Source organism: Jaculus jaculus, chromosome 3 (genome assembly GCF_020740685.1).
Source record: "Jaculus jaculus isolate mJacJac1 chromosome 3, mJacJac1.mat.Y.cur, whole genome shotgun sequence".
Lineage (NCBI taxonomy): Eukaryota > Metazoa > Chordata > Mammalia > Rodentia > Dipodidae > Jaculus > Jaculus jaculus.
The window spans coordinates 120,578,674-120,722,852 of record NC_059104.1 but is presented as its reverse complement, the minus strand read 5'-3'; the positions used below and the strand labels follow the sequence as shown (position 1 = coordinate 120,722,852).

General features: G+C 38.3%; 3 protein-coding genes across 9 annotated transcripts; 1 reads left to right on the top strand and 2 right to left on the bottom strand.

Annotated features, from left to right (window-relative positions):
- Positions 1-4,381: 4,381 nt before the first annotated feature.
- Fam76b (family with sequence similarity 76 member B) lies at positions 4,382-25,875 on the bottom strand. Of its 2 annotated transcripts, none has more exons than XM_004661922.2 (10): positions 25,577-25,875; positions 24,822-24,886; positions 23,202-23,256; positions 21,881-22,036; positions 19,702-19,901; positions 16,005-16,052; positions 15,752-15,832; positions 14,979-15,114; positions 11,768-11,869; positions 4,382-5,468 (listed from the first exon to the last, which is right to left on the bottom strand). In XM_004661922.2, exons 1-10 carry the CDS (start codon positions 25,661-25,663, stop codon positions 5,379-5,381), a joined length of 1,020 nt encoding a protein of 339 aa, XP_004661979.1. In that variant the 5' UTR covers positions 25,664-25,875; the 3' UTR covers positions 4,382-5,378. The 2 variants fall into 2 exon arrangements, with proteins under 2 accessions (XP_004661979.1, XP_045001427.1); XM_045145492.1 differs by having other exon boundaries at positions 14,979-15,111.
- Positions 25,876-26,619: 744 nt separating this feature from the next.
- Cep57 (centrosomal protein 57) lies at positions 26,620-58,850 on the top strand. Of its 2 annotated transcripts, XM_004661920.2 has the most exons (11): positions 26,624-26,801; positions 28,425-28,581; positions 41,022-41,201; positions 41,628-41,749; positions 45,986-46,102; positions 46,571-46,648; positions 49,477-49,584; positions 50,311-50,388; positions 53,119-53,357; positions 54,407-54,551; positions 57,692-58,850. In XM_004661920.2, the coding sequence occupies exons 1-11, from the start codon at positions 26,760-26,762 to the stop codon at positions 57,917-57,919; spliced, it is 1,494 nt and encodes a 497-aa protein (XP_004661977.1). In that variant the 5' UTR covers positions 26,624-26,759; the 3' UTR covers positions 57,920-58,850. The 2 variants fall into 2 exon arrangements, with proteins under 2 accessions (XP_045001426.1, XP_004661977.1); XM_045145491.1 differs by lacking the exon at positions 50,311-50,388 and having other exon boundaries at positions 26,620-26,801.
- Positions 58,851-60,761: 1,911 nt separating this feature from the next.
- On the bottom strand, positions 60,762-142,810 carry Mtmr2 (myotubularin related protein 2). Of its 5 annotated transcripts, XM_045145428.1 has the most exons (16): positions 142,625-142,757; positions 133,235-133,305; positions 100,097-100,202; positions 91,261-91,336; positions 87,233-87,327; positions 86,918-87,028; positions 85,799-85,900; positions 84,349-84,432; positions 80,686-80,835; positions 78,560-78,748; positions 73,901-74,086; positions 70,068-70,274; positions 66,860-66,952; positions 65,312-65,425; positions 62,543-62,719; positions 60,762-62,022 (listed from the first exon to the last, which is right to left on the bottom strand). In XM_045145428.1, exons 4-16 carry the CDS (start codon positions 91,304-91,306, stop codon positions 61,861-61,863), a joined length of 1,716 nt encoding a protein of 571 aa, XP_045001363.1. In that variant the 5' UTR covers positions 91,307-91,336; positions 100,097-100,202; positions 133,235-133,305; positions 142,625-142,757; the 3' UTR covers positions 60,762-61,860. The 5 variants fall into 5 exon arrangements, with proteins under 5 accessions (XP_045001363.1, XP_004661976.2, XP_045001365.1 ...); XM_004661919.3 differs by lacking the exon at positions 133,235-133,305 and having other exon boundaries at positions 142,625-142,809; XM_045145430.1 differs by lacking the exon at positions 91,261-91,336.
- Between the last annotated feature and the right edge of the window lie 1,369 nt (positions 142,811-144,179).

The following is a 144,179-nucleotide window of genomic DNA, read 5'->3' as shown; positions in this document are numbered from 1 at the left end:
TTATTCCTAGTAGAGTTATACATATCCTCCATTGCCCTAATCATAGGAGGGGCACATTCAATACTTAAATTGTTACTTTGATTGTGTGCACGATTAATAGTAAGCATAGCGTAGAAACTAGTTGTTCTTTGACAAACAACTAGAAGGGAGCAGGAAAGAAACAGAGCGCAGAACACAGCTCATTGGCACCGGCAATTAGGTCGTCGTGACTTCATGGGCAGCAGGAACCTTTACAGTAACCGACTGCCAAGGGGTCACCGGGGGCATCCCTCCGAGGAGTGCTGGCCCTCTGTCCTCAGCTCTCATCCAGTACAGAAGCATCTCTGCTTGCTACACAAGCGAGGTCGCCGTGGACGTACCAGTGCACCACTGTTGCACAACTGTGTGCTTCTTGTCTGTCTGGTGCCTTGCATAGTTTTCAGGGTCTCCTGCTTATTTATGCTATGGGTGACCATTATTACATAGTAGCTCCTATAGCACTTTCCAGTGCCATGAGGGTTTATCTGGAGAAGGCTGGTTTTCCCCTCAGTTCCCACATCTCTCTCGATCAATGCCCTGGGATGGCAGCCTATGATATTTTCAGCAAGAGTCTTACCTTTTAGCCCCATTGGGTAACCAAATGCTTGGTGAAGTTCTCCATTATTTTGGGGACCTCACAGATCTCCCTGGACAACTGCTCACTGTGAGGGGTAGCATAACCCAGTTCTGGCCCTGGGATTCCCAAGCCAGAGCTTCTATTTTCTACTGGGGATACTTGCACAAAATTTGAATAGTATAGTGTAATAAGCCACCATATTCTATACTCAGTACCCACCTCACAGCCAATTCTGCTTCATTTGTAGTCTATTCCATCTCCCTCCCATTAGTTTGAAGTAAACACCAAGCATCATACTACACAGGTGTACATATTTTAGTGGGTATCAAAGACTTTACAAAAGTTGTTACACTACTGTTAACACATTTAAAATGCAATAGTAATTCTTTCATATCATTAGTCACTGTGCAAATTTCCTATTGTCAATGTTGTTTCTTTGAGTCAACATCCAAAGTAAGCCCACCATTGTAACTGGATATTTCCTTAGTATCTCTTATTTTAGTTTTCACTTTCCTTGCTTTCATTCTACCCTCCACCCTCCAAACAACTTATGGAGAAAAACAATTGTGCTAATCTTACCATGTCTTTCAGAATGACCTTAATTCCCATCTCCTGATAATTTGCTAAGTGCTTGGATAGACTGGGTTTGATTGTGGTCAAGCTTCTTTCTATTTGCTATTTATTATTTAGTTATTGTGGTATTTCTCCACCAGAATACAACAGATGTAACAATGTTTCCTATGGAATTTTAGCAGCTGTTGATGTCCAATGCTTATCTCCATTGTAATTAACAAAAAAGAGATAATTTCATTATTTGCTTTTCAGTCATTAGTGAAGTTTCCTGTCATCCAATAATTGCCTACCCAATTTCTACAGAAAAGGCAGTGAATTCTTTTGTGTTTACTTTCTTAAACATGGATAACTTCAAAGTGCCCAGGTCTGTTTAACAAGCTCCTTCTAACATCCAAATAAGATACATTAACTAGTTTGAGAAGCCTTAAGTGACTTAAGTATATCTTTCCTGTTTCTTGGCATGCTCCTGCAAATAGCTACTAGCCATTTATAGCATTGTATTGCTGTATTCACTTTTCTTACACTTTCTAAATGGGTTATAACTTAATCTCAATTTTTTCCTATGAAACAATATAGCACATAATTGTCCTGTTCAATTTATGTGTGGGCACATGCAGTATGAAAGTGAGAGGATGATACATCACTACCCAGTTTAATCACTGAGGAAGGGTCTCAGTTGAATCCAGAGATCACCAATTACACTATTCTAGTTATCCAGCTTGGCCTAGCTAGGATTCCATCTACCAAGCACTTGGATAACAGATAAAACTGCACAGCACTTAAGTGCTGGAGTTCCAACTCAGGTCTTCAAGCATGGTAAACACTTATCCATGAGCCACCTCCCCATCCAACATGTTCCATTAAAGAAAAAAAAATACCTACCTACATACAGCTTTGCTTTGAAAAGTTCAATTATTTTGTTTTAAGCCTGTCCCTTGTCCTAGGAATGAACGTGTGTGTGTGTATGTATGTGTACACACACACACACACACACACACACACACACACACACACACTAAAGGAGACTGAATAGACAGGCTTCTAATGTTTGGTCTGCTATTCCCTCTCTTATCTATTGTTTTAAGCCTTCATGTGGGGAAAAGGGAAAACAGTGATGATTCCTATAGTAGGCTCAAAAGAAATCCTCAGAATCCATAAATATGGAGCCTGACTGGACAATTTACACATATGTCTAAGGATTTGAGTTGGGAGAATATTTTAATAGATATGATGATAGGCCAAGATCATTGTAAGAGGGAAGGGAGGAAGGCAAGAGAGAAGTCATTTAAAGATGTTGCTATACTCTGAGCTTTGAGGGTTACTTAACACAATTGATAGGACTTCAGCTGTCCAAGCTAGAAAACATTCTCCCTGACAAGTCTCCAGGATAGAGGAGTCAACATGTTGATTATGGCCTAGTGAGACCAATTTTGGAGTGGTGTCCTCCAGAAATGTCAGATGATTATTCTGTTTTTTTTTTTAAACATATTTTATTTATTTGAAAGAGAAAGAATGGGCGCGCCAGGGCCTCCAGCCACTGTAAACAAACTCCAGACACGTGCACCCCCTTGTGCATCTGGTTAACATGGGTCCTGGGAAATTGAGCCTTGAACCGGGGTCTTTAGGCTTCACAGGCAAGTGCTTAACCACTAAGCCATCTCTACAGCCCCTATTCTGTGTTGTTTGAAGCCACCAAGTTTGTTATAGAAAAAGAAAATTAAACACAAACTTTTTGGTATATTTTTATTGTGAAATATTGGACTTAGAAAAAAGTACAAAATGTCAACAGTCAGATGTGTACAAGTACAGTATTTTGTTCGTCTATACATGTGAACAGCATAATAGGTTCACTGTAGAATGCATATTTAGACCAATACAATCTAAAAAGGACTGCAATATTCACAGGCTATTAATACATAAATGACTTGAGCCAAGATAACCCTCACTGTAAATGCTAACTGCAGTAACAGGCTAATAGCACAATACAGCACACCATAGTATCTCCTCACAGGTCCACACTTGGGAGCATGAGCTCATTATATCAGTATATTACTGCTCCAGGGCTAGGACCCACTTTACCATTTATACAACTGCGAAAGAAAAATAAAGCTAGAAAATAATGTCATGGACTTAAAGAGAGGGAACTTAATAAGGACAAAATACTGTGAAGCCACAAATGGCTTTTGCTTTGGATCTTACAAAGATAAATTATTTTAAAGTGATTTTCAATTTTAATGTTAGCTAAGGGGGAGGGTCAAATTTCTTTTGTAGCATCGCCCAAGATGTAAGAACTATTATAGTTTATTCTAAAACTATGATAACAATTGTAGGTTGTAAAATGGCTAAGAAACTATAGTATGAGTTATACAAATCTTAAACAAAGGTAATAGCTATTTTATGAACTTAGCAAATGCTACAAACATTAAAACCCATGTCAGGACATTACCTACCATGGCTGACAATAGTAAATTTGAGACTTTTTTGGTGAAGATTTCATGTAGAAATTGGGCTTAATTTTTCCATATCTGAGTAATTTAATCTTACTATTACCTGAAAATTACCTTTGATTACATATGTATTTCCAATTTGCACAAAGAGTTATTATCACTTTCAATAAATGACAATAGGAATAGTCTATTGAAACATGAATAATGATAAAAACTGTTACACTCAAATGTTAAGAAATCTAATTTTTGATATAAAATTCATATAATCTAAAACACAACCTTCAAATATGATCAATTAACAGTTAACTTGACAGAAATTTGTCTATAAATTCCCAAAGCAAAGAACCCACTCCATACAGTGTTTCTAAAAATGCCTGAGGTTTTAAAAGTAAACAGTTTGAACTGATATTAAGTAGGAGATAATTTCTATTATTGGCAAACTGCTAGAGTCCAAATATATGTCATAATGCCATATAATCTATCCCACACCATCTTAACCTTTTATAAACCATTCTATACTTTGAGAAAAATTGCTTATAAATACTGTCTGAATCTTATAGATTCCAATTTATTCAGACATAAGCACAGATTAGATTATAAAGATAATTTTCTAAATTTTCATTACATTTACAAATTAAGTATGGTGTACATAAATATTAACTTAGGCATATGTTATAAAGAAAGAGATACAGGAACCTTTATAGAAACATTATAAATTTTAAGGAAAATTTATATAAAAAATAAAGTAAAACACATAAACCACATATAAAAATGAAGCCATATAACATAAGAAATAAAATTTTTCTATCAGAACAAGTTAAAGTTAAATTTTTTTGGAAAGTATTTCAACATAATTAAGTGAATTCCATGAATGGCATCCCTTATCACAGAGAAAAAAGCCAAAATTCATCTAAAGTCTATATGCATTATCAGTTAATATGCAACTTTAGGCATGTTACTAACAATTTCGAATTCTTTTGAAATAGGCTCCTGTACATACACACTTATATACAAACATTTATTAACATGATTTTAAACAAACTATGTACAAAAAGATCAGCATTCCTATAAATAAAAACATTAGGTGGCAAAAAGGCACTTGTAAGTAAAAATCTACAGTTTTTACAAAACAGAAACACATTTTACCTTGGATACTGTACATTAAACATGAATTCCAATAACAATAATGAAAATGTTAGGTTACTAAACTAATGTTAGTGATGTAACTTTTAAAAGCGTATTTACATATACTCTAAAGTTGTTCTTTTAATAAAAAGCACCATGATTTTCACCTAAATTCGTGTTTATGTGAAGTAAAAATACAACTACCAAAAGCCAGTGTTCACCATTTTCCATGTTTAAAAGTTCAATTTCTAAATTGAAAACTATTTGAAAGTAGCATAGTGTTAAAATAAAACAAAACCCCTGCTGCTCTGAATTCTTTAAACCACACCTACTCCATTATTGCAAGTTGCATTTTATAAGGAGTACTACTCATGCACTCCTTTACAAGTGTTAACTACTATTGCTGGCAAAAACGTTTCTGGATATCAAATAATTAAAAAGTTACTCCAAACCAGTTGAAGTTTTATCTGAATGTTTTACAACTTAAAAAATGTATATCAGTTACAAAAGTGAATAAGAAACACACCAAGTCATGTGGTGTGTAAAAATATTTTTCCACTACACAGAATTTAAGGGTTTCACAGATTATTGTCCCCCAAATTTACACTGTAAGCATGAACACTAAATAAATTACTTTTTCAAGGAGATGTTAGTATGCTTCCACTTTTGTCAAACTTTTTACCCTTTGACAATGCTGCAACCTGTTTGAGTAGTTCTCTGTTTTTGGCCTGTGAGAGACAAAAATTCAAGATTTAAAATGTTTGAAATCAGTTCCAGTCATGCTGAAGACTACTACTTACTTAAGTACTGTTTTTCTAGTCATGTTACAAAAATCTCATTAAACCACTAACAAATAAGAACATACTACTTATATTTAGGTCATTCATAGGTTAGATATGTAAAGAAAAATTCTAGATTGGCCAATTTGGTGCAGTATCAAGGTAAATGTCCAAAGATAATTGTCACAAGAAGTACATCCACAAAGAAGGTTCAAATTTAAAGCAGGAAGAAAGTATTGGCTCTTTAAAAAGAAAGCTATTAAAATTACATTTACTAATTCAGTAAAGAATGAGTCACTGTGTTTATTTGGGAGGAATATTTCCTAGAAAGCAGCATGAAATCTTTCATTTGATGTTTATCATTATGTAGGAAAAGCTAAGAGATTGTTTTGTGCAACATATTATAGCTTTACAAAAGACCCCTTTGTGTGTGCACATCTTCAGTATGTATAGATGCACATGCACTGTGTGTGAAGGAGAGTGGAAAACATTGGGTGTCCTTCTCTACTGCTCTTCCATCTTACTTCCTTGAAAAAGGGTTCCTGTCTGAACCCACAGCTTATGCTGTTTTTGCTTATTTCTGTTGTTGTTTTGGTTTTTTCCAGTTAGACTGGTTGACCAACAAGTCCTGCTCAGTTCTAGGGTTTCAGCCATATTTATGTGAGTGCTGGGAATTGAACTCAGGTCTTCATGCTCATGTAGCAAGTGCTCTTACTTGCTAAGTCATCTCTCTAGCCCCCAACTCCTTTCTTTTTTTTTTTCTTTTTTTTTTTTTTTTTTTTAATTTGAGAGCAACAGACACAGAGAGAAAGAGGGAGAGAGAGAGAATGGGCATGCCAGGGCTTCCAGCCTCTGCAAACAAACTCCAGACGCGTGCGCCCCCTTGTGCATCTGGCTAACGTGGGACCTGGGGAACTGAGCCTCGAACCGGGGTCCTTAGGCTTCACAGGCAAGCACTTAACCGCTAAGCCATCTCTCCAGCCCCCCAACTCCTTTCTTAATATATGTGTGTGTACACATGTGCACACGTGTTCATGTAAGTGCAGGTACACACGTACCACAACACACATATTGAGTTCAGAGAATTTTCAAGTGTTGGTCCTGGCCTTTAACTTTGTTTTAGCCAGGGCCTATCACTATTTGCTACTACATTTGACAGACAAGCTGATTTGCGAGGCTCTGGGGGTGTCTCCTTTCTCCACTTCACTGTAGAATAGACACTTGTGCCATAGTGTTCTGTGTTATGAGGGTTCTAAGGATATGAACTTAGGTATTCACATTTGCATGGCAAGTAATTAATCTACTGAGTTGTCTCCTCGACTGTAATTTTGCCCTTTTAAGTATCCATCAAAACTGCTCCTGAATTTTTTTTTTCTATTTTTATTTATTTGTGAGCGAGAAGAAGGGAAGGAGGGAGCAGGGAATAGAATGGGTGCTCCAGGGCTTCCTGCCACTGTAAATGAACTCCAGACCCATGGAGTCCAGATCTATGCCTTATGCATCTGGTTTACATGGGTCCTGGGAAATTGAACCTAGGTCCTTTGGCTTTGCAGGCATACACCTTAACCGTTAACCCGTTGTGCCAGCCCTGCTACTGATTTTTAATTTGTCACAAGACATTTGGCACTTGCTTTGGCATGATCTAAGTAGTGTCGTGCCATTGTTTCAAGAAAAATACAAATTTTTTCAAAGACTCAAAATTTTATCTTGCCAATAATATGAACTTGCACTTCACTATAAAATGTCCTATCCGGGCTGGAGAGATGGCTTAGCGGTTAAGTGCTTGCCTGTGAAGCCTAAGGACCCCGGTTCGAGGCTCGGTTCCCCAGGTCCCACGTTAGCCAGATGCACAAGGGGGCGCACGCGTCTGGAGTTCGTTTGCAGAGGCTGGAAGCCCTGGTGTGCCCATTCTCTCTCTTCCTCTATCTGTCTTTCTCTCTGTCTGTCACTCTCAAATAAAAAAAAAAAAAAAAATTTAAAATGTCCTATCCATCACTGACAAGGACATTGCCAAGATCAATGATCCAAATGTGTCACTGATGACTGCTACTATTTGTGAAACACTATGTAAATAGGGACCTTTAAGGGAGTATTTTCATAATTTCTATGCCATTGCCACTTTGCAGTCTACCTGTGGACTCTTAAATGTAAATAATAGAAAGTTTAGAACCTGAGCACTACTCTATAAAAATAAAATTTGAAAATAAATCCTCGGCAAACACTGGGAAATTACTTTGCAAAGTTTCAAAATTTTTGATCTAGACTGATTTTTTAAACTTTATTGCTTTATTTTCTACTCAAATTTTAGCTTTGTTGGCTAGAATATACTCTGCATCACACCTTACTTTCATGACATGCTTTTCCAAGTTGTACTATCATCCCTCACCATTTCTCTAGCTTTCCAATTTAACACCCATGACCTCTAAAATGCCACCTTGAATAAGCAATCCAGTCACTTTTAAAATTTATTGTAAAGCAGAGAGAAAACGAATGGACACATCAGTGCCTTTTGCCACTGAAAACGAACTCCAGATGATGTGTCATTTTGTGCGTCTGGCTTTATGTGTATAAAAGGGATTTGAACTCAGGCCATCTGGGTTTGAAAGCAAGCACCTTTTAACTGTTTGGACATCTTTCCAACCATCCAGTCATTTTTGTTTGGCTTCATTACTAGGCTTGTCCTATTCTATAGGTATTATGTTACTAAGGTGGTTAAGGAAGTTCCAGTTTCAAATTCAAAACCAATTTCAAATCTAGAAAACCAACCTAACTTGAATAAAGTTTTATTTTCATTTCAAATAGTTTTAGCAAGGCATGGTGGCATACGTCTGTAATCCTAGCACTTCAGAGGCTGAGGTGGAACAAATATAGGTACTTGGTGATTTATGGACCAGGTATAATATAAAACAAGACCCTGACTCAAGAAGAAACAACAAATAATAATGAAATGCCTAAATAGTCTGAGAAAATAAGAAGACAAGCCAAGTGATAACCCCTGGAACCGGAAATACAATAGTACATTTATAGCCATGCACTTCATTACTCTGCTGACCAATCTGATAAACAACTGTAAATCATGGGTAGCTACGTGCCACTTTATCTTTATGCTTAAGATAGGAAACATCAGAAACAAACTTCAAACTATAAAATTATGAAAAATATTTACAAATTTGCTTCAGAGAATGTCAGTTACATTTATTTATTGACATATCAAATAATTAAAAAGTGGAATCTTCCAATGTTCTCTTCATAATCAAGGAAAACTGAACTTATAATTCCTCATTCTAAATGTGAAATGCAAGAAATTACATCTTAGGTCTTGAAAAAAGTTTTTCTTAATATCTTTACAGTTAACCTTAAACTTTATATAGTTTTCTTTTTACATCACTAAATTTGTTAAACAACTATGTACCAAAAATAACATATGAATTGTTAAATGGGCAAATCTAAATCTTATTCTAGTAGATTAAGTAAGAATTTCACAATGCAGTATTTAAATGAAATTTAATAGCATGAAATTTTTTATTCTAAAAATGTATCATACATCCTACTGAAGTCAGTAAAATTAATTTAACTTTTCAACATGTCAGACATTTAGAAATATTAGCCTAAAGGAATACTGCAAGCAAGAATCACACAGATCCTGCTTTAAATCCTGGTTCTATCACTTACCTCCTGTGTAACCTAGAGTATTATTTTCTAATTTTAACATAACAACCCCACACTCACGTAAGTGACATGAAAAAGCTAATCAAACAGCTACAGTAACTGATTCATAGCAGGCTCTCAAATGTTAGCTTTTAGCCTCATTTCTAACGTAAGAGCATAGTGTGCACTTGGTCTGATTGGTATTCAGAAGACATCTGACACCAGTTTGAGGAAGAAGTTTGGTGTTTACTCCCAAGTTAGCTTAGAATATTTTAACAGCCATTAGAGCAATATAAATTTTGTTTGTGTTCAATTCTTTACCACATACTGTTTTAAGAAAATAGCCAGATGGGGTAGGGTGCATCTCTAAGTCTAGCATTTGGAAGCTGAGAAAGTAAAATTCTGAGTCTAAGGCCATTCTGGGTTTTGTTATGAAACATCACCTCAGAAAAATTATAAATTTACTGTTTACTCAGCTCAGTAAAGAATGCTACAAGTAATTGGTTCCTAAGGGGAATAGGTTAAATTTACTCTTAGCTATAAAAGAACAGCTATATTATTTATTACTTAATATATTACCATTATATTTTATGTTATAAAATATATACATATATTATAAATATTATATTATATAATTATAATTAATATATTATTAATAAATTGTAGTATTTGAGCAATCTCAAAATGTACAGGGAAGTAGTGTGCTCACAGAATTTAATAGAAACTCTTGAGTAACCTGAGGTTGCCTATAAACCAATGCAGAACAGGCAAAACTGAGACAGAAGATTCAAGTTTCTATGGTCTACTTATTAATTATCTGACCAGAGTTTCTAACTTGATTGTTGTAAGGAGAAAATAAAGACAGAAAATAACACTGAAGTTGTCCTATTTCTGCATGAATATTAGCTACAATGTAATTATATGAAACCAGCTAAGAGGGATGTAGGCTTAAGATATCAATCAGGCTAAAGTAAAGAAGGTTCTCTGTTTTTTGTTTTTTCTCTAGGTAGGGTCTCACTCTAGCCCAGGCTGACCTGGAATTCACTCTGTATTCTCAGGGTGGTTTCGAACTCATGATGATTCTTCTACCTCTGCCTTCTGAGTGTTAGGATTAAAGGCATGCGCCACCACACACAGCAGTTCTCTTCTTTTGAGCAGTGGGGCATACCCAGTTAAATCATACCTAAGTACTGCTCATAGTTGTGGTTATTCTGTGATCTCACCATGGATTTAACTTAAGAGCTTTGGTTATATATTGGATTCAAGCGGCTGATTATATTGGGAATCACTCAGCATAACCCAGTAAGAATGTAATAAACATTAACTGTTGGTGATTGCCAACAGTAAATACTGTACAAGACCTTCAGTGTATGATAAGGGCAGATGATGTCAGATGCATTTCCAGAATTACCACTCACCAGCCAAACTATTTGAATAATTTGTTTGTCTTAGATTTTGTGAGAGGTTACTCCTCTTCAAAATTCCTTTTAATAGTAAGACCAGGACATGTGTACTTTGAATTTTAGCAGGTACCTACCATTTTGCTCAGCTTAGGAGGAATAGCAAATATCTTTTGTTGTTATGAGAAAGCATACAAAACTCACAAGGAACAAAAGCATGATGCAATTGTTATTTCTTCCTTTTAAAGCTGTACTCTTCCATCAAATAAAAAAAATCTGTACAATAGCATCATCTGTATGTTTAAAACTTAAAACTTTTTAGTTTTAGGGGCTGATCTCAGTGGTAGAGCACCTGTCTAGCATGTGTAAGGAGCTGGGTTTGTTCCCTAGCACTGCAAAAATGAATGACTGAAATGAAAATTAAACAAACTCAACCTTTATCTCTGTTACTCAAAGACTTCAATTCTCAATGGAAGAATTTATAGAGAAAGTGTCATTTAATTTAATGTAGTTTCACTTCTCAATTTATGAAACCTAAGTAAAAATGAGTTTTAGTGAGAGAATCATCTGCTTCTATCCCAGGTGCTCACTATCCTTGATTGAATACAAATCATCGGGTTCTGCCGTCTTTGCTACCGTTGTGACTCTCCATTTGATCATGCAGTATTTTGTATATTTAAGAGGATTTAATAGACTTTGCAATACTATGAGCCTGAGGTGGATGAACAGCTGTTGCTGGCATAGAGTTTGGCAGCTGTAACCATAAGCTAAGTGCACTGTCTTGACTTACAGCACTTACATATAGCACACATTTCCTTCAGACATGGTCTCTGAGATTTGGGTTTTCTGTATCCACCTCCTTTCCCATTATCTCAAGGGAAACTAGAAGAATAATTACTACTACAACCCTTATTTCCACCCTAGTGTCACAAATTGATACTCTGCTTTTAGTTCAATAATCAAATGAATATATTCCAAATGTTTCCTGGATATCCCAATTCAAGTTTAGGCATACGTTTTTAGGATAAATGCACTGAATCACCTCTCAAGTGATTTCAAGAGTAAGACCTCACAAAGTAAACATTAAAACTGACAATGCATAAAATATGCACAAAATGGAGTTAAAATCAACCCAAGTAAATGAATGCTATTATTCTGGTTTAGCTCTTCATGCCTAACACTAAACTTAACATCATTTACCTGAAGTTGTTCCACAGTTTCTTTGTGAGCTTTTTCCATACTGTTCATCTTTGTTCTCAAATTTGACTCTTGGTACTGAAAGTCTGCCTTTAGTTCAGTTAACTGAGATTAAGAGAAAAACATTATATACACATATCTTTATATATCCCCATACACACTATTTAAATATTCTTCATAGTAGACTCCTATTTACTATAAAGTGGATGACACCACTAGTAGTTTCTTGAGATTTACCTTCTATCTATAATAGCTTTTGCGAAATGGTGATTTGCCATTCTCTGCAACAGTATGATTTTCAAGTTAAGAAAGTATCTATCTAGAGCCGGGCGTGGTGGCGCATGCCTTTAATCCCAGCACTCGGGAGGCAGAGGTAGGAGGATTGCCATGAGTTCAAGGCCACCCTGAGATGACAGAGTTAATTCCAGGTCAGCCTGGACCACAGTGAGACCCTACCTCGAAAAACAAAACAAAACAAAAAAAAAAAAAAAAAAGAAAGTATCTATCTGAACATTTGAGAAGTTGTTTTTTTCAGGAAACATGCTTTATTGATCACATTTTGACACTGGTATGGCAATAAAAAAGCTTAATGGCTATTATCTGGAGTTCATTTGCAACAGCTGGAGGCCCTGGTGTACCCATTCTCTCTTCTCTCTCTATGTCTCAAATAGGTAATAAAATATTTTTTAAAAATGGCCTGGAATGATGGTTCACTCCTTTAATATCTGCACTTGAAGGGCTGAGGCAGAAGAATCCATGAACTAAAGGCCAGCCTGGGCTAGAATGAGACCCTGCTTCAAAAGAAAATAAATAAAAATTAAACAAAAAGTTGTTACAAAAAAAGTAGTAGTTGTTAGATAATTTCATTAACTGAACTATGCAGAAATGATTTCAAGTTATTTTAAATGTCTGGCCTTATGTGAGCTTTATAAATTTGTGTATTTCTTCTTAATTACCCAGTATCTAGTAAAGGAAAAGGCTCAGATCAGCCAAAGGACAGAAGTCACAGTATCTCATACTTATCTTTCCAAATGAAAGGCTCTGCTTTTGTCAAATTCATGTATAAGTTTTCTTATTATTACAGAATTTCTGCTCTGCAAGGCTAGTTCATGGCAGATCAACCAATACTGTAGTCACTGCACTGTGAGTTTCACCCAGACTGTGAACTTCAGGAAGACAAGACTATGTTTGTCTTTGCATCCTTCTGATCTAGTACAGCATGGCTCTAGAAGTCACTCAATAACCATGAAGGGCAGGAAAATAACTTAATTGTATTAATTAGGTTTATAAAACAAAATGTGCATACTCATGTTAGATTCATAATTCCTTCCCAAACAACATGGCTAATTTTAAAGCCCCTCCTTTTAAGGAAACATTAACAAAAGGAGAAAGTTTCAAATGAATAACTATTGTAGAATAGTCATACTGCTATGTAAAGAAATCTGAACAAGTCAGCTTCCTGCAATTTATTAATACCAGGTTTGGAGATTATTGCTACTTTGAAGTAAATGTGGCATTAAACTTTGTTGAGGTTAATATAGATATACTTGGTTTTGGGTAAGAAGTGTACAAAGTTTTATGCACAGAATACATTTCCATAAAAGTCATTAACTAAAACCACTATCAAAAAAGACTATAGAACAAATATCAAATTTTACCTTTAACGTAAATGCTAATTTTCATATACTAATCTTAAAATAAGACACATAGTAAAATAGACAGCATACTAAACAAAGAATGAGAAAACTGTCGTTAATGTAACCAGTTCTAAGTGCCATAAAATAAAAGCCCACTCAGAATTCAGTACCACTATGGCACTGAGAGACATATAATTCATAAACTTATTCATAATCATGTCTGATTCAAAAACTGAAATGCTTTTAATGTTCTTCTGCATGTTTGTCTAAAACAGGTCCAAGTACATTGTCTGAAATTAAACAACATGTACAAATGTAAACTTTGCTGCTCATCTAATTATCACAATCATTTCATAAGATAGTATTGAAGCTTTTTCCATTTTTTAAATTTTTATTTATTATAAGAGGGGCAGACAGAGAAAGAATGGGAGCACCAGGGCCTCTAAGCTTCTGCAGACAAACTCCAGACATATGCACTACCCTGTGCATCTGGCTTATGTGGGTCCTGGGGAATTCAAAGTGGGTTTTTTGGTTTTGCAGGCAAATACCTTAATTACTAAACTATCTCTCCAACCTGTATTTAACCTTAAAAAAAAAAAATTAAGCACATATGTCTGTATGTGTGCATGCATGTGCATGGAGGCCAAAGGTCAACACTGGGGTGTTTTCCTCAGTTGCTCTTCACTTTACTCAGGGAGATTTCACCTTATTTATTGAGTAGGAGCCTCTCACTAAACCCAGAGCTCATTTATTCAGCTGGTCAGCCCTAGTTTCCACCTCTGAGCTAAGGTGTGTGCCACCATGCAAAGCATTTGTGTAGGTTCTGAGGATCTCAACTCAGGCCCTCATGTTTATGCAACAAGCACTTTACCAACTGAGCCACCTCCCCAGTTCTGAAGCTCTTATTTTTAAAATGAGAAAACAGATGCCAATACAATGAAAGTACTCTATTCAAGGCCAAACAGAAAACTATTAAAACCAGAAGTTAAGCCAAAATACTACTAAATGACTGCCAAACTTGTGTCTTGCTCTGTGCCTGGCTATTGTGTTTTTATATAATCATAATCATAAATCTGTCTGTAATTCTGTTAGCATTCTACCACTTGTCGCTAACATGATATTCTTGGACTTAAAAACGAGAAACTAAGCACTATATACCTTCTTAAAATATGACCTTTGACATCTATTACTAATTGTACTGTTACTTTTCATCAGTTATTTGATACAAGTTGATATAAAGACATGATAAATATACATCAAAGACTACATTTAATTGCATTTGAAATCATAAGAATTAATGATATTCCATTTACCTCATTTAAAAATTATTAATATATTGGGCCTATTTTAAATTTTCATGCTTACCAAAAAACTAATTAACTTTCAGTTTATTCTTAGAACTACAAAACTTCAAAAAGACCATTTTTGCTTATCTTCATGAAATGGCTAATATTCTAATTTGGGCTCTGTAGTTGGTCTTATAAGTCATGTATAACATAGTAAAATAAGAAGAATTCACAATTATGAAGCAAATGTCAATACGTAAATTACTGGGTTTCACTGAACCACTTTCTTACCTTTTTATCTTTTTCTAAAATGGTCTGGTCTCTTTGCTGCAAGAGACGCTTAAGTGACATCACTTCTTCTTTCAGTTGACTTATTAGGACAAAATTGTCTGTTCCCCCACTATCTGCTGACTGATTTATAGAGCTACTAAAAAGAAAAAAGTAAAACACAGTTACATAAAGTAGAAGGAAAATTAGCAGATGTTCAAATTGCATAAATTAGACAATTCCACAAACATCCTTAAGGCTAATGCAAAAAAATATGTACCTGACAGAAATGGATGCAACTGGCAAATTACCTTACTAATGGCACACATTACATACACCTGCAGAAATATAATTCAGTATTAGCTTTTAGGGGGTCAATACTTCTAGTGTAAAGCAATAGGCAGCCAATTTGTACAGTAACATCAGCAAACTTTTGGCTAATGAACTAAAACAAAGTCACACTAATAATATTTTTAAACCTACAACATTTTTTAAGCAGGTCAATTTAAAAATATCACAATCAGATTCATGTTCCTCTGAAGAACAATTAAGATAATGTTCTTTACTCAGATGCTTCTTTTCAAAACCCAAATTTATTCCCAATTGTAACAGTATAGTTCAGTGCCACTTTCTTATTGCCAAAATTATTTAATTATGGTTTATGTTCTAGGTGAGTCAAATAAGTCATAGTGTAAAAGACTCATGTTTCTATTCTCATTCTTTCATCTTATAATAATATGCAACTGCAAATGTACAACCAAGTTGAGTTGAATAGCAATAGAGAAATTCTCATTTACCTATCTCCATTAGATGGCTTAGATTCCAATTTGGGTTTTTTCTTTGGAGTTTCATTCTGAATTGCTGCAGAGGATTTATGGCTGAAAACACACATCAGTCAAATTAATTCAAGTAGCAAGGTGCATCACATATTCAGTTATTTTTCTTAGTAAATATTGTATCACTAATTTAAGTCTAAGTAACAAATTTAAGAGATACCACATTTACAAGAGTATATTTCAAATACTTCAGAAAGTACATTAATGTATTTACCTCTGTTTCCACAGTCCTTGCTCTTGTTCTGGACTTAGATTGCTGATTCTGAAAAATATATAAATGATATCTGATAATAGCATTTATTTACATTAATAACATTCTCAATAAAATCAATTTACATAGGTTATAAACAAAATATTTTTGATTCAGAGAAGCATATTTAAGTTCTCAAACTAATATAATATACCAAATAAATCACATTTTAATAAGATTCATTCTAATCAAACGATTACTAGATATCTAACAATCTTTAAAAGAGGAACAGTGTTATATTAGATTGAAAAACTTTTCTAGGATCTCCATAAATTCAATAAAATCATACCAAGGATTATAGAGTATAAGCAAAAACTACAAGAGGAGTATGTCAAACTTAGGATTCATTATGTCAGCTGTCCTTACTATTTCATATAGCAAATTTGAATCTTTAAAGTTAAGACTTTTCTAAATAATCTTAAGTGTAGCTAATAATTCAAGCTGCTTAAAAAAGTGTGTGAAGCCAGTCAAGGAAATATCTTATTTCTTTGTCTTTTCCTCCAAAGCCTTTAGATCTTTATTTAGTCTGTAGAGAACTCATGATAAAAATATTAAGCGGGCTGAAGAGATGGCTTATAAGGAACCTGCCTGCAAAGTCAAAGGACCCAAGGTTCAATTTCCATGACCCATGTAAGCCATATGCACAAGGTGGTGCATGCATCTGGAATTTGGAGTTTGTTTGCAGCATCTAGAGGCCCTGATGCGGCCATTCTTTCCACCTCTCTCTATCTGCCTTTCTCTCTTTCCCTCAAATAAATATTTTTTAAGAATATGGGGAAGTTTAATAACTGATTTTTAAGTTTTTTAAGGTGTTTTTTTCTTTTTTAATTTGAGAGAAGGGGGGGGAGAGAGAGAGAGAATGGGTATGTCAGGGCCTCTAGCCACTACAAACAAACTCAAACTGGGGTCCTTTGGCTTTGCAGGCAAATGCTTTAACCTCTAAACCATCTCTCCCACCCATAACAACTGATTTTTACTTTGACATATATGCCATATTAACAATCACAATTTAATATGAATGCTACATTTTTCTTTTGAGTTTGAACTTTAATCTCTAACTAATCATCAGTGTATTCACAAAACAAGTATAGAATATCTTTTATGAACAAGAAAGCACACATTTATATAATTTAGTAACACGTAGGCTGTACCCTTATGAAAGTTACATAAAACCCCAGTCCTAGCTTTGCTCAGTAAAATTCCTATCCTAGGTACGTAAGAATATTAAATGAATTATGTATATAAAGAATTTAGTATAGTGTGAACATAAGCAACATATTTGTGTGAGAATAAAAACATTAATATATTTATTCACGTAAATGTCTTTTCTTTTTTATTTGTTTGTTTTGTAAGGGAAAAGTTTCACTCTAGACAGGCTGACCTAGAACTCATTCTGCTGCACTGGCTGGTGTTGAAATCAGCCATCCTCCTACCTCAGCCTCCCTGAGTGCTGGGATTATAGGCATGAGCCTCCACGCCTGGCTCCATGTAAGCTTTTTCAAGAAAAGTAAAAAAAACCATATTCTTAAGAATCAACCAGCTGTAAACGAATACCAAAAACTGGGGAAATAATAACTGTAGTTCCACCAACTTGACTTGCTTTTTACTTGGCAATGAATAATCTTATGTATGCTTGGGTGTTTTAAACAAATTCATTAAAGTATAAGCATCAGTAATAATATTATCACATATCAATAGTACTAACCTTATCTTAAGTAATATCACATTAATATTAATTTATCAGAAACACTTAGAATGTCCACCTTACTTTTTTAAGAGTTCTCCATTCCTGGACCCAACTGATCTTACTTAGTGACAGGCCCCCTACCATAGCCATCACACCTTCAACATTAACCACTCTCTGTTATATTATATATGCTCCTTATAGCTATTCTAATCTACTTAAGATAGGACTCTACAAACTGGTTGCTTGGTCATGAACTTGTTTTTAGCTACCAGATACAAAAGAGTATAATCAGCCCTGTGTATCCTCAGGTTCTGCCTTTGAGGACTCAACCAGATGCAGACAGGAAATGTGTGCCAACCTACTATGGCTGTGTCTGCACTCAACAAGTATAGAATGTTTTTCAACTTTAATGCCTAAACAGCCAAGCATGACAACAATTTATAAAACACACTATATTAGATAGCATAAGTAATCTAGAAATGATTAAAAGTGCATGAGAAAATGTGCATAAGACTGCATGGAAGTAGTAGACCATTTCCTATTAGGGACTTGAGTAATAGGAAATTTTGGTACTTGGCTGTCTTGAACCAATTCACCCAGATAAATTCACTTGGTTTCTTAAATATCAATCAATAAATAAAATAAAATAAACTGAAAGCCAGCACTCCTTTCTCTGTATTCAACAACCTGCTACTCTTACAAGAGATTAGGTTTATGCCACATAATCTAACTCCACAAACATACAAATACTCTGATTTGTTCTTGCACATCATGCTAAGAAAAATTTACCCTTAAAGGACACAGAAAAATAGACATTTTTAGCAGTCTTAGGAGTAGGTTTATCATAAGCCATTATGGCATATATTAGCCATATTTTTTCTTCAAGCAAGAAGATAGATTTATGTTTCTTGGGCTACTTACTCTGATATAAAAAATCACACAACTGACTTCTTCACAATTGCCAAGTTAGAAGTTATTGCAATGCAGTCTACCACTGTCAAGCACAGAAAACAACGCAGCATGGTAGATGTAAGTATCAGTGCCTCAGTAAGTCCTTACACTCTATGAGGTATAGGTATTTGTACACAGCTTATAATCAACTCTTAATAAGACAGAACATATGTGTTGGAAAGGCTGCTTCAGCTTTTAGCATATGAAATTACATTTTAAATAACTATCTGAAATTCTAGATTTCACAGTAAAATTTAGGAAAAAAAATCAAGAAATTCTTCTGAAAATGAGTACACATCATGTCTCTATTTGCATATATATACTACATGTTTCAATGTTGACTTTTCCACAAAGCTAACATTTAAGAAAACTCCTTATGTCATGCAGAGTTAAGATATTACTACTACATAACTTCCCCTTACCCAAAAATCATTGTAAGAATTAAGTAGTTGTCTGTATTTGATTAATGTTCTTACTATGTTTAAACAAACCAACCAGCAAAGTACCAGTAGTCAAAAACATTATTTCTTATACTACTTTGAGGCTCTCCGAGATTAACAATATTTCTATGGGGTTGGGACTTTAGCTCAGTAGTAAAAATAACTCAGAGTCCCTAACACATGCAAAAGAAAGAAAAAGAATGCTCTTATCACGATCTAAATGTTCTAATTTGTACTCTAGAAGACTAAATGTAAAAGGGTACTTCTCAGTCACTAATGTAAAAATGATTTTATTGAAATAAACTGCATGTTTTGACTTAATGTAAGACAATTTTATAGATCAATTCTCGAAGTCTCAGACCTTTATTATCTTTATTATTATTATGATAAGCACCTAAACACATTCCATGTAGGTAATTTTTACTCCTGGCATCAAGTTGGGACCCAGCCACAGACACTTAAAGTTATGATGAACAAGGGCAACCATGTTAGCAACTTTGTTAGCAATTGAAGTAAGCATCAATAAAAACATCAAAATCAATGTCAGGAAAGATTGTAGAAACCAAGATTGTAAAGTACTTACTTGTGATGGCTACTGCTGTGACGATGGTGATGATGGTGGTGGTGGTGGTGGTGTTTTGAATGATGCTGGTCTTTCTCAGTAAGAGATGAAGATGAAGAATTTGAATGTGAAGATCCCAAACTCTTCCTTTGTTCTTTTGTCTTCTGTAAAACTCTCTTGTATGATAAAGTACAAAGCCAGCATAACAACTTTCCATCAACCTTTTAAAAAAAATGTATTAAATTAAGTATACTTGTAAACTGGCTGTAAGTGAAACCAAAAGCTCAAATTCCAGTTAACATTCCACACATGTGCAGAATTCTATGAATGCACATTTCCATGGATTTTTGTAAAAGCAGACAATTTTGAAACTTGGGACAAGGCTTATTAGGGGATTATAAAATTGCTGAGGATGATATATAGACTTGCAGTACAGTTAAGGTATTTTTAATTGGGAGAAACACACCTTTTTACTTATTCCTAGAATTTAAGGACAAGTTGTTGAGATACTGCCAAGTAATCTAGCCTGAATGCTAAGTCATGATGTAATTAATAAATTGATACAGTATTTCCCACAACATTTATGTATTGTGAACTTACAGAAAAACAGGAAAGGTTAAATAACATATACAATCAATTCTCATTATTTTCAGATTTGCCTGTTAAAGCTCATCTGTTAACTCCAAAATCTATATGCAGCATATTTAGTCATTTCATGCAAGTACAATTGCAAGTACAGAGCAGTGAAACACTTGCATCACCAGAGAACAGTCCCTAAGAAAGTAGAGTAACATTCTGTCTTGTCTAGTTATTACTATAAACAACTATCCTTTCCAGTCTATTTAGTGCTATGCTTTTCAAGTTTCTGTGTTTTCTGCTAGTGATTTTTATGTTAAAACTTGTCCCAAAGAATAACGCTGAAGTATCATACAGCATTCTTAAGGCATGATGGACTTGTGGAGAAAATGCATGTTCAATGTTTTATTCCGGCTATTGGCCTGGAGGTCAGTTGAATTTATAGTTGATGTGAGGTATCTTAAGCTTAAGACAATTCATATTAGTAATGTTAACTGACCAAAACATGTTATAACTATAGGCAAGAACTTAATCCTTTATTTCTCTTAGAAGTAATGACATTCACTAACTCAATTTTTCTGGCATTTGTTATTATTATTATTTTTGCTATTGTTGTTTTTCGAGATAGGGTTTCACTCTAGTCCAGGTTGACCTGGAATTCACTATGTAGTCTCAGGTTGGCCTCGAACTCAAAATAATCCTCCTACCTCTGCCTCCTGAGTGCTGGGACTAAAGGCGTGTGCCACCACGCCCAGCTTTGTTTTTGACATTTTATAAATGTTTGTAAATAACGAGAATCAATTGTATGTCATAAAGAGTGAGAGAAAGACACTTCTTTCCAAAATTAAGACAAAACCTATATGACCAAGATAAAGATGCTGTTTTCTGTTTGTTCACACAAGAAGTGCTGGAGGGACATGTCTTACAACTAAGGTACATACATTGCTGTGGGGGGACCTGGGGGAGCCCCTCAAAGAGACAGTCATCCTCCAAATCAACTGAAACTGATAGACAACAGGAGGCCTGTGTGAATGCTGATCAGCAGAGGAATGCCACATGCATACACATAATTATTAAGTCACTGTAGGTAGAGAAAAACAAACAACGGTTTCAAATATGAGCCCATATCAAAAGGCAGAAGACTAACTTTGAATTTTATGTGCTAATGTGCCATCAGATATTTTTCACACTAGCAACTTCAGGTAACTACAAAGTCTCCCAAATTGAGGATAAATAAATGGTGCAGAATAGCTATCAGAGCAAAAAAAAAAATTTTTTTTTTTTAGTTCACAGTTATTTGAGACAGTGTAACTATATTGTCCAGGATGGTCTTTAACTCCTGGGCTCAATGATCCTCCTGCTTCAGCCTCCCAAGGAATAGGGACTACAGATATACACTATCACAGCTGACATAAATTTTTAAAATATCGTGATCCTAACTGATCAATATGAATGCATCTATGATTCATACAAGGACAAAATACACTATCCCTACATTTTAACCATTTTCTTTTAGGGTCCCAAAGAACACTGTGTTGATTAAAATAAGTTTATTGATTAATATAGTAAGTTTCCCACTTGTTTGATGTTTTATTCGAAATTTCATAACATAAATAAAGCATACTTTTCTTCTTCCTTCCTCTTTCCGATCAAAAGCACATTGTTGTTTGCACTGTTCACAGGTCTGAGGTGGTCCATACTTTTTTTCTGAATTTGTGCAACGCTGGCACTTGGTACCAATAAATGCTGCAATTATGTTACAGTACTGACAAGGTTTGGGCTGAAAAAGATAAAATTTTTGTTTAACTGAGCTATTTAAAATATTTAAACTGTTTGCATAAAACATTCAGTATTAGACATATTTTAAGGATTAACAAAGGAAATTGCTAAGTTTTCTGTCAAGTACATATTCAAAGATAATCATCATGTTTCTATTCAACTAATACTTCTGTAGTCATAAAGCTCATACTATCAGAATATTTGAAGATGATTATGAGAAACATACTTATGACTTGTACAATGTTACATTAACACAGAAGCTGCTTAAAAATAATGCTATTTACGTATAGAAATATTTCATGAACGTAGAATGAGAAAATGAAAAATGAAGTCTTATTAGTATATTTGCTTAACTGCTATATCATTTATTCAATTAAAAAACATCATTTGTAGGTTCAAATGATTCAGTAAATATACACAGTATGTGAGTTTTAACTTAAAAGTCCTGGCATAGAGACTGGAGAGATGGCTTAGAGGATAAGGCGCTTGACTGTTGATGCCTAAGGACCCTGGTTTGACAACCCAGAACCCATGTAAGCCAGACACACATGGTGGAGCACATGTCTGGAGATCAAGGCCCTGATACACCGATAACCTTTCTCTTACAAAAAAATAACTTTATACACCCACACACACAATACTGGCATAGGCATCATCAATATAAATTATAACAAACATACCATGATTTTCCTAGATATTAAAAAGACATTTTGGGAAATTATAGAGCTTTAAGGTCAGCACTTTGACCAATCATAAATAGTATCAACAATAGCTATAATATAAACACAATCTGTACTAAGATAACTGACATCAGTTTTGAATAAATACTAACCTGTGCAGTTATATAAGTAGTTTTAAAGATGAAGGAAAAGTTTGATTATACTATTATGGATAAGTAGGTTCTCCATATTAAGGAATTTGCTTAATTTATATTTTATATAATAGCTTCATAAATTTCACATTTAAATTCAGTATAGAGCAATTTATTTTTAAATGTTGTCATTTTCCCATGAAGACTATCAACAAAATACATCTACCATGAAATCTTTTAATATGTTAAAATACCTAAGAAAAGAACATCATGATTTTTTTTTAATGGCACATCTTTGTGGAAGTCAATAATTGGTCAGCAGCAATGACATGAAACGAAAACAAGAGATACTTACTGTCCCAAATTGCTTGACATTCTGAGCACACTTCTTACAAATTGTGTTAGTTTTGCTGCAAAGGAAGTAATATATAGATGATTACATACATGCAACCTTGGGATAACTCACAAAATGCTGAATTAAATAAATAAATGAAACTTACTCTAGCTTACAGCAAATGAAAATGCAAATAATTCAATTTCATGTGTGCATATGCATATGTGTGTATAGGCATGGCATGGCCTCTAGTTGCTACAAACGATGCCAGATTCATACACCACTTTTGGGGTTTGGCTTTATGTGGGGTGGCTAGGGTTGAACCCAGGTCAGGAGGCTTTGAAGCACCTTTAACCATTGAGCCATCTCCCCAGTTCGTACAGCAAGTGTCTTTAAAAACACTGATATGAAGCCGGGCATGGTGGCGCACACCTTTAATCGGGAGGCAGGATTGCTGTGAGTTCGAGGCCACCTTGAGACTACATAGTGAATTCCAGGTCAGCCTGAACTACAGTGAATCCCTACCTTGAAAAAAAAGACGAAACAAACAACCACCCCCCCCACAAAAAAAACACTGATATGTATCAGAATGTGTGGTATGTGTGTAGATGTGCTACAGAAGGGTACATACACTACAGTAGCAGTGAAAGATATCAAGGGTCTTCCTCTTTTATTATCCACCTAATTTATTTGATACAGCTCCCTGTTTTTCAGTTAGACTGGCTGACCAAGGAGCCACAGGGATCTTTCCATTTTCCATTCCCATCAACACTGGGGTTATAGGTGTGTGCTGCCATGCCCAACTCTTTATGTGGATACCTGGGATAGTAACTAGATCTTCCTGCTTGTGCAGCATGTGCACTTACCTACTGAGCTGTTTCCTCAGCTTCAAGTATCATTTAAAACTATATTAAGATTTTTTTAACCCCAATCTATAAGAAATGTTTTAAGTATTATCTTATTTTAGAGACAGGGTCTTGAGACATAACATATAACACACTAGTCTCTTAAGTTGCAGTTCTCCTGCCTCCATCTCTGAAGTGCTGGGATGATAGGTATGAACCACCACACCCAGTTTATTGTGCAATTTTTTAATAAAAGAAAAAGAGCCTCATGTCTACCTTCTAGTTCCAAAGTCCTCACTTTCATTAAGTTAACATATTTATTAATGCACAGCATTAGGCATCCTTGCCAACATAACTTTCCATTCTCCACGTGATGCCCCCACTTTATTTTTAATTAAAATACACTGACTCTTCTCTTAGGCTCTCAAAGTAGAATTGCTTTTCAAAAGTCTGTACTAGTCACACTGATAGAAAGCTAGTAGCTTCACCTTTGGAAGTTAGTTTCTAACACTATAGCTCTTTCCTCAAGCCCATTAACATTTTAAGATTAATTGTATTTGCAATGCTGTTAGCAAGGGTATATATTTTCTATTATAATCCATTAATTTATTCCCATTTTCTCATTTAAATTGAAACTTACATGTAAACATTAGGTTTTTCTAGCTAGCATTCTTTGATCTGTAATGTATAACTTTCAAATTAAAATTATAGAGGTTAAATCATTTTTACATAGTAACACAAATGGAGGAATAGCAGTGCCTCCCCCATTCCTTACACACGTGTTTAAGATACAAACCTCTCTTGTTGAAATTCTGATCTGCAGTAAGTACATTTTACAATAGGATGTGCGATCCGACATTCCTGTAATAAGAAAATATAATCAGTCAGTACCTATCCCAGAACCCAACCCTAGCTCTTCTGGGAGAAATTTCCCAAGCTAGTCAGATGTCTAATACCTCAACAAACCTGGCTGGAAGCGTTAACAACTGGGTGATTTAGCACATCAGTGGCCAGTTACATTTACATAAGGAGGGCATAGGTGTCTTTGTCCTTATTAAATGTGCGTAACATAGTACATCAAAATGAAGAAAGCTGTCGGGGCCGATTTCAGTGGTAGGTAAAACGATGAAACTAGATAATTTTGCACCTTTGCTCAGAGACAGCATCCCGGCTTTAACGAGATGGAGAGTTTCCAATCATAGAGCATTCTCTTCCCTTGGCTTCCTGAGCAGACAAGGTGTAAGCCACCAGCTTGGCCAAGGCTTCGGATCCCTTATACTTCAGGGCCAAAGGAGAGAGCAGGCAAGAAACCGAGACGAAAACCTCTCCACTCCACCGTCTATGCAGCGCGGACAGGTGGCTGCCTCACTAGCCCCACCCGAGACCCGCGGGCCTGGCCGAGCCCGCTCCATCTAGGAAGATACGGTGTCCCGCTAGGTCTTTCCCACCTGATGCCAAGACACCGGGGAAATGGGGACCCGGGGTGAAGAACGGGACGCAGCGCACCCTCGAGAGACGGCAGAGGAACCCTCCCTCCCGGTGTCCACGGACCTTGCAGAGCTGCTGGCCCTGGGAGAGCTCCTCGAAGGGGTAGCGCTGGGTACACTTGGTGCAGGCGTACAGGGCCGAAGCCGCCATCCTGCTCCGGTCTTCTCCGCCGCCGCCCCGGGCCGCGGACCCCACCCCGTCCCCGTTAGGCGTTCACCGGAGCCTCTCTGCCTGAGCTCAAGGCCCCGCGGTCGTCTCCCTCCGCCCACTTCCTCCCCGGACCTCCCGGTGACGCTGTGCCAGCCGCTCCCCACTTAGGCCCCGACAGCGGCGGAGGGAGACGAAGCGGGCGCAGGGATGCGCTTTCGCTGCGCGGCCGCGGATCCGCTTCCTTCTCCCCGTCGCTTCGCCCTTGCTGATTGGTCGCGAGGAACGACGCGCGCCTCTGACGCTCCAGCCGGCCCCAGGCCGCGGTGACGCAGGCAGCGTCCACAAAGAGAGGAAGGCGCGGACCAATCGAAGGCCGATGCTCTTAGCGCGCGAAATCGGCTTCAAAGCGGCTCCGCCCACAGGCCCGGAACGAGGAGTAGTGTAAGGTGTAGGTGAGAGGACCCCACGCCCATTGGACAGAGGTTCGCGATTTGCTCCTCCACCTCTTTCTTTTCCCCCTTAACTTCCTTTGGGCCATATCATTAAGGCCTTCTTATTCCTCTTTGTTATCAGCCCAGATGTCGGTACTTCACCTGGAGAGGCGCCCTCGGCTCAGGGGTGATGTTGAGTCCAAAATGACGGATGAAGTGTCTAAACTCCTTACTTGATTCCCGCCGGCCTCACTGTCTGACTCAGTTGCCTCCGGCGATGGCACCTACCTTGGCCCAGGGCTGCAGAAGACCCGCCCCTTTCCCGAAGGCGCTCGGAGTTGTGGCCCAGGCTGGGCGGTGCGCTACCTTGTGACGTCACCAAGCAAGGCGGCCAGTTCTCGTCCACACCGGAAGACGTTCTTAGTTTTGATTGGCTAGTTCAGACGTCCGTTCAGGCGCGTTGCCCTTTCTGCGTGTGCGCGACCCCGTGGGGGTGTGTGTGTGTGGCCGCTGTCTGGAGGCCCGTCACCAGCTCTCCCGCCCCTACTACCATCGAGGGCCGGGCTGCGGGTTCCCGCTGCCCCGCCGCCCTGGAGTCTTGAAGCGCCGCTCGGGAACCCCCAGCGCTGTGGCGTGGAGGAGGCCCGCGCGGCGTGCGCAAGAAGATGGCGGCGTCGGTGTCGGCGGCTTCGGAGTCTCAGTTCACGGTGAGAAGCGCTAGGTATTCGGACGGGTTCTCGGGGGCCGGACCCCCTGTCGCGTTTCCCCTCGTTCCCCGCTGCACCGAGGCTCTGCTGCGCTCGCTCGTGGTGGTGAGCGTGCGAGCTTCCCTCGGCTCCCACGTTCCCGCCTGGGAGGCTGCGCCCTCCGCTTCCCGTTCGGCCGTCCCGCCGGTCCCGGTCGGTCCTTCAGTCACTTATCCGCCGCGCGGAGCAGGCTGTCTTACGTTGCCAGGACTCAGCCATGGACCCTTGACTCATGAAAATAGCTCCTCCGTAGGTCACGTGAGAAAAACGGCCCTTGGAAAGTCGCCAAGCCCAGGTGGACGTGCCAGCCTGTGACCTACAGCCACCGAAGAGTCCCAGTCTCAGGCTTGCGATCCAGTCGGCTCCCGCAGCTCTTTTCAGTAACTTCCTTGCGCGAACCTTGGGCCTGAGTCCTACTTCCCACCGTAGCTCGGAGATACTTCGTTCCAGTGGACAGGGGAAGTTGAGTACATTGCGTTGTCAAAGTGAAATGTGGAACTCAGTATTTTGAAAATAGAAAAGAATTTAATGGGACAAAGGTGACTTTGCACATCCTATTTAAAACTGCTTATTGTCTGGTCCATCCCTTGCATGGAGGAATGGAATGGAGTCTCTTAAAGACCAAACAGACAAGGACTTGTGATAATCGAATTTGTGATGGGGTCAGGAATATCAAAAGATTTCAGGAGAAAATGGATAATAAATATGTCAAGTAATTTAGGGAGATTGAGGAGAAGAAGCAATTGGAGTTCATTGGGCGATTGATCAGTAAAGCATAAAACTAAAAGAACTATCAAAAACAAGTGCAAGAGTCGGGCGTGGTGGCACACATCTTTAATCCCAGCACTCAGGAGGCAGAGGTAGGAGGATCTTGAGTTCGAGGCCACCCTGAGACTACATAGTGAATTTCTAGGTCAGCCTGGGCTAGAACGAGACTCTACCTCAGGAAAAAAAAAAGTGCCAATAGATAGTTGAATTACATAGGAAATATGATTGATACCACTAACCTTTGAGATAAGGGCTTTTTCTTTGCTCTCAAAACTTAGCACTTGGAGATCAAACAAGGGTTATTCAGTTGAACTACACTATATACAAGGCTCCCTAATTCAGTAGCCACCGGGATGTAGTGAACCTTTAGTCCTTATGGAAATCTTAAACTTTTCAGTAAGAAAGTGCATTAAACTTAAGTAGGTTCTAAATATCAAGGTCACACTAAAAATATATGAGAGGCTTAATAAAACTGTTAGGTCTGACAGTTACATGGAGGAATAGAATAAGAACCCTGCTCTGACAGAGAATACATGTAATCAAATAAATAGTACACAGTATGGTTTGATAATAGGGTAGGTTAACTGTATAAACTACTACTCAGAACAAAACGTAATAAATTTAATTGCTTTCTCCAAGCATAAGAAATGGGAATGGACTCTCCTAGTCCCATCAGAAATAAGGCTACCATTTTGGCCCATAATTTAAGACCTGCTTTTTTCCCCCCAATTGATGGTGGAAGAACAGATGAACAATCCATCTCTTAGTACTTGTGGCCTAAATTTTTGAAAGATAATTTTTACTTTTATTTTTCAGAACATCCTACCTGAACCATCAAAGTCTAATGGAAGTGTGGCTCGGCATTCTTCATCTCCATATGTATTATATCCAGCTGATAAGCCTTTCCTTAATAGTGATCTGCGACGGTCCCCCAATAAGCCCACACTTGCCTACCCGGAAAGCAACAGTAGAGGTAATAAACCCTAAGAAAGTGATGATGTGTGTGTTCATTTGTGCTTTAAAACTCTGACTTTTGGCTTTCATTATTTTGAAACTAAAGCAGTATTTCCCTTCCTTGCTCTTTTTGTGTGTTCAGTGTATTCACTGTTGAACATCATCAGCCACCAAATCACTGGGAGCTAAAATACTGGGAGTCAGTCACCTAGGAGTAGTCTAATCCCAAACTTATTAGAAAGCCAACATATTGGTTTTGCTTCTATAGTATATTAAAAATCTATTGATTCTGTCTGTTGCATCTCATTGCTTTTGGTCAGGATATCATCTGTTGTCTGTGTGTTCATATACTTAATTGATCTCCCTGTCCATTGACTTTCTCATCCCCAGTTAACAGGATTCTTGCACTACTTGTAATCCTCTATGTGTCCTACTTCAGACAAACAAAATGTAGGCATTTCTCCATGACACTCATAATAATTAAAAAGTCGATTTTCATAATCCAGACCTTGTTCACTGTAATAATAACCTCAAACCTTGCTTCTAGTCCTATCCTTTGGTGTAGGTATTTGAGATATATTTGCCACTATAATTTCTACCACAGATACATAGTTTCTCTTTTTTTGTACATTTTTATTTATTTATTTGAGAGTGACAGAGAGAGAGAAAGAGGCAGATAAAGAGAGAGAAAATGGGCATGCCAGGGCCTCCAGCCACTGCTGACAAACTCCAGACGCGTGTGCCCCCTTGTGCATCTGGCTAAACGTGACGTGGGTCCTGGGGAATCAAGACTTGAACCAGGGTTCTTAGGCTTCACAGGCAAGCGCTTATCCACTATGCCATCTCTCCAGCCCAGATACATAGTTTCTTAACGGTGCTATAGGTTTAGCAGATGTAAACATGGAAACTTAGTGTGTCACAGTTTTACATAGATTAGAAGTCAGAACTCACTTGGGTTCTTTGCCTACAGGGTCTTACATGATTGCAGTCAAAGTGCTGTATAGGACTGTGATCTTTACTGGAAGCTCCTGGGAACTCTGCATTTCTGTAACTATAGTTGGAAAAGTTTTATTCCGTGTGATTTGATTGGGTCTATGCTCACAATCAGCTATAATATCAGTATCTTCAGGTCTGTTATCTTTTTAAGTGCTTTTGCCACTTAGCTTAATGTATTTATATAAGTTATTCATATAACATATGTGCATAACCAGATAGTCCAGAGGTTAGGGTATGGGATTCTTTGCATTTCATTCCATCTTTAATAATGCCAGTTACTTCAAGATTGTGAGCCTTTCACATGCTAAAGTATTTTACTGACATTTTCTTATAAAATTCTACTTGCTCTTTTTTACCTTTTGGTGTTTTGAGATAGGTCTCACTCTAGCCCAGGCTTACCTGGAACTCTGTGCCACAGTATGGCCTCACAAACAGAGATTCTCTCACATGCTGAGATGAAAGGTGTGTGCCATCATGCCTGGCTTCTGCTTGCTCTTTATCTATGTGCTCCCAAGGGTCCTTTTGTGCGCACATGCGTGCGTGCGTGCATGTGGTTTTTCAGGGTAGGGTCTTGCTCTCGCACAGGCTGACCTGGAATTCACTATGTAGTCTCAGGGTGGCCTCAAACTCATGGGTATCCTCCTACCTCTGCCTCCCCAGTGCTGGGATTAAAGGCATACACCACCACACCCAGCTCCTTTTCTTTTCTTTTTATATTTTTTTTAACTAAATAGAAATTTTGCAAAGATGCATCATGTGTTGGTACCATCATTTTCTTCCCTGCCCCCCAGTCCACTGAAGGCTCTTGGGGTAGTTTAATTAAGGTGTCCTCCATAAACTTAAGGTGTTCTAAATGCTAGGTTCCCAGCTGCTAGAGATTTGGGAATTAATACCTCCTGGATGCAGTGTATTGTTGGGGGTGGGCTAATGGGTATTATCCAGTTTTCCCTTGCCAGTGTTTGGCATACTCTCCTGCTGTTTTTGTCCACCTGATGTCCAGTAGGTGATGTCCACCCTCTGCTCATGCCATCATTTCCCTATCTTCATTGGACCTTCCCCTTGAGTCTGTAAGCTAAAATAAACCTTTTTTTCCCACAAGCTGCTCTTGGTCTGGTGTTTTCTACCAGAAATGCGAACCTGACTACAACAGCCCTCCTTATTAGTGGATTGTTGGATTGTGGGTTATGAGCTGTTTAGAGCAGCAGTCTGTCATTTGGTGGGTAAGAGCAGTGCCTCCCTCCCACCCTGTGGCCCTTATATTCCTCTTGCCCCCGCTTTCACAGTTAGCCCACTTAATCCTGGTAATCTCCTTGACAGTAGGAACTTCAGTAACTTAAAACCTGTCTCTGTGCCTTGAGTTCCTCCACCTTTAAATCTTAAATATTTCTGTTCTGTATCTTCCACCAAGCACACCCCTCCATACTTTCAAATTCAACTATGATCAAACTCTTGGGGCAGGCAGCCTTTGTGCCAGTAACCCAGTTCCACCAAAGTTCTCTGTAGTCTCTGTTTTCCCTTTGAAAGTTCACAAGCCAACACAATTCTCACGGCATTATTTTCAAACGTTCACCAAAGTAGCCCATTAAATTTGTCTTACCAAGTTCTGCCCCATTCCTCCATCACAAAAGTACTAAAAGACCAAAGTAAACATGGTGATTCACCATATAGTCATGCCCCACTCTTCTGGTCCCAAATTTCTGTTGTAATCATTTCCATAGTGGTGAGATGAACATCCAGCCAAACACAGTTTTGTGGGAGGAAGATATTTATTTCAAGCTTACTTATATCAATGGTGCAAGAAACTGCCTCCCATTTATAAACCCAAGCAGAGAGAAAAGTCACTACTGGCCAGCAAACACCACGAAAATGGCAAGCATGCACCTGATAATGCTCAAACCTCTACATACCTTTGGACTGGAATTCAGATCTGCCCCCAGTATATGTCCCCTGTAATAGAAATCTGCCTGCTAGGGGCTAAGCTCAATTTTAATGAAGCACCTGAGTCTATGGGGCCATACATTCAAACTACCACACGCTATCTGCTTCTTTCTTTCTCCCAAATAAAAGAGTAAAATGAAGTTAAATTTACATATCAAGAAACTTCATAGATGATTACTTTTGCACGTGTGTGTGTGTGTGTGTCGTAGGCTTTTGGTGAATAGTTCTGGCTGGCTTGGAACTCATGATTACTCCAACATACCTAGTATCAAAACCATCAGGCTGGAGACATGGCTTAGTCGTTAAGCGCTTGCTGTGAAGCCTAAGGACCCTGGTTCCAGGCTCGATTTCCCAGGACCCACATTAGCCAGATGCACAAGGAGGCGTTTGCATCTGGAGTTCCTTTGCAGGGGCTGGAGACTCAGTCATGCCCATTCTCTCTCTTTCTGTCCTCTCTCTATCTCTGCCTCTCTATCAGATGCTCTGAAATAAATAAAAATAACAACCACAAAAAATAAAAATAAAAATCTTCTCTTCCAAATTTTAGTTGGGCCCTAGAATACTTTTTAAATGGTTTTAGTTTTGTTTTGAATACTATTTATGATACATTTTTATCTTTTTTACACATAGTGAGAACCTTTCTATCACTGACAATTACTCAGCTTTTTAGTGTATTCTCATTGCTTCATGTGATGTTGATTTAGGTATCCCCCATAAACTTAGGTATTCTGACTGCTAGTCTCCCCAGCTGATGGCAAATGGAAATTAAAGCCTCCTGGAAGCAGTGTATTGTTCGGGGTGGGCTTACAGGCTTTATAGCTGGTTTGGCACACTTTCCAGTTGCTGTTGTCCACCTTATGGGTGGACATCACCTTAGGGGGTGATGTCCACCTTCTGGTCATGCCATCCTTTCCCTGCCATTGTAGAGCTTCCTCTGGAGTCTATAAGCCAAAATAAACCATTTTTTCTCACAAGCTGCTCTCGGTTGGAAGATTTCTACCAGCAATGCGAATCTGACTGTAACAGTAAAGTGGTACCAAGAGTGGGGCTGCTGCTAGTCACCTGACTGTTGGCTTTGGAGCTGATTTTCAAGAGGAATGTGGAAGGATTTGAAACCTTAGTCTAAGAGATGCCTTGCAGTGCTGTAAGTACAGCTTGATGGACTATTCTGGCCATAGTTGAATGACCTGAATGTAGTAAGAACTGTGGACTGTGAGGTTTGGCTTAGGAGGGTGCGAAAGAGCTTTGCTTGGGTGGGGCTAGTAGTTTGTGGGAGAAGCTTGCTGTTATGCCCATGTCCTGAGAAGTTATGCAGAGTTGCTTTCCATAGAAATGAACTGGTATGAGCAGAGGGATATGACACAGGAAAAGAAAATCTTTGGGTGAACTGCTGCCCATTCAGCTGCAATTGAGAGATTACAACCTTTGAGATTGGGTCAGCTGACCTGTACTGGGGCAACAGGAAGAATGAAGACTCTTTTGAAGGGGCTTGAGTGTTCAAGGAGTGTCCTGTTTTTCAAAGTCTACTTTATTGACCCCTGTATTAAAAAGCTGGCACCCTACCTGGAATTGTGGAGTATAAGAAATGCAGGAAAGAGGTCATTGAGTTTGCAACACGGTTTTGTATTTTTTTTTTAATTTTTAAATTTTTATTAACATTTTCCATGATTATAAAAAAAAATCCCATGCTAGTTCCCTCCCTCCCCACCTCCACACTTTCTCCTTTGGGTTTTGTATTTTGAAAACGGCCATGGGCAGTGTGAAGCAGGTTTTATGAATGCCTGCATGGAGACCCAATGGAGCCATGGGGATGAACCATGGATTGTAGTGGAGACACACCATGACACTGCAGTCAAGAAGAGCTACTGGCTCCTAATGTTTTCCAGGACTGTGAGTAGCCTAGCTAGAGGGGCAGAATTGGAACTCCAGAGAGACTTGTTTTTGGTTAGAATTATCAAACTTGAAGACTTGTTACTGACTAGAGTTGTTGGATTTGGAATTTTGTTGTTTGCCCTGTTTAAATCTTGTATTGGCTGAATATTTCTTTGCTATGCCCAATGACATCTTTTGTAGTGTTAGTGTTTCTTCTGTGCCATGATGGGTTTTGGGGGGATTTTTTGGCATTATGGCTGCTAAAAGACCTTGGATTATGGGGATAAATGAACATCATTGGAATTGATAAAAACTATGGGGACTTTTAAAGTTGTACTGAATGCATTGCTTTTTACATCATGGGTGGTTATCAGTTTATTGGGGCAGAATGGGGTGGTTTGATTCAGGTGTTCCCCATAAACTTAGGTATTCTGAATGCTAGTCTCCCCAGCTGATGGCACTTGGAAATTAAAGCTTCCTGGGGGCAGTGTATTGTTGGGGGTACACTTATGGGTTTTATAGCTCATTTCTACTTTGTAGTGTTTGGCACACTCTCCTGTTGCTATAGTCCACCTTATGTTGGCCAGGGAGTGATGTTCATTCTCTGCTCATGCCATTGCTTTCCCCTGCTATCATGGGGCTTCCCCTCAAGCCAAAATAAACCTTTTTTTCCCACAAGCTGTTCTTAAAAATTTTTTTTGTTCATTTTTATTTATTTATTTATTTGAGAGTGACACACAGAGAGAAAGAGGCAGAGAGAGAGAGAATGGGTGTGCCAGGGCTTCCAGCCACTGCAAACGAACTCCAGATGTGTGTGTCCCCTTGTGCATCTGGCTAATGTGGGTCCTGGGGAATCGAGCCTTGAACCGGGGTCCTTAGGCTTCACAGACAAGCACTTAAAACTCTCCAGCCCCCACAAGCTGTTCTTGGTTGGGTGATTTCTACCAGCAATACAAACCTCACTGTAACACCCCCTTACTGTTTCACTTGAGCTATGTGATAATCTCCTTTGACTAAGGCCATGAAAAGAAAGTTGTTTCTTATGTTCTCATTCATTTTGAAGTTTAGTTGCAAAAGGTAAGTGCAACCAGTAATGTGAAATTATCACAGCCTTCCAGTTAGATATGAACATTGTGAGCCTTTTAAACAGTGGAAACTAGCATTATTCCTGAGATGCAGCATTGCCTTTTGCTTCTGTGTTCAGTGCATTTCAAATAACAGTAATGTGAAGAATGGCTAGAGCATTTGAAGCAGCTTCATTAGGCATAAAACAGTTAGAATGTTCTGGGCTAGGGCTTTCAAGGTATCTTAGAGCATGTGGAAAATCAAGTTAGTGTAGTATATGGACAGCACCCTCAGTTAATCTGTTGGGATTGGTGCAAAACTAGCCTGGGGCTGTTAGATGGAGATGGATAATGAACCATAAACAAGTGAAAATAAAAGTCTGGCATGTAACAAAAAGACACTACAATAGGGAACTTGACATAGGTGTGGGTGAAACAAACCTTTAAATGTTGGACAAGTTTTCACAGAGAAAAACTAAGTGAAATGAGCTGTGTAAAACACTAAAAGTTAAATAGTAAGCAAAAGAAACAGGCAGAGAAATACCAAGAAGGCAGTATTGGGGATTGGAGCAGACAGCCTCAGGTTGCTGGGATGAACTTCCAAACCAGGCACAGTTATGGAAGACAGGATATTATTTATTGATGTTTTCAGATCCAGGGGAAGTTCTATAATGGCAGAAGAAGCTGGCCTGTTTTCACAGGTCCAAGCAGAAAGAAAAGAGCCACAAGCCAGAAACCACATAGCACAGTTCGGAATTCCAGGCAAAGCTCAAGCACTTTTCATGTCTTTAGCCTGGAATTACAGATCCACCACCACACATTAGGGCTGCACCCTAAGATCCAGTGATACATCCTCCAGCCAGGTGACTACAGAGCTAAATTACAAACGTCACTAAAATCCTGATTATATTGGGGACATCCTTTGAAACTACTGCAGGAACATTAAAAATGAAAACTATACATTTGAAATCTTTCTGATTTCATCTGTAGCAAACTAATACTGATAAATATTATTATTGTTATTATTATTTGGTTATTCAAGCTAAGGTCTCACTCTAGCCCAGGCTGACCTGGAATTCACTATGTAGTCTCAGGGTAACCTCAAATTCACAGTGATTCTCCTACCTTTGCTTCCTAAGTGCTGGGATTAAAGGCACCTGATTAATATTCTTAAATAACAGATAGAAGTAACTTATCCTGGGGTTGCTCTACCCATGTACTAAAGTGTTTTAATGAATGACAGACTGGCTGGAGAAATAAAATCTTCCATTGAAAAATATTTTTAGGTAACTTTCAAATTTTTATTTATTATGAAGTATGTCTTGGGAAGAGTAACTTTTTTTCTTAAGTTCCTTAGTTAAAAATACAGTAAAAGCAGAGAATTACTGACTTTTATCAGTTAAAGGAAGAATTGCTAAACTAAGATATTTTTTTTGGCTAGGTAAAATTTTAAAAAATGTTGCCAGTTACTTTATACTTGATATTTTAATGATCAAGCAGACTTTGCATAGGTTTTTTGTTGTTCTGTTGTTTGCTTGTTTGCTTGTTTTTGAGATTGGCTATCTCTAGGTTGCTCAGGTTGATCTTAATTTTCTGGCTTAAACCATGCTTCTACTCCATCCTCCTTAGTAGATTGGATATGAGTATGTACCACTTCACCTCCTTTCTTAGCATAGCTTATTCAAATACTTCAGTCCCAGTTGTATGCTACATAAAATGCATAGCAGTAGAATTTTTAGTTTAAGATTTATCTTTCTCTCAGGAGCCTTTATTTCAAGGTTGATTAAGTAAAGTTTAAGGAACCCCTTTTAATGTGTACATTTTCTAGAGGTATTTGTATTCTCATGATAACACCAAAGTTTATTGATCTTTGAACATGTATCTTCAGAAATGCCATGGGTAATATGGAAGATAAAGATTTAATTCCCGTGTGTACTATAAAGAGTGTTCATGAAGAGAAAACTAATAGACATGGTATTAGCTTTTACTATGTCATTTCTTTGTTTCTTTGAATTGTGCAACCTGGCCTAGAGTGTATTTCATACAAGTGTTTTTCAAAGTAACATATAAATGGCACAAACGGTTTTATAACCTCATGAAAGCAGCCATGACAAGAAGAAAAAGCAAGAGCTCATTAGCATACCATTCTATTGCAGAATGTAGTATATTCTGTAATAGAATGGTAAAGATCACCCAGTTGTTCATCTAGAATATCTTAATAAAGCAGGACTGTTTTAAAAAAGAATTAGAAGATGAAAGTAAAAAAACTTTACTTTTGTAATAGAAAGGCATGTCAGTGATGTGTGTGCACACAGTTTTATGTGTTTTAAAATATACAGTAGTGGTAGAATAAAATCATTACATCTGATAGCAGAATTTTAGAAAAGCTTTATAGAGGGGTTACTTTAAAAATTTAGTCAGGGGCTAGAGAGATGGCTTAGCAGTTATGTGCTTGCCTATGAAGCCTAAGGACCCTGGTTTGAGGCTCGATTCCCGAGGACCCACGTTAGCCAGATGCACAAGGGGGCGCATGCATCTGGAGTTCGTTTGCAGTGGCTAGAGGCCCTGGCGCGCCCATTCTCTCCCTCCCTCCCCCTCTTCCCCTCCCCCTCGCCTCTTTCTCTACTCTGTCACTTTCAAATAAATAAAAATTAAAAAATTAAAAATTTAGTCAGAAGTGATAGAAATATCCCAAATGATTTAGCTCAAAGAGGAATCATTTTGGTCACAAACATGCAAGGAAAGTCTGACTAACCAGAATGAGGAAGAGCAGTATGCAAGTGTACTTTGAGAACATGAGGATCTGAGATTCAAAAGTAGCATATTCCTCTGTTTTTAATATCTTTATTTATTTGAGGAGAGAGGGCTGGGGGAAGAATGTGTATGTCAGGACCTCTTGCCACTGCATATGAACTCCAAACATGTGCCACTTTTGCATCTGGCTATATGTGCTTACTGGGGAATTGAACCTGAGCTTACAAGCTGTGTAAACAAGCACCTGTAGTGGCTAAGCCATCTCCCCATTCCTGGCTGTATTTTTCTTTGCTTGTTTGCTTGTTTTTTTCTACTTGCTTCATTCTCTCACTACTAACTAACTTCCATGTGGCAGTATACTAGCTAATGGCAGCTTTGGGGTTTTAAAATGAACCAATAGATGAATTTAATTTCTTGTTCAAAAGTTCCCAGAAGACAGCCATTGTCTATGTATTAGTTAGGTGTCCCCTGTGGATCATGTAGTCAGACTTGTAATTGAGGGTAAAAAGGAATGAATGAGTTAAGAGTTGAGCTATGTTAAGGCAATGTGAAGTTCCCCAGACAAGAGGAATATAAATTATACAAGTAGTTCCAAAGGTGTTTGCTATACTTTATTATAATACTATATTATTATAAATAATAAAATATAAAAAAAAATACTCAATGGTGCAAAGAAGGTTTATATCTGGGTTCCTTTACTATCCATTTCATTTGACTATTTAGGTTTCCACATTTGTGTATGTGCATTTCATGTATTCTTTCTTTACAGTTTGGTTTAGTTTCATTGTACACCAGCAAGAATAAACTGACTATAGTATAATATCTGTCAGTATCCTGCTTGCAGCTTATCCTCAGGCACTTTGTACATCTGGCTTTATGTGGGTCCTGGGAAATCAAACTCAGATCATTAGGCTTTGTAGACAAGAGCCTTAACCAGTAAGTCATCATCTTTCCAACCCAGGAATTTTTTTGACATAGTAACTTTTTAGTCACTGATGAATAATTCTTTAAGTATATTTCTTATTTTTTTTTTTTATTTGAGAGAGAATGGGTGTACCAGGGCCTCTAGTCACTGCAAATGAACTCCAGATGCATGCACCACCTTGTGTATTTGGCTTATGTGGGTAATGGGGAATCAAACCTGGGTCCTTTAGCTTTGCAAGCAAGTGCCTTAACTGCTAAACTATCTCTCCAGCCCACTGATAATTTTAAAAATTATATGAATATGGGCTGGGGAAATGGGTTAATGGTTAAGGTGCTTGTCTGAGAAGCCTAAGAACTCATGTGCTAATGTCCCAAGTCCTACACAAGCCAGACACATGACGCAGGTGTGCAGTGTTACACATGCACACAAGGGGGCGCGTGTGTCTGGAGTTTTTTTGCAACTTCTGAAGGCCCTGGCACACCCATTCTCTCTCTCAAATAAATAAAAAAACAAAGTAAAAATTATGTTGCATGAACTAATGCTCACTTAAAACTAAAGTGAGAAACAAAACCTAAATATGCCAAGTGTGGTGACACACACCTTTAATCTCATGGCTCAGGAGGCAGACGTAAAAGGATTGCTGTGAGTTCAAGGCCAGCCTGATATTACATAGTGAATTCAGGTCAGCTTGGGCTAGAGTCAAACCCTACCTTGAAAGACCAAACAAAACAAAAAACAAACAAGAATTTAGATATATTTGGATTGTTGAAAGAACCAAAAATGTTAGTTGCCATCTCTGTGTAGTACTAATTGATTATTCATCTCATTATTGTATTTCCTGTAATATATCTAGAATCCAAAACTTGCAGAGAGTTACCATTGTGTTTAAGATTCTTCCACTATGGGCTGGAGACATGGCTTAGCAGTTAAGGCATTTGCTTGCGAAGCCTAAGAATCCAGGTTTGATTCTCCAGGTCCCACATAAGCCAGATAGATGCACATGGTGGTGCATGCATCTGGAGTTCATTGGCAGTGGCTAGAGGCCCTGGCACGCCCATTCTCTCTCTTTTTCTCAATCTCTCTCCTCTTCCCCCCATCTCTAATAAATAAATAAATAAATAATTTTTTTTTTAAAAAAGATTCTTGAGCCGGGCGTGGTGGCACACTCCTTTAATCCCAGCACTCGGGAGGCAGAGGTAGGAGGATCTCCGAGAGTTCGAGGCCACCCTGAGACTACATAGTGAATTCCAGGTCAGCCTGAGCCAGAGTGAGACCCTACCTCAAAAAACCAAAAAAAAAAAAAAAAAAAAGATTCTTCCCCTAAATAATGAGCAAGTACAGATTTAAGGAAGTCCTTTCAGTATCTGAATGTATTTTAATCCCACCAATAGAGTCAGTGTGTGATCATGTAAAAGCATGAATACAACAAGCAAAATTTAAAAGATATGTTGCTTGACTTTTCCTAATGAGACATGAACAAACACCTACCACACCAGAAAACCCACCAAGTTCAGGTGGTGAAACAATGAATTATTTACATGCTCCTGGGCAATTTATAGGCCCCTAAAGAAGGGTCTCCTGTTGTAGTAATTGTTAATTGCTTATATATGCTTGGAAGGGGAGGAGTCATGTGTACTACCTCGTGAGTGCACTACCTGCCTGGCAAGCCTGAGGAGCTCTCCCTGCTCCATGAAGTCTCAATCTTGTAAGGGTTTTCTGTGGTAATAACAGCTGCTCTGATTTCAAGGTGGCAGGTGTGTCATGCACAGAGGACTAGAGTTTCACAACATTTAATAATGTATTTTGGGATAGTTGTGTGAAATTAGGTTTGATTAGCCAAGTTTTTTTTTTAACATTTTAGAAAAGTATTGAGTTGTTTTTACCATAGTAATGTTTTTTATTATTATTTGAATAGCTATATTTCAGATTTAAACATCTCTCCAGCCCAAGGCTGTCTTGATAAGATTTTATTTTTTAATTAGTAGTAAAGGTTAGCATTGAATTGTTCCCAAAGAATGATCTACACTTGACCTATATCAGGTTTTTTTTTTTTTAAGCAAGCCCAACAGACTAGCCTTTTTTTTTTTAGGTGAGAGGGGGGGGGGGAGGGAGGGAGTGCGTTGGCATGCCAGGGCCTCCAGCCAGTATAATCGGACTCCAGACATGTATGCCACCTTGTGCACATGTGTGACATTGTGTGCTTGCATCACCTTGTGCATCTGGCTTACGTGGGACCTGGAGAATTGAACATGAGTCTTTAGGATTTGCAGGCAAGTGCTTAACCACTAAGCCATCTCTCCAGCCCTATATCAGTTTGTTTGTTTTTTTTTTTAATTTACTACTCAGAGCTGTAACTGGTGACTTATGCCTATAACCCCAGCATTTGTGAAGCTGAGACAGAAGAATTGCATAGTTTCAGGCCAAGGTGTGCAACAGAATGAGAATGTCTTAGTGGTAACAACAAAAAATTCTTTTTCAGTGAACTTTCTCCATGTATGTTGTAGAAGATTGGGGATAAATGAATAGAGAATTTGTATCAGTCTTTGACAGAGTTTGTAACTGAGTAATTTCACAGGGTGAACTCTAGTTGGAGAAGCATGCAGCTAAAAGGGAGCTTGCCTTTTACTAAGGGAAAAGTATGTCTGTTTATTCTCAAGGTTATAGATAACAAGTTAGATAGTAAGTAACTAAGGAACTTAGATTACATCTGGGCAGTTTCTAAAAGCTAATCACCAAAGGAGAAAAACAGACTAGCAGAGAATATATGAAGACAGCATGTATAAGATTAAAGAGATGTAGCTACTGCTGGAGATTAGCACTGTTCCAGCAAGGCAGGTGCAGAATGGGTTAGAAGTTCAACTTTGAATCCCAACATGTTGTTTTACAGTGTTTACACTTTACATTTGGCAGCCATATTTTCTGCTCTGAAGAATCTTCAAGATAAAATTCGACGCTTGGAACTTGAAAGGATTCAGGCAGAAGAGAGTGTGAAAACCTTGTCTAGGGAAACAATTGAATATAAAAAAGTACTGGATGAACAGATACAAGAAAGGGAGAATTCAAAGAATGAAGAATCAAAGCACAATCAAGGTGTGTTTTATTATTATGAATGAATATAAATTCTAAGCATTTCAGTGTTGCTCAAAAACCTCATTTTTCTAGTGGACGTTGTCTTCAGACATAATAAAATTATACAGCACTGTGAAGAACAAGTGATGTCATACATTATATTGATTGACAGGTAAATTTGAATAATATAGAGGAAGAGATATATATAAGTAACCCAAATGCTTTAGGGCTACTAGAATGGTCTGGAGGAGTTGTGCTTTTGTTTTATTTGGTACTAGAGATTGAGTCTAGGACTTTGCAAATGCTGGGCACATGCTCTACTACAGAGCCTATGTCCCTACCCCATGAATACACTGTTTATGTTGCCTACACAATAGGTTCAGTTCTTGTTAAGAAAGATTATTCTGTGAGTAGCTGATAATTGCTTTTCTTATGTATTTATTTTAGAACTGACATCCCAGTTGTTAGCTGCAGAAAATAAATGTAATCTTTTAGAAAAACAACTGGAATACATGCGAAATATGATAAAGCATGCAGAAATGGAGAGGACATCTGTCCTAGAAAAACAGGTATGGCACTTCTCAGGCTGATACCCAGGAGTAGTGACAATATTCTTAGTGAGTGGACTCATTGTGCTTAACATTTCTAGGATGTGGTTGTGATTCTTGTACTCAGAGTTTTACTTAACTTGGAAAAATGGTCAGGTTAATGTCTTTGAGTCTATATAAGTAAAAGTATAAATGTTCATAAACTTTGTATACTCTTGTTTGTTTATAGACTAAAGTGAATAATTTTGAAGGTTTGTTGTGGATGTGAACTGCAAGAACAAACTGTGAGAATGAACTATAAAAATTAAGTGTGGGACTACTTCTTATGAACTGTACAAATAACGTTTCTGAGCGTATTGCTATAAGATGCTTTTTCTGCTAAGTTCCTGACTTTTAACTTGGCCTGAAGCTAATCTTAAAACCATTGTAATCATCTAGCTTAGAGCAATGTAACCAGGTTGCCTCAGTTTTTGTTTACCTTAACCCTGAACAGCACAGATGAACCAATAGTGACAAGATGGTTACTATTCCTAAGCTTTGTTCTTTACTTTCTTATTGACCTGGTTGCACTACTGACACAAAACAATGTGTGCATGAGTGAACTATACTGACCCACATTGAAAGCAGTGCACATTGGAGTAATGAATTGCCCACAGAATTGTTGGAAACAACCATGGGCTTATTGTGATTGCATTTGTGAATGGAGAAAAAGAGGGGGGGGGGAGAGAAAGAGTGTGTGGGTTGTTGACAAACATAGTCCTACAGGTCGTATCTGTAAGTCCCTTACTTTAACAAATGATTGTTCAAAGTCAAAACTTTCTCATCCTTTGCCCATGTGCTAAACTTGTTCACATATTGCTGTTTTTTGTTGTTTAATAAAAACACCAGTAAGTGCTTGTTAGCTGTGGAAACCCCAGAGCAGAAGCAGTGAATTCATTCTTTGATTAAATGACTCCACAGGTCAGTTTTTGTTCTCTTGAACTCTGCAATGAGAAACAAAGCCCACTCTTGGGTAGATAAATCCAAGAGTCAGTTTCTGTAATTCCAGGGCTGTTTCCCAGTTGGGTAGTTTGTTACTCTTTGTAATACTCTTTACAATATATTTTTTAAATTTTTTTAAATTTATTTGTTTGAGAGTGACAGACACAGAGAGAAAGACAGATAGAGGGAGAGAGAGAGAATGGGCACACCAGGGCTTCCAGCCTCTGCAAACGAACTCCAGATGCATGCGCCCCCTTGTGCATCTGGCTAACGTGGGACCTGGGGAACCGAGCCTCGAACCGGGGTTCTTAGGCTTCACAGGCAAGCGCTTAACCACTAAGCCATCTCTCCAGCCCTCTTTATAATATTTTTATTTTTGTTTTCATTCATAATTTTTTTTTTTGCAAAAGGATCTCATGTAGCCCAGGCTAACCTTGAGTTCACTAAATAGCCATTGTGGTCATGTATGTTACAAGATAGTGGTGATATATTTAGATATTGTGTTTGGCTTTTTTCCAGTAGACCTCTGTTTAATATACTTGCACACTTTAGGCAAAAGACTTGCATGATTTGAAGAGAAACAGGAGTATTTACATATTTTATCCTTCTTTATTTTTTGCGTGGAGAATGTTAAGTGTATATAGAGTCAGTCTGTTCAAATTTTTGATATTAAACTTGAAGGGAAAAGTATGTTTTATGCCCCACTATTTTCCAAATCAAGAGATTAAGGGCTGGAGAGATGGCTTAGTTGTTAAGGCACTTGCCTGCAAAGCCTAAGGACCCATGTTCAACTCCCCAGGTCCCATATAAGTTATATATGTGCATAAGTTGGCATGTGTGTCTGGAGTTTGATTGCAGTGGCTGGAGGCCCTATTACACCAATTTTCTCTTTCTTTCATAAAAAAGAATATTTATGAGGGCCTAATTGCATACATTAAGTACTTTGTGTGTGTGTGTGTGTGTGTGTGTGTGTGTGTGTTGGTTTGATTCAGGTGTCCCCCATAAATTAATTAGGTGTTCTGAATGCTAGATCCTCTGCTGGTGGCATTTTGGCAATTGGCGCCTCCTGGAGGTGACATATTATTGGAGGCAACCTTATGGGAGTTATAATCAGCTTCCCCTTGCCAGTGTATAATTTACTCTCTTGTTACTGTTGTCCATCTGATGTTGGCCAGGAGGTGATGTCCACCCTCTGCTCATGCCATTGTTTTCTCCTGCCATCATGGAGCTTCCCCGAAATCTGTAAGCCAAAATAAACCTTTTCTTCCCCACAAGCTGCTGTTGGTCTGGTGTTTTCTGCCAGTAATGTGAACCTGACTACAACAGCAAAGTTGGTACCAAGAGTGGGGTCATTTTTGCTAGAACTCTGACTGTGGCTTTGTCCTTTCAGAACTGCTTTGCAGGAGGAATATGGATGAATTGAAATGGTCTAAGAGGTGCCTTGCAGTGCTATAAATACAGCTTCATAGACTATTCTGGTCAGAGTTGAAAGATGTGAATGCAGTAAGAACTATAGACTTAGGTTTGGTTTATGAACATGAGAAAAAGCTTTGCTTGGTCTGGGCTAGAAGCAGTTTGTGTGAAAGGCTTGCTGTTGTGCCCATCATGAGAACTTGTGTAGGGTTGTATTGCATAGAAAAGGACTTGTATGATCAGAGGGATATGGCTAAAAAAAAAAAAAATGAAATCTTTGGGCTGAAAGTGCTGCCTATTCACTACAATTGGTTGAGAGATTATGACCATTGAGATTTGGCTAGCTGATCTATATTGGAATAGTAGGAAGAATGTGGACTCTTGAAGTAAGGGGCCTGAATGCTGAAGGAGTTTGCTGTTCTTTAAAGTTGTCTTTATTCCCCCCCCACCCCCCCACCCCCGGGTTAACAAATTGGTAGCCCATCTGGTATTATGGAGCATAACAAATACAGGAAATAGAGGGGCGTTATATTGCAATGTGGTTTGTTTTTGTTTTTTTTTTTTTCAAAATGGCTGTGTGCAATGTGAAGCGGGCTAGATTATCTGCATGGAAATCTGATGGAGCCATGAGGATGAACTGTGGGTTGTAATGGAGACCCAGTGTAGATGGCAGGATTATGGGATGGCTGTCACAGAGAGCTTTTATAACCCAATTAAATTTTGAGACTGTAAGTAGCCTAGATGGAGGGGTAGAATTGGAACTCAAGAGATTTGTCACTGGTTAGAATTATTGGACGTGGAGCTACAGAGTTTGATGTTTTCCCTGATTAAATCTTGTATTTGTTGAATATTTCTTTGCTATACCCAATGCTATCTTTTTCAATGTGAATGTTAATTCTGTGCCATTATGGGTTTCTTTCTTTCTTTCTTTTTGTATTGTGGCTGAACTAAAAGATCTTGGACTATGGGGATTTTTGAACAGCACTGGGATTGATAAAACTATGAGGACTTTTAAACTTGGATTGAATGCATTGTATTTTATATCATGTATGGTTATTGGGTTATGGGAGTTAGGGGCAGAATGTGGTGGTTTGATTCAGGTGTCCCCCACAAACTTACATGTTCTGAGTGCTATATCCTCAGCTGGTGGCAATTTGAGAATTGGCACCTCCTGGAGGTGATGTACTGTTGGGGGCAGGCTTATAGGTGTTACAGCCAGCTTCCCCTTGCCAGTGTTTGGCGCACTATCCTGTTGTTGTCCACCTGATGTTTGCTAGAAGGTAATGTCCACCCTCTGCTCATACCATTGTTTTCCCCTGCCATCTGGGAGCTTCCTCTTGATTCTGTAAACACCTTCTCCACCTTACCCCCATCCCCACGCTGCTCTTGGGCAGGTGTTTTCTGCCACAGTGCTAACCTGACTGCTGCAACACTGTGTCCAGTAAATTCCTGAAATCCTACTGCATGAGGATATTCTCTGTTTAAAAAAATCACATATAAGGCTGGGCATGGTGGCACACACCAATAATCCCAGCACATGGGAGGCAGAGGTAGGAGAATCGCCATGCGTTTGAGGCCATGCTGAGACTACATAGTTAATTCCAGGATAGCCTGAGCTAGAGTGAAACCCTACCTTGAAAAAAAATCACATATTATGTAAGGTAATATGCATTAAGAATAACATCTCTATCATTCAGTTATTAATTGATATCCCTGAGATTTTATCTGTTATATTCCTAGAATTTATTTCTATATCTAAGTTGTTTTGAATAGCTAGACAAATAGCATACAGTGTATGCATATGCTCCATGTCATTTTTCAGCAGTTTTGATTGTCAGATTATATTTTGATCTTGTTTCCCAGGTTTCTTTAGAAAGAGAACGACAGCATGATCAAACACATGTTCAGAACCAACTTGAAAAGCTTGATCTTCTTGAACAGGAATACAACAAGCTTACCACAATGCAGGTCCTTGCAGAAGTCAGTGAATGTATCATTTTATTTCTTAATGCTCGGTAGTAGGATTTAAATTGTTTTCTGGGCTAATTTCATTTTATTGCTTCACTTTTGAGGTATTTAATGTTACTGAATAAAGATGTATATTATGCCTATCTACATTTTAACTATTTACCTTATTACAACACAATGTTGTTTGGCCATAGACTTTTCCCATAATTCTGTACAATTCACAGAACCTCACAGCTATCCTGCTAATGATTGTTTCCTTTTGTATATGTGGATAGTTTGTGTAATGTGTGTGTGAGTGGTGAATGCATGTATAGATGATTATTTATTGATCAGAAAGGAGAGTGTCATGAATACTGTCAAGACCAGAGTCATTATTGAAATGGACTAACTAGCTTAAGTTGACTACTTAGAAGTTTAACAAAAAGATACTTTTCACTGCTATCGTTCTGATAATTGTTTTGACGTTTTTCTTGTCACTAGAAAAAAATGCAAGAGTTGGAAGCAAAACTCCGTGAAGAAGAACAGGAAAGGAAACGTATGCAAGCCAAGGCAGCCGAGGTAGGTTGTATTAAGAGCAAGTATGTACAAATTTCAAATTATGGAGTTAGGATCAGTGATTCAAAACTAGTGAACCAGAGTTGAAGGAATAGCCCACTCAGTAAAGTGCTTCTGCATAAACATGATGACCTGAATTCAGATCCCTAGCAGTGATATAAAAGCCAAGAGGGCAAACATGCACCCATAATCCAGCATTGAGGAGGAGACAGAAGCAAGAAATCCTTGGGGCTTACAAGCTTACAAGCTAGCTAGTTGGTAGCTAGAGTTGGTGAACTCTTGGCTTATTGAGAGACCCTGTCTCAAAAACTAAGGTGGAAATCAATCAAGAATGATGCCTGATGTCAGCCTTTGATCTCCACACATGCATATTCACTCATATCCATGTGTACTCACACTGAGACATGCATACATGATACACATAAAGAATTAGTGAACTAATGGTTGTAGGCACATATAAGTTATGTGAAACTTAAGTATCCTGGATTATTAGGTCATTTGGTATCCATTCTAAAAGTGCATCTTTGGTTGGAAATTAAGGTTAAAGTTGAAATTATTGATTCACATACACAAGGAACTTGATTCAAACCCCACAACAATAAAAGAATGAAGAATGAATGAATTAATCAATGCTTGAATAAATATATAACTGCCTCTTTTGTTGAAACCATAAAGATATGAAGACAGAAATTAAGATATTTTGTCTTTGTAACTACTGATCCAAGCTAGTTCACAAACCTACCACATCAGAAAAAGGACTTCTGCTTTCTTTTAGTTTTGAGTTTTATAGAATGTATAGAATTTATAGAATATGTATGTGTATGTATATGTATATAAAATATTTTATAGATAGATAACTGGGATTATAAATATAAGACCCTTGGGCTGGAGAGATGGTTTAGCAGTTAAGCGCTTGCCTATGAAGCCTAAAGACCCCAGTTCAAGGTTTGATTCCCCAGGACCCATGTTAGCCAGATGCACAAGGGGTGCACATGTCTGGAGTTCATTTGCAGTGGCTGGAAGCCCTGGCATGCCCGCCCCCCCTCCCTCCCTCCCTCCCTCTCCCTCTCCCTCTTTCTCTTTCTCTGTCACTTTCAAATAAATAAATAAAAATCAACATAAATTTAAAAAATAAATAAATACAAGGCCCCACACCCAGCTCATATTTTTGTTAATTGTATTGTCTGTGTATGGTGGGTGGGTGGGGGTAGGATTGCACAAGTGTCTATGTATGTCTGCAGATACCAGAAGAGAACATTGGATATCCACTTTTATTGCTCTTCCTAACTTCCCCTAACATAATCCTTTCAGTCTGTCACTAAACCTGGAGCTGCTTTTTTTTTTTTTTTTTTTTTTCTTTTCAGTCAGATTAGCTGAATAGTGAGCTCTAGCAATTCTATCTACCTTCTGTTCTCCATTCTACTCCCCTTGCCCTGGTACTGAATTAACAGGTATGTGTGGCCACTGGGGTGCTTGGGGATCAAACTAAGGTTCTCATGCACAGCAAGCATTCTTACCTGCAGATATCTCTACAGACCCAGTGATTTTTATTTTATATCTTAATGTTAGGAAGATCAAATGAGATAAATAACAATGAGAACACTTTTTAAATGCTAAAACTGTGGCATACAGTATAAGCCATCTTTTAGAAAAAACTAGATAAATAAGGTGGAACTTAAAGTAATAAAAACATGTTCTAATACTTACTGTTTACATTCAATGACATAGATTGTACAGAGAAGTAATTGTCTGTTGAGTTACATGTAGTATGAAGTATTGAATGGTGTGTCAGAGTACTTAATACTACAGGAGTTAGAGAGCCTTTTTTTTTTTCAGTGAACAAACTATCTTCAAAGGTACATAAAATACCAAAATATATCTATTTTTACTTAATCCATTAGTTCTGTGTGTTTCATCTACATCATAATTTGGGGGCAATTTAAAATATTTTTAATTATGCTTCCCCAATGGAGAGGAACTTGCCATCTGAATTTTCACCTAGCTCTAGACAGTTTTGATACCTGGGGTGATTGGAAGGAACCACTTTTAGAGATACTTTTGGTAGGTGGGGGGAGTTGAAAGATGGCTTAGGGAAAATTACCAGTTTCTTAAAAATACATTTGTTTGCAAGAGAGAGAGAATGAGCATGAGCACACTAGAGCTGCTTTCTACTGCAAATAATTACAGACGCATGTGCCACTTTGTGTATCTGGCTTTATGTGTGTACTGAGGATTTGAACCTGGGCCATCAGGCTTTTTAAGCAAGTATGGCTTTAACCACTAAGCCATCTCTAGAGCCCCAGTTTTCATTTTTTGTAACTCCTTATTGATTGTCTCATGGATTTTTATCATAAAGAGGTAAGGTATTATTTAATGATAGAGTATATTAACTAACATTTGCTGACATAACTTCTGGTACTTTGGAGGCATAAATTGCAGTTCCTTTTCCTTTTTGGAAGTCTGTACAGTTGTATTCAAGAAGAATGTATTTTGATCTCTTGTGTGTGTTTACCAGTATGATAATCCCATTTTTGAAAAAAAAAAAACCTGTCAATTTGAGTTTACATGTAGCACATGTAATTTATTAGTTAGAATTTATGAAACAGCTACAAATAGTAGACCTATAGGTTCCAGGTTAAAAAAAGGAAAAGATATAGCACAACATTTCCAAAGAAATGAGAAAGACTTGTATGAATTTAAAATGTTAGACAAAAATTGACAAATTGGTTCAAGCTGTACTGTTATATTTCTTAGTGATATAACTACAGTAAGATTAAATTTGAATCATAGCTTTTATTATGGTGTCATTAATTTTAGGCAATTTTTTCTAGTTGCAGACTGGTTTAGAAGCAAATAGACTTATCTTTGAAGATAAGGCAACTTCACATGCTCCCAGTACTAGAAAAATAAAAAAAAAGAAGTCGAAACCACCAGAAAAGGTATGAAAAGAGAACTTGTCAAAGTGAATAATTGCTTTTTATAATTTGTGTAAAAATAACCATAAACCATATGATTGGTCTGGGGAGAGTGACTCTTATTCTTAGTTTCTTCACTCATGAGGTGAAGATTTGAATTACCCCTGAAGTTTTACCTTGATAGTGAAATAGGCTATGAAAACATTTTGCAACTGTACAACAGTGTACAAGTGGTAGTAGTAGTTTATACTGTGGCCCTTGCTTTGCTTTCAAGTCATAGAAGGTTGTTCAAGACCATATATGCCAACACAAATAAGTGTTATGGTTTGAATGTGAAATGCTCCTCAGGGCCATGGGTTTGAATAATTGATTGTCTAGTTTGTGGAACTGAGGCAGGGACTAGAATGAAGCTTGTGAATCATTGGGGGTGGGTAGAACTGAAGGGTTCTTAGCCTGGCCCCACTTTCTGTCTTCTTTCTGCTTCTTGAATTGTGGAGACAATGACGCTAGTCACCATTACCCACTTTTGGGGCCTATGTGTTTCTTACTGTGACAGACTCTATCACCTCAAGCTATAAGAAAAGGAACCCTTCTTTTAGTTGCTTCATGTAAAGTATTGTTCATAGCAACAAGAGTTTAATAAAATGAGGTGAGTAGTAGTTCCACAATAAACTGAAGTTTCAAGTTAGTTGGGTATAGTCAACTTAAACATGTGAAAAAAATAAATTTTTTTTTTTTTTTTCTACTCAGAAAAGTTCTAGGAACAATTTAGGAGCACAACCTCATTATAGATTATGCTTGGGTGATATGCCTTTTGTGGCTGGAAAGGTAAGTTAGAGCTATGGATTTTGGGAGGGTCATTGAGTGGGGGGTGGCTTAAATATTTGAATCAAACACATCTGCATATATGTCCACAAATAATGAAAACAGTTACTGCCTCCTTTATCAATGTGAATCAGGTGACCTAAAAATGATGATAAAGTGGGAATAAGTTTTATGGAATTGGGAACAGGGAGTTGCAGAGGAAGGCATTTTAGACTCCAGACAAACTATACAAATAGGAAATTAGGATAAAGCAGAGACTCTGGTTTGACAGGGTCACTACAGGAAAGGGTTAAGGAAATATTTTAGTATACTACTAGCATTGCGTTTTTTGCTGTTAACTCCAGTGATTTCTATTTAGATAAATATTTAAATAGTGCATCCCATTAGTCTTCACATCTAGGTCATATCTAGAACTAATTTTCCAAGAAGTTATACATGAACAAGAATCTCATTTTAGTGCTTAAATGTAGAAATGTTCATTTGATCGAATATCAGCAAAATACCAAGTGCTTGATAAGAGCTTACCACTGTGTTAATTTATACAACTTTTACCTGAACTGTTTACTTCATGTCCAGGGGTCTCAAATACACAGCTAGACTGACAACTTCAGTGATTTAGGTTCTTTTGAATTTGGCATTGTTTGTATTTATTTTCATAATCTTAAAATCCAGTGAAAGTTTGGGGAATGAACAATTTTCTAGCTTTTCTTTCTACTTTGAGTTTTTAAGTAGATGAGCCCATATCTGGCTTTAGTAAAAAAAAATTTTTTGTTTTTTTTGAGGTAGGGTTTCACTCTAGCCCAGGCTGACCTGTAATTCACTATGGAGTCTCAGGGTGGCTTCGAACTCACAACAGTCCTCCTACCTCTGCCTCCCAAGTGCCCGGGATTAAAGGTGTACGCTACCATGCCCGGCTCTAGTGAAATATTTTTATAGAAGGTACATCATTCTCTTCACTATTTTCAGTCAACAGGTTTTCTCCTGGGTCTTTCTATCAGCCTCTCTGAGTCCGGTATTTGTAGACTTACTTTTCTTTATTTGGTTGTTCGAGGTAGGGTTTCACTCTAGCCCAGGCTGGCCTTGAACTCATGGGGATCCTCCTACCTTTGTCTCCTAAATGCTGGGATTAAAGGCATGCACCACGACACCCAGCCCTGATTAGACTTGTTTTTAATACACATTTTTTTCTCTTTTTTGGTTTTTCAAGGTACTTTTTTATTCTAGCCCGAACTGACCTGGAATTTACTATGGAGTCTCAGGGTGGCCTCGAACTCATGGCAATCCTCCTACCTGTGCCTCCCGAGTGCTGGGATTAAAGGCATGCACCACCACGCCTGGCCTTAATACACACTTTTTAATCAAATGATGCCCTAAAGGAATAGATTCAGTCTGTTCTACTTTAGAATTATTTTCATTCTATTTGATTGCCTTGTCTTCTCACTGAACCCTTTAATAAAACAAAGGTTAAATAGGGCATATTCAGACAGCTTATCACACTGACTTCTCCTTTTGAAGTGTTTGTATTCTTGATGAAAGATTCCAGTCCTTTAAGAATACACAAATTCTTAGTTGAATGTTTCTCAATCTACTGATTGTAAAGAACTGGTTTACTGATTCAAAATGTCAAATTACCATAATCAGAAAAATAACAGGCACAAGTTTCAAAACCTGTTTTATACACATGCACACACAATTCATATGGTGCATATATGTTGCAAGTTACTGGCAGAATGAGTATTGATTAAGTTTGGAGTGCTTCCCAAGAATCTGCATTTTAAATAAACTGCTAAACAAGCCCATCCAAGTATTGACAAACTGAAATACCATATTGATTTGTTGTTTAGTCTTGAAAACATCCAAAAGATGTTGCTGATGGCCACCAGGTTGTAGTCTTACATTATTTATATTGAAAAATATACTTCAGTGCTTCCTGCTATTCAAAGATAGAAATATGAGCAGGGTTATGCACACCTGTAATTCTGGCACCCCAAAGCCTGAGACAGGATAATGAGTTTGCCAGCCTTAGTTGTATGTAGTAACTTTCAGATCAACCTTTGCTACAATAATGGTGACCATGTCTTAAAAAGCAAAAATAGAAAATTAGGGCAAAAGCCCTTATCATCTGGAAGAACACTATTTAATAGTTCAAATAAATGCACAAATAAATTACAGAATATTGTGATAAATGCAGTCAATGACAGCTATGCAGATACTTTTATATAGATTATCTGAGAACTGGGCCATTTACCTGGCAATATTAAGGAAGCCTTAACAAATGATATGTTTGAATTAGGTATGAAAAGTGTTGTACTTTAAAAGTCATTGGTCTCAAACTGACCTTTTATCTGATGATTTTAATTTTCCTCTTTCCTCTGCTTCCCCGGTGTTAGGATTATGGGCATGTGCTACTATAGGATGCTAGGGATTGAATCTAGGACCTTATGCATGCTGGGCAGCACTTAACTGAGTGGCTTGCTCAGTAGAATGTTCATTATGTAACTATGAGTATCTAAATCAAGTGTGAAATAGGGTGGAGATAGTGACACGGATTAGAGCTGTTTCAGAGATTGTTGAATTGTTTCAGAGATGGTTGAATCCATGAGATTTGATAGCTAATTTACTGTAGAAAAGATTTATAACTTGAATTTTTGAGGTTTATTTTTGCCTAGTTTAGGGAATAAAAAGAAGACCAAAGTAGAGGATATCACCTGAATTACTTGTTTGTCTCCTTAGTCAACCAGTCCTAGCCATGCCGTGGTAGCCAATGTTCAGCATGTCTTGCATCTAATGAAACACCACAGTAAAGCTTTGTGCAATGATCGTGTTATCAACAATGTTCCTTTGGCAAAGCAAGTTTCTGCAAGAAGTAGTAAGACTAAGAAGTCAGTAACACCTCCTTCTTCCAGCAGCATTAACGAGGAGTTGTCAGAAGTCTTACAGACTTTACAGGATGAATTTGGGCAAATGAGCTTGTGAGTTTGGTTTTTGTTTTTAAAATTACATTTAGTTCTAAAATGTCTTCTTTTTTCTTTTTGAAGCTTGGTAACTTAATTTTGGTTTTTTTTCTTCAATATTGTTGCTCATAAACTGTGTAGTATTCCACTTCCTCAGACTTTAATAAGTATGACTAACATGGGTAAAATCTCACCTCCCTTTTTATGAAAATGTATGAAATGTTTTGAAGACTAAGGTTTATATTTAACTACAAATTCATAAAAGTTTGACAAACATATAATACTTTTTTGGGGGGGTGAGTTTCAAGGCAGGGTCTTACTTTAGCTCAGGCTGACCCAGAATTCACTGTGTATTCTCAGGATGGCCTCAAACACACGGCAATCCTCCTACCTCTGCCTCCTGAGTGCTGGATTTAAAGGCGTGTGTCAGTATACAATACCTTTTAATCAAAGATTAGGGTGAAGTTTTTGATCCCCTGCTCCCCCATGGATGTGTATAATGCTTAGGTGGTGGTGGGTAGGAATATAGCTTTTCTTTTTTTTTGAGGCAAGGTTTCACTGATCTGGAGGCTGACCTGGAACTTAATCTATAGCTCAAACTCATAGAGATCCTTCTACTTCAACCTCCTCAGCTGTGATTAAAGGTGTGTGCCATCATGCCTGGCTCATACCTCTGAATTTTTTACTTTCATTAATATTTTCAAAACATGAATTGATCTTCCAAAAATAAATAAATAAAAACCATTGTCTCATTTTCAAAAACTTATTTAAAAAATAATTTTATGTGTTTCTTTGCAAGCAGGGCACTTCAGGGCCTCCAGCCTCTGCAGACAGACTCCAGGTGCATGTGCTAATTTATGTCTCTTTCTTGTGGGTACTGGGGAACTGAACTCAGGTCATTAGGCTCTGCAGGCAAGCACCTTAGCCACTGAGCTATTTCCAGCCCCACTGACTCATTTTTTAAAAGAGCAGTGAACCCCCCCGTTCCTGTTGCATGGTGAAAGTCAATGAACTTCACTGTGAAGCACAGGAAGCCTAAACTAACCCTACTTGTGTTTTGTGTGCAGTGATCACCAGCAACTTGCAAAACTTATCCAGGAGTCACCAACTGTGGAATTGAAAGACAATTTAGAATGTGAACTAGAGGCATTAGTGGGAAGGATGGAAGCAAAAGCCAACCAAATAACTAAAGTCAGAAAATACCAAGCCCAGGTAATTCGGTTTCCTTCACTTGTTTCTAATGATTATTTTTTTTCTTCAGATACACTGATGACATGTGTCATCAGAATTATCAAGAGTTGTTTCTTCGTAGATAATATTTATTGAGTTTATAAAGAGTCAAAGTTTAGGCTGGGGAGATGGCTCAGACAGTAAATCATTTGATATGCAAACAAGAGGTTAAGCTCATACTCCCAGAACTCCCATAAATGCTGGAAGACATGTATTATAAGTCTTAATCCCAATGTTGGGGAAGTAGAGACAAGCAGGTTTGCATTGCAAGCTGACTAGCTACTAGTTGGAATAAGTGAGCTGTTTGTGGTTCATTGTGAGACAGACCCTGCCTTAATAGATAAGGTGGAGGGCTGGAGAGATGGCTTAGCAGTTAAGCACTTGCCTGTGAAGCCTAAGGACCCAGGTTCGAGGCTCGATTCCCCAGGACCCATGTTAGATGCACAAGGGGGCGCATGCATCTGGATTTGTGGCTGGAGGCCCTGGCGCGCCCATTCTCTCTCTCTCTGCCTCTTCCTCCCTGTCTGTTGCTCTCAAATAAATAAAAACTTTAAAAAGTATATTTAAAAAAATAGATAAGGTGGAATGCAGTTGAGAAAGACATTCATCCATCAAATTGATTTCCACACATACACATAACAATATACACACATAAGACAAACTATCTGCAGCCTAGAATGCTATTTTGAGATATATGATATTACAGTTCATTTGATTCCTTTGGTCTAGTGGCAGTGCAACTGTATATATTGTATAACCAAAGCTGATTCTTATTTTCAGTGTCCTTAATGCAGTGATTTATAATTACAGCATGTTTAACAAAATTACCTGTTAACCAGTTATTTGATTGGAGAAAAATACTTTTAAACAACAACAAAAATCACTGCTGAATGGGTTAGCAAAGAAATGTTACCTTTTATTTATTTAAAGTTTTCATCTAAGATAAATCCTTAAAATAATAATAGAGCTAACATTCTTAGTTTTATGAGTAAGTTTTAACTCCTAGAAAACTAAAAATAGCTGAGTTTGTACAAATAATCTCAGATATTTACTCATTAAATTCATATTCAAGTATTTCATTCACAGAGAAATACAACAATTCATGCATTTGAGGTTATTATGATTGGTGAAATACTAAACTGTGACAGTAGTTAAGAGTGGGAAGACATGGACAGATTCAAAGGAGGCTTTGGAAATAAAATACCAGGGCTTCTTTCTGCTATGATATAGAGGGAGACTTACATACTTTACTCAAAAGTTTTGTGAAGTGGGTATGTTCCTATTTTATGAAAAGTGAGGGAACTCAGGCCAAGTTTTCTGAAAAAGCAGCACATGTCCTCAGTTGGATTAAATAACCTGAGACCTCATTAAAGGCAGGCAAACTAAATTACTTTCAGCTTCAAAGTATGGGCTTTTGTAAGAAATCACTTTTTCCAAAGTTTATATTCAAAAAATAAATGAGGGCTGGAGAGATGGCTTAGCAGTTAAGCGCTTGCCTGTGAATCTGAAGGACCCCAGTTCGAGGCTTGATTCCCCAGGACCAACGTTAGCCAGATGCACAAGGGGGTGCACACATCTGGAGTTCGTTTGCAGTGGCTGGAAGCTCTGGCGTGCCCATTCTCTGTCACTCTCAAATACATAAATAAACAACAAAAATATTAAACATAAATGAATGAGGCAAATCATTTTGTGAGTAATGGCATAATTTGTTTCTTGCAATATAAAGTGAGTTTTTTTTTGTAATAGCACTACTAGCATGCCGTATTACTCTACATAAAATAAAAATGTTGTTTAAATTATTCTAAGAATGATTAATTGGTAAAATTACAACTATGTTCATGGTAGTAATATTTTAGCATTGTATATATTCATCTGGCACTTGTTTCATCAGACTAGTTTCTAGATGCTTTTCTGTTTGCCTCCATCTGCTTAACTCTTCTCTATCTTGACCCCATGTTATTCTTTCTTTCTTTTTTTTTCTGAGGTATGTTTTCACTCTAGCCCAGACCTGGACTTCACTGTGCAATCTCAGGGTGGCCTCGAACTCACAGTGATCCTACCTCTGCCTCCCAAATGCTGGGATTAAAGGCATGTGCCACCATGCCTGGCTTTCTTTCCCTCATGGTTTTGACTCTTGTATGAGTTCTTTTCCACTCCTTCTTTGTTTCTCACCCACCTATTTTTAACTTTTAACAACATTGCCTTGATTTATGATGATAGTACATGTTGCAGTTAGATTTGCATTGCTGGTAGACATCACCCAGCCAAGAGCAGCTTGTGGGAAAAAAGAGGTTTATTTTGGCTTACAGGCTCAAAGGGGAAGCTCCATGATGGCAGGGAAATTGATGGCATGAGAAGAGGGTGGACATCACCCCCTGGCCGACATAAGGTGGACCATAGCAACAGGTGTGTGTGCCAAACACTGGTATAGGGAAACTGGCTAAAACACCCATAAGCCCACCCCCAACAACACAGTGCCTCCAGGAGGCATTAATTCCCAAACCTCCATCAGCTGGGAATCTAGCATTCAGAACACCTAAGTTTATGGGGGATACCTGAATCAAACCACCACAGTATAGCACCAGTATTAATGTGTTTACTCTTGTTACATGACTTTTCCTGGGCGTTGACAACAAACCAATGAAATGAATCACCAGCTTGGTGAACAGTGAGTTTATTGGTTTTACTTATGGGTAGCTGCATCCCCAGTAAGCTCACCTCTATGTGGAGCCAACTCATTGAAGGAAAATGGCCTTCCTCAAGGGCTCCAGAGTCTTGTACATTGAGTGAACTTCCTGAGTTGTAAGCCTCCCTCTAGGAGGGAATATTTCAGTGAGGAGAAAATACACAATTCCGTGTTTATATATTTTACATACTGAGTTTTCAATAAGTATCGTATATTTTTGAAGTGTTTAAGTCTACCTAGAAGGTATTCTGAATCTTGCTAGAAGATTGTTTGAAAAGCTACTGGTTTCACATCTATGCCTGGTGGTGGACTCAGCAAGTTAATACAAGAGGATCAAAAGTTTAAAGCTACAGAGCAAGTCCCTGTGTCCAAAATAAACCCACAGTACTTGTTCTTATTGAATGCTCTTTTTCCCTGCCTTGATCACTTTGGATAGCTGGAGAGACAGAAGACTGATAAGCAGAAGGAATTAAAAGCCAACAAAAAGACTCTCAATGAAGAAGGAATCAGCAGCAACCGTTCCTCTGGAGTCACAGTGACAAGTAAGAAGGAATTTGTCAAACTGAAACCTGGAGAAAAAAGCAAGAAAAATCTTCAGTTATTGAAGGACATGCAAACCATACAGAGTTCATTACAGCGCAGTAATTTGTGTTGGGATTACTGATTAGTACCAGGTCATAAATTTTATTCAGATAATGTGTACCTTACCTTATCAATCAGACGTTGACAATTTACTTTCCTGATTACATGCTTGCTAATGTTGGAATTAATAGCACGTCTTATGGGGCCCAAGCTTAATTACACAGATTTCTTGTTATGCAACAAAGCTAAATATGAAACCATTTTAATGGAACTAAGAGACTTTACAGCCAGAGATGCCATACTTTCTTTGAATTTGCTATACTGATGTACTGAACTTTGAACAAATAACCACTTTTGTACTTGTGGGTGTGTTTTAAAGTAGTTTCTATATAAATTGCATTTAAATTTTCCAAATACGAGGTTGTCCATAGATAGTGTTTGAAAAGTCTCATTTTTAAACCTTGTAGCATGAGGTGCCCATTTCCTCTTTCCCATATGACCATTAAATGTACTGTTTGAATATTGATGGAGGTTTTCTGTATTTAAGTATTTATATATATTTAAGAGGATTTTTTTTTTTTTGGTATTTCGTACATTGATCAGTACTAAGTGCACTCATGTGCTTTTTAACTCATTTTTAACATTTTTTAAAACTTCAAGGAATCATTTTAAGACAATTACCCATGCGAAGAATAAAAACATTTTAAATACTATAAGCAGTTAATGAATTAAGTAATAGAAGACAAAGGGATGTTTTGAAGCATACACATTTATAATTTTTAGAGAATACTTATGTGTAATCATGTGATTCAGTTAAGGCATTGTAGTTTTTAATCTTGAACCTTATGAGAAACCTCTTGAATATCCGCTTTCTAAACTGTATATTGTTAAGTACAGCAATGTGAACTGTACACAAACAATTGTCATTATGTGAATGTAAATTCTTTTGAATAGATCAACATGTTGACTTTTCATAAATTTGGTACTGGTCAATAAAGCAATTTTTAAGGAAACATTGAAACTTTTCCTTAACAGCCTGTTAACAAAGGCTTTTATTTGTTGTATACTCTGAAAAAAGTATTCTAAAATGTCTTGACACTAGTCCACTGATTGTGAAACAGTACTGGGTACTTACTTGCCGTTCTTACGTTAACACAGAAACTAATCCAACAAGTTGAATTACTTCATAGAACATAAGATAATCTAGGAGGACTGAGCAAAGTGTTAGCCACCTATCAAAGGAGTTTCTTGCATATTGCTTTCTCTGGAATTGAGATGGAGGTTAAGCATTATTAATCATTAATCATGTAGACAACAAATCAAGCTATTTTGGGGACTAGGCTCGTAAAAAAAAAAAAAAAAAAAAAAAACTTTCCCAAAGCTCTTGTTGAATTTCTTTTCTGTAGTTAGAATTAAGTAGATTTCAAAATGTTTGTGAATCTCCTGAAATTGTATGTAAACTTTTGCACTTTTGCTTGTGTGTGCAATTTCCCAATAAGCAGGTTTTACAGCATCATTGAGCTGACCACAGTGAGTCCACAGACCCCAGGAAGGTAAGAGACTGCTGTGGTGACATGGTAAATATCTTATATCTCAACCACCTTTTTAATAATTAAACTCTTGTTTTCTCCTTGAGTAAGTCCTAGTCACAGTAGTAATTGAGTGATGTTAAATCTTGCCCACTCTGGCTCAGAATCAAAATGTAAGGACTTCCAAGTTTTGGTACTCTCAGGGGAACTGAAAACAAGAAAATACTGCTTCTGTTTGCTTGTCTGACAGCTTACAATAGAGGAATATGTTTAACCACTAACAGCAGAATTTTCCTCTAATTCATACATGTTCTGTATTTACAATGCTAACATGTTAACCAAGCTGAATAAGAAACGGCTGTTTACAAGCTGGTAGTAGACATTTAATCTCAGTACAGTATGAGGAATGCAGTTGATGCCTACACTCTAGAGAAATGGCATTGATCACAATAGAGGACAGTCGGTCATGGACAGATAGATAGGTGGAAAGCAATTCTCACTGAGGACAATTGTGACTAAGAGATAATATTAACACATAAACACTTAGAAAGACATATGAGAATAGAAGGATTAACAGAGAGGCTAAGTTCAACTTGATCATAATGTCATCTAAATTTGTGTACTCAGTCACAAAGGAAAGAATATACCTATATAGCCAGTATTATACACAGTTTGTAACACATGTGTCACTAGACAGGTAAGTGCTGGCCGTACTCTGCTCCATACAATGATCAGTGGTTAATGTTAATTGGAGATATTCTGGAAAAGGGGTAATGGAAAGCACTGGAAGGTTTTGAAGAGAGAAAAGCTTATTAATCTCTCTGGATTTTTGTGTGGAATTTGAAGAGCAAGCATGCATACTGGGACCAGCTTTGAATTCTTGATCTTTTCAGCATTTTTGTGTGTTACAACTAAGACTATAAAGGCATAAGTAAGGAAAGTAAAAGAAAGCAGATTTGTAGCAATCTTATTTTAATGTAGATTAGCCATATAAATACCCAGTTGAAATTTTTCTTATAATCATTTCATATAATTGACCAAACCATTTTGTACCAGTTCTGTTAGCATTGGATGGATTCAGGCTGGAGATACAACTCAGTGATAAGAGTGTTTGCCTAGGAAGTATCAAGACTTATATTCAATTTCTGGCATTGCAAAATGTAAATATAAATAAGTATATGTGTGTGTGTGTGTGTATACTAATAAAAATGTATTTCCTACTTCCTATCACAACACTAGTAGGGCAAAGGTAGCTCTGTATTTTTTAGTTTGATTTAGGTGTTTGTTGGGATTCAAATTGAACATTTCCATTTGGAAACTTCACAAGTAACATTTCTGAGGAGAAGGAAAAAAAGCCTAGGGCTAAGGTAAAGAACTTTAGACAAGGACAAAGTCTAAAATCAATTGAAATTTCTTTTAATTAAAAGACTAAGGGACAAGAAGCTTCTTTGTTACAGTACATTTACATATGGCTCTTACATAGAGGAAAATAGACATCAGGGAGTCAAATGTTCTTACCAGCACCCAAATCAAGTGAACAGAAGCAAGACTTTGTCTACTAACACTGAGACTGTAATTCATCTTTACATGCAATATATTCTTTGGTAGACTTAATCACTCAGTGGAATTACAGAATTGCAAAAGAAAATGTATAAAATCTGAACATAGTACTTAAAAGCTACACAGAAAAGGTCAACTCAGTCTTTCGAGGTTTTAAAATATTGTCTTAATTAGCATAAGATAAAGTTGAGTAAATGACTTTTCAAAATCATCTTCCATGTTGCTTCTGATCATTGGAGAAATGGAAATTAATCTGAAGAGTATGGAATATCCTTCAAACTCCTAGAGGATGGCTACCACTTTGGTCCCTTTTACTTTCCAGAGCATATTTATAAGGTGTCAGTTTGAAACTACTGTTGAAAACATCCTAATTAAGCCCCTAACGGCAACAGCGTATTTTCACTACCACCACCACACTATTAATGTCCTCGGAGTTTCACCTTTTCCTGTTACAGGAGTGAAAGGTGTTTAGGATAAATGACTACAAAACAAAAAGGGAAATCTGAGAAAGGGGCATTAAATCATTTCAAGCTGTTACTCATCAAGTCCCAATATTTTTTTTTTCAGTGCCAATTTGGTGTGACACTTTTTGCTCTGTGTAATAAATGATTCACTCATTAAGAGATCTTATCATGAACTAAAGACAGCATTTTCCTTTTAAATTAAAAACTTCCCACTGTGAATAGAGAATTGAAATATTTGAATGTTCTTTGGGTGACTTGAGATTAGTGTCATTGTAATTATATATGGAGCTATTTCCTTTAAGCCACTTACACTGCTACATTTCTAAACTCATCTAGGAGAGCCTTCAAATAAATAAAGCATCTGAACTTTTCTCCCATAGATGGGTTCTCAGTACAGAAGGGCTTCCACTCATAGAGCTGCCACTTTAATGAAGAGTTTGTAGCAATGATGCCCCCAACTAATAGTCCTTTCATACAACAGTCTGGACAGGAGTAACACACTGTGCAGGAGAGCTGGCTGTCTCTGAGGATGAGGTTGATCGGTTGGAAATTTCTCTCTGGAGTTCCTCGACTTTTTTCTGAAGCTCTGCTCGCTTAGCAAGAAGTTCTTTATATCTGCTATGAATAGGTTCCTGTAAGAGCAAAATGTCAAATTATTCCAAGAAGGAATCTTGCCCAAACTCAAGTTGTTAGCTCATTCTCTAAGTACTGTAATACTTGTTTTTAGAACAGTTGAGACCAATCTCCATCTTTAGACTCATCAGTGGGAATTCAGATAGTATATCACCAATACTTCCATTTGCCTTAGGTGCAAATATAAGAAGACAAAATCAATGCTCAAAAGTTGTGCATCATGTAGTTAAGTAACTATTTGATAACTTAGTCACTAGGAACCAAAACTTTTTAGGCTTTTCAATTTCCTAAAGCTATTGTCTTCAATATATTAAAAGATTATGAAAGTTAACCAGGAAGAAAGAAGCGACAAAACAAGTTACTGGTGCAGATTCAGGATAAGAACCAGGTACACTAGCAATGGACAGAGGATTAAGTTTAAATTTGTACCAATAATATTTTCTATGGTCTTAAAAGGGACAAATCTAGTATAGTTACACTATACAGATGAAATCTCCCACTGAATACTGTAGATCGTACCTGTGGCTTCATCCGTGGGTTCCACCTTATGTAATATCCCACCCAGAGCTCTAGGTGGCGCATGCTGGCGACAGGATAAAGGACATGATTAGAGTAGCTCCCATAGAGAGGATTAGTGAAGTCTTCCAGCTGGCTATTTATGTAAGACCACAGTGAAACAGTCCTTTTAGGAAGATTCTGTAAGAGTGATAAAACAGGTAAAGATTTCCCAACACACAAACTGTTTAACTTTTAGATGGTACTTGTAGAGGTATCTTAGGTGACTGAAATCCATGAAAAAAAGAGAATTGATTTTGGACACTTAGGTAACCCCACTTATATTAAAATGAAAGCACAATGGAAAGTCTAAAGTACTTCAGAGTTAAATATGGTTCGCATGTGACTAAGCAATTGAACTAACAACTTAAAAAGTGTCCACACAAAATGTACCAGGTGCTAAAAACTGTACTTTTCATAGTATACAAAAAATGGAACCAACTCAAGGGCCTGTCAACTAATGGATACACACATCCTGGAATACTATTCAACCACAGGAAGAAATGATACATGATACAATAGAGATGAGCCTTGAAAGGAAGCTAGTGATAGAAGCCACACACAAAGGCCACATGGTGAGTGATTCCACAAAGTAAAATATGCAGAAGAGACACAAACAGAAACAAGTTGGTATCTGCATGAGCTGAGAGGAGAGTAAGGATTGTGTAATGTATGTGGCACTTTGAGATGATGGAAAAAGTGTCATTTGCACAATACTGTTTTGGCTACAAAATAAATTAGTTTTTTTATTTTTTATTCTTTTTTGAGGTAGGTTTTCACTCTATCTCAGCCTGACCTGGATTTCCTTATGTAGTCTTAGGGAGGCCTTGAACTCATGGCTATTTTACTACCTCTGCCTCCCAATTGCTGGGATTAAAGGCATGCACCATCATGCCCAGCTCAAAATTATGCACTTTTGAAAGGGGCTTTTATGTCCTATAAATTACTATTATTATTATTGTTACGGGTTTGTAAGGTAGGGTCTAGCTCTAGCCCAGGCTGACCTAGGATTCACTATTCAATCCTACATCTGCCTCCTGAGTGCTGGGATTAATGGCATATGCCACCACACCTGGCTTTGTTTTTCTTGTCTTTTTCTTTTAATGCATGCATGTCTGTGTGGGGGGGGTATGTGTAGAGTTAAATATAGTGTGATGTGTGTCATACATACATGTACAGATAGGTACACATTAGAGACCACAGGAAATTATCTGTCACACTCTTGGCTCATCTGCCTGTTTTCCTTGGGATAGTCTTTCCCTTTATCCATAGTGCTGAATTTTTTTCTCTGCAGCTCAGTCTGACTTGGAACTCAACTCACTCTTTAGTCCCAGGCTGGTCTCCAATTCACAACAGCAATCCTTCTTCAGCCTCCAGAGTGCTAAGATTAAAGGCATGTGCTACCGTGCCTGACTCATTGATTCTTTTTTTTTCTTTCGGTGGCCAGTAAACCTCGCAGGACTGGGGTCACAAAAGTGTGTGACTATGCCCAGCTGTTTACATGGGTGATAGAGAACTGAAGTCAGGCCCTCCTGCTTACACAGCAAACAATGAGCCATCTCACCAGACCCTTGCTATTCTTTTTAATAGAGAATCCTAAGTTTCTCAAAAGATTGCAAGTAATTGTGAAATCTAGCTATTCTATTTGCAGTTACTGAATGTCCTAAAAGTAACACCTACTATGCAAGAAAGTAACTTTTAGTACAAGCCCAACACTGAAAATGGCAGTGGATTTTAACATACAGTGCCTTCAAGATACAGTCCAGGAACACTTTATACAAAGTAGCTGTATAGTATATGGTATGGTTTATTATTTAATCCTTACAATATCAAGTACTATTTTCCCTTTTCACAGAAGCAAAAATTAGCTTGCCAAAGGTGTATATCAAGTGGCAGATCTAAGATAAATTCAGCAGGCCTTCCAAAGAGACAAGAAAAATCCTACTTCATAACTAGAGTTCTCAGAATAGAAGTTCTTGTACATCAATTTGAAATAAGTCATTTTTTAGAGCCAAGTCTGGAGAAGAGTAATATTGAAACTTTTTTTTTTTTGGAGGGGGGGCAGTTCTAGGGACAGAACCCAGGGGTTTGCACATGCTAACAAGGCAGGCACTAAGCTACATCTCCACCATCACATCATCCTTAAAAATTGTGAAACAAGGTTGTACTCCATTTACCCAGGCTTGCCTCAAACCTGCAATCTTCCTACCTCAGCCTCTTGAGTACCTGATGTGATCCACAATCAATGGCTATGAAAACCTTTTTCTATATAATATCTTCTTAGTGTTTGAATCTTTAGTTACTTTATAATTTTTACTTAAGATAATATACCTTATTTATGTAAAGAATATACTTTGGAATTTCAGCAGCCCATACATTCAAATGTTTGCTTTCTGCTAACTGTATTTTTCTATACTTGTTTTGAAGGATTTTTATCCAACCTGGAATAATGGGAACATTGGTGCTTCTGAGATCCCACACTACATCCCACCCATGGACTCAGCTGACAGTTGGTATCTTTGGCCTTGGAACAGAGGTACTTTACAACAGATCAGGGTCACATACAAATGAAGATGCAATCATGGTACACCTTACAAGATAAAGACATCCCCCCCCCCGCAAAAAAAAAAAAACAGCCACCAAATAAAAATACCTCAAGGAAAAATGACTTAAAATCTATCAGAATGCATTGTTTTGGAGAGAGTAGGATGCCAATCACAGTTCATATGTTACCTCTTTTCCTCTCTGCTGTTCACTGTTACAAAGGAATGTTCCAAATAAACAGCTGTATAGGTGGTCCAAAATAGTAATGAGAAAATATTCGTTGAATTCAAATGCGGTAGGAAACTGCAGATTGAACATCACAAACATAAGCTAAGGAAGCTTTTCAAACATACCCCTATCATGAGTAAATCCTTTGTAATGGTAACTGAAATTTTCTAATAACATAATATTTTTCAAGGTAAATTTTCTTCAAATCCTGCTGTTTTTAACTACCCACCAAAAGACTACTAGAACTTATATAGCTGATATTCCTGTTTCAAAAGAAAATGCTAATGACTGAATTAAAACCTACTCTAAGCAACCAGAAACATTGTTTATGGGACCTTGTTCCTTCCTTCAGCCACCCAACCCCCCGCAAAGGCATAATTTATAAAACAAAACTGACTTGTTTACACATTTTTAGAATATATGTAAAATCCCAACTCATACTCTTATCACATCTATGACAACACTGCATTCAATCCATAGGTTTCAACAAAATCTTACGGTGATACTGATCTCACCTAAGAGTTCCTATTTTCTTTCAATTAAAAAAAATCTATCTTGGGCTGGAGAGATGGCTTAGCGGTTAAGCGCTTGCCTGTGAAGCCTAAGGACCCTGGTTCGAGGCTCGGTTCCCAAGGTCCCACGTTAGCCAGATGCACAAGGGGGCGCACGCGTCTGGAGTTCGTTTGCAGAGGCTGGAAGCCCTGGCGCACCCATTCTCTCTCTCTCCCTCTATCTGTCTTTCTCTCTGTGTCTGTCGCTCTCAAATAAATAAATAAAATTTTTTTAAAAATCTATCTTTTAATTGAAGTTAACATGATTCTATAGTCAATCAGAACCAACAACTATCTGATTTTATATTCATGTGGCAACCTAATTAAAAACACTATAGAATCTCAGCTTGAGGATCAGAAAGACCTTGGATAAGTAATTGATATGCTGGCTGGTAAGCTTTCAACTTTGGAGTTTGCCCACGATTTTTCTTGAGTTAGAATTAAATTGCATGGTTGAATTAAACCAAATGACCCTGTGCCTCCTGAAAGTGTTTTTTGTTGTTGTTGTTGTTGTTGTTTAGTGTCCTCTAGTATCTTCCTAAAAGACTAAATTTGTTTAGTATCTCAAATTAAACCTGTTAAAAGAGTTTTTAGATGTTTTAAAAAATGAGACCTCTCCATGCCTAAACAGAACTGAGTTTGTTATAACTGCTTTGCTATAACTTTATCCAAACATATTTTTCTCTTAAAATAGGTTTTACTTTGCTGGAATTAGCCAACTATTTCTTCACCTCCCTTATAGTGTATGTCACTGTCACTTAACATATTTGCTCAAAATCAAGGAGGAAACTTATTTTATCTGCACCACTAATGCTACCAGAATCAAGCTACAGTGTACAGGATTACTCCAAGAACAACTTCACATTGACAATCCTAACAATTCTTACCACTTATAAGAACCTTAAGTGACCAGATCTTCCCACTGAAGCTTAGAGGCATGAAAGACTCAGATGATTACCTGTCTTGTCATTTGCCAGACACAATCAATAAATTGAAGGAAAACAGGTGATCTGTCTGCATCTGCGTGATTCTTATCTCCATGGCCAACTCTCTGAAGCAAAGAGGAAAAATATTACATACAGGTAGTATTTTTTACTTAATAGAAATAATTTTACTTTCCAACAAAAACTATTTGATCAGTATTCCATTACAAGAAAGTAAAAAATCACTGTATTTCTACCAAACATTTTATATATGCAAATTTTACAATTACAATTTTAATAAACCCAGCTCCTAAAAAATAATGGAATAGTTGTCAACAAGAACCCACAGCCCCAGAGATTCAATTTCCCTCTAAAACATTGGTCCTTATACATAGACAGTAAAATGAAGGGGACCTCATCAGGAGAAACTATCAGCACAGATCTTTTAGGAAGCTTTCAGAAATATTGGACTCTGTCCTCAAACAGAAAGGCAGATTACAATCCAGATGACTCAAACATCCCCAGCAGATATTCATTCTAAAAGTGTGGTGCTCTGAGGTCAAAGTGTCCTAACACTAAACCATTATTTGCCTTTTTCCAATGTGGCTGCATCTGTACTAACTGTGGAAATATAATAAAGTATAAAACTCCGGTGCCAAAGCAAGGGAGTGGTGGCAAACTGCAATACTATATTATAGTCTGTGTGTCAGACTCTGTTGAAAGGAGAAAGCCCATTTTTCTAAGGCAAGATACCTCAGTGGTAAAAATCTCTGAATCCAAAGGATAATGTTATAAAAAGGCAAAGGCATATTATCTTTTAAAAAGTGACATAATCCCTGTGGTAGTTTGATTCAGGTGTCCCCCATAAACTTGGGCATTCTGAATGCTAGGTTCTTCAGCTAATGGCAATTGGAAATTAAAGCCTCCTAGAGGCAGTATATTGTTAGGAGTGAGCTTATGGGTGTTCCAGCCACTTTCCCCATGCCAGTGTTTGGCACACTCTCCTACTGCTGTTGTCCACCTTCATGTCGTCATTTTCCCTGCCATCGTGGAGCTTCCCCTTGAGTCTATGAGCCAAAATAAACCTTTTTTTCCCCTTCACAAGCTCCTCTTGGTTGTGTGATTTCTGCCAGCATTGCGAGCCTGACTGCAACAATCCCATTATGCTAAAGAATTCTAGGACTAAAGAGATGGCCCAGCGGTTAAGAGCACTTTCTGTGCAAACCTCAGGGGCATGAGGAAGCCTTAAAAGACTACCTGAGTTTGATCCCTTGGACCCATAACTGCTGAGCATGGCCACATGGATCTGTAACCCCAGTACCATAATGGAGCAGAGACCTAAGAATAGCTATAACAAGGAAAAAAAAAAAAATCCTGGCAAACTCCAGATCACAAAGAGACTCCAGTTCTAGTAAGAATGGGTAGAAAAGCGAAGGAGCAGGGCACTGGACATTTGGCTCCAGCCACTGCAGGGGAGTGCATGGAGCAGAGGCGCGTGCGCACACACACACACACACAGAAGAGTGGTTAGTCTGGCTACCACACCTGCAGAAAGCCATAATACCAGAAGAGACTAAGGACGGTGAGAAGAGACTGATGCAAAGGGACATTCAGGGCTGGAGAGGTGGCCTAGCAGTTAAGACACCTGCTTGCAAAGCCTGATGACTAAGGTTCAATTCCCTAAGTATCCAGATAAAGCCAGATGCACAAAGTGGCGCATGCATCTGGAGTTCATTTGCAACAATTGGAAGCCCTGATGTGCCCATTTGCTCTGTCTCTCTTCTATATCTCTACTTGCAATTTTTTTTTTTAAAAAAAGGGATATTCAGCTTGAAAAAGTGAAGATTGTGGGTGATGTGGGAAGAAAGCAACCTTCAAAGATTTGAAGAGTTATGAGAATTCTTACCTCCAAAAAGACTGAAGGACAACAGGAAGGTAGAAAGTTTTTTTCAATACTAGGAAGAAGTTTCTGACAGGTAATCTTCCTATATGAAGGTGGATGCCCTGCTCTTTTTTCAACATGCTAATGAAACTAAACAGGTAGACATTACACTGACTTTGTTAAATGCTTTTGGTTCATGGATAAATAGGCTGCTTAATTCAAATAACAATGATGCATAAATTATCAGACTTCTCAGTTTTAAAATTTAGTAGCATCACAACTTTGAAGACAGGCCTAGTATCACAGACCTATAAATCCAAGCTACTCAAGGTATTTAGACAGAAAGATAAAAAGTTCAAAACTTGCCTGCCTGTGAGCTTAGGGCCAGGGACAACCTTGGAAATTTAAAAAGACCTTGTCTCAAAATGAAAAGCAAAGGGATTAGGAATACAGTTTAGCAGTAGGGTGCATGCTTACCAAGCAAGAACAAAGCCCTAGACTCAATTCCTAATACTAATAAACAAACTTGAACAGAGCTCAGATTTTTGTCATTTCCAAAAAACTCTGTACTATCATTCATGTATATGTATGTATGTATGTATGTATGTGTGTGTGTATGTATGTATATGTGTGAGTGTGTGTGTGTGTGTGTATATATATGTACACACACACACACATATATACATACATACACACATATATATACACGTATATATACACATACCAGTTTTAGGGCTTTAAGCAAAATAGGAAACTATATTTTAGTCTAAATGTTGAATTTTTTTAGTCCATTACTTTGAAAGTTAATCCTACGTAAACAGTTATATTTTGTATCACTAAAAATTATTGAGCCATTGTCTTTGTACACGTTCAAAGGAAAAGCTATTAGTACTATATAATTCAGTTACCACTCATGCTAATCCAAATTCATTTGGAGGGGCTAAACCCCAACACTGAATGATATCTGAAATTTCCAGGCAGAGATAACAAAAGAGACTGTAGACCATAGTTACATACATATACTTTCCCAAAGAAAATATTTTCATGAATTTATCCCTCTCCTCTAAGTAATGATCAATTTTAGATCACTTTCACATCTTGTGTAAGAAATACAAATGAGCCATCAAAAATGAAAGTTCTTGGGCTAGAGAGATGGCCTAGTGGTTAAGCACTGTGTGAAGCCTAAGGACCCTGGTTCGAGGCTCGATTCCCCAGGACCCACACATCTGGAGTTCATTTGCAGTGGCTGGAGGTCCTGGAGCACCCTTTCTCTCCCTCCACCCCCTGCCTCTTTCTCTTTCAGTCACTTTCAAGTAAATAAAATAAAAACAAAAACTAGAAAATGAAAGTTCTTTACTTACTAGTTGGAACCGATGTCCAAAGCTCAGCCACTCTTTCTCCACAAGAACTTCAAACCCTCGTATGGTTCGGTAGTATCCATCCAACATGAGCATGGCCAGCGCAGTGAGCTGAGCTGTGCGATCCCAGCCATCACTGCAGTGCACCACCACAGACGTCTTCCCTGACTCCACCTTGTCAGCAATCCTAAGAGCCCCTGCAAGAATGAGCTAGAAGGAGAGTGTTTAAAATGAAAGTACTCTCAAAATGCATTAATATAGCTCTGCCATGTCTGTCTTAGTAATATGGCAAGAGCTGACAGATACCTTCCTACACAAGTTTTTCATAAATGGTAATAGATATATTTTAAAATTAGAAAATTCTCAAGTGAAATAAAATCCAAATAAACAGTACCTTTGAGTGCTAAAAAAAATAAATACTTTTCTTAGAATTAAGTGTAAAAGGCCTATTTGAGAATCAACAAATATTTCAACCTCATCTATTTAAATAAAAAGAATTCATGCCAACTAAAGCCTTAATTTAAAATAATGCTTATTTCACCTAAGTATAAGTACCTGAAAGAAATAAAACTGTATCTTCAAGGAATTAGTAGGAATTAGAGAGGGGGACAAAAAGGGAACTGGAGGGTGAATAAAATCAAAATACATTATGTACATGCATGAATTTGTCAAAAATAATAAACTGGATCTCTTAAAATATTCTATGGCAGCTGGGCATGGTGACACATGCCTTTAATCCCAGCACTCGGAGTGGTAAGAGAATGTCCCTCTCCCCCCATGAATTCAAGGCCAACCTGAGACTACATAGTAAATTCCAGGTCAACCTGGGCTAGAGTGAAACCCTTAAAAAAAAAAAAAAATCTATGGCATTATGATCTTGATTTGAGATTTGTACATGTAATATTAAACAAATTCAGTGTATATCTCTTTTTTGGTTTTTCAAGGTAGGGTCTCACACTAGTCCTGGCTGACCTGGAATTTACTATGTAGTCTCAGGGTAGCCTTGAACTCATGACGATCCTCCTACCTCTGCCTCCCGAGTGCTAGGATTTAAAGGCGTGTGCCACCACGCCTGGCTCAGTGTATATCTTATAGTAAGCTATTGTTCTGAAGCCCTGTAAGCATTTTTATCAGATTATGTCAAATTATATGGTATCTAAAATATCAGTTCTCACAAATATGTAGAAACTTTTTGATGATAACCGACCTGTTCTGTAAAGTCTTGATTGAAAACTAAAATTAGATGCAACCCTCAAAACCAAAAATAACAAAAAAATGACCAAATATTTTAAAAAAATGGTCAGTAGTGTGTCCCTATTCTTCTCTTCAGTGGCTACATCAATATTGTACATAAAAATGAAGATGGGGGCTTGAGAAATTGCTCAGCGGTTAAGGCCCTTGCCTACAAAGCCAAATAACCAGGGTTTGATTCCCCAGTACCCACATAAATCAGATACACAAGGTGGGGCATGTATCTGATCTTTCTCTTTTCCCCTCCCCTCTTCTCTCCTTGAAAAGAGAGAGAGAAAATGGCATCACACAGAGATGAGTTAAAGACAAAAGATAGTAGGCTTAGAAATCTCATGACCTTCCTTTGATTCTAACCATATGCATATTCTGGGCATAGGCACTCAGAAGCAATAACAATCTTGAATATGCATCAGTCATGTTGGAGAATAGGCCTCATTCTGATCTGAATTCATTATTTTTTTTTAAAAAAAGATACCTGTTTTTTAAGATACAGGGAGGAAGAGACAAACAGGGAGAGAGAGGGGGAAGAAAAGAGAGAATGGGCACGCCAAGGCCTTCAGTTGCTGCAAACTCCAGATGCATGTAACACCTTGTGCATCTGGCTTGCATGGGTACTGGGAAATTGAACCTGGATTCTTAGGCTATGCAGTCAAGCACCTTAAGCACTAAGCCATCTCTCCAGCCCTGAATTCATTATTTTTAAAAAATATTTCTTATTTGCAAGTAGAGAGAGAATGAGAATGGGCCTAGTGTAATTAATTGCAAATCAAGTCTAGACACACATACCACTTTGTGCATCAGGCTTTATGTGGGTATTGGAGAATCTAGCACAGGCCTTTGGGCTTTGAAAATAAGTATCTTTAACTGCTACACCATCTCTTCAGTCCTTAATTCACTATTTTGAATAAGTCATCTTATTTTCAATGCATGCTCAGACTTAAGAATCTCCAACTTAAAGGCTTCGTTTATAGAATGAACAGAAAGTTACACAGAATAGTGTAGCTAGCATTCATTCATTCATTCATTCAGAAGTCTCTTAATACGTTGCAGGTACTGCTTTGAGTATTAGAGAGATAAACCAGTAGACCTAACAAGCTGTCTACATTCCACTTGGGGAGACTAACCAGACACAAACAAGGAAGTATGTGGCACATCAGATATCAATGAGTGCAAACATTCCATAAGAGAATATAGAATGAGTACTAGTAAAACTGGTTTTGCATAAATTTAGAAACAAGATCTCGAGAAGGTGATCTTTGAGCAAAGTTCTGAAGAATGGGTGAGATTTAGTGGAGAATAAAGTAGTGTAGACAAATTGTATATGTATCTTTAGGGAAATATTTCTGTTATACCTAGTCTTTTGGAGGGAATGTTTATACCTGCTGATGAAATGACCTCAGACTTTTCAGAAATAAACACAACATTTTTGTTAGTTCCAAGTCAAGTTACACCACATGTACCTGGGCCACATGAACATGACCTCTTACTGAACAGTGTTTATAGTTGGCTTCTTGAGAAACAAAATAAATATTAAGAAACAACAGTAAATAATTCTCATTGTTTGACTATCAATTTTATCTGAATTTTAGAGGTTTTAAGTGAGTATTGGTCTACTCATTGTTAACATGAAATATCATTTCCCATGATATAATTTTTTAATATTTTTCTTTATTTGCAAGCAGAAAGAGAGAAAGAAAGAATGAGTGTGTGCACCAGGGCGTCCTCACTGTAAACCAACTCCAGATGCATGTGCCACTGTGCATCTGGTTTTATAGGTACTGGGGAATCCAACGAGGGTTGTCAGGCTTTGCAAGCAAGTGCCTTAAGCACCGAACCATCTCTCCACCCCAATTTTATAATTTGGCATAATGCAGTAATATAAGTGTATTAGAGTTTGGTAATTTATAATAGTGAAATTTAGAAGATATCTGTAAACATTAATGTTAGGTTAAATGGTGTCCACAAGGTGGTTTTCAAGTGACTTAATTTTCAATTGAAAACCTTTCAAGTCCTCTTTATTTCTCTGAACAAATGGTTTTACTTCAAAAAATAAGGCACCAAATATTTCTTGGGTATCTATTCACAAGATAGTGCTGCCTGCCCCATTCTGTGCCTATAATCCCAGCACTTGAAAGGATGAGGCAATAACACTGCCATGACTTCAAGGCCAGCAGGAGGAAGCCTGCCAGAACTTCAAGAACAGCATGAGCTTTAGAGTGAAACTCTTGTCTTAAACAAAGCCAAATAAAGAAAGAACACAGTATTAAATAGAAAGACAAAGGAAAGTAAAAGTTCAGAGAAGACAGAAATGGAGAAAGTCTAGAAAGCTTTTGTTAGAAATATGAATTAGGATCTGAAGACTGATAGAATTCAGATAAGAATGGGAAAGAGGAAAACAAGTACAACAGCACCAAATGTGCAACATAAGACACTGACTCAAACATCAAAACGTAAACAGACCTCTAATTTTCAAAAGAGCCAGCATTCCACTGTTCAGTAGGTACCTTTGTGTTGATTTCAATTATAAGAGCTAATGTAAATAAAGGGGCAAAGAAAGCCTTTGAGATATAGTAGTATATACACACCTTAATATGTTCTAGCCAATGAGTAGATTCCAAGTTAGACAACCAGTGAGTTTCCTCAATGTTAGGATACACAATCTCCTTAAGTTTCCGTAGTGATTCTCTCATAACATGAATATTGTGAATATCCAGAAAAACTAGTTCTGCATTTTGATAGGCATCTTCACTTTCATAACCTCCACCCTTTGCCTGGAAAAATCACATATCACAGCAAATCATAAATAAATGTAAAGCTATCCTTTACGGATATCCATTACAGTTCCATAAAATTGAAAATCCGTGAAAGAAGAGGCTATTTAGAAAACCACATTCTACCTCATATTATTCTTTATATATAACAAGAAGATGTGTTTACCATTATGAGGCTATTATAAATATTAAATATGAACCATATTAAAGTATTTATACTTTCCCTACCCATATTTCAAATCCTATCTACATTTCTCATTAAATGCTCCTTCATACCTAATGCAACACCAGTTCATAATGTGCAAGAAACACATGTTTAGTTCACTCATGTTTCAGTATTCTATTGCTCTGACAAAACACCTGAGAAAACAACTCAAGGGAGGAAGGCTTTTTTTTTTTTTTTCCTTATGGGTTTCATCCACCATGGGCTAGGTTCCATGGTTCTGGCTGTGGTGTGATATTTATTACAGCAATAGGAAAACTGTTCACCTCTTGGAAGCCAGGAAGCAGGAAGTGTGACAGGAAGGGTTGAGGGCCAAGGTATATCCCCTCAAATGCATATCCCCAGCAAACCACTTTTTTACCTAATACTTGCTTCAGGTCAGCCTGGGCTAGAGTGGACCCTACTTCAAAAATGAGAGGAAGGAGGCTGGAGGGATGGCTTAGCGGTTAAGGCATTTGCCTGCAAAGTCAAAGGACCCAGGTTCAACTCCCCAGGATCCACATTACCCAGAAGCACAAAGGGGTGCATGCGTCTGGGGTTTGCAGTGGCTGGAGGCTCTGGTGCGCCCATTCTCTCTCCTTCTCTCTCTCTCTCACTCCCTTTTTCTCTGTCAAATAAATACAAATTTAAAAAAAGAGAGGGAGGGAAGAAAAGAAGAAATGTAAAGGCTAACTTTCTAGTGTTTCTCTGTGCTTACCCCCATACCTGTACTAACCCTAATCCTAGCTCCCTCTTCCTTCTTCCCCAGCATGCTTTCACCTGGATCTCCTCTGTAGCCTCTTCAGTGTTGACTTTGCTCTTAGTAGAACCCTGCTGCTCAAACTGGAGGGCTTGTAAGGGTGAGACTGCTGGCCTCTTATGCTTACTGTAGGCCTTTTGAACTTGGATTGATATCTTAGAAAAATGTCAAAAATTTTCTTAAAATTTCTATATCTTTGTTTATTTACTTGATAAAGATGGGGTGAAAGAGAGAGTATGGGCATGTCAGGGCCTCTTTCCACTGCAAACCAACTCCATGCCTTATGTGAGTACTGAGGTATCAAACCAGGCCAGCAGTCTTTGCAAGTAAGCGCCTTTAACCAATAAACCATCTCCTCAGCCCTGAAAATGTCAAATAAATTTTATTTTTTTATTTATTTATTTGAGAGCGACAGACAGAGAGAGAAAGACAGATAGAGGGAGAGAGAGAGAATGGGCGCGCCAGGGCTTCCAGCCTCTGCAAACGAACTCCAGACGCGTGCGCCCCCTTGTGCATCTGGCTAACGTGGGACCTGGGGAACCGAGCCTCGAACCAGGGTCCTTAGGCTTCACAGGCAAGCGCTTAACCACTAAGCCATCTCTCCAGCCCTCAAATAAATGTTAATACATTAGTTCATAGTGACTCATGACTCCACAAAGAATACCAATAATCCCACTGAAGAGGGCCCTGAGTGAAATGGGGAGAGGAACATTAGAGTATAACCCTTTGGAAATATGACAAGCATGTAATATATTCACATAATAGAGTTCTCAATTAGAGTAAAAACTGTAAACCTGAAATAATCCCTTTCATACCATCCTCCCCATCCGCCCAAAAAGAAATTAGAGCTGGACATGGTGGCACACGCCTTTAGTCTCAGCACTCCGGAGGCTAAAGTAAGAGGATCTTGTGAGTTTAAGGCTAGCCTAGGGATATAAAGTTAGTTCCAGGTCTGCTTGGGCTAGAGCTGATGGAGAAATAGGGGTAAGGTGTTTATTTTTATACATAGACAGCTAGAAGAAGGCCCAAAAAGAGAACCAAAAGAGATGTCACATCGCCTGCTTCAGAAGAACTGGAATTCAGCAACTAATCCAGTCTCATCCCTCAAAAACAGCACCCCTACTGCTCCCCCAATCTAGCACACTACCTAGGTGGCCTAGCTTCTGAGTCAGATCCTTGAATTAGACCAATCAACTTCTCCCATACTCACCTGTGACTGATGGTGAAGCCTACCCCAATAAACTATAAACTGTAAGAGGGGCTTACCTGGTGGGCAAAGCCTTTCTTTGCCTTGGCTTTTCAACAACAGACTAAATCCTTCCCTCATCCCAGCAACCTGACTGTTGGAATGGGGGAGAAGGTACTTTTTTGTTTTCTCATTTGTTACTCACTTATTAACTCTTAGTTTTCTATTAAGTTCTGGCCCTTATTTTTTTAATTTCCTGGAAAGCCTGGTCCATGTTTCTCCACCAAGCTCATGTTCTGCTTCCCACATGGGGTCCTAGGTCCTGCCTCCACATGGGCATATACATCAGCCCTAGCCTTCTTCCTATTTTCAAATTTCCCCATAAATAAATTTAATAATTTATTATCTATCCTTCTTGGTCTGTTCATTTGAATTGTTTGTTAAGAATAGGCAAATGTCCAAAAGTTGGAGCTCATAATCTCTCCCTGAACTCCAAAATCTTTGTATCGAGTGAGACTCATGAGTTACCTTTAGGGGATGATAAGAAGTGGTTTCATTCCGAAGAAAGCTAATAAAAATAAGCATTTATCTTGTCTTTTTTTGTATGAAGTTAACTTAGGGGTTATCCAAAATATAGATTAGAGAAAGCATGCATTTACAGGAAGAATCCAGAGAGCACCTTTTAGAAAGCAGTATTTTGCAACCCCAAGTGACTTAATGTATCCAGATACCAAGTACCAACAGCTGCTGACCTTTTGTGTACCTGCCTTATGGTATTATTATAGTGCTGTCACAGGGATTAAAACTAATCTGAACAATATCCAGTGCATCTGACATAAATTCATGGACAGAATAAAAATGACCCACACCATGACTTAGCTAGCATAACGTGGGCTGTTAGAACTCTACATGTAAAACATAAGGAAAACTTAGTCAAGGAGAGCACTGCAGATTTAGAGACTTAAAGATGGACTGAATACACTATTCTACAAGGTAAAACTAAACTAGAACCTGAGGATACAAAACTGTGGTTATGAAGTATAAAGAAATACTGAAAACATGACTATAGAAGAGAAGGTACTTTCAGCAGGGTAGAAGGTGATAATGCCTCTAGAGGGGCACACATGGATGATTTGTGGCTGGCAAAGATTTCAGTTCTAGATGTCGGCCATAGCTATGAAAGTATCCACTCATCACACAGTAACTTACCAAGCTATAAAAACATGTTCCCACTATTCACAAAAACATGTTGCAACAAGGATACATAGTTTATAAATTAGAAGGCAATTTCCAGAGTGAGTATGTATTGGGTATTTAAAACAAATACATAGGGTGAGGAAGCTAACAGGTTACCTTGCCACCTTTTCTGCTTTGCTCTTTCATCCTAGAAACCAAACCTAAGTCTTAGTCATGCTCATTTACGACAAAAAACAGGGAGAACAAGCAATTGCTAGAAGAGTATACATGAGCTCTTCCGCTAGCAGCTTCATTTACATGATCTTAAATTTACAACCTGTAAAAATTTCGAATGTCATGCTTCTCCCTCATCTTCTTGAAAGAGAACTTTTACAGGGAATACCTACCTAGAACTTACAATGCCTTTTAAACAAAAGCAGATGGGGCTGGGGAGATGGTTCAGGGATTAAAGGCACTTCCTTGCAAACCCTGATGGCCCTAGTTCAATTCACCCATGTAAAGCAAGACGCACAAAATGGTACATGCATCTGGACTTCATTCTAATGTGCCCCCTCTCCCCTCTCTATGTCTCCTTACAAATAAGTAAAATTGAAAAAACTAAGCAGACAGAAATAGTAAGGAATATCCACAATGATTTAAAGGATGATCATCTACGTGCTACTCATTAAGGGATAGATTAGATAGAAAGATAGGTAGGTAGGTAGGTAGGTAGGTAGGTAGACAGACAGACAGAGAGAGAGAGAGACAGACAGATAGGTCCAACCACAGTTGAGTATGGTTAGTTACACCTTAAAATTAAGAATAAATTTTCCTCATTTTAAGAATTGTGATAAATATACACATAAGTTTGAAAATACAAGCAATGTTCAAGGTATACAGAGTTTAGAGTGTTTTATAGTATTTTCATTGTTTTGTTTCTACATGAACTAATTTCTGTCTAATGCATATAAACTGCAGTCTTAGAAAGAATCCATCCAAACTTGAGATCCTATCGTCAAGTAAAGAACCACAGTCTAACCTCCAGTTTCCCCTCTGTAAAGCTTAATTACTGTCTAGCTCTCTGGCTCAGATGACTTCCACTGATTCATCAAACTATTTGCAATGCAAATTACAGACAGAAATTCTCACCTTATTTGCAACAGCATTAACACTTGGCCGGGCATCAAATATAAAGATTTTGTGCGACTGGGCATTGGAATCCATGATGGCTTGAAGATATTTCTCATCTTCTTTGCTTCGTTTCCCACTTACTCCTACCATGGGCTGGCTGCATCTAGTGATTGTGGCTTGACTTTCAGGGTGAATCCATGATAAAACCTAGATAAGGGGAAAATGGTAACATTTCCTTCAATATTCTTCTATTCTTATAATTTTCAAATCTAGTGATCTATAAAACTCTTTCTCAGGAATCTAAAATCTGATCATGAGAGGATAATTCAGGCTGTCAGGAAACTCACCTCCTTTTTTTTAAGCCAAATCTGGCATGTGGAAAGCTTGACCTAATTTTGTTCTTGTTTTTCGAGATAGAGTTTCACTTCAGCCAAGCTGATCTGGAATTTACTATATAGTCTCAGGGTGGCCTTGAGCTCAAGGAGCAACTATCTCTGTCTCCCAAGTGCTGGGATTAAAAGTATGTGACATCGTGCCTGGCTTGATCTAATTCTTAATCAGATATTGACTTGTGAAAGTCACTGACTACTGAGATACCTTGTCTTAGGAAAATATATATACTTAAATAGCACCAAGTACACTCTATGTTTTTATTTTTAATTATGTTTCTCCAAGGTAGGGTGTCCCTGTAGTCCACGCTGACCTGAAATTCACTCTGTAATCTCAGGATGGCCTTGAATTTATGGCAATCCTTCTACCTTGGCCCCCCAAGTGCTGAAATTAAGGGTATGAACCACCACACCTGACCCCACTCTTTAAAAATATATTTATTTTATTTTATTTGCAAGCAGAGAGAGACAGACAGACACACACACACACACACACACACACACACACACAGAATGAGTGTGCCAGAGCCTCCATCTGCTGCAAAGCAACTCCAGATGTATGTGTCCTTTGTATGCCTGGCTTTATGTGGGCATTAGGCAATTGAACCCAGGTTGTCAGGCTTTGCAGGCAAGTGCCTTAACTGCTGAGCTATCTCTCAAGCCCCTACACGCTACTTTAAAAATTTTTAAATATATCAGTAAAAGAGCTCAACTTTTTTAATCTTTGGAATCTATGAATTTTATACCTAAAATTATTTAAGTTGGTTCATTTCTAGATATAGTTTTAAATCATAATTTTATAGTTCTTTCTTGGATTTAATGGAAAAGAACATTTACTACCATGACTAAACATCAAATAAAGAAAGTAATGCTCAGGACAAAAATTTTCAAGTTAGGAACTAGACGATTCTGTTTTAAGTTTTGTAATTTTACAGTTTATAATTCTCAGGGCTGAGGAGATGGTTCCTTAAAATGTTTGCTGAACAAGTATAAGGAACTGAGTCCAGATTCTAAGGACATATGTAATACCTGGGTACAGAGGGTTCCAACTATAATTCTAGCTCTGGAGAGGCAGAGACAGGAGGATCGGTGCCATTTGCTGGCCAGCTAGCATAGCTAAGTTGGTGAGCTCCAGATTCAGTGAGAGACCTTGTCTCAAAAAATAAGCAATTAAACCAGGCGTGGTGGTGCAGCATTCGGGAGACAAAGGTAGGAGGACAGCCATGAGTTTGAGGCTACCCTGAGAATCTATATTCCAGGTCAGCCTGGACTAGAGTGAGATCCTACCTCAAAATCCAAAACAAAAAAAGCAATTAAGGAAGACACCCAATGTTGACCACTGGCCTCCACACCCATGTGCACACATGTATCTACATGTACCACATGTGCTCACAAGCATACACACATACAAGCACGCATGAATGGAGAGCAAACATTTAGGTATGGAGGTGCACGCCTTTCATCCTAGCATTCAGGAGACAGAGGTAAGATGATCACAGAAGTTCAAGGCCACCCTGAGATTACATAATGAATTCCAGGTCAGCCTGGGCTAGAGCTAGACTCTACCTCAAAAACAACAACAACAACGGGAAAAAAAAAGAAAAAAAGAAAAACAACTCACTTGATAATTCAATCTCTTGTATCTCCACGTCAATTACTACTTTCATTCTATACCCATTCTTCCAATTCATTAAGTAAAGTAGGGCATGAGGGAATAAGGTAGAGTACAAAAGCATCTGTAAAGTCCCTACTTACTGGGATCCGTCCCCTTGACCTGAAGGATGCCACTCTTTTCAATTCCTCATCAGGAATGTTTGCTGGCACCACCAAGAGAGCAGGATACGTGTCACAAAGTTCATAGCGTTCATTTATCTTTGTTATTCTCCAGCTTTCATTTGGAATTCCCTACACATGAAAGCAAACATAGGATAGAGTAGTAAAATACCAAAAGGCGCTAGGACAGTAGTCATCTAAGTGAAACTCTTGAGTTCCCACTGTTTATCATCTGAACTGCTGAAATAGCGATGGCTAGGCTCTTAGTAAGAAACATTATAATGTAGGGATACATGTTCCTTTTTGCACCAAATTCAGTGTTAGTAGGTCTATTAATTCTTTTTTTTTTTTAATTTTTTAAATTTTTTATTTATTTATTTGAGAGCGACAGACACAGAGAGAAAGACAGATAGAGGGAGAGAGAGAAAATGGGCGTCCCAGAGCTTCCAGCCTCTGCAAACGAACTCCAGACGCGTGCGCCCCCTTGTGCATCTGGCTAACGTGGGACCTGGGGAACCGAGCCTCGAACCGGGGTCCTTAGGCTTCACAGGCAAGCGCTTAACCGCTAAGCCATCTCTCCAGCCCTCTATTAATTCTTATTAAACAGAAAAAAACAAAATGAAAGAAACTATAGTAAAAATATTTATTTTTTTGAGACAAGCCCAACAGACTGGCCTTTTATTATGTGGGGCAGGGGAGAGGGAGGGAGTTGGCATGCCAGGGTCTCCAGCCACTGCAACTGAACTCCAGATGTGTGTGCCACTTTGTGCGCATGTGCTACCTTGCACACTTCTGTCACCTTGTGTGTCTGGCTTATGTGGGTTCTGGAGAGTCAAACATGGGTCCTAAGGCTTCGTGCCTTAAATGCTGAGCCATCTCTCCAGTCCCAAAATATAACTTTTCAGCATCAACTATGCATAGGCACTATACCAGACCATATAAAATGCAACACAATGTACTCAAGACTCATTAACTTTTTTCCTGCTCTGTCTGTAACTTGACCAAAGCTACACATTAGGCAATTCTATGTACATTCCAAATCTCTCCTTTGTACATAAAAAGACCTTTTTTTTGGGGGGGGGGGCTTTTTGAGGTAGGGTCTCACTCTGGTCCAGGCTGACCTGGAATTCACTATGTAGTCTCAGGGTGGCCTCAAACTCATGGTGATCCTCCTACCTCTACCTCTCAAGTGCTAGGATTAAAGGTGTGCACCACCACACCCGGCAAGAGGAAACTTTTTGTTTAAGGAAACTTTACTCTCCTGGTTTATTAAATTGTTATAATATTTGAAATAGAAGCACAGAAGGTATTCTTTAAGGAAAATTTTTCATGCTGTTGCCAAAGAACACTAGAATTAATACAGATAAAAACCCTCACAGTAACTGGGTGGTAAGAACATTCCATAGAGCTGTTTTCCTAATCTCCTAATCATGGTTTGTTTTTTCATTATAGCCTGGTCCTAACTTGCTCTTATGATCCCCCTCCCCATAACTTTACACATTCAAGGTAACACTAAGATTCTTCTTTATAGCTAAAAGGAAAAGGACTAAATTAAGTAGTTTTCAAAAAGCAATTACATATTATAACAAATATCATAAATTACCAAGTTTTAAAATGTGGCATTTAAGCAAGGAATTTATCATATTTATCTCTTCCCTCCTCCTTGCCTCCTATACTGATCAATGACCAATTCTATTTTTCTTCTAAACTATCACTTTCTCTCAGTCCTCAAATCCAGGCTATTATGTGTTTTCTCCTTTCCATACACAACTAGCTTCCACAAGAAACTTTTAGGGATATCAAAAAGTAATCATCTTCCTTTACCTAAAATTTATCAGTAGCTACCTACTTTCTTGCTTTCTTGCCATTGTACACTCTAGCAGAAACAAAACTCTTGTCCATTCCCAGATGACTTCATGCTTCCTCCCTAAAATATTTGTTTCATCAGGGAGATCATTACAGTATATTGTTAATGTGCTTGCTTAGATCTTCCATTAAATGTGGGAGAATTATGTAAGTTGTCAGAATCAAAATGGAGTCAACTGTGTCAATTTAAGTAAAAATAAATATAGCTGGGAGATTAAGCAGGAGAGGGTTTTTGTTTTTGTTTTTGTTTCAAACAGAGAGGTAGAGAGAAGAGGGAGAGAATAGGCATGCCAAGGCCTCAAGCCACTGCAAACAAACTCCAGACTCATGCACTTTTCTGTGCATCTCTGGCTTTATGTGAGTACTAAGGAACTGAACCTGGGTCATTAGGCTTTTACAGGCAAACGCCTTATCTGATGAGCCATCTCCCCAGCCCAAGAAGGAATATTTTTTTAAATTTTTTTGTTTTGTTTTTATTTATTTGAAAGCAACAGACAGAGAGAAAGGGGGGGGGGGGAGAATGAGCACACCAGGGCCTCCAGTCACTGCAAAGGAACTCCAGATGCATGCGCCACCTTGTGCATCTGGCTTATGTGGGTTCTGGGGAACTGAGCCTCGAACCGAGGTCCTTAGGCTTCACAGGCGAGTGCTTAACCACTAAGCCACTTCTCCAGCCCCGGAAAATATTAATGTATAACTGATAGTAACTATCTTAGCTAGTGAGCCAGTGTTCAAAGAACTATGAAACATTTCCCAAATGTACTTCTGCAGGAACATCTGCCCAGCTACTGTACCCCTGAATAGCAGCTCCATACTATGAATGTACTGTTTGCTACCCGTTGGTGAAATTTGATCCCTTCTGGCTTTGTGAAACAAACCTAAAGTACAAGTCATAAATGAAAATGGATTATTGGAAATCTTAGCTTAAGGTCTTACCATTGTGGCCACACTTATTTTAAAAACTTCCCTTTGCCTCAAATTCTTTGAAGGAGCCCACAGCATACTGTTGCACATGTACTCCCACTATATGTTTTAATATTCCCAAATAAATGTCACTACTCCTTGGAGAATCTCTGGTTCTGTTTTTGTTTTAATTATATGGTTATGTTTTGTATTTTAGCTACTAGCATTTAATAGGTATTATATGAATTGATGAATGTGGCAAGTGTGGTGGCACATTCCTTTATTCCCAGCACTGGTCCAAGATAGGAGAATCGCTGAGTTCAAGGTTAGTCTGAAACTACATAGTGAATTCCAGGTCAGCCTGAACTACTGCGAGAGACCCTACCAAAAAAAAAAAAAAAGAATTGTAATCAGTAAACCCTACAAAACTTCTAAGAAATAAAACTATCTTCTGAAGTTTTCTTGGAAAACAATGAGTCAGTCAAGAGAGTCAAAGCAAACATATGAGATTCTACTGCATCATACTCCAAAATCCAGAGAGGTATTCCCAACTCTCTCCCACCACCCCATATCCCTAAAAAGTCGCTAACATAGGAACCACTGTCATCATTGGAAATATCGCATTCTTCAAGTAGGTGACAATATGGGGCAACAATGGAAATCACTGACTTATTTTCCTTAATGGTTAAGTAAAGATTCATAAAATATCATCAGCATATTTTGAGAAGCAATTCAAAGGAAATGAAAGCCAAATTAATCAGGTTTCACCTTCACTTATAAACAAAATCTAACAACAAAAACAGTTTACTTTTACTCACTGTTTTCTTTGTAATAAAAAGAAAATAAAATATGAAAATTAATATAAAAAGTACTTACCTGTCTTCTGTACTCTAAAAGAGGGTCATATAGTTTCCACCCATTTTCAGGGAATACTTCTTTATATTCAAAAGCAAAAAGAGGCTACAAAAAAAGTCAACCATTAATAGTTTAGAGAAACAGTAAGAACTTAATGAATCAGAAATATTAAAAAATTAATTACTTATCTATTTCTATCTTTTATATGTTGTTTTAGGTTCTGTTTTCTATTTGAATTTTTTAAATTTTTACAACAATTAATAAACATTGTTGCTGTTTACATGTTTTTTTAGTATCGGAAAAACAGAGACCCACAAATAAAATCTATCAGTGGCTGGCCTATTTCCTTCAGATCCTTTTGGAAGCTTTTAAAAGTTTATTACTACGTAATGAAAGTCAAGGCATCTACTATGACTGTGACATCCCAGACACCAGCAGTAAAACAGCTGAAATTGATGTTATGCTTTCTAAACCACAATGAGTAATCTCTGCTTTTTGTTTTTAGTATATAATCAACATAACAAAAAGATAATTTTTACAACTGTAGAAACAAGTATGGCATTAAAAAATAAAACTTGGGGCTGGAGAGATGGCTTAGTGGTTAAGGTGCGTTCCTGAAAACCCTAAAGACCCAGGTTCCATTCCTCAATGCACAAGGTGGCGCATATGCCTGGTGTTCATTGATAGTGGCTGGAGGACCTGGAGTACCCATTCTCATTCTCTCTCTCTCTCTCAAATAAATAATGTAATTTAAAAAAAAAAAAAGAAAAGAAAACATGAAAATGGAATGAGAGAACTGCTATTGATCCCTACATCTAGCTGTGCTTCCTTGGTACTGATCTCACCTCTAACATGTGGACCAGCAATTGTCCCAAATGGCTAGTCTTCAGTGACAGTCCCAACTAAAAGTAGTTCAAATCCTAAAGAAAACTACTTGTAACTTTGAATCAGAGAAATACCTTTAACAGAAAAATTGTATAAGCTGGGCCTAATGGTACAAGCCCAGGATACAAGTTATTCAGAAGCCTAGGACAAGAGAACTGAAAGTTCAAGGATAGCCTGAGCAATGTAGTTAAATCCTGCCTCAAAATACATACAGACATATACACACAAACACACACAAAATCAGTACTAAAATGTACCTTAAAATAGCTTTCACAGCCAAAGAAACTAGCTCATACAAGTTAGATTAGGCCTAAATTAGACATCTAATTAAACAGCAACACAGGTATATAATTCTAGAGATTCTAGATAACCTATGTAAGTTTCTTTATACTAATAATTATAATGCAAGTGTTTTCAAAGAAAAGAAACATTTTGCTGGGAATACTAGGGAGGCAAAGGTAGGAGGACTGCGGTGACTTCAAGGCCAGCCTGGGACTACAGAGTGAGTTCCAGGTCAGCCTAGGCTACAGTGAGACCCTACCTCGGGGGAGGGGTGAGGGGGAACAACAACAACAAAAACATTTACCAGGCTGTTGGAGATGGGAAATGCATATTTCATTAGATTCTCAAATATGGATCTCCTTGTTCGCCCCTCAGGCTTATGAGCAAATCGTAAATTCCTAATATCCTAGAAAAGATGTTGGATCCAACTTAGTTTGTTTACTTCTGCTTTACTGAATAAATAAGGTTACTTGAAACTATCATGTACATGTTAAGATCTGTAAATAATAGATACAAAAACTAGACAACAGCCCCTGAAGAAAAGGAAATTATAATAGTCCACTGGAAGAAATAAAAATACATGGCCCTCTATTCCATAGCAGAAAGTTTACTTGTACAGGAGCAGTAAAGGGAGTGATACATGACTAGACACTACACCTGAAGCTGAGTGGGACCAGTACACTAACAACCTCTGTCTACCTTCTGTCATGAATTTATTAAAAATTTAATTAGCTGTCATTACATTTCCATCATATCTGGTGATTATTTTCCTACTTACCATTATCTTCCTATTTACTATCCCTTCCTAGGATTCATTTCTATGTAACATTTTTTTTCCTAAGTCCCTTGGTGCTAGACAGAACCAAACTCTGACTGAAGCTCTTCCTTCATACCTTATCCAAGTTCCATCTGCTGGATGGGAAATTCTAAATGCTTTGGTAGTTATCTTCCAGGAATGACCCTACAATCAGGTCTAAGATCCAGGTCCTTTTCTATTAATTGATCTCAAGAAAGTTTCCATGGTTAGATGGGATGTAATGTTTATATTCTCATTTACTGTCAACTTACAATATGTACAAGAATAATTTGGGATTAAGAATGGAGAAGTGGTACCATATGACTATAGGGTTTTCTTCTACTAGAACACAATGCAACTATGCAATCCATTTGATATATTGAAAACCAGTTTCCAAACACAGGTTCTATTTACTAGACAGCTTTTTTCTTTTTTTTTGAGGTAGGCTCTCACTTTAGCTCGGGCTGACCTGGATTGCACCATGTAGTCTCAGAGTGGCCTCGAACTCATGGTGATCTTCCTACCTCTGCCTCCCAAGTGCTGGGATTAAAGGCGTGCACCACCACACCCGGCTAATAGACAGCTTTTTAAAACAAATATAATATATATATATATTATAAAGTTCACCTTGCACACAGTTTCCAGTCCATATGAATTTTCACCTCGGCTAGAAGCACCACCAATTTTTTCTACTCTACTAATCACTCCAAGTGAAGCATCTAGAACAAATGGGGGATCCTACGAGAAGAAACAAAAGAAAACTGAGCAACTGATAAAAATAAAAAAAACTTGCTTACCATGCATAGCACTCTGGGTTCAATCCCCAGCATTTTATTCCCAGAAGTTAAGAAGAGCCAAAAAGCCTTCAATTTGAATAAAACTGGCTGCAATCATCATACACATACACATGTATATACAAATATTGAATCCAATACATCTTACCCGTTCTATGCTCTTGAAATATAATCTGTAATTTGTGACAGTCAGCGTTCCTCGTACTGCACCAGTGAAGGGACATATGTAAGTTACATCTTTGGCTGAAAAGACAAAACATTCATAGTTTACTTGACATTGTGTTCTATTAAGCATAGCTTACTCATTTTACAAAATAATTCTGACAGCTAGTCTAATTCATATTGAAATAAGTCACAGATTCAGTGATTCCAAGAAACTCTGAATCATAAGCCATGCTTCCAACCTTGCACTAATCTGGTGAGGGCATATAGAATAAATGGAAGGACTAGAGAGGTAAAGGGAGTTCTCTTCCCAAGACAGAAAAAAAAAAGGTCAAAGATGATAGTATCTGGATAAAACATGTGGCTTGGGAGGAGAATGCCAGCAATAGTTAAAACCAGCATTTATCTCTCAGTTTCTAGACCACTTTCACCCACCTCTTGGTCTTCTTGGCCACAGTAGTTTTCACCATTTTTTTAAAAAAATACAATACCCAAACATAAGCAATCTCAGAAAGTAGTGCCACTTTTGTGCATCACCAGGCTTTAGGTGGGGTACTGGGGAATCCAACCAGGTTATTAGGCTTTGCTGGCAAGCTCCTTAACCACTGAGCCATCTCTCCAGCTTGGTATTAGGTTTTAAAACATTAACTGATTAACCAGTACCTCAAAATATTGGCTACCAGTATAGAGTTCATAATGCCCAATACAAGGTTTTTAGATCTTAAGTTCCTTCCATGCCATTAGGGCAGCTAAACAGTAAATTAACAAACAGGTCTTGCCGGCGTGGTAGCGCATGCCTTTAATCCCAGCACTGGGGAGGCAGAGGTAGGAGGATCACTGTGAGTTCGAGACCACCCTGGGACTCCATAGTGAATTCCTGGTCAGCCTGAGCTAGAGTGAGACCCTACCTCAAAAAAAACCAAAAAAACAAAACAAAACAAAAAGTCTTTATCATGTTAAGGAAGTGCAGGACAATTCTGTTATAAATAATGAGGTAAGACACACACACACAAATGCTTCTAGACTGTAAGTCTTATACAAATACAAAGGTCTATACTGATGTCACTGCCGACATCAGCAGCCTCGGGGCTTTGTCTTTCCTCTAATGTTGCAGTCATCATGGAGAAGGAGTTCAGCGGGCTTATACCAAGTAGAAGGGAAACAGACTGACTAGCGCCCTTAGCACAGCAAATGATACTGCCAGCCATTACTGGACACCTAAGACTGTAGTTTAAAATGTATTTTTCTGTTTTTCATTTGTATACTTAATTTAATCTCAATAAATCTTTAAGTACAAAAATTGCTAACAACTTTTTGATAGAAACATCAGGGTGAAATAAATGACTCATTATTCCAGAATCAGTAACTATAAGGATTAAGACTTGAATCTTTTTCTCCTGACTAAAAACTAGAATCTCAGTATGGAAAGATGGCTTAGTGGTTAAGGCTCTGGCCTGCAAAGCCAGATGACCCAGGTTCAATTCCCAAGGACCCATGAAAGCCAGATCCACAAGGTGGCACATGCATCTGGTGTTCATGTGCAGTGGCTACAGGCCTTAGGCATGCCCATATTCATTCACTCATTCATTCATTCTTTCGTTCCTTCTGCCTGCCTCTTTCTCTCTCTCAAATAAGTAAAAATAAATTTAAAAAAATTCACATTTCCTTTCACAGCATCAGGCTCTTTCCTGGCAAAGCTACAGCACTAACTTAGCATCGTCTGCTGAGTATCTGCCTTCTCTCTAAGAGGCTGAGCAAATGCAATCAGGGAACACCTCTGTGGCTTTGGCCAGGCCACAATACTATGACATGGTTCATTCCTAAGGCATTCTTTTGATGTTTCCACCACCTTAGAAAACCTAAACCAAAGACAAGCATGTTGGCACATACCTTTAATCCCAGCACTCAGGAGGCTGAGGTAGGAAGATTGCCACCCATGAGTTTAAGGCCAGTCTGGGACTACAAAGTGAATTCCAGATCAGCCTGGGCTAGAGTGAGATTCTGCATTAGAAAAAATAAACTAACCACAGAATTATATAAGTAAATGTAAAGTCTAAGGTCATTTTACATGAAGATATACAAGTTCATCCTAATCTTAAAACTTCTAATAAATTTAATATTTTGAAAATAATCAACTCTGTAGAGATGATTTTTAAAATGAGAAAATTTTAATATATTTTATATTCTTCTAAATTTTGCATTAGTAATACTAATGTGGTATTAAAGTATACATTTCAAAGTATTCCAAGATTTACAAATCTTGAGTTTTCAAAGATCAAGAAAAGAATTCCTAAAAGTTTCTGTGAGGTGTGCCAAGATGACCTTAAGAATACACATCCAGGAAGAGGACAATACATACACACAAATACATTACATGAGAGCATAAGGTCTGTGCATAGAAACAAAACACATGCTAATGAGAGAAGGAAGTCCAGTAAGCCATGGGATCAAAGAAGCATTCAAACAATACAGAGACTTCAGAAGAGCCTGATCCCATTTCAGAAATGGGAAAGTAAAGAACACATTTCGAATGTTCAGTCTTACTTTATACCACACTGTTACCACTCTTTCCCTCCCTCCTTTCACTTCTCCCACATAACTATACTGTAGATTAATAATTAAAGCTGTGTTCTTGGCCCTCACTTCATAATTCTCTGGGTTACTTAAGATATAATCAACAGAAAAAATACACATGGCAGAGGTATGTATGAAGTCTTAGGGAATTGCTGTTATCCAAGGAAGGAGACCAAGGACAGAAACTTGAATGGTAATGTTGAGTCTTTTATAAGAATATATATCATAGTGGATGCAACACACACACTGGGTTCACAACAGCATAAAATATATTTTTTTTTGGGGGGGGTTCAAGGTAGAGTCTCACTCTAGCCCAGGCTGATCTAGAATTCACTATGGGGTCTCAGGGTAGCCTTGAACTCACTGTGATTCTCCTACCTCTGCCTCCGAATGCTAGGATTAAAGGCGTGCGCCACCACACCTGACTAAAATAGAATTTTCATCAGCTATGTAAGCCTTAGTTTCTTCTTCACCAAGCAAGGCTAATATTTTCCTCATAATAGATGATTAAATGAGGTAGTAATTGTATCATAATCACTACTGCATATACCTAGCACTGATAATATATACCTAGCTCATTAACTCATTCAGTAGACTGAGAGCTTGAATATACCTATTATTAATATATAAAATTAATATATGTAGAGAGAGATTTGAGTAGGATTAAAAAAAGATTGAGGAGGTTATTCCTTATGTCAAAAGCAATAAGACAAATAATAATCCTCGGAGTTTCTTTAAGATGCTAAATTTAGTTGTCATTTACAACCCATTTAGAGGGCACTTCCTTCCTTTGAAATGCTTGCTTTTACACAAGAAATGAGACCTACCTACCCAGGAAAAACAAAGCATTTATTAAACCTTAAAAAATGATTCACAGTAAAATGAAAAATGGCATCTACTTTAACTGCCTGACATTTATTCCTAAACTATGAATATATTGTAGACAATCATACAAATCAAAGGGATGAGGCCAAAATATAGCTTTCATCCTCATTTCCAGTGTTCATCCACTCTATTGTAACTATTAGGTTGCACAGCAAAAGATGTCTGCAAACAAATGGCTTGTTTTGCAATGGATACAAAGTAGTTTCACCTACAAATTAGCCTGAGTTTATTCAAACAAGATCTTAAAAGGTACATTCATCAAAACAACAACAAATCAACAACAACAATATCTGAAAGTAGTCATTCAAAACAATGACAGTTTTCTTCACAGAAGTCAGTAACAACTTAGAACAAGATCCAATTTGCACATTATACTAAATCCTATAGTACCAACAGCTATGGGTCTATGTGTAGTCCACACCAAAAGGCTGGAAGGCTGCCGCTGGAGAATGCCTGAACATTGGTGTCTCTGTCAGCAATTTATCTTCTACTCTGGGGGACTGAAAAGGCTACATAGTCAGAAAGAAGACAAGTTTCAAAAATACCATTACAGACCCATGTCCTTAATATTTTCTCCTGGCAGCAAGGGTGGTTCTTCCATTTCTGCTAATTTGTTTGACTCCCTCAGGACCTGGATGGGGTGAGCGGGGACAGGCAAAAAGAAGCATTATTTATTCAAAAGCTATTTTTATATTCAAATTCTGCTTGTCTTATTTCAAGTTCTAATATCTTATTACACTAAAATCACATGACAGAAACATGTAGTGTTGGCATGTATAACATGAAGTTGCCTTTTCTTCTAAAAGCCTTTGCTAAATATCTAATAATTACAAAAATATATAAATATACAAAAAATTGCATGTTTTAAAACAATTCTACAGTAGCCTAACAATATAGTAAGTTTTATATCCTCATTTTTCATAGGTAAAGAAAATAGGACAAAGTGGCAGTTAATTTAATAAAATTCTCATAACAACAATGGCAGTCTGGATTTAAATAACAGGAGACTTCAAAGCCTTTACACTGAGGTCAAATTATATCTTTGTGTAGAATTAACATTTGGAGAATTTGTGTGTTGCATTGTATTCAAGTGTGTGCAGGTGTATGTTATGTACATATGTGTGTGTTTGTGTGTGTAGAGGCCAGAGAACAATCTTAGGTATCATCCCTTAGGAATGCCATCCTCTTTTTTTTGAGACAGAATTTTTCACTGGCCTAGAATTTGCCAAGTGACTATACTAACTGGCCAGAGCCTAAGGATCTCTCCCTCCCAGTACTGGTTATTGTAAGCCACCACCATGCCCAACTTTTTTGTATGAGTTTGAGGGATCAAACTCGGATCCTCACTACTGAGCTATTTTTCCACAACTCAACATTTAAATAATGTTGATAAAGATGCTACACTTTTCCAAGAATGCAAATAGAAAAAGGTTTCTACAGAACTTTTACAGAAGTTAAAGTGCAGAAGACACCCTCCCACCCACACACACTGCTGCCATATGGGTAATCTTGCAACAGGTACAAAAAGCCTTCTGCCTTTCCCTGGTCTTACCTTATCCAACTCTCACTAATTACCCAAGTTTCTACAATTTGGCCTTGTCACCTAATTCAATATCTTCCAGGCATCCTGCTTTGTCCCCAGTATCTTCAAGAAAGGGGGGTTAGTCTTTGATTTTGTCTCTTAGCTACATTTGCCCCTGTCTATATTTACTGCTTCCTTGAAATGCAGTATGTTGGCTAAACTTCCACTCTGGCCATTCTTTGTTAGGGACCTAGACTTATTCCCCCATTACTCAACTCCTGGACAATCAAATCTACTTAGGGCTTTAACTTCAATATATATTGCCAGCTGCGGTTGTTCTTAGCTCTTATCATTCAAATGCCATCTGGATCTTAACAGACCTGACATGGATTTGTGGCAACTCTCAACTAATTCAACTGTGTATTTTGTTGAATATGCCATTCTGATGAGGACACACAGCACTGACCAGATGGGAGCTATCTCCCACCTTGTTTAGGTTAAGAACACAAATAGGAAAAGATTTTTTTTAATGTCATGTTTAGCTTTGTCCTTTCATCTAAACCATACAAACAGAAAACCTCAAAGAAAGGTAAAAAGCAAGAAATTCCAAGGGAGCACCACCACTGCCTCACAGGCTACCTTCTGAAGGCCTTCAATGCCAAGTCAGCTGTCTCCCCACACACAGGAGCTCTCATCTCAAACAGACCACTCTAGCTGCCCATCAGTCCTTTCCCCTATCTGATTCCAAGATGAGATTAAACCCTTCTGAACACCCAATAGTAATACAACAGGAGCCAGAAATGTTTTCATTATTTATTACCCACATTATGAAAGTAAAAGAGAAATAAGCAAATTTTATTTAATAATATATATTCCTTAATTCAATATTTTCATGTTAACTTTAACATGTGAAAATTTTTATTATTTTCCATTCATTGTTTTTTCATACTGGCCTTTGGTATTCTGGACATATTTATTCTGTATTTATAGCAAATCTCAGTCAAGACCAGCTCCACATTTTACAGGTTTATCCACCACATGCTCATGTAATCATTCTACTTTCTTCCTGATGAGCAGGCCATTCCTCACTTTAAGGGAAAGGCAGAGAGAAGGAGATGAAAGAATCACCAAGGGCTGGTCCTAACCACAAACCATACATTAATGGTCTAAACAAAATCATTGTTTTGAAAGTTTAATAATTTTTCTCATAAGTAATGTACTACCTAAGGAACTCAACAGCAGTGTACACATACACATATAAGAGTATATGAATAGTAAGTCATTTAACTTTTAGTTATAGTGTAAGGTAGTATAAATATATCTTATCATCTTGTATAGGGGGACAAAGAAGCTTAGAGAAGTTCATTCTTTGGCCTAAAGGTACTTAGTTGAGTAATGTCATATATGCCAGTCTATAACTCAAAAGAAGTCATTGTTCAAGGTCATCTTTTTCAGTGATGCCTAGGTTGACGGTCCCTGAAAAAGTCTTCTAAGCAGTCATAAAGTAAGTCATAAAAAGGGAAGAAGTCAGTCTATAAAAATATTTATGCAAAAAACAAGATAAGAAAAATTTATAGTAAATGACAATACAGACTTTTCAGGTTCAAACACTGCCACATACTCAGCTGAGTAACCTTAGGCCAAAGTATTAACCTCTGTAACTAAGCTTCATTATCCTCATATACAAAATGACAAGACATATAAAATACCCCACACTGTAACCTAAAAAAATTAAGTGACTTACTACTATTAGAGCATTTCTATCAGGGTTTGCTGGCACATATGATGTACTGATACTAAGAATTTCCTCCACTTGTAGGACCTAAAGAATAAGATCAAGGACTACAAATAATTACCTTGAAAGCAACTAAGTACCTTGAAAAAAATCAAGGAATGTTACACATGTAATAAAAAGGAAAATGGTTTATCCTTCTATTAATTGACAACTTCACTCAGAAATAAAAAGTCTAATTATAATTAGATAGATAACTTACAAAGCTATGAATTCTCATATTCCAGTTATATCATCTTGACATCCTCTGTATATTTATGCATTCAGATGTAAAACATGTATACTGTGTATGTAGGAAAACAGAGGAACTTTCTCAGCTCAGTAATTTTCCATGTGCCTCTAAACTCACTCTTCCCTCCATTCCTTTCCTCACCCTCACCCCTCCTACACACACACTTTCTTTCTCTCTCACACACAAACATACATGCAAATCAAGACATTACCATAAAGAAAACGCAGAAACCACAATCTAGAAGCTGGAATGCTTATGTCAGTTATCACGTGAAATAATCAAATAGTAGAAAAAAAACATTTTTCTGAAATGGGAAATACTAAATAATGATGATCTAAAAAGAAAGGATTATCTGTAAAAGTTCCCAACTCTACACCCCTACTTTCTTTATGCACCTAAACTGAGAGAGGAAATATGAACTATTTTTCACTGGCTACTTAATACAATGAGACTGACAATCTGGACAAACAAAACTCCTAACAGGGAAAGCCACAGACTAGCATCTGGGATAGATTGTATTGGTTACAGATTTGAAAATACATCCGAATTCCAGCACAAGGGAAGCCCTTTTCTTTTATAGCATAGGCAATGACAATTTGGTTTTCAGATGAAACCACAGGCAGCAAAAAGTAGGCACTATTACCTAACAACAAAAAAGGTGATCAGCCAGGCATGGTGGAACACACCCTTAATTCTAGCACTCAGGAGGCTGAGGTAGGAAGATCACTGTGTGAGACTAGCCTAGGACTATAGTGAAACCTTGCCTGGATTAAAAAATAAAAATGATTAAGGAAAAACATCCTCTAGGAAGCACCACTTCATGTTACTAGTCATGGTATACTTTTCAATACCATTGGTCATTAAGATCTGTTGGAGTTCTAATCACCAATACCTTCAAATGTGACCTATTTGTATATAGGGTCAACTGCATATATCATCTGTAAAGAAAACTGTATAGCAGAATGCATCCCAATTCAGTATGTTGCGTGAGCTACAAGAAGACAGCCACACGAAGACACAAAAGACCATGTCAAGATGGGAGCAGATTGGATGGAAACACCTGTAACCCAAGCACACCAAGAACTCCTGGCCTTCATTTAGCTAGGGAAAGTCCGGTAGAGAGAAAGAGAGAGAAAGGATGTACCAGGGCATCCAGACACTGCAAATGAACTCCAGACATGTGGGTCATCCTGTGCATCTGGCTTACATAGGTCCTGGGGAATTGAACCTGGGTCCTTTGGCTTTGCAGACAAGTGCCTTAATCACTAAGCCATCTCTCCAGCCTAGTAGTTGTATTTTTAACTTTTTTGTATATGTGTGTGTGAAGGATTTGTGCATATGTGTATTATGTGGGCACATTTGTCTATGTGTATGATGAGTATGGATGCCACAGGTATCTTGGCCAATCACTTTGCACTTTATTTTTTTTTTGGTGGGGGGGAGGCTAGGGGAGAGGTGTTGAGATAAGGTTCACTTTAGCTCAGGCTGACCTCATTCTATAGTTCCATACCAGCCTTGAACTCACAGCAATCCACCTAGCTTTGCCTCCTACTGGTGGCATAAGGATACACAGGGACAGAGGGCTAAGAGAGAATGAAGAATTAATACAAATTTTGTTTGAAAATGCCACTGATATAAACTAGTACTTTGTATGTTGAAAAAAACAGAAAAATGAATACTGGGATTAAAGGCATGCGCCACCACACCTGGCTACACCTTATATTTTGAGATAATGTCTTACACGGAGCATAGAGCTCCAGTTAGCCTAGGTAGTCTGCAAGCCCCAAAGAACTTTTGTACACCTTCCCAATGCTAGGATTATAGATGCAGGCTTCCATGGCCTGAACTCGGGTCTTTATGCTTGTGCCAAAAATATTTCCCCAGCCCTATTTTGTATTTTTATTTATTTATTTGAAAAACAGAGAAAAGATATAGATAGAATGAGAGAATGGACAAACCAGAGCCTCCAGACATTGCAAATGAACTCCAGATACATGTGCTACCTTGTCTATCTGGCTTACGTGAGTCCTACATCTTTTGGCTTTGCAGGCAAGCGCCTTAACCACTTATGCCATCTCTCCAGTGCTACAGCCCTATTTCTGACTTTCTGAGGAACCACCACTTTGATTTCCATAATGGCTATATTCTTTATACTCCCAAGCAGTGAATTTTAAATGTTCCTCTTTCCCCACACCTTCACCAGCATTTGTTGTTATATGCTTTCTGGATGACAGCCCATTATGGCTGGAGTGCAATGGGGCTCTCAAAAATACATTTAATTTGCATTTCCCTGATGACTAAGGATGATAAACACTTTTTAAAATGCTTACTATCGGCCAGGAATGGTGGTGCATGCCTTTAATCCTAGCACTCTGGAGGTAGGAAGATGATCATAAGTTCAAGGCCAGTCTGGGACTACAAAGTGAATTCCAGGGCAGTGAGAAATGGAACGTGAAGGGACACAATAGACCTGGTTAAACATCCTCCTGTGCAGCCCTTGCCTTTAGGCACACATAATGGAGGCCACCACCCAAGTTGATCTTCCTGATGACAGATAAAGGAGAAGTTTCAGAAATCATTATCACAGGCCTTATTGCAAAATGCAGGTGTTTGCTGTTATGTAAGAAATGGAATGATGACCTCTGTGCAATCTTCCATGACAACCTCTGTGCAATGTTCCAAGTACCTCTCTGTTTCTAAATACCTTCATGAGTACATAGCATAGAATGTTTCTTGCCTCAGCTCTGCCTAATTTGGTATTTTTTTTAATTTTTTAAATTTTTATTTATTTGAGAGAGAGAGAGGGAGGGAGGGAGAGGGACAGAAAGCGGGAGAGAGAATGGGCACGCCAGGGCTTCCAGCCACCGCAAACAAACTCCAGACATGTATGCCCCCTGGTGCATCTGGCTAACGTGGGTCCTGGGGAATTGAGCCTTGAACCGGGGTCCTTAGGCTTCACAGGCAAGTGCTTAACCACTAAGCCATCTCTCCAGCCCCTAACTTGATATTTTTAACTTCCATCCTATTTTTACAATGAACATCTTGTGGTATTCTCCAATAAAAGCTGACACTCAGGCTGGAGAGATGGCTTAGCGGTTAAGCGCTTTCCTGTGAAGCCTAAGGACCCCGGTTCGAGGCTCGGTTCCCCAGGTCCCACGTTAGCCAGATGCACAAGGGGGCGCACGCGTCTGGAGTTCCTTTGCAGAGGCTGGAAACCCTGGCGCGCCCATTCTCTCTCTCTCCCTCTATCTGTCTTTCTCTCTGTGTCTGTCGCTCTCAAATAAATAAATTAATTAATTAATTAAAAAAAAATAAAAATAAAATAAAAGCTGACACTCCCAGCAGTTCAAGGCTGCATCCTGAATCCCAACCTCTGGGATGCAGACCTGGTGCACCAGTCTCTTTCTTTTTTTTTCTTTTTCTTTTCTATCATTTTCACCCAATAAAATTTTGCCTCACATTCCATGAGTCAATGGTCTTACTTGTGTGATATGAGACCCCATAGCAGGCAGCCTGGGCTAGAGTAAGACTCTACATCAAATTAAAGAAGTATGTGTATGTGAGTGTATTCCAATTATATTTCTTCTTTCAGTATATTTCTTCTTTTGATAACTATCTCTTTAATTAGCACATTTACTGATTGGTAGTCTTTTTTTTTTTTTAACTTTTGAAACACTTTACATAGTTTGGTTATTAGCCCCCTAAATGAAATACAGCTGGCAAAGATTTTCTTCCATTCTGTAAGAAGCCTGTTTGCTCAGTTGATAGGTCTTTTTCTATGCAAAAACATTTTAATTGCATGTAATCCCATTTGTTAATTCTTGGAGTTATTTCCTGTGCTATTAAGAGTTCTGTTCATAAAGTTATTGTCCATGCCAGTATCTTGAAGTATTTTCCTGATGTTTTCTGCTAGCAGTTTCAGGTTTTAGTTTTTAAAAGCAGGGTTTTGTTTATTTATTTATTTGACAGAGAAGGGGGGGAAGATGGGTGCACCAGGGCCTTCAGCCATTGCGAATGAACTACAGATGCATGCACCCCCTTGTCCATCTGGCTAACGTGGGTTCAGAGGAATCAAACCTGGGTCCTTTGGCTTTGCAGGCAAATGCCTTAACCACTAAGCCATCCCTCCAGCCCAGGTTTTAGTTTTTAAATTAAGGTGCTTGGTCCAATTTGAATTGAGTTTTGTACAGGGTGAAAGATATTCATCTCATTTTATTCTTTTGCAGGTAGCTACCCATTTTACCAGTACCATTTGTTGAACAGGCATTCTTTTTCCTTTTTTGAATGCTGGAATTAAAGGTATGTGCCACCACACCCAGTATGAATAGGCATTCTTGTTCCCAGTGTATTTTTTTTGGGGGGGGGGGTAACTTATGGTCTTCCTCTAGCCCAGGCTGACCTGGAATTCACTATGTAGTCTCAGAGTGACCCTGAACTCACAGTGATCCTCCTACCTCTGCCTTGCAAGTGCTGGGATTAAAGACATGTACCATCATACTGGGCTTAGTGTATGTTTTTTGACACCCTTGTTGAGTACTATCTGTGGCTTTTCTGCATGGCTTTATTTCTGGGTCCTCTATTCTGTTATATTGGTCTATATGTCTGCTTGTATGCCAATATCATACTGTCACAATTTGTCACTAGAGCTCAGTAGTATATTTTAAGGACAGTTATTGTCATTCCTTCAGGAATGACTTTTCTGCTTAGGACTGCTTTGGCTACTCAAGGTCTTTTGTGCTTCCATATGAATTTTTGGATGTTTTTACTTTACTAGTTATGTGAAGAATATAATTGGAATTTTGATGAGTACATTAAATCTGTTTAAATTTATTAAATATTATTTCATTGCTACATTAAATACTACTTCTGGTAATACAGCCAATTCTAGATATTAATTATGGCAATCCAGCAGCACAGAAGGTCTTTCCATTGTCTACTATTTTCAATTTTTTTTATTCAGATCTTAAAAGTTTTCATTGTAGAGGTATTCTATCTTCTTAGTAAGTTTTCTTCCTAGGTTTGTTTTAGAGCTATTATGAATAAGATTTTCCTAATTTCTTTCCAAGCAAGTTTGTTTTGGGTATATATATGAAGACTACTGATTTTTTTTTTTTTTTTTTTTGAGAAAGAGGCAGATAAAGAGAGAGAGAATGGGCATGCAAGAGCATCCAACCACTGTAAACTAACACCAGATGCATGTACCACCTGGTGCATTTGGCTTATGTGGGTCCTAGGGAATGGAGCCTCAAACCGGGGTCCTTCGGCTTCACCATCAAGTGCTTATCGGCTAAGCCACCTCTGCAGCCCAGACTACTGATTTTTTATGTTGTAACCTGCAATGTTATTGAATGTGTTTATTAGAACTAAGAGTTTTCTGGTCTATAGGATCTTTAGAGTATAAAATCGTATCATCTGTGAAAAGGCATAATCTGACGCCTTTCTATTTGCATCCTTTTTTATATTTTTCTTTCAACTTATTGCTCTAGCTAAGACTTCAAGCACTATACTGAATAAGAGTGGAGAGAGTTGGCATACTTATCTCATTCTTTATTTGAGAGGAAAGCTCTGTTTTGCCCATTTAGTATAATGTTGGCTACAGTTTTGCTACATAAGGCCTTTACTATTCTGAAGCATGCTCCATCTAGGACTAATTTCGCCATGATTTTTATTATTACACATGTTGAACTTTGCCAAATATCTTTTTTGTATCTATTGGGATGATCATGTAATCTGTCTTTAAGACTATATGGTAAACTTACTGATTCGCACACATTAATTAGTAGATGTTTTATTGAAAGTGTCAGTCACAAATATCTAATACATAACTTTAAAGAAGTATACATACCCTCAAATCAGGAGAAAAGTTGTCTGCCGAAGTTGAAATGGAATCTGATGATACAACAGATGCTGATTTTGTATGCACCGAGTTCTCTGAATGAGAAGTAGAGGCACTAAAAAATTAAGAAAAAAAATAAAAACAACGGTATGTTTGAAAAACGGGAGCTCTATCGACCAATTTTAGATATTTTATATATAATCTCCTTGTTTATTAAGATTTATATTGTCATTTACATTCTTATTTGCCTATTCAACCTTACATACAGATATAGGTACATTACAAACTTTATTCTTGTATGTGTTTCTTTTGCCTCTATCCATTTAACATAGTATCATCATTATCAGATTGAGTTAAAAGATTAGCTTTTCCAAGGTCTTCTAGCTAGAATTCAACTCTTATTTATTTAGTTTTGGTTTTGTTTTTGTTCTTTTTTTGGTAGGGTCTTGCTCTATCCAGCCCAGGCTGACCTGGAACTCACTATGTAGTCTCAGGCTGGCCTCGAACTCACAGTGATCCTCTTACGTCTTCAAGTGCTGAGACTACAGATGTGTGCTACCACTCAGGGGGTTGAGGGTAAGGGGTGGGGAATTGGGGTACAAAGGCCATGAACTCCAAATACATTCACCATCCTGTGCATCTGGCTTTATGTGGGTACTGAGGAATCAAACTTGGGTTGTTAGGCTTTACAGGCAAGTGCCTTGAGTTATCTCCCCAGCCCTGGAACTAAACTCTTAATCTCGTATTTCCATAGAGTTTACAACTGAACCTAACATTTTCCACATTTGATTGCAGAACCTTGATTGCATGGAAATCTCTTTTAAATTACAAACTGCCAGACAACAAGAATTTTGTAACTGGTAAGGAACCAGATTTCATAGTAAATTCTAAAGTCAGCTAATCTTATTAATTACCTGATACCACTTCAGTCATCAGTTTCCTAGGACCACAAACACCATCAGAAACCAACTCATACAAGCATGCCAGCCTTGTTGTCTTGAGCTTCTTCTAAAAAATGCCACCAGGCATGATGGCCCACACCTTTAATCCCAGCAATTGGGAGGCAGAAGTAGGAGGATTAGTATGAGTTTAAGGCCAGCCTGAAACTACAGAGTGAGTGCCTGGTCAGCCTGAGCTAGAGTAAGACCCTAACTAGAAGAAAAAAGAACACACACACACACACACACACACACACACACACACACACACACACAATAGAAATAAATAATGCCAGACATTCTAGTCAATTCCTTGTCACATGTGTTCATTGCCATATTATTATGTGTTTGTTTCAAGACTTCCTTCAACAACTAAACAACCAATTCTCTCGTAATACACTGAAATCATTATTCCACAGTGAATAAAACCCTTGACAGCTTCAGCAGAATTATCAAGCTCTCTATCTCTGTATCAGCTGCTAACTCCTCCTAGGAACCCACTTGCCTGCAACCTTTAATACAGAAGGTCCTCTTTTATTCCTCTAGGTCTAACAAAACCCCAAACCAGCATTTTCCCAGCTTAGTTCTCATGCCTGGATGTTAGTTTCACTTTTCCATCATTATATACAAAAGCCTTCTTCCTGAGGAAGCTTTAGTTCTAATAAACACATTCAATAACAGTGCAGGTTACAAAATCAACATAAAAAATCAGTAGTCTGGGCTGCAGAGGTGGCTTAGCCAATAAGCACTTGATTGTGAAGCCTAAGGACCCCAGTTTGAGGCTCCATTCCCTAGGACCCACATAAGCCAGATGCACCAGGTGGCACATGCATCTGGTATTAGTTTACAGTGGTTGGAGGCTCTGGTACACCCATTCTCTCTCTCTCTCTCTATCTGCCTCCTTCTCAAAAAAAAAAAAAAAATCAGTAGTCAATTTCTTGAATTGTCCTTTCTTTTTTTTTTTTTTTTTTTTTTTTTTGTTTTTTGAGGTAGGGTTTCTCCCTCCCGAGTGCTGGGATTAAAGGTGTGCCCAGCTTGAATTGTCCTTTTTGCTAATCATGGACTTTTTCAGGTGGCTTACTACCTCCTCTAACATTTTCTTCTATTCTTTAATGTCCATATGGATAAACTATTAACTACATCCTTCAACTACATTCCCACTTCAGTATGATGTATCTATAAACACACCCTGGACCTTACCATTTCTGGGTACTAGTTTACCTCTTGAGGACATCAATATCTCACCACAAATGCTTTTCCTTTCTAAATATGTCACCTTCTTACTTACCCTTCACCTATTTTTCAAGCTAATGGACAACAGTCCCTCATCCTTATCCTTCATGACTCATGGTTCTCCACTGCTCACTTCCCTTCCCTTCCTGTCCAACCTGGACTTGAGAGTAATGTTCTATTGTGTCTTGGCAAACCCTGTATCCTTGTATCTTTATCCACTGGCCACAGCTGCTCTCTACTAATCCCAAACTGTCATTTACATTTCACAGACTTATTAAAACTTAGCTATCAGTGAAAGATATTTTGAAATGGAGTCCACTTAAAGCTCATACTTAGATACATCAGCCTGACACAATGCAATTACCAGAAATACTCCCATTCCCCAAGTGCTCTGAAACCCTTTCCCTCAAACCTCCTGCACACAATCACTGTGACGTATCATAAGTTGCATTTCCCTGTCATTTCTAAGGTGTATACTTGGGTGAAATGCTTATTGTCTTCACATAACACTTTGTCCCTGAACTACTGCCAACTGTCTCCTTTCTCCAATCCAATAGAACATTCTAAAATAAAAGGACCTTTCCAAAACAAAGATCTAATTCTGTCCTGCACTTAAATTTTCACTGGTTCTTCACTGCCTACAGAATAAAGCCCAAGCTCCTCAGCACTTGTTTTCCATCTCTGGCTCCTTTTCTCCATGTCTTGTTACAGCATTTACTCATCTGTAGCTACTGCCTGCAGTTTCATGCCCAGGACCTGTGATAATTACATTGTCTCTGTAGCGTCCTTTGTATTCATCTGTGTCCTCTGTGCCACACCTATTTTAAAAATAGGACTTTTCCTTTCCGGTTCTACAATAATTCCCACAACAGTTTGCTGTACTTCTAATCTATAAGAATTTTTCTTTATATGTTTTTGCTTATAATTTTAAGCTTCATTCTACCACAGAAGATTGGTTCCCTATTTTCTCACAATAACACTACTCAAAATAAAACATGTAAGTGTTCAAAAAATACCTACAGCTTAGCTATTATTGTTTATGACACTTATGACTCCCCCAAGTTAGACTGGTTGCATGAATAAAATTATAATGACAAAAACTGAACCAAGTGGGAAGTAGTAAAAGATGAGTATTATTTTTACATGGAAGCATGTGGTAAGTATTGGATGCAGCTGAGGATGAAGGCCAGCGACACTGCCTGTCTAGCCCATGCAAGTCCCTGAGGTCAATGCAGCATTATAAAAAATAAAAATAAATTAAAATCAGAGAAAATGAAGTTTGCAAATGAGTTTCTTTGGACATTCTGTAGTAAAAGATCTCCAGTGTGAAAGTGATGGCTTCAAATTATATTCTTTTCATACAATGAAAGCTCTAAAGTCCTAAAACATATTGAAAGGAACAACACAGTCCCACTGGAAGAGGGGAATAATTATATCATCAACAATAACCTTTCTCTGAGAAATGTGAGTAAAAACTGTTACTGTACTCTACAGAACTGCATTTCTTAAAGCCGCTACTCTAACTTGACAGATGCTATGTTTAAACAATGTAATTTCCTTGCAGAAACCATTTCCATCTTCCTTCCTTTCATACTACATATGATTTTTATCTCCCATTTTCATGTCTATTTTCATATCTAATTCTTCCCTCTCTAGCTTAAAAAGCTTTGACTGATTATTGCCCAAGTCAACTCATTTCTGAGTTTACTCAGAGTTATTAGTCTCAGTGCTTTATAACATATTCAAATCTATGATGGTAAGGTTTTTCAAGCATCACTCCAGCCCCTTAACACTTGTATCTACTTGGATGAAAAAGTTTATACTGACACTCAGCTGCATCTAGATTAAATTACATCCTAAACTCACAGGTTTCAAAGGGCCAGGAACTCCCTGAATGATCCACCATACCCACATGCGACTTGAGCTTATAAGCACTCTATCCAGGCAAACCTGTCCCTGACCACAGGTCCTGACAGTCAGACTGCTCTGGATATCTTTTAATTAGTCTCAAAATGTTCTCTTCTTCTGACCCCAACTGTGGATTCTGACATGTGAAGCCTTTGCTGAAGCTTCATTTTCTACAAGAAGCCATCTGACTATTAGCAATTCTTTCCAGCGAAACTAGTCATTTTGAGAATTCCTACGTTTGTATTATTAAAATGATGTTTATACAGATTGTTTTATTATATTGGTTCATTACATAATACAGTCCTTTAAAAACAAACAAACAAAAAAAAAACCTTCTAAATAGCTACCAAGTCCTTTTGATGGACAAAACATAGTGTTTTATAACACTTTATAATACTTTAAAACAGCCCTGACCTGAAAATTCTTACCCAGTAAGAGACATTTTACCACCTAAACACATCAACACCACTGTAAGAGATAAAAACAAAGTACAGGAGGAAATACTATGCAAATGGTAATAATTACAACCAGAAGAAACCAAGAGACATCTGCATCAAATGGAACTAACTGAATTGCTATTTTATTGGTCAAACAACCAATTATTAATGTGGCAAAATGAAGGAACAAGTAGAAACTTAGCTTGAGCTTTTAAAGATTCAGATTAAGGCTTTGCATATCACAAAGTAACACACATAAAAAAATTAAAGAAATTAAAAAAAGGGCTAGGGAGATGGCTCAGTGGGTAAAGTGCTTGCCACATAAACATGAGGACCTGAGTTTGGATCCCCACCAGTCACATAAGAGCTGGATATGGAAACACGCACATGGAAACTAGCATTGAGGAAACAGGGACAGAAGATCCCCAGGACCAGTAAGCTAGCTATTCTAATAGAATTTGTAAACTCCAGGTTCAATGACAGACCCTGTCTCAGAAAAAAAATGAGGTGGAGAATAACTGAGGAAGACACTCATTGTCAACCTCTGGCATCCACACATATGTGTACCCACACATATACAAACATAGATTCATGCATGCATATTACAGACATATGTAGGTTAAAAAATAGTAACTTGGTCAGGCGTGGTGGTACACGCCTTTAATCTCAGCACTTGGGAGGCAGAGGTAGGGATTGCCCTGAGTTCAAGGCCACCCTGAGACTACATGGTAAACTCCAGGTCAGCCTGGGCTAGAGTGAGACCCTACCTTGAAAAACAAAACTAAACAAATAAATAGTAATAATAAGTTGTGAAAGTATAGGGCATATTTCATGAATAATAAATATTCAAACTAAAGATATCTCTACAAAATAGCCTAGCAAATCCCAAACCCAGGCTTTAAAACCTTGCTAGTAAAAGGATACAATTTTATATAGCTTTCTACAATCAAACTAACACAACAGCAAGTATTGACAAAATGTGGACAAGGTGGAACCACCATCCATTCCTGAGGGAAATGTAACATAGTGCATCCACCCTTTCAAACATCCTAACAGTCCCTCAAAAGATAATTACTGTATGTCCCAGCCATCTGACTCATAAATATGTGTACCTAAGAGAAATGAAAATATGTCCCCCAAAAGACACATGCCATAAATGTGTGCATGAATATGTATACCCTTATTCATAGCAGTAAAAAAGCAGAAATAATTCCAGTCCCTCTCCGGCTTAAAAAATTCCCTTATTGGTCGGAGAGATGGCTCAATGATCAAAGTGTTTGCCTGCAAAGCTTAACAACCCAAGTTTAATTCCCCAGTACCCACATAAAGCCAGATGCACAAAGTGGTGCATGCATCTAGAGTTCGAATGCAGTGACTAAAGGCCCTAGAGTGCTCATTCTCCCTCTCCCTCCCCAAGCGTGGTAACACACAACTTAAACCCCAGCCCTTGGGAGGCCAACACAGGAGGATTATTGTAAATTCCAGGCCAGCCTGAGACTACATAATGAATTCCAGGTCAGCCTGGGCTACAGCAAGACCCTACCTCAAAAACACAAACAAACAAAAAAAAATCCCTTTATGGGAGTTGGAGAGATGGCTTAGGGTTGAGGGTTGCAAAGCCAAATGGCCCAGATTTAATTCCCTAGCATCCACATAAAGCCAAATGCACAAAATGGCACTTGCATCTGAAGTTCATTTGCAGTAGCAAAGGGCCCTGGTCCCTGTTTTGTGTCTTTGCTTGCAAATAATTAAAACAAAAAAAAAATCCCATGATAAGGTCAAGTGTGGTGACAGAGCCTCTAATCTCAGCATTTAGAGTCTTAAAAAAAGTAGTGAGTTTCAAGCCAACCAGGGCTAAAAATGAGAGCTTGCCAAAAAAAAAAAAAAAAAAAAACAACAACAGCAAAATCCTTCAATGGCTCCCTCTGTTCTCCGGATTAATTAATAAATTAATACCTTACCACAGTATCAAGTCACTTTATGGGCTGACTGATGCCAGACTCCTCCTGGTTTCTCTTGTACCTCTCTCTCTGCCCGCCCCCCCTTATTTTCTCCACTCCGACAACATGGGACTTCTTTGGTCTTTATTAAAAAAAAAAAAGGCCAATTTCTTCAGGAAGCAGTTCTGCCAAGCATCTTCCTACTTTCAGGTCTCAATTGAAATATCATGTTCTCAGAGAGTTACCCCAGTTGCACTCACACTACTTTGTACTATTTTTTTTTACTTCATTCCTGATCTGTTCTAACATATCTTGGCAAACATTTGATTAGTGTCTAATATTCCCTAAAACTTCAAACTTCCAATGAGGGAAGGGAATGTCAAGAAGAAGAATGCCAGTTTCCTACTATTCTATTCCTAGAATCTCTCATGGTGCCTGGCATAGAACAGACACTAAGGAAATACTTGCTGAATAAATTAATAAATTAAAAAAAGAGAATGAGTAAGAATGATCAAAATATTGGAATATTCTGATCAAATTCCTCATGGCCATGAATACCACATACAAGATAAAATGAACTTGGGAAAGGGGTACAGGAGTGATACAAAAGCACAGGCAGAGACACAGGAAATTTGTGCCTTCTGGAGTCTAGTACACATATTATTTTCTTTACTACTTTATCAAGTGTCTTGTTCTCATGGAAAGGCTCCTTAGGATTCTGAAGCAAACATTCCCTTTTAAGATGCTAGTCTTAGCAGAATGACAAATAATCTTTAAACACCTGGTGGGAACTAGGTTTTAGTCTGTGCTATTTCTGCTAGGATAGTTAAAGAAGTAGCTGAGAACTTGGGATCCCCCATCTTAGTCTTACCTAACCAACAGCCCTATCATTGGTCTCTGATTTTATCTTCTGTGAAAGTGCCATTAGCCTATGTTAGTGATTCTTAACTTTTTGGTGGTAATAATACCTTTGGACAATCTCATTAAAGCTATGGTCTGAATTACTTACAATGATGGGAAATTAAGGTGTCAATAACTTTAAAGGTTAAAAGGATGTCAGGCTCATACTGTCAGGAGACCTTATAGTTAAGAGCTTTAGCCTGCAGAGGTGTGACACTTCCCAGTGAGTTCTTGGTCAAGAAGGTCCCTGAAGCCCTCAAAACAATCCGAGCTATTGTCAATGCTCTTCATTGTCCACCAGAACTAGATAGTAAGACCCTATTGTGAAGACACCATGTTCTTCAGTTACAGAACACTAAGAAATCAAGATGGAACTGAACAGGAAGCCTCCTCCATGCTGGTTAGCTGTCATAGTGCTGAAAGGTCCTATGCAGGTCACTGGGGAAGAAACGTCATCAACAGTCATAACCAGCAGTAGACTCCATGAACTAAACAATGGACTAGTCAGGCAAGATGACACCACTGTTGGTACAAAGTGCACATTTGGTACAGAGGTAACCAATTACTCTCTGGACTTGAGGCCTGCTCCACAGAAGTGAATTCATGCCTGGTCCTGAAAACCTAGTCAAAAGCCTATGGTGGAGGAGGTCATAGAGGAAAATCCCTAGGGGGAAGCTATTACTATTGTTTAGCTAAATGGATATATTATGCTCACCAAGTTGCCCTCTTAAATATTTATGTTCATGCCTATAGGTTAGGGCTACTCTCACTTTTGATCAGAGAAGCTTCTTTTCTCATGGTGATGACTACTGAGAAAACTAATCAAAGTACTGAAAAGAAATTATAATTAATTGCTCATAACTAAATGAGACACCTCTATCACACCATCCAAGGCTCAGAAAATTGTGGAAGAGGTTGGGAAAGAATGTAAGAGCCAAAGGATGGGGAGGAGTACTCTGGAACACTGTTCTGGATACATATTGGCCAGTGTATTTATGACCTCACAGTGACTGTCATTACCTGTAAAAGACCTGTACACTCTGTTGGCATAGAATAGGGACTAATTGGAAAGAAGAAAGGTTTCAGAAGTGGGGAAAGGGAACAAAAGGAAATAATGGGAAGGGATTATAATCAAAATACATTATGTGCATGTATTAAAATTATCAATAAGAAGAGGAAATTCATACCAAATGCTGAAAGCCTAGTCAAAAGCTCATGGTTGGGGAGATCATGAATCCTAGGGGGGAAACTACTACTCTGTCTGACTACATGCATATATTATGCCCAACAAACTGCCCTCTAAACACATGTTTATACTCATATATTAATGTGACTCTTGCTTTCTTTATATATTACATTTATTTATATGTGAGGAAAGAGGCAGAGGGAGAGAAAGAGAGAGAATGGGCATGGCAGGGCCTCCAGCCACTACAAATGAAATCCAGACACACGTGCCACCTTGTGCATCTGACATATGTGGGTCCTGGGGAATTGAACCTGGGTCCTTAGGCTTCCCAGGCAAGCACCTTAACCGCTAAACCATCACTCCAGCCCATACTTACAGTTTTAATTAGAGAAGCTTCTCTCTTCAGATGGTTGTGACCACTAAGGTGATTCAAAACTGGCCAAAGTACTGAGAAGTAGCAGTGGAGTGTTCAGCACTGAGACACATCTCTTATCATACTCTCCAAGACTCAGGAACCAGTGAAGAGTTGGTGAACAGAATGTAAGAACCAAAGGAAGGGGAGGACCACTTACAATGCTGTCATCAGACACAGAATGGCCTCGATATTCATGACCTCACACTGGCTGACACTACCTATGTAAGACCTACATAATAGGAGGAAAAACTGATGACATCAAAATAAAAAAGTGACTAGTCAGAAAGAAGAGACTCAGTGGAGGAAGAATATGGGTGAGGGGAAAAGGGGAGGAGTGGGGACTATAATCATAGTATTGTCTGCATCTATGGAACTTATCAATAAAAAATTAAAAGAAAAATACCATAGGAATACAGAGAAGGACATATTACTGATATTGAGGCAGGTTTGACAGATACTATACACTGACCTGTTAACAGAATTTGATGGTAAACCAAATTGTGCAGAGAAACCTGTGAGTAGCTCTGCAGATCATGGCAAGGTGTGATAGTTTGAATTTATGGTCCCCAATAGACTCAAGTTTCTTTAAAAGCTTTTAACTTGGATTTCCAGCTGCCTGGCTGGAAGAGGTATCAACTGTGGGTGAATCCTGGGGTCCAGCCCTAAGGTATTACTGGGGGTGGATCTGAATTCCAGCCTAAAGGTATGCACAGTGCTTGAGCTCTGCCTAGGGTTTCCTGGTGTGCTTTTTTTGGGTGGTGCTGTTGGTAGTTTATTCTCTCTCTCTGTGGATCTGAAAAGGGGGGCCAGCTTCTTCTGCCATTATTGAACTTAACATGGATCTGTAAGCCTGAAATAAATCCTTTCCTCCCATAAAACTGTGGTGTCTGGTCTGGAGGTTCATCTCAGCAACATGAAGTTGACCATGACAGGGGGTGAGGGAGGCTATATCATCTTGAAAAAAAATGGCTATCATATGATGCATTCAGGTTATAATCTATAGAAGTTGGGAAGCTATCAATATTCCTAAGCAGAAGTTCAAATAATTAGATTTTATAGGCAGAGAGATTCTACCCCATGTATGAACCATAAAGTTAGGGGAAAGTCTAGAATAAGTTAGTTTAGTAGGTAATATTAAGCAGTTTACAGCACTTAGATAATCAGAATAGTTTATATATTATGACAAAGATTGGAAATATAAAAGAAATATGATTGAAGTAGTATATGAAAAAATTCTGGTGTCATTGAGTTGGAGGTTCTTACAAAATATTCAAGTTGAAACCTTCACTGAGCAAAGAGAAATACAGCTCTTACTCACTGGAGAGATTAGAGATAGGTAATACATACATAAAACTCACAAAACTGTACTGATATCTCAAGGAGAAGATATGGGATATGGGAATATCTATTAGCATAGAAGCAGAGGTACTGAAAAAACAATCAGAAAGAACCAGAGTTTAGTGAAAGCCAAAAAGTATATCAACATAAGCAGTTAATAATATCTAATACACAGAGCAGTCAAGCAGGAAAGTGAGAGTAAAACCCACTCTGTTTGTTAATAAAATGTTTGATCAATGTCCACATGGTCCCTCTTACTCTCTTGAAACACTATCCTGACCAGCAGGCAAAACCTGAGGAGTTGAGGGATGGTCTGGCTCAACCTCTTGCCCCTCCATCATTGAACTTCCCTACATCCAAAGCTACTCTTCCTACCCTTTTCAGATATGTCCTTCTTTAAGTGTTTTCACACTATTTATTTGAGAGAAAGAGGGAGAGACAGAATGGGTATGCCAGGGCATCCAGCCACTGCAAACGAACTCCAGATGCATGTGACCCCTTGTGCATCTGGCTTATGTAGGTCCTAGAGAATCAAACCAGGATCCTTTGGCTCTGTGGGCAAATTCTTTAACCACTAAGCCATCTCTCCAGCCCGATATGTCCTTCTTTAGAAACAAGACCAGTCTTTCCTATGCTCTTCTGCCAATCCCTTTCAGTCTCCTTGGCAGGTTGAGTTACTACAGCTTTGGTCGTTCAGTAGGAACTCAACAGTGCTGACTTCAACCTCTCTGAGAATCATTAATCAAACTCAGGTTGATTCTTCTCTAACTACTGTGCAAATACTGCTATTTTTTAAATATTTTATTTATTATTTATTTATTTATTTGAGAGAGAGAGAGAGAATGGGCATGCCAGGGCCTCCAGCCACTAAAGACGAACTCCAGGTACATGCGACCCCTTGTACATCTAGCTAAAGTGGGTCCTGGGGAATCGAACCTGAGTCCTTTGGCTTTGCAGGCAAATGTCTTAATTGCTAAGCCATCCCTCCAACACGACACTGCTTTCTTGAATAATTCACAAATCTTGTTCATCTCAGTTTTCACCCTCTGTAACTACTGAGATACCGACACTTTCATTACTGCCTCATCTTAGAGTTATTTTCTTAGGAGGTTTCTGTTGTCATTAAAATTAACTTGCTTTCTACGGATAGGAGAGATGGTTCAGTGTTAACAGTGATTGCTGAGTAAACTTAAAGCCCTGTGTTTGATCTTCACAACTACTTAAGAAGCCAATTGTGGCCATGCATACTATTGAGCAAGTCCTGAAGGAGGTGGAGACATAAAATAGTACCTTACCACAATGGAGTTAAATGTAGGATTAAAGTGAATAGAAGCCTAACAATTAGATCCTTAATGAAAAAAGTAGTGGGGCATGGAGTCATAAGCCTATAATCCCAGCAACTGGGACACTGAGGCAGGAGAATCACAATTTCCAAGCTAGCATGAGATAATAGTAAGAGCTTGTCCATAAAAATTATATTTTAAAAACTACAGAAGAGTTATAATCAGATAGCATCTGCCACAGAAAAACTAAGACAGTTCAAAGAGTTTATTTAATCAAAAATAATCTAAAAATTGACCAAAACTATGAAATTCCATGTGTCCTCTTTAGTAAATAGTTTTAATTTGTAGTTCTTTGTTGAGTACTTTGTACTTTCTGCTTTTATACTAAATTCTGTATACTTTTTTATTCTGTGACAAGGAAATGATGCCTACAGCTTTAAATAGTGGACTCTATTACATTTAGCCCATACTACAAAGCATCTTCAGAATCTGTAGCAAAGGGCTTTGGCAAGTGTAAACAAATCTGCTCCTCTCACTTCCAGCCAGCCTATGCAAGTGGAAGCTGTTAGAAGAAAAAGAAAACAAGGGCTGGAGAGATGGCTTAGTGGTTAAGCGCTTGCCTGTGAAGCCTAAGGACCCCGGTTCGAGGCTTGACTCCCCAGGACCCACGTTAGCCAGATGCACAAGGGCGCATGCGTCTGGAGTTTGTTTGCAGTGGCTGAAAGCCCTGGCACGCCCATTCTCTCTCTGGCTCTCTACATGCCGCTTTCTCTCTCTATCACTCTCAAATAAATAAATAATCTTTAAAAAAAAAATAAAAAGAATACGAGAGGCCACTGCTCATAATCCTTTAACTCTGGAGACTTAATTTCATATTATATATGGGAATGAAAATACCTATTCTATTTATTTCACTGTATAATTATAAAAACCAAGTGAAAATGTTGTCTAATGCTGGGAATGGTGGTACATACCTGTAATCCAAGCACTCAATGGGCAAAGGCAGGGAGGAACAGGAATTCAAGGCTAACCTCTGTTCCACAGTGAGTTCAAGATCAGTCTGGGCTACATAAGAGACTGTCTCAAAATAAAAAGCACACACACACACATATATGCATGCACACATGCACATGTGTGCACATGGACACACTCACACACACACACACACACACACAGAGAACATGAGAGAATGAAATGGGACTCATATGGTGGTTAGAGCGGAAGCCACATACTAGAAGTGAAAATGGTGCTAAAATGTGGAAAATGAACAATGACGTAACTGTGATGTGTGTATGGGACTAACAAACAAAAGACTTTTTCTGGGGAAGATATTCTATATTAATACATTTTTCCTAGGTACATGTCCCTATCAGTACTTAATCTCAACTGGCTAATTATTTCCAAGCAAGCTTATGCTTTTTTGTGTCAAATGTATAGACTTAAAATGCCTGTTCACTAATAAAACTTTCTAAATGATAATCAGAACTTTGTTACAGGTTACAATTCACAACATACATTACTCTAAAAATGATGGCAACTAAACAGTAGGTCCAACCGATTTATAATAAAATAAAGTGATAACTGATTTCTATAAAGCAATTTCCCTACAGGAAAAAAAAAAATCAAGAACTGCCTGAGATTAAATCTTTCATTAAAAAGACTGAAGGACTAGGAAAATTATACCCCACTAAAACAAACAAACAAACATGTAATTTTTGACAAAGGCCTAGTTGGATAAGATCTGTGCACACAAATGAAGAGAATGCACTTGAAAAAAAAGAAGAAAAAAAAAAACATGAGCTGGAGAGATGGATTAGAAGTTAATGGGCTTGCCTGCAAAGTTTATAGACCCAGGTTTGATTCCCCAGTACCCAGGTAAGCCAGATGTACAAGGTGGCACATGCACCTAGAATTCATTTGAGGTGGCTGGAGGCCCGGGCATGCCCATCATATCTCTATCTGCCTATTTCTCTCTCTTTTTTCTCTTTCCCAAATAAATAAATGAATAATAAGATATTTAAAGTTCCTTACTGGATCACTGTGAGTCTGAGGCCAGCCTGGGACCACAGAGTTCCAGATCAGCATACACTGGAGTGAACCCTACCTTGAAAAAAAAAAAAAGATTGTGAATCAAATATACTTTAACAGCCTTTCACTTCAGAATTATTTCAGAGAATGAATTTAAGCACTGAGATTTTAAGAATCTTGATGCTACTATATAAATGATAGTTCTCTACAGTACTTGCTTTAAATACTACATGTTGCCTCCCTCTTCTTCTTCCCCAAAGAATTCTTAAATGAGACAGCTATGTTTACAAACAAAGCAATAGTTTTTCACTACACACATTCCATTTAATCCACAGGTTAAAAGAAGGTTAATTTCTTGGGTCTTACAAGGCTAAGTGTCATAAGGAATTGGCTCTAAATGGAGCAGAAAGTGTTAAGGAAATAATCCCATCAAGGATGACATTCAAAAATAATATAGCCTCAGCTACATGGTGTCTTGAAGTCAGCCTGGGCTAAATGAGATAATGTCTTAATTTTTTACATTAATTAAAAAATAAAAAGTCCTATGAAAGATCAAAGGAAGTAGAAGACTGTAAGTTGACATCTAAGACTGTGAGTTGGAGCACAGGTACAAGCTCTAGGATCACTGATAAAAACTCAAGAGTTCTCAACAGTGAATAACTTTGCCATACTAGATTTCATCATTTCTTGTAATTGTTTATCTATTGATTGTTAAAATGTTCCCATCTCTCCCCTCCCCCAACATATATACACACAAATAAAAATACTGTCCCATTTAAAAACATGACTCAAAGACTTATTCTTTAATACTGACTCCCTCTGTTTCTACAAATCTTTTAATCAAAAAAGTTTTAAATGGTATCAAAGCTCAAATATCTAAGCTACAAATATATAGATAATACAAAGGCCTTGAACAAAGTGCAAATAATTAGTAAGATTCAAAATAATGAAGAATTAATTATCTTGTCACAGGAACAATCACAAAACCTCTGAAGTAGGCAAACTATAATTTGTACCTGCCAGAGTAATCATCATCAGTATTCAGATAGTCAAGTATGTTGTGTCAAAAAGGAATGTATAAGTAGCATATAACCTGGAAATTAATGAAGTAGCTAGAGAGAAAACATTTCTCAAAAATCAACAAGGGCATCCTGGTGTGGTGGTGCATGCCTTTAATCGCAGCACTCGAGAGGCAGAGGAAGGAGGATCACCGAGAGTTCGAGGCTACCCGGAGACTACATAGTAAATTCCAGGTCTGCCTGAGCTAGAGTGAGACCCTACCTTGATAAACCAGAAAAAAAAAAAAAATTAACAAAGGCTGGAGATGGCTTAGCAGTTAAAGCGCTTGCCTGTGAAGCCAAAGGACCCAGGTTTGATCCCCAGGTCCTATGTAAGCCACATGCACAAGGTGGCACATGTGTCTGGAGTTCGTCTGCAATGGCTAGAGGCCCTGGTGTGCCCATTCTCTCTCTCAACCTGCCTCTTTCTCTTCTCTCTTTCTTTCTTTCAAATAAACAAATAAAAATATGGGGCTAAGAAGATGGCTCAGTAGAAAAAGCATTTGCCACTCAAGCTTAATCCCTAAATTCCATTCCAAGACTACACATAAAAAGCAGAAGCTAAAACAGGCTTCTGTAATCCCAGCAACTGACAGCAAGGTATGAGGCAGAGAAAGGAGAATTGATGGGAAACTTGCAGTGAAAACAGCAAACAGCAGAAGAGTGAGATCCAGTGAGAGAAACCCTGCCTCAAATGACAGTTGAAAGTTACTTGATAACCTCCACATTTGCACTAGGACATGCATATGCCCACACTCACACACATTACATACATACATACATACAAATGGTATGGATTTAATAAACCAAGAAAGCTGGTAAGAGTATAACCAGCACTTTGGAATATGGAATGCTATTCATGACATCTATTATGTTTCATATTTATTCACTTACAGATTTCTCTTCCCAAGGCTTTGCTCAAAATACCTTATAATAAAACTATAGATTTAATTCAGTGGTAGAGCACTTGCCTAGCATGTGTAAAGCCTGGGTTCAATACCTAGTACAACAACAAAAATTATGTAAATTTAAAATGTACCCTCACAAATGTATTTACCTCAATTTTTAGAAATGTAACTCTTAACAAAGCAGTCAGTCTCACTAAAGATTATTTTTTCTTTGACCTATTCATTCTATCCTAAATGATACTGTCTCAGCTTCTACACAAAAAAGAATCATGCCAGTAATATTTAAATTTGGGTTTAGAAAATAACCAAATGAATCCATGCATTCATACATACCTAAGACACACAGCACACAGCAGCGGTTTGGCCACTCTTACCCAGTGACAGTTTTCTTTGCACCACAAGAACCAAATAGAAATCCCATCATCTGACTCTTAGTCATCCCCACACATTGCTGTTCTGCTGTTAAGAGTAACCAAGTCCTTTTCCTCTGCTCTTTGCTGCACAAATCAAAACTTGTAATGCGAAATGCATGACAACAATGATTGTTCTCCATGTTCCTTTCAAAACACTATCAATAGATAACAACACTCTACTTTTCCAGGTTTGATTTTTTATTGATGGGCTTCTTTCATTTGGTTTATTTTATGAGAGAGAGATTGATTATATGAGTGGGTCAGGGCATCTTGCCTCTGCAAATGAACTCCAGTCACATGTATCTCTGTACATTTGAATTTACATGGGTGCTGGGGAACTGAACCCTGGGCTGCAAGAGTCTGCAAGCAAGCATTTTAGCTGCTGAGCCTTCTATTCAGCCCTTCCCTGGATTTGTCTGTTTTATTTATAAGAGTTTTTGTTGTTTGTTTGTTTGCTTGCTTGTTTGTTGAATATTTGTTTCATTTTTTTCAGTTATACATATTCTTGAGAATTTATTAGGAAGAAAATAATAAGTTAAGAAAATTCTATTTAAACAACTTAACTTGGGCATCTATAGGTTACTACAGAAGTGACCCAATACTACTGGACTTATAGGCATCTCTGATTATGCTTCAAAAAAGGAGAATCCTGTCTCCAGAAAGCAGGGTTCACATATTACCAGAAAGCAGGGTTCACATATTACCTCCAATGTCCCCATGCCTCAAGGTGACACCTCAGCTTCACTGAGAAGATGAAGTGTCTGAAGAACTCCAATGATTTGATTTAAATATCTTCCCTCCAATGCTCCTGACTCTTCTTTCATCTGCAGAGCAGAAACATTCTAAGTCCCTTTTCTTTCCCTTTTGCTCCTGTCTCTGCCCCATTTTACTGACATCATCAACACAGGATGAGTAGACTCATTGTGCTACAGAAGGACAGGCTAATGAGAGGAGGGTGCAAAGCATCTATTTCATGGTAGCATGTTTGTATGTGGGGGAAGAGGTATATAATAAAGGCTGTAAAGAGAACACAGGGAAAAAAAAAACAGAATACAAATAGAAGGATTTACTGGTTGAAACTATGACCTTTACCACACAGACTTGATTTCACTACTTGGCAAATAAATTCAAGTACTTAATCTGAGCTCTTCTGTAAATTGGCATGCATAATACTAGGTTTCATTATGGCATTTTCTTTTTTTATGATTTTAAAAATATTAAAGTTATTTTCAGAAAACATGATTCTTAGTATTGAATGGCAGATGAGTATAGAGGACACTTGGGGCCTCCAGAACAGGGGATGGAAGATTTGGGTACCAAAGGAAACCTTCAATGACTCCCCAAAAATCACCAATGGCAGCAGCATCTCAAAGAAGCTCCTCCGCCAACATCCTCAGAACCCTTCACTTCTTGTTGTGGCTCCAGCCTTCCCTACTCCTCCACCTTCTCTTTGGCTCTGCCAGGTGGGCATTGGAGCCTCCAGCTCATTTGGTCAACCCCCACGATCTGGGACGATCTGGGACTGCAGAGGTGAAAAAACTTGTTTTTGTTTGTTCTCTTCCTCTTCTCCCTCACCTACTGCTCAACCCTTTTTATTTAGTGTTTATACTGAACTATAAGAATGTCAACAGTGTTAAACAGATACAAGGGTACTATGTTAGATGGAAAAACAAAATGAAAATTACATATAAAAACTCTACTAATTAAAACGTTTTGGGGGCTGCAAAACCACTGAGAAATCCTGCTGGAACTGAGCTGATAACCTCCTCCATGTAGACCAGCTGACAGAAAGCTGGAAGAAGCCATCCTACATGTAGTTCAATTGGAGAAAGAGATACCACCAGTGAAGATACTCAACAGTGGACACTGCAAGCCCTATAACTGGCCAGCCAGGCCACATGAGCCTATGGGTGCAATAGTGGCATGTCTGTCATGATAGAAACCAACTGCCCTCCAATTGGACTGGAGGCCCGCTCCATGGGGAGGAACACATCCCTGATACTGAAAACTTAAAACAGGGGTAGTCATGAGCCCTACGGGTGTAACATCTGCTGATGTCTGGAAAAATGTATATACTATGCTTATCAAACTGCCCAGTAAGCACTTCTCTTAATATTCATACCCTTATATTAATGCTACTCTCACTTTGGGTAGAGAATCTTCTCTTTTCAGATGGCAGTGACCTTGGGATGACTCAGAAGGAATTATAGTGCTGGAAAGAAGTGACTGGAATACTGAGTAACATCTCAATCACACCTTCCAAGGCTCAGGGTCTAATGCGGAAGAGGTGGTGGAAAGAATGTAAGAGCCAAAGGAAGGGTAGGACACTTTACAACGTGCTCCCTCCAGACACAAAATGGCCTGGATATCCATGACCTCACAGTGCCTGACACTACCTACACAAGACCATCATAAGAGGAGGAAAAGATCATGACATCAAAACAAAAAAGAGACTGATTGAGATGGGGAGGGAATATGATGGAGAATGGAATTTCAAAGGGGAAAGTGATCACCATGGGATATTTTTTATAATCATGGAAAATGTTAATAAAAATTGAGAAAAAAAAAACTTATTGGATTTTTTGAGGTAGGGTCTCAATCTAGTCCAGAGTGACCTAGAACATTTTCAGTAGTCCCAGGCTGGCATCAAACTCAGAGCAATTCTTCTTAGATTAAAGGTGTGAGCCACCATGTCCAGCTCTAACTAAATTTAAACGACTCAAAGCATTTGTTCCTAAAGGTTCCTTCACTTAGATTTGTACTGTAAATGTCTTCATGTACACTAGGAAAACTGAAAACTTTTAAATTCAAAATACAAACTTTAGCCAACAGATTACATTGATAACACAGCACAAATATTAGGCGAAACTTTTAATATATATTTATTTTATATATATATATATATATATATATATACATACATACATATTTATATACACACACACACACACACACACACACATTTACACACACGCACACACTCACACCAAGTATAGTTTTCAATACACTGAGGCAGAAAACTGGCCCAAGCTTCTTTCACAACACCAAGTCCACTCCTAGCATTTTTTAATGTAAGCATTAGCAAGGTAAGAACTACGTCTAGTGAACTGGATTGTTAGATTGTTAATAAAAGTATCACCACTTTTTTGTCATCACATAAATTAAAGTATTACTAGATGTCATATATTCGTATTACATTAACTTCTAAATTATTTCAAAAATCAACAAAAAAATTCTTGCAAAAAAGAAAATTGAAAATTAGAGATGCAGATAAACCTAGTAGCATCAAACACCCTTAATTCAAACAACTTCAAAGTTACAAACAGTCATTTACCTTTTCCTATATCCTAGTAAATGAGTATCTTTAAAGGGTTTGGGAGAGTTTAGGATTCTGCTGTTCCCAGGCATGACAGTAAGATTTAAATTAAATCACTTGCCTTGTTTAAACTGCTCCTCTCTCATTGCCAATTCAATCTTTCTTCAATATCCCATGAAAATAAAAGCTACTCTTAAAAAGTGTTTTCTTGTTAGTAATGTCTTCAGCCCTGAACATAGCAGGTTTGCTCATGAATTATTGAAGAAGGCCTTCTATATTCTGATTAGGAACAAGCTTTTCTAGGAATGCAAATTTTGCTCTCAACACACAATAGACTACAGTGTCATAAGCACTGTTCATGCTCTATGAGACATTCTATTGAAAATTTTATTTAAAAAAATAATAAAAGGCCTGCAGTGTGCTTGGGGACACAAAAGACTTATTGTCAGGATATCTACAGGATCTCCAACTTAGACAAACAACCTCACCAAAACACATTAATTTGCAGCTCCTAATTATTTTTTAAATGCTATGACAGAATGCTGCATTTTAAACTTTTTAACTAATCTACAGGACAAAAAAAGGTGATATATATGGTCTTAGAAATGAGATAGAGAGCAATGACAGACCATGTTTTATATTCCTCAGGAAAACAAAGAAGATCTGAGCTCTGGGAAAGCCTTTGAATTGGTGCTTATTGGCAGCTGTCCTGGAAAATCCCAACACATTAAGGAACATGTGAGCCCGGACACAGTTAAATTGGTATCATGTTATTTCCAGACCTATCAATTATGTTTCCCAAACTAGAAATCAGTGCATATTATCTGATAATTCCAGCAGCCAATGTGAACCCGTTTGTACCAAAAATAGCTTATGGTCTTATTTTTCTTCAGAGTACTTACTGTTTTTTCAAAAGTCTTATCTAAAAATTTAAATAAACAAAACTGGTAAAGGGAAAGGAGGTAGGGGAGGAGGCTTAAGGAGAGGAGATAGTAGAACACATGTGACATGAAATTAGAGTGGTGGAATACTGGGGACAGGGTGAGACATTAAGAAGAGAAGAGGACAGGGTGAACCAAATCTAAAGATGTATATAAAAGCCATACAGAAACCTATTTATTGTAATCAAAAATATAACTTTTTTAAAAAGTTTGAGGGCTGGAGAGATGGCTCAGCAGTGAAAGGCACTTTCCTGCAAAGCCTGCTGGTCTGGGTTCAATTCCCCAGTACCCACATAAAGCCAGAAAAAAAAGAAAAAAAAGTAGCACATGAGTCTGATGTCCCTTTGCAGTGACAAGAGGTTCTGGGTGCAACCATTCTCTGTATCTCTCTCTGCTTGCAAAGAAATAAATAATTTTTAAAGTTCGACTGTAGTGATATTATATTTGTAATTTTGAGCTTATGGTTATAAGACCACATAATAATATATAAAATCATATAATAATAAAATGGAGAGCCGGGCGTGGTGGCGCACGCCTTTAATCCCAGCACTCGGGAGGCAGAGGTAGGAGGATCTCCGAGAGTTCGAGGCCACCCTGAGACTACATAGTGAATTCCAGGTCAGCCAGAGCCAGAGTGAGACCCTACCTCGAAAAACAAAAAAATAAATAAATAAATAAAATAAAAAATAAAATAAAATGAATAGAACAGCTGTAAATGTAAAAAATAACAAACTTAAAAGATAAGAATAACCTACTCAAAAGTAACACTTTTAGGGCTGGAGAGATGGCTTATTGGTTAAGTGCTTGCCTGTGAAGCCTAAGGACCCCGGTTTGAGGCTCGATTCCCCAGGACCCACCTTAGCCAGATGCACAAGAGGGCGCATGTCTGGAGTTTGTTTGCAGTGGCTGGAGGCCCTGGCGCGCCCATTCCCTCTCTCTCTCTTTCTCTCTCTCCCCCTCTCTCCCTCCCTCTCCCTCCCTCCCTCCCCCTCCCCTCGGCCTCATTCTCTCTCTGTCTGTCCCTCTCACATAAATAAAGAAAAACAGAAAAAAAAATTTTTTTAAAAAGTAACACTTTTAGCAAGTACCAAGCCCTGGTTTGATCCCCAGTACCACAAAACAAAATCAATATTTTAAAAGCATAATTTAACTGAAATATCACAAAATACTGAGAAACTTTCAAGTAATTTAAGAATTATTATTTCCAAAATATTAGGCTAGCTACATTTACTAATATAAGATCATAATTTAGGAACTACCCAGACAATATAAAATACATGAAATAAACTAAATTCAAATTTTTATCTTCCAAAAAATACCTACTATCTCCCATGTTCATCAATTGGAAAAAGTAATACTGTGATGATGGGTAGTCTACCAAAAGCAATACCTAGATTCAACACAAGGTCAATTAAAATTTCATTACCATTCTATATAGAAATTGAAAAATAATCTTAAAATTAACATAGAAGTACAAAAGACACCAGATACCACCTCCCAAAAAAAAACACAACATAGGTTATTGCCAATGCTCTTGGTTGCCCACTAGAACTGGATAGTGAAGACCCTATAGCTGAAGACACCTAACAATCCAGTCACAAGACACTGAGAAACCAAATTAGAAACCTCCTCCCAACCAGTCAGTGGTCAAAGTATTAGACAGTGCTATATAGGCTGCTGGGGAAGAAAAATCATCAACAGCCTCAATTAGTGTCAGACCCTGAAGCCTACACAATACACAAAATGTGACTGGAACTGAGAACCTAGTCAAAAGCCCATGATTTGTTCTATCATAGGTTGTAGAGGGCAAACTACCACTATACTGTGGTTAAATGGGGACAATGTGCCCATCAAATTACCCTAGAAATGTTTACACTTATGTAAACAGATTAGGCCTGTTCACACTTTTGGTTAGAGAAACTTCTTTTTCTAGATGAAGGTATCTACCAGGGAGATCCAAGACTAACTACGGTGGTGAGAAGTGACAGTGTAGTGCTCAGCACTGGACAAGACATCTCTATCACACCCACCAGTGCTCAGGAACAGTGTGGAAGAGATGGTGGAAAGAATACTAGTGTATCTCTATGGAGATAGGTGTGCATACTAAGGAGACTCAAAACTCATCAAAGTGCTGAACACAGAGGCTATTAAGAGCTCAGTGCTAAATGTGACATCTGTATCATCCCCTCTAATGCTCAGGGAACACTGCAAAAGAGGTGGTAGAAACAATATAAAAATCACAATATGGGGAGGGATACTTTGGGGCACTAGCCTTTTGACATATACTGAGTAGTGCATTCATGGCCTCACTGTGGATGGTTATTTCCTCCACAAGACCTACACAATATTTGGCCCATCAACATTATGACAAAGATTGAGCTGGAGAGATGAGGGCACTTGCCTGCAAAGCAAAGGATCCAGGTTCGATTCTCCCAGATGCATAGGTGCATAAGGGGCAAATGTATCTGGAGTTCATTTGCAGTGGCTGGAAGTCCAGGCAGGCCCATTCTCTCTCTCCGCCCCCACCCCTCTGAATCTGCCAATCTCTATCTGACACACACACACTCTCTCTCTCTCTAATAAATAAAAAGTTCAAAAAAAAAAAAAAAACATTATGATACAGATGATGGAGGAGGTAAACAAAGAGTGAGACACCAAACTAGAAGGATTAATTGCAAAGAAGGGATACAATGAATAGTAGTGTGAGGAGGAGGACAAAAGAGGGCAGTGGCAGTGAATAATTATAGAATGTTCATATATTGAAATTCTCAATTTTCAAAAAGACCCCAGATAGCCAAAACTCAGTAAAAAGAATACTGCTGAAAATATCACCACTCTTCATTTGAAATTATACTACAAAGCCATAGGTATAAAAACAGCGTGTTACTGGCATAAAAACAGAAATGTGTATCACTGGACTAGAATACAGCATCCAAGTAAGTACTAAGTCTATGTAACTAGAGCCACCTGTCTTTAACAAATACACACATCAGGAAAAAACTAGAATTTTCAACAAATCATTCTGGGAAAAGTTGATATTTATATTTTAAAGAATGAAGCTAGACCCTTATCTCTCACCAGGTACAAAAAAAAAAATCAATTGATTACAAATGGACCAAGGGCCTCAATTAAGACTAGAAAGCTTAATACAACTAAAAGAATGGAGAACACTTCAAGATGAAGACATAGGAAAGGACTTTCTAAATAGGACCCCAGGAGCCCAGGAAATAAGGCAAATGATATACAGGATCTTATAAAGCTAAAAATCTATTGTACAGCCAAGGAAATTGACAACAGAGTCCAGAAACAACCTACAGAATGAGAAAAAATCCTCTCCAGTTATGTATCTGACAGAAGATTAATATCGAGATTATATAAAGAACTCAAAAGACTAAGTAATAAGCCAAAAGTGGTGGTGTACACCTTTAATCCCAGCACTTGGGAGAAAGAGATAGGAGGATTGCTATGAATTTGATACCAGCCTGAAGCTACAGAATGAGTTCCAGGTCAGCACAGACTACAGTGAGACCCTGCTTGAATTGAAAAAGACAACAACAACAACAAAACTAAGTAATAATAATACAAATAACCCAATCAAAAAAATGGGGAAGAAATGAAATTTGCAAGAAAATGGATGGATCTGGAAAGGATTATACTTAATGAGGTAACCCAGGCCCAGAAAGCCAAACATCACATGTTCTCTCTCATTCGTGGTACTAGCTACAAATGAATGGACTTCTATGTTAGTAGCAGAGGCCAGTAAGCTAGAAAGGGAATATAAAGGGTGGGGGGGGGGGGGGCTTAATAGGATGGTACTGTATATATATATAAGTAGAAAAACAGATTAATGGGGGTGAAAAGGCCTAAGTGAGGTCAGGGGAAGAAACTGAATAAAGGAAAGGTGGAGGGAGGCCTAACCAAAATCTAAGAGACTATAAATAAGTCATATGGAAAACTACTTTTTTGGACAATAGAACACTCAGAAGCCACAGGTTGTTACTAGAAAATTTTCAGTACAGGGATGGGATACTGTGGTGGTTTGATTCAGGTGTCCCCCATAAACTTAGGTGTTCTGAATGCTAGCTCCCCAGCTGATGGAGATTTGGGAATTAACGCCTCCTGGAGGGAGTGTATTGTTGGGGGCGGGCTTAAGGGCTTTATAGCCAGTTTCCCCATGCCAGTGTTTGGCACACCCTACTGTCGCTGTGGTCCATCTTATGTTGGCCAGGGGGTGATGTCCTCCCTCTGCTCATGCCATCATTTTCCCCTGCCATCGTGAAGTTTCCCCTCGAGCCTGTAAGCCAAAATAAATCTCTTTTATCCAGAAGCTACTATTGGTTGGGTGATTTCTAACAGCAATGTGAACCGGACTGCAACAGTAAAGTGGTACCAAGGAGTGGGATTGCTGCTAGACACCTGACAGTGTGGCTTCGGCCTTTTGGAGCTGGTTTTCAAGAGGAATGTGGAAAGAGTTGAAACCTTGGCCTAAGAGATGCTTTGCAGTGCTGTAAGTACAGCTTGATAGTCTATCCTGGTCAGAGCTGAAAGACCTGAAGGCAGTAAGAACTATGGACTGTGAGGTTTGGCTTATGAGGGCGAGAAAGAGCTTTGCTTGGACTGGGCTAGCAGTTTGTGTGAGAAGCTTGCTCTTATGCCCATGTCCTGAGAAGTTGTGCAGGGTTGCTATGCGTAGAAATGAACTGGTGTGTGCAGAGGGATGTGGCACAGAAAGGAAAATCTTTGGGTGAACTGCTGCCCGTTCAGCTGCAACTGAGAGATTACAACCTTTGAGACTGGGCTAGCTGACCTGCACTAGGGCAACAAGAAGAATGTCAACTCTTTTGAAGGTGTCTGAGTGCTCAAGGAGTGTCCTGTTCTTCAAAGTCTGCTTTATTCCCCCCTGGATTAACAAATTGGCACCCTACCTGGTATCGTGGAGTATAAGAAATGCTGGAAAGAGGGTCATTGAGTTTGCAACACGGTCTTGTGTTTTGGAAATGGCCATGGGCAGTGTGAAGCGGGTTTGCTGGTTGCCTGCATAGAGACCCCATGGGGCCATGAGGATGAACCGTGGCTTGCAGTGGAGACCCAGTGGAGTTGCCGGGACCATGAGATGGCTGCCGAGGAGCTGCTGGTCCCCATGAAGTTTTCCAAGACTGGGAGTAGCCTAGCTGGAGGGGCGGAATTGGAATGCCAGAGACTTGTTGCTGGTTAGAATTATCGGACTTGAAGATTTGTCACTGGTTTGAGTTGCTGGACTTGAAGCTACAGAGTTTGATGTTTGTCCTGGTTGTTTTAAATCTTGTATTGGTTGAATGTTTCTTTGCTATGCCCAATGCCATCTTTTGCAGTGTGAATATTTATTCTGTGCCATTATGGGTTTTTTGAGGTTATATTTTGGTATTATGGCTCAGTTAAAAGATCTTAAACTATGGGGATGTATGAACATCATTGAGATTGATAAAAACTATGGGGACTTTTAAAGTCAGACTGAATGCATTGTATTTTACATCATGTATGGATATCAGTTTATGGGGGCCAGGGGTGGAATGTGGTGGTTTGATTCAGGTGTCCCCCATAAACTTAGGTGTTCTGAATGCTAGGTTCCCAGCTGATGGAGATTTGGGAATTAACGCCTCCTGGAGGGAGTGTATTGTTGGGGGCGGGCTTAAGGGCTTTATAGCCAGTTTCCCCATGCCAGTGTTTGGCACACCCTACTGTTGCTGTGGTCCATCTTATGTTGGCCAGGGGGTGATGTCCACCCTCTGCTCATGCCATCGTTTTTCCCTGCCATCGTGAAGTTTCCCCTCGAGCCTGTAAGCCAAAATAGATCTCTTTTTCCCAGAAGCTACTCTTCGTTGGGTGATTTCTAACAGCAATGTGAACCGGACTGAAAGGTTCACATTGCTGGTAGAAATCACACAACGAAGAGCAGCTTCTGGGGAAGAGAGATTTATTTTGGCTTACCGGCTCAAGGGGAAGCTCCACAATGGCAGGGGAAAATGATGGCATGAGCAGAGGGTGTACATCACCCCCTGGCCAACATAAGGTGGACCACAGCAACGGGAGGGTGTGCCAAACACTGGCAAGGGAAAACTAGCTATAACACCCATAAGCCCGCCCCCAACAATACACTCCCTCCAGGAGGCGTTAATTCCCAAATCTCCATCAGCTGGGAACCTAGCATTCAGAACACCTAAGTTTATGGGGGACACCTGAATCAAACCACCACATTCCGCCCCTGACCCCCATAAACTGATATCCATACATGATGTAAAATACAATGCATTCAGTCTGACTTTAAAAGTCCCCATAGTTTTTATCAATCCCAATGATGTTCAAACATCCCCATAGTTCAAGATCTTTTAACTGGGCCATAATACTAAAAAATAACCTCAAAAAAACCATAATGACACAGAATAAATACTCACACTGCAATAGATGGCATTGGGCATAGCAAAAAAACATTCAACCAATACAAGATTTAAAACAACCAAGGCAAACATCCAACTCTGTAGCTTCAAGTCCAGCAACTCCAGCCAGTGACAGATCTTCAAGCCCGATAATTCTAACCAGCAACAAGTCTCTGGCATTCCAATTCCGCCCCTCCAGCTAGGCTACTCACAGTCCTGGGAAACTTCATCAGGGCCAGCAGCTCCTTGGCAGCCATCTCATGGTCCTGGCATCTCTACTGGGTCTCCACTGCAAGCCACGGTTCATCCTCAGGGCCCCACGGGGTCTCTATGCAGGTAACCAGCAAACCCACTTCACAGTGCCATGGCCATTTCCAAAACACAAGACCGTGTTGTAAACTCAATGACCCTCTTTCCAGCATTCCTTATACTCCACAATACCAGGTAGGGTGCCAATTTGTTAATCCAGGGGGGAATAAAGCAGACTTTCAAGAACAGGACACTCCATGAGCACTCAGGCCCCTTCAAAGGAGTCTACATTCTTTCTGTTGCCCCAGCACAGATCAGCTAGCCCAGTCTCAAAGGTTGTAATCTCTCAGTTGCAGCTGAATGGGCAACAGTTCACCCAAAGATTTTACTTTCTGTGCCATATCCCTCTGCTCACACCAGTTCATTTCTACACAAAGCAACCCTGCACAACTTCTCAGGACATAGGCATAAGAGCAAGCTTCTCACACAAACTGCTAGCCCAGACCAGGCAAAGCTCTTTCTCACCCTCATAAGCCGAACCTCATAGCCCATAGTTCTTACTGCCTTCAGGTCTTTCAGCTCTGACCAATCAAGCTGTACTTACAGCACTGCAAGGCACCTCTTAGGCCAAGGTTTCAAATCCTCCCACTTTCCTCTTGAAAATCAGCTCCAAAAGGCCGAAGCCACATAATCAGGTGTCTAGCAGCAACCCCACTCCTGGTACCACTTTACTGTTGCAGTCCAGTTTGCATTGCTGGTAGATATCACCCAACGAAGAGCAGCTTCTGGGAAAAAGAGATTTATTTTGGCTTACAGGCTCAAGGGGAAGCTCCATGATGGCAGGGAAAAACGATGGCATGAGCAGAGGGAGGACATCACCCCTTGGCCAACATAAGGTGGACCACAGCAACGGGAGGGTGTGCCAAACACTGGCAAGGGGAAACTCGCTATACCACCCATAAGCCCACCCCCAAAAATACACTCCCTCCAGGAGGCGTTAATTCCCAAATCTCCATCAGCTGGGAACCTAGCATTCAGAATACCTAATTTTATGGGGGACACCTGAATCAAACCACCACAGATACCTTCCAGTGAGTTGTTGGCTAGGGAGGTCACTGATATTCCCCCCAAAATATTACAGGCCATTGCTGAGGGTCTTGGTTTCCCACCAGGAATACATGGTAAAATCCTACTGCTGAAGACTCCACATACTTGGGCTACAAGGTCACCGAGAAATCCTGCTGCAGCTGAGCTAAAAAGCTCCTCCATATAGACCAAGCTGACAGAAAGCTGAAAAAAGTTATGCTGCATGCAGTTCAACGAGACAAAGAAATCACTAGTGGAGATATTCAATAGTAGAAAGTGCAAACCTTAAATTTGGCCACCCAGGCCAAATGAGCCAATGGGTACAACAGTGGGGGCATGTCTGTTATGGGGGAAAACAACTGCTCTCTAATTGGACTAGAGGCCCATTCCATGGGAGGGAATACATCCCTGACAGTGAAAACCTACAACAGGAGTAGTCATTTCCTAGGGGTGTAACGTCTGCTGGTGTCTGGCTAAATGTATGTATACTATGCTCACCAAACTGCCCAGTAAGCACTTCTCTTAATGTTCATACCCACATATTAATGCTACTCTCACTTTTGGTTAGAGAAGCTTCTCTTTATAGATGGCAGTGACCTTGGGATGACACAGAAGGCACCACAGTGATGACAAGAAGTGACAGAGAAGTGCTCAACACTAAAATATATTTATCACATCTTCCAAGACTGAGAGTCCATTGTGGAAGAGGTGGTGGAAAGAATGTAAGAGCCAAAGGAAGGGTAGGACTCCTTACAACATGCTCCTTCAGACAAAAAATGGCTTGGACATCCATGACCTCATAGTACCTGATACTACCTACACAAAACCATCATAATAGGAGGAAAAGATCATGACATCAAAATAAAAGAGATACTGATTGAGAGGGGGAGGGGATATGATGGAGAATAGAGTTTCAAAGTGGAAATTGAGGGAAGAGAGGGAATTACCATGGGTTACTGTCTACAATTATGGAAGCTGTCAATAAAAAAATAAAAGAAAATGGGGATGGAACTGAACAGTGAGTTTTCAAAAGAAATATAAGTGGTCAATAAATATTTTTTTAAAATGTTCAACACCTTTAGCCATCAGAGAAATAGCTAGCAAAAAATCAAACAGCCAGGCATGTTGCAAGCCTTTAACCCCAGCACTTGGGAGGCAGAGGTAGGAAGACTGCTATGTGTTTGAAGCCAGCCTGGAACTATGGAGTCAGTCTGGGCTAGAGTGAAACCCTACTTCAAAATAACAACAAAAAATATTAAATGGCAACACATGCCATAAAGAGTGTTGAAAGAAACCCTTAGTCACTTTTGATGGAAATGTTAAGGGTATAGCCAATGTAGAAATCAGTGTGGAGGCTTCTCAGAAAGTTAAAAACAGATATACTGCTCCTGGGCATATACTTTAAGGACTCTACCTGCTTATCCACGTTTATTGTTGCTCCATTCACAATACCTAGGAAACAAAATCAACCTAAATGTCCATCAACTGATGAATGAACAATGAAGATGTTATACATACACAGAGTAGAATTTTATTCATCTTTAAAGGAAAATGAAATTATAAAATTTGTAAGAAAACGAATGAACCTGGAAAATATTATACAAAGTGAAGAACCCTGTCTATAGTCCCACCACCCTGAATGTGCCCCATCTCATCTAGGTGGGGGAACCCAGGTACAAAGACAAACATTGAATGTTATCTCTCATATGGAAATCAAAGCTTCAGATTTTTACTTTTGTATGAAAGTTGGAGTAAGGGTCAGTATTAGAAGCCAAGAAGCTAGAAAGGGGCCATGGGGGAGGGGGAGGGGAGAAGAAAGTTTAAGGGGAGGGGATTGCAGATATGGAAGTAGACGCACAGAATACTGGGGGTATAAAAATCTAAAGGGGCAGATCAGGGAAGAGGGATGAAGGAGGAAGTGGTGGAAGTTTAACAAAAACTAAAGATGATATGAAGCTATATTGTAATCTACTTCTTCACTAGCCAATTAAAAATATATTTTTAAAAAGGGGAGGGGGCTGGAGAGATGACTTAACAGTTAAGGCAGTCACTTGCCAGCAAAGCTAAAGGACAAAAGTTCAATTCCCCAGGACTCACATAAGCCAGATGCACAAAGCAGCACATATCTGGAGTTTGTTTGCAGTGGCTAGAGGCCCTGGTGTGCCCATTTTCACTTCATCCTCTGCTTCTTTCTTTCCTTCTCTCTCTCTCTGTCTGTCTCTCTCCCTCTCTCTCTTTCTCTCTCTCTCTCTTTCATAAATAAATATTTTTTTTAAAGAGAGAGTTTGGGCAAAAGTATTCTGTGAAGGTAGATAATGCATCAGAGGCCATAGGTTGTTACAGGAAAACTCCACTGCTGGGACAGGGATGGGCGGGGTAGGAAACCTCACTGTTGAGTTGTTGGTCACGGAAGCCTCCAAAACAATGCAGGCTTCAGCCACTGCTCTTAGTTCCCCACCAGAACTTGAATGTAAGACCATAATGCTTAAGTATGGCAATTTAAGATACCACATGTGGGGACTGCTAGACACTGAGATATAAAGCTGATTCTGAGCTGGAAGCCTCTTCCTTGCTGTCTAGCTGCTGTAGTGGTTGACAGTGCTATACAGACTGCTGGGCAAATAAACTCATCAACAGTCTTAACCAGCAAAGGACACTGCAAATTATAGAACTGGCCAAATAGGCAAGATGAGCCAACCAGTAAAACAGTGGTACAGAGCTGAGGAAGTTCCACAGGAGGGAACTCATGCCTGGTACAGAAAATCTAGTCGAAAGTCTATGGCTTGGAAGGTCAGAGTCCCTAGGGGGAAACAAATACTGTTGTTTGACTAAATGGATATTTGTACCCATCAAACAGCCCTCTAAATACTTGTGTTTATGCCCATTTATTAATTCTCTGCCACTTTTGACCAGAGATGCTTCTTTTTTGCAGGTGGTGGTGACTACTGGAAAGACTCAAATACTTATCAAAGTGCTGAGAAGTGACAGTTAAACACTCAACATCAAAGGAGACATCTCTATCACATCCAGAAAGTCTTAGAGAGCATTGCAGAAAGAATATATGAACCACAGGATGGACAGGAGTGCTTTAGAAGTTTGTATTCTGGATACATGGTAACTGTTGTATTCATGACCTCAAAGCAGCTGTTGTTATCGGCACAATACTAGGTCCTTCAACATATCATCACAGATGTCGAAGAAAAGCGAATATGTCAAATTAAATTAAATTTCAAAATAAAAAGATAGATATCAGAAGAGTAGAAGCACTGGTTAAAGGGAGGAAAACATCCACTGGAAGGGTAAGGAGGAAGGAAGAACAATAGAAAGTGACGGGAGGAGTTTATGAACAAAATACCTTATGTACTTACATAAAAATTGTCAATAAAATATTATTGAAACGCCTTAGAAAATTAAGAGATTCTATATCAATTATAACATAATATTGTAATTTCAATTATTTAATATCATTACCCTTGTAAATAAAAGCATGTAATTCTATACAAGCAAAATAAAGCCACTCCCACTAGTGTACTTCACAGAATGTAAAGTGAAAAGAAAGTCTCAATAGTAAACTATCCATAATTGACCAAATATCCATTATTTACAAAAAGCTCCATAATGCTTTTACCTACTACTTAACTCAAAAAATGAAATTAGACTGTCATTTTAGAAGCATAATATATAAAGTCTAAGTAAGAATAATGTTCTGGAGACAAAGAGCAAAAGGGTTTTTTACTACGCCAAGACTGTATCATCCATTTCATCTAATTTCTTTTTTTTTTTAATTTTTATTTATTTGAGAGCAACAGACAGAGAGAGAAAGAGGCAGATAGAGAGAGAGAAAGAGAGAGAGAGAGAGAGAGAGAATGGGTGCGCCAGGGCTTCCAGCCACTGCAAACGAACTCCAGACGAGTGCGCCCCCTTATGCATCTGGCTAACATGGGTCCTGGGGAATTAAGCCTCAAACTGGGGTACTTAGGCTTCACAGGCAAGCACTTAACCACTAAGCCACCTCTCCAGCCCATTTCATCTAATTTCAAAATTAGAATCAGTATCGTATCTGACTAAAGCTGGAAAAACAATAAATGTATTTCAGGCACATAGCCTACATGTAGTTTTCAGTTCTTTTTTTCAATTACAGTAACACATTTGTCATGGTATAATATATGGTATAACAAGAAAGGTTTAGACACAGGAACCACAGTAAAGCTGTCTAGCCCAACAACAATGACAACATGACTACGTAAAATCTAGAAACAACTGTCAGGAGATTATCCTCAGTACTAAATACTTATGACCTTTATGGGAAAAGCACTAACCTTTCCTGGCCTGCTAATACTGATTGTATTTTTGGATAAGTCATTAAATTTCTAGGAGCCTAGTCCCTCATTTGCAAACTTTTAGAACTGGACAAAGACTCTAAAAAGCACCTGATCATTGCTTCTCAAATTATTCAGTGCAAATTCTTGAACCAATAATGCAGAATGTGTGGAATTCACAAACTCCATGTTCATCAAGCATCATAAGTGACAAATACACAGACAGTCCTCAATGCATTTGAGAAACACTAACACAGTGATCTCTGATGCCCCTAACAGGATACAAATAATATAGCCAGTCTCAGCAACAAGCTTATAAGGATTCAGGATCTAGCATAGAATGTAGGCAGAGCACATACTAAACTAATATGTATAGGGGGAAGGAAAGAGGTGAAAGAAGCAAGTAAACACAGAACAGAAGGAGGGAGGAGGCTTGCTAATATTTGAAAACTATTTATAGCTAAGAAATATAAAACAACATATGACATCTGTCTGAATTTAAGAAACAAAGACACTAAACCATTCTTATTTTCATCTTGTACTGAACTGCAAAGTACCACAAAGGTAAAGTAGGAAGTAATACACAGAATCCAAAAAAAATTTATCACATACTAGATATACATGATGGAAAATTACTGGATGATGAAAACTTAGTGAATGTCTTCCCCAGGTAGAAAAGAAAAAATAATTTTCAGACAGGGACTTGGAATTGAGATTAAAGTTTGAACATACTGGTATTCATATGCTGCATACATTTCATTTGGGATAATATATGCATTCAAAAATTATTGACAATATTAACTTCTGTCCAGTTTTTTGCAGTTTCCCATTCACTTACATTATAATTTTTGAGATGTTTTATCTTCACTTCAGATGATCTTCAAATGTCAATGGCTCTTAACACATTAACTGTAAATAAACACAAAGGAACTTAGGGGGGATTCAGATATTTAATGAACTTTAATGAAGAGTCAAGTATTCTAAATTATTGTGTAAAGCCTGTGGGTACAAGGAAGGGGGGGCTTTACTTGCTTCATAGATTGTGTGACTTTCAAAATGTAAATATATTCTTTTAAATGAAAATTATACTATTATCAGGCACCCGGCTTCCTGTCTGAAGAAAAATTTGTTCAAAGCTCAAGAAAATTTTCTACAGATATAGACACTCATATAGTCAATGAATTTTTATCCTTGTCCTCAAAGGCAACACATCACCCAATTCTGCCCACAAACTATCCTGACACTGCAAAGCTCTAGCCTGGTCCTTAGTTCCTTGTGGTACAAAGACTCCAAAGTTAAGACTTGGACTCAGGTAGCAAGCAAACTATTTTAACCTTCAAATTTCCTAATTATGAAAATGGGAAAACTAATACTATCTGCCTTATAGTTATGAAGGTCATATGAGAAGAGCACAGGAGTGATTGAGCGCCATGCCAAGCAGACAATAAATACACAACAGAAATTAAATGCTATTATTTATATTCTGTTGTATTTATTTTATTAATTACTATGACTACTATCACATCAAAAGTAAGGCTTCCCTTAGGAGTTTCAATTTTAGGTAATACCTTTGATGTAATGGAAGAATGTTTTCAAATATTAGTAAAAGGAAACATGTATACCATACAACAAATTATTTTTGAGCTTTGCAAGAATGTTGGCTCAGTTCAAGAAAATCACAGCTTATAGTCACTGACCCATCATGACACAGTTATTTTCCCTTTTATTTATTCACAAACCCCTCATAAAACTCTACCTGAAAAACTGATCAACTGCTTCTATCAGGAAAGGCAATTTTATGGGCTGAGGAGATGGCTCAGCAGGTAAAGGTGGTTATCTGCAAAGCTTGAAGGCTGGGTTCTATTCCCCAGTAGCCACATAAAGCCAGATGTACAAAGTGGTACATGCATCAGGAGTTCATTTGAAGCAGCAAAAGACCCTGGTGTGCCCACTTTCTCTTCTCTTCTCTCTTTCCCCACAAATAAATATTAAAAAAAAAAAAAAACAAAGAAAGAGGGCTAGAGAGATGACTTAGCGATTGCTTGCCTATGAAACCTAAGAACCCATGTTCAATGTCTCTTCAGATTCCACATAAGCCAGATACACAAAAGTGAGGCAAGCACAAGGTTGCAAATGTGCACTAGGTGGTACAAGTGTCTGGAGTTCAATCACAGTCACTAAGACCCTGATGCCCAATCCCCTCTCCCCCTCTCGCTCTTGCTATCAAAAGAGAGAAAAGAGAAGAGAAAGGAAAGGGGAAAGGGAGAGGGAGAGGGAAAGTGAAGCAGAAAGAGAAAGAAAAAGAAGGAGGGAAGCAGAAACAAGAAAGAGAGAGGGAGGGAGGGAGACAAACAGGCAGACAATTTGGGGGCAAAGGGATATGGATATATTTGTGAATTGTCCCTGTGGAATCCCATAAGCCAGATGAATAACTGTCTTATCAATCCAGAGGAGACTACCTACTCACTCTTAAACAACTAAACTTATTTTTGAAACTACCTTCTTAAAATATTTCTCTTTTTCAGATGGATGTTGAACCTAAGGAGACAGCCATCCCATCATAACTCAAAAGGGCCCCGGCTGAAACTAAGAAAAATTGGCGAAATGAGCAAGAGTGCTGTTTACCTGATGAACCAGATACCAGCATAAGGGGGAAGGAGATCAACACAGAGAAAAATCAACTCCTACCAAATCAGAGAACGAGAGCCCCAGGCCCCCAACACCTCATCACTGAAGCAGACCAAAAATGAACCCAATGTGGCTCAGGGAAATTTTGTGGAAGAAGGGGTGGAAAGAGTGTCAGAGCCTCATGTTGCCTCATGATATGCAGAGACATTTATCTTACCCATAACTGTGGGCTAACTCCACAATGCATGACCCATATACATCAACGAGGAGGGGCCACGGGGAAGGGGGTAGGTCATGGATGAGCCTAATAATGGTACCAAACTGACTGTATTTGCTGAATACAAAACTAATTAATAAAAAATATATTTATATTTAAGTTAGGTGACATAAAGATGCTTATCACACTGATTTCTCTTGATTTTCAATATTTTTTAAGTCAAGGATATAAACAGACAGAATACTGGCAAATGTATTCGTAAACTAACATGGCCGACAGCTGCCAGTTTTATTTCCCATCTGGAGACCACACACTTAAAATTGAAACAAGGGAAAAAAGAACCTAAGTAGAACCTTCTGCAAAGTCCTAGAAGATAAAATGCAGAGACATATGCTTGAGAAATGGATACCAAACAGGAGAGGAGTAAAATAAGTAGCCCATTACCAACACCATTTTACCAGTATAATCCTTTTAGCAATTCAAATGAAACAAAAATAAAATAGCACAGGTGATTGTTCTTTGATTTCCATTTGCCTATCTCTTAATGATCTAGCAATTACTAAATATGACACTTTCATTTTATAGTCTCAGATTATGATTATAAAAATCATGCCAAGAGAATACATAAAGAAGTACAGTTCAATTCAGAAATGAAAAATACTATAATAGATTACTTCTTTCAGTCTATTTTCTATAGTGATCACTGCATTTGCAAATCAAATAGTAAGTGTCTAGCACAACTGGTACCCTTGCTTTTAAATGATTCACTAGTATATTATCATAAGAGAAGCTGACAGCTGTCTTCAATGCACGTTCTCTCCTATTCCTAAAGTGACAAAATGTCCAATTGTTAGCTTAGCATCGGCCTTAGAGAAGGGACTACATTTCCTACTCTCCCTTGTAACTAGCATGACCATAGGACTATGTGATAGCCTACTGGATAATAATAATTTTAAAACCTGTGGTGGCCAAAAAAGTATCCCTTAAATAAAAGAGGACCTGTGCTCCTCTCTTCTTCCTAAAGAAGCAAGGTGGGTGTGTCAGGTAACCTTGTAACATAAAACACGTAAAAATCTGTGTTCATAACTCAAATGCACCATATCAGATCTGCACTGAGTATGTCTGGGGGGAAAAATGCATTCTTTGTTTTAAATCATTGCTGACCTACATTTTCTATTATACTCTGACATATCTAAATCTTAACTTCAGGGGCAAGACATGGAACTCAGTGGCAAAGCATTTGCCTAGCATGCCTTGAGGCCTGAGTTTCATCCCCATCACTGCAAAAACAAATAATACATAATTAAGATATTAATAAAAAATAAAATAAAACCTAAAAAAGAAGAATTTTCCCAAAAAAAAATCCGTAACTTTTGGAGATTTATGTTAGAACACATTTTAAAGTTCATTTTTATTATACTTAAGACATAGTACCTGCCACTAATTAATCTACACTGAAAAGTATTTATAGAGCCCAGGAATTTTTCCCATCAAGTAGGATTCTATGAAAGAACAAAATTGTATCATGTGTCCCAAGTACTGGACAAAGGAATTATGAATGGTCTACAATATTCTACAGGGAAAACAACATTGGTCTATAGAGATGACAGCATACACACAATCACATTATGAGGCTTAAACACAATTAGTGTTTTTAATAAAGATAAAGAAACGAGAACTGAAGGTATTAATTTCATTTAGAGGGTATCTTCCATACTCCAATTTAAGGTTACTTGTACCAATCTTACCTTTTTTTAAGAGTTCCTATGAACCTGACTTCCTGTGCAAATGAGTCTTATAAAGTCATTTCCTACCCTTAATTACCACATTTTAGAGTTCTTAATCCTAGCTAACTTAACTAAATTTTGACAGACAGATATCCAAAGCCATTATCCTTAAAAATGGAAAATATTCCACACTACAATCTGGACATTTTTCATTCCCAAAATCATGGGCCATCTTTGGCCCTGACGGTTTTCAGTACAACAGCCTTCTAAAATAAATGTGCTCCTTTCTGAACACCTGTATCCAAGTTGTCTTCCTGAGGACACAATCCACATTTAATTGTGCAGTTTGTTGGCCTCCTAGAATTTCCCCATGACAATACTTTTTATAAATGCTGCTATAATCGGTAATGTATCTGAATAGGAACCTTTTTTAAAAAACAGCTAAAACTTGAACTTTTCATTTGTATTACTCATGGCCAGAAAACAACACATAAATTCCTTTTAAAGATTAAATAAATTGACAAGTGATGACTTTTCCCTTACACTCAGTGAACAATGTTTACAAAAAGACACTCTTAAGTACCAGTTCACAGTAGCTCTAACAGAAACCCTCATTCAGTCTGTCTCAACCAATGTTGCTGACATCAAGAGGTGTCAATTAGCAGAAATTCCAAGGCAGTGTTTCTCAAGCTTCAGCAAGCAGCAGGACCACAAAATTGATCACCATACCCAGAGTTTGGGGAAGTTTATTTTGCTGTTTTGTTTTGTTTTGTTTTACTGAGGTAGGGTCTCTACTATAGCCAAGGCTGACCTGGAACTCAGTCTGTAGTCCCAAACTGGCCTCTTAAGCCCATAGAGATCCTTCTACTTCTGCCTCCTGAGTGTTGGTATTAAAGACATGGGCCAACACACCTGGCATACCGAGGGTCCATGAATTTGCATTTTTAACAAATTCTTAAGGGATGGTGGTGGTGTTAGTATGAGGATCATACTGTGGGAACTACTGATCTATACTCACAGAAAATTATTGATAACATATGCAACAAAGAAAAAGCATACAGGACACAATCTCAGCTTCAGTATTAACTTGCATTATTATACTTTGAAGTAGTAGTACTCTTTTCTAAAAATCTAGGTAATTATTGATTAAACTTTTAATAGTATGTCTCATTAAAGTTCTTTTAGGACCCAGGAACAATAAAATCCAAAATGAGTAACATTACTAATACCATTGGTGTCTGGCTCAAAGCATTTGTAACAATAATCTGACAGCTTCACCTTGACCACCAGCTACAGTTTCTAACAATGATCCAGGCCAGGGCCCCAGAAGATAAGCCAGGAGTCACAAAGGGGATGTGCAGAAAGTGTTTATTTACCAATCAACACCACATAGTACTAGTTTCAAGGATGGTAGATAACAAGTATAACTGATACAAAACTATCTGAATATTGTATAAAGAACATATTTTTCTTTATCACCAAGGACATCAGACCTATTGTATCTACACAGCAAAATCAGATACAACAGAAACTCTGAAATGACTACATACATATATCAAATCCAATTGGAAACCACAGATTCCTAAACAATCTTTCATCCAACTTCAATAGTGTCATTTTCATTGCATTCTTCCTCCTTTTCAGAAAGACTAAATATTCATCAATTAATACATTTAAACTTAATACATCATATTGCAATGATTTCATATCATAATAGAAGCATTCTAAAAACATTCAAGATGAATATATAACCAGTTATAAACTGGAAGATTTTGTTGAACTTAAAAGATTGTTATATAGTTTCCATTCTCTAACAAACAAAGTACTCATAATTTTTAAGCAAATAATTTCTTTGTAGCAATACACTGTGAAAAAAACTGTGACCCATTAAACAGTATTATTAAATAATATGTTGTTAAACATGAAAACAAGCCACCATATCTTTAATGCCAGCACTCACTCAGAGGCAGAGATAGAAGGATTGTCTTTAAGTTCAAGGCCACTAGGAAACTACTTAATAAATTCCAGGTTAGCTTGGGCTACAGTGAGACAATACTTCAAATTATTTAAAAAAAAAAAAACAAAAAACACAAACCATGAAAACAAAACTGAGCTACTGTAGCCAAACATCAAGCTTTGCTTGCCACACAGTAACAAAAGTAAAAATTTAAACAATCTAGACAGACACAACATAGCTATTAGAGCAATCATATTCCATTACGCCTGAATATTAGAATTATCTGTGATTTTCCAAGGATCTATAATGAAGCTGATATTGCTGTTTATTATACACAGGCCACAATGAAGCATGCCTTTAATCCCAGTAATTTTGGGAGGCAGAGGTAGGACTGCCATGAATTCAAGGCCAACCTGGGACTACAGAGTGCATGCCAGATGTTAGTCTTGGCTAGAGTGAGACCCTTTAAAAAAAAAAAAAAAACCAGGCCACAAGCAGGAATGATGCTAATGAAATAAAAGATACAATGAGAACCAGGCATAGTGGCACACACCTTTAATCCCAGCACTGGGGAGGCAGAAGTAGGAGTATCGTTGTGAGTTCAAGGCTACCCTGAGACTACATAGTGAATTCCAGGTCAGCCTGGGCTAGAGTAAGACCCTACCTCAAACAAACAAACAAACAAAAAGATACAATAAAAACAGAAAGTCATATATTTTACATATTACTAAGAAAGCTAATTCTTTGTAGTTGTCTTAATCTTTTCAAATTCATGTCAGTAAATAATTGTTAACAAAATATTCAATTAATACATAAACTTTAAACTTGCTAGGTTTTCTCTTTTTTCCAAGATGTGTGAATGTAGCATAGTAAGGTGTGTTAGTTTTGGTTTGGTGCTGTTTTAATGTCTTGCTAAGTAGTTCATGAAGGCTTTAAAATCACTATGTAGCCCAGGTTAGCCTCAAACTTGTTATCCTCCTGCCTCAGTTTCCCTGAGTGCTAGGATCATGGGCATGTTTTACCACTTCTACTTTGGTATACACACACACATACATATACATATGTATGTATATGTATATGTATGTATATATGTACATATATACACACACACACACAAATTTTGCTTTATTTATTTGAGAGAGAAAAAGAGAGTGTTTGTATGCGGGTGTGTCAGGGCCTTTTGCCACTGACAACAAACTCCAGATATATGCATCACTTTGTACTTTTGGCTTTACATGAGTACTGGGTAATCGACTGAAACTGGCAGGCTTTGAAAGCAAACATCTTTAACCACGGAGCCATCTCTCTACATCTCAAAGTGGTTTGTTTGTTTTTTTGGTTTTTCAAGGTAAAATCTCACTCTAGCCCAAGCTGACCTGGAATTCACTATGTAGTGTCAGGGAAGCCATGAACTCATGGTGATCCTCCCATCTCTGCCTCCCGAGTTCTGGGTTTAAAGGCATGCACCACACCCAGCTTGCTTGCTTCCTTCCTTCCTTCCTTTTTTTTTTTTTTTTGGAGGTAGGGTCTCACTCTAGCTCAGGCTGACCTGGAATTCACTATATGTAGTTTCAGGGTGGCCTCGAACTCTAGGCAATCCTACCTCTGCCTCCCGAGTGCTAGGATTAAAGGCGTGTGCCACCATGCCCAGCTTTTCATATTGGTTTTTGACAAGAGCAAATATTTTATGTTATTTCAAAGATCCAAAAACATTGTAAATAGTAAATACACTGATAAAATTGCATTCATCTTAAGTATTGCCACTAAGATTTTAAAAAAGTGACAGGATTTTATTTATTTTTTTATTTCTTTCTTTATTTGAGAGCGTCAGACAGAGAGAGAAAGATGCCAATAGATTGAGAATGGGCACACCAGGGCCTCTAGCCACTGCAAAGGACCTCCAGATCTGTGTGCCCCTTGTTCATCTGGCTAATGTGGGTCCTGGGGAATCAAGCCTCGAACCGGGGTCCTTAGGCTTGACAGGCAAGTGCGTAACCGCTAAGCCATATCTTCAGCCCAAGTGACAGGATTTTAGAGCTCAAAGAGACCTTACAGATTTTTCTAGCTCAAGTGCCTTAATTTAAAGAATGGTAGAAGTGCAGACTAAAAAGATTATATGATACAGGAAAAGTGGATGAGTTTAGCATAGGATCCTAGTGACTTCTAGGACTTCCTTGCTAACACACTTGCTGTCTCCTGTTGTTCTAACATTTCCCTTGAATATGAGTGCTGGCTGCTTCATTTGTTTCATTTATATTCTATTCTGAACCATACTTGTCATTTGTAACTATGCCATAAAATTATAATCTTCCAACTGAGCATGGTGGTGAATGTCTTTAATCCCCGGGAGGCAGAGGTAGAAGGACTGCTGAGAGTTCCAGGTCAACCTGGGCTACAGTGAGACCCTACCTTAGAAAAAAAGAAAATGTATGTGTGTGTGTGTATAATTTCACCTTGTTTTGTGAAGGATTTTACAGCTAAAAATGTGAACTCTCAACTTCCTAAATTTCACAGTAATAAAAAATACTTCAAAAATGTACAATATACATGACAGAAAGCAAAAAAAGAATTATTTCCTGAAAATTCAACATAGAAATTCAAAATACGAACTGAGCATATAATATGCAGGGTCTATGTTAAATGCTAGTATATGAAGATGATTAGGATGTGGTTCTTGTCTTCAAGTAACTTACAGCGTGGTAGACAATACAACTGACTTAATCACTGTAGTTTGTTAAGGACTAAAAAGAAAACAACAAAGGTAAGCAAGAACCAATAGGTAAATATGGGGTAAGAATCTAATATAGAATGATGATATCAGTCAATGATATAGTGGACATTAGAAACAAACTACCAGCAGTACCACCCTGACATAGGAAGCTCAAATAAGTAAGCCAGCAACTTCAACTTATTGAAGGGAAAAATACAATCTCTGTGCTCTGCCCTAATCGTTTAGTATCTGTAAGATCCTGAATTCACTGCGACTGTATAATAATACATACTATTTCTTAGTAAAATCAAAGAACAAGAATGCACCCAAAAGACATGTTAATATACACAACATCACTTTGCAAAGACAAAAATCTTCCTCAAAATGATAAAATTCCAAATCCACCTAAGGGAGAAATAGCAATCCCGAAAACTAAGCCAAGAAAACATTAGTATTCATTTCGCTTTCTTAACCCAATCAGTGATGATAAAAACTACCCAGATTCTTGACACTAAATTTCGGGTGGAATACTAAAAAAAAAAAAAAAAGAGGACATTTCTATTTAAAGTGTATAGAGAGAAAAATCAGACTGCAGAGGAAAGCGTGAATCAAGTGATGAAGAAAGTTTGCCAAGAACCTAACAGGGCAAATACATTAAAAAGGATGGAAAGACACTGAAGGAGAGTAGTAAGGAGAGAAAAGCAGGAAATGAAACGACCGGGGAGGAGTGGGCTGACCAAAAAGAATACGGATTTGAGAGGGAGTGAAAGACAACTCGGTTACGAACTGGGTCAACCTAGCCGGCTGAACCAGGAGCTAGGGTAAGAAAGGTGGAAGCAACGGGAAACAGCGCGTCGGAGCCCCCTTTTCCGCCCGCTGCACGCCGCACAGGAGGCAGCGGGGATACCCGCGCCCGGCGTCTGGCTCCAGCGCGGCCTGAGCGCCAGGCCTCTCCTTGCCCGCGGCGGCCGGGATACGAGACCGCGTACCTGGACAGCGAGTCGGCGCTGGGCGGCCGTGCGGCCGCGGGCTGCGCGCCGAGACTCTCGCAGCTCGAGCTCTTCTCCATGGCGCGGCTGGGCAGCGGGGGTGATAGGCCGACCAGCCTTCCGTGGCTGCGGTCGCGGGAGGCGGAGCGCGCGGGGCCGCAGCCACCGTCAGGCCAGCGCCGGCCCAAGAGCGAGACCGGAAGCGGCCATGTTCCCCCACACTGCACCGCGCCGGGGACTGCCGGGAGCGGAGACCCCCGCCCGCGCGCCCCTGCGGTGCCGCGCATGCGCCCTGCTTCCCGCCTGTCCTGCGGGCTTCGGACGGGAAAGGCTGCCTTGGAGCCTGGCAGGGCGCGAAAACGTTCCACACACAAGAGGGAAAGCGACCCAGGGCTAAGACTTGAAGATTGTAGATGTCCAAGATAAGGCGCACACATGGATCTAAGGGCTTGCGGGAGCTATTGGGTCAGGAATGCACATGCAAGGAAAATGAGAAGGTAGAGGATTTAGATGCTTGGGTAGGCTGTGGCATGCAGGGGCAGAAGGATCTTCGGAGAGTCAGGGAAAGTGGAACATACAGGTGCTCAAAGGATGAGGTGACTACAGATGAGGTGGTGAAAGGTTCTTCATACATGGAGTAAGAATGGATTGTGTGGGCTGGAGAGATGGCTTAGCGGTTAAGCGCTTGCCTGTGAAGCCTAAAGGTCCCCGGTTCGAGGCTCGGTTCCCCAGGTCCCACGTTAGCCAGATGCACAAGGGGGCGCACGCGTCTGGAGTTCGTTTGCAAAGGCTGGAAGCCCTGGCGCGCCCATTCGCTCTCTCTCCCTCTATCTGTCTTTCTTTCTGTGTCTGTAGCTCTCAAATAAATAAATAAAACATTTTTTAAAAAAAGAATGGATTATGTAAAGGTTTCTACAGAGCCAGGTACAGATAAATGCAAATCCAATACTGCCATTTACCTGTCTTGCAAGTCCACAGCTTTGATTATCATTAGCTTCCTTATCTGTAAAATAAATAAGTAAATAATAAGGAAAATATTAGCTTCACAGATTAGATGAGTTGATAAGTGAAAATGTTTAAAACAAACTTTGGTGCATACAAAACACTCAAGCATTCACCATAAGTACTACTACCTACTTCATAAAATGTTAGGATAGGATGGACTATTATATAAAAACAGTCTTAATAAATTCAATTAAGTTACTGTTATGAGAGGAAGCTTTAAGACACCTGACAGACAAGTGTTCAGTAGGGCTGGGGTGGTGGCACACACTTTTAAGCTGAGATAGGAGGATCACTGTGAGTTTGAGGCCAGCCTGAGAGAATTTCAGGTCAGCCTGGGATAGAGTGAGACACTACCTCAAAAAAAAAAAAAAAAAAAAAACAGACAAACAAAAGTATTTAGTAGGGAAAAGGTGGGGGAGAGACTAAAAATTCCATTGCCATTCCACCTCTGATCAGCATTGTACAAAGGTCACTAGAAAAGTGGTTGAAACTTTTGGAGATATAGTGACACATTGTATGGCTCTATATCACTTGGGAGGAAAATCAGTTT

Coding starts and splice junctions, on each gene's coding strand:
- Fam76b (XM_004661922.2), bottom strand. CDS start 25,663: ATGGCGGCTTCGGCCCTGTACGCCTGCACCAAGTGTACCCAGCGCTAC. Junction 23,257..24,821: donor TCAGAATTTCAACAAGAGAG/GTTTGTATCTTA, acceptor CTTCCTTTGCAG/CAAAACTAACACAATTTGTA. Junction 22,037..23,201: donor ATGTCAAGCAATTTGGGACA/GTAAGTATCTCT, acceptor TATCTTTTTCAG/CCCAAACCTTGTCAGTACTG.
- Cep57 (XM_004661920.2), top strand. CDS start 26,760: ATGGCGGCGTCGGTGTCGGCGGCTTCGGAGTCTCAGTTCACG. Junction 26,802..28,424: donor CTTCGGAGTCTCAGTTCACG/GTGAGAAGCGCT, acceptor TTTATTTTTCAG/AACATCCTACCTGAACCATC. Junction 46,103..46,570: donor CAATGCAGGTCCTTGCAGAA/GTCAGTGAATGT, acceptor TCTTGTCACTAG/AAAAAAATGCAAGAGTTGGA.
- Mtmr2 (XM_004661919.3), bottom strand. CDS start 142,704: ATGGAGAAGAGCTCGAGCTGCGAGAGTCTCGGCGCGCAGCCCGCGGCC. Junction 80,836..84,348: donor TTTTAGAGTACAGAAGACAG/GTAAGTACTTTT, acceptor TTTCATGTGTAG/GGAATTCCAAATGAAAGCTG. Junction 62,720..65,311: donor AACAGCAGAGAGGAAAAGAG/GTAACATATGAA, acceptor TCACTCTTACAG/AATCTTCCTAAAAGGACTGT.